The sequence below is a fragment of the Macaca nemestrina genome, chromosome 7 (genome assembly GCF_043159975.1).
Source record: "Macaca nemestrina isolate mMacNem1 chromosome 7, mMacNem.hap1, whole genome shotgun sequence".
In the NCBI taxonomy this organism is placed as follows: domain Eukaryota; kingdom Metazoa; phylum Chordata; class Mammalia; order Primates; family Cercopithecidae; genus Macaca; species Macaca nemestrina.
Genome location: NC_092131.1, coordinates 85,248,743 through 85,360,396, shown reverse-complemented (window position 1 = coordinate 85,360,396; position 111,654 = coordinate 85,248,743). Strand labels below are relative to the sequence as shown.

The 111,654-nt window shown below is 46.8% G+C and overlaps 5 protein-coding genes, 1 long non-coding RNA gene and 1 pseudogene across 19 annotated transcripts; 1 reads left to right on the top strand and 6 right to left on the bottom strand.

Annotated features, from left to right (window-relative positions):
• Positions 1–5,455: 5,455 nt before the first annotated feature.
• Positions 5,456–13,937, bottom strand: LOC105499624 (HAUS augmin like complex subunit 4). 3 transcript variants are annotated; one of them, XM_011772340.2, is made up of 9 exons: positions 13,864–13,937; positions 11,302–11,444; positions 11,085–11,216; positions 10,333–10,467; positions 9,130–9,226; positions 7,094–7,260; positions 6,831–6,931; positions 6,405–6,473; positions 5,456–5,946 (listed from the first exon to the last, which is right to left on the bottom strand). In XM_011772340.2, the coding sequence occupies exons 1-9, from the start codon at positions 13,916–13,918 to the stop codon at positions 5,763–5,765; spliced, it is 1,083 nt and encodes a 360-aa protein (XP_011770642.2). In that variant the 5' UTR covers positions 13,919–13,937; the 3' UTR covers positions 5,456–5,762. The 3 variants fall into 3 exon arrangements, with proteins under 3 accessions (XP_011770642.2, XP_011770640.2, XP_011770639.2); XM_011772338.2 differs by having other exon boundaries at positions 6,831–6,961; positions 7,094–7,239; XM_011772337.2 differs by having other exon boundaries at positions 6,831–6,961; positions 13,864–13,934.
• A 22,119-nt stretch (positions 13,938–36,056) lies between these two features.
• Positions 36,057–46,516, bottom strand: LOC105499618 (ajuba LIM protein). Of its 2 annotated transcripts, XM_011772329.3 has the most exons (8): positions 45,190–46,516; positions 42,272–42,373; positions 40,575–40,642; positions 40,386–40,448; positions 39,191–39,321; positions 39,056–39,107; positions 38,291–38,359; positions 36,057–37,818 (listed from the first exon to the last, which is right to left on the bottom strand). In XM_011772329.3, the coding sequence occupies exons 1-8, from the start codon at positions 46,193–46,195 to the stop codon at positions 37,693–37,695; spliced, it is 1,617 nt and encodes a 538-aa protein (XP_011770631.1). In that variant the 5' UTR covers positions 46,196–46,516; the 3' UTR covers positions 36,057–37,692. The 2 variants fall into 2 exon arrangements, with proteins under 2 accessions (XP_011770631.1, XP_011770632.1); XM_011772330.3 differs by lacking the exons at positions 42,272–42,373; positions 45,190–46,516 and adding an exon at positions 41,402–41,697.
• LOC139364340 (uncharacterized) lies at positions 41,878–61,477 on the top strand. 5 transcript variants are annotated; one of them, XR_011626012.1, is made up of 5 exons: positions 41,878–42,033; positions 51,518–51,604; positions 53,987–54,194; positions 59,234–59,445; positions 61,341–61,477. It is a non-coding gene; the product is annotated as an uncharacterized lncRNA (long non-coding RNA). The 5 variants fall into 5 exon arrangements; XR_011626014.1 differs by lacking the exon at positions 51,518–51,604 and adding an exon at positions 42,890–42,949; XR_011626013.1 differs by lacking the exon at positions 41,878–42,033 and adding an exon at positions 43,062–43,161.
• On the bottom strand, positions 50,814–76,384 carry C7H14orf93 (chromosome 7 C14orf93 homolog). 5 transcript variants are annotated; one of them, XM_011772335.3, is made up of 7 exons: positions 76,104–76,384; positions 63,903–64,632; positions 61,377–61,697; positions 54,304–54,365; positions 53,980–54,083; positions 52,143–52,255; positions 50,814–51,571 (listed from the first exon to the last, which is right to left on the bottom strand). In XM_011772335.3, the coding sequence occupies exons 2-7, from the start codon at positions 64,497–64,499 to the stop codon at positions 51,152–51,154; spliced, it is 1,617 nt and encodes a 538-aa protein (XP_011770637.1). In that variant the 5' UTR covers positions 64,500–64,632; positions 76,104–76,384; the 3' UTR covers positions 50,814–51,151. The 5 variants fall into 5 exon arrangements, with proteins under 5 accessions (XP_011770637.1, XP_011770633.1, XP_011770636.1 ...); XM_011772331.3 differs by lacking the exon at positions 76,104–76,384 and adding an exon at positions 75,838–75,898 and having other exon boundaries at positions 63,903–64,878; XM_011772334.3 differs by lacking the exon at positions 76,104–76,384 and adding an exon at positions 75,838–75,856.
• On the bottom strand, positions 55,046–55,678 carry LOC105499621 (small ribosomal subunit protein eS1 pseudogene; annotated as a pseudogene).
• On the bottom strand, positions 55,688–56,287 carry LOC139364339 (small ribosomal subunit protein eS1-like). Its single transcript, XM_071100454.1, has one exon. It carries the CDS (start codon positions 56,229–56,231, stop codon positions 55,917–55,919), a length of 315 nt encoding a protein of 104 aa, XP_070956555.1. The 5' UTR covers positions 56,232–56,287; the 3' UTR covers positions 55,688–55,916.
• A 20,367-nt stretch (positions 76,385–96,751) lies between the features above and the next one.
• Positions 96,752–106,518, bottom strand: LOC105499617 (proteasome 20S subunit beta 5). 3 transcript variants are annotated; one of them, XM_071100449.1, is made up of 3 exons: positions 106,409–106,518; positions 104,775–105,081; positions 96,752–97,266 (listed from the first exon to the last, which is right to left on the bottom strand). In XM_071100449.1, exons 2-3 carry the CDS (start codon positions 104,968–104,970, stop codon positions 96,980–96,982), a joined length of 483 nt encoding a protein of 160 aa, XP_070956550.1. In that variant the 5' UTR covers positions 104,971–105,081; positions 106,409–106,518; the 3' UTR covers positions 96,752–96,979. The 3 variants fall into 3 exon arrangements, with proteins under 3 accessions (XP_070956550.1, XP_011770630.1, XP_070956551.1); XM_011772328.2 differs by lacking the exon at positions 106,409–106,518 and adding an exon at positions 105,994–106,217; XM_071100450.1 differs by lacking the exons at positions 96,752–97,266; positions 106,409–106,518 and adding exons at positions 98,596–98,713; positions 105,994–106,223.
• Between the last annotated feature and the right edge of the window lie 5,136 nt (positions 106,519–111,654).

The following is a 111,654-nucleotide window of genomic DNA, read 5'->3' as shown; positions in this document are numbered from 1 at the left end:
ACAACCTCTGCTTCCTGGATTCAAGCAATTCTCCTGCCTCAGCCTCCCGAGTAGCTGGGACTATAGGCACAAGCCACCATGCCTGGCTAATTTTTGTATTTTTAGAAGAGACAGGGTTTTACCATGTTGGCCAGGCTGGTCTCAAACTCCTGACCTCAGGTGTTCCACCCGCCTCGGCCTCCCAAAGTACTGGAATTACAGGCGTAAGCTACCGTGCCTGGCCAACCTTGCTCTTTAGATAACCCTTTTCTAAATCCTAGGCAGGTCATTTGCTTTTGGTTACACATTCTTTATTCAGCCAGGCTTGGTAAATTTAGGACTCTCCAAACTTCAGTTGTTTTTTCCTGAGACCAGAACTTAGCCACTTTGGCTGGACCTCAGCAACTCAAAAACAAACCATCTTTTAGGGTAAATTATTTCTACACATTGTTTAGTCCATTGTAAATTCACTCATATTTTTGCTGTCTCAAGGTATAAGGAAGCCTGCTAGTTCCTTTAACAAAACCTAGTCCAGGTCCTTCAAGATGGATAATGTGGACAGATTTTTTTTTCAAAACAGAGTCTTGCTTTGTTGCCCAGGATGTAGGGTAGTGGCCCCATCTTGCCTTACTGCAGCCGCCAACTCCCAGGTTCAAGCTATTATCATGCCTCAGCCTCTCGATTACAGGTGTGCACCACCACACCTGGCTAATTTTGTATTTTCAGTAGATACCTGGTTTCACCATGTTGGCCAGGCTGGTCTCAAACTCCTGAGCTCAAGTGATCTGCCTGCCTCAGCCTCCCCCCAAAGAATTGCTGGGATTACAGGCGTGAGCCACCGCGCCCAGCCAATATGGAGAGATTGTTTATAGGGTGAGGGGCACCCTTCTCCTTTGGAGATGCCAAAGCTGGCCCTTAGGGGGCGCTGGGTCTCCTGATTGTGGTGGCCAAGGAAGAGTGCAGTCACTCCCCAGGACACCTCCATATTCACCTTTCATGGAGAATATTCAGGAAACAGATTTTGTTTATCCAAGAGTCCCAGAGTTGATCCTATTCTAAGTTCTGAAGGTGATTTCCTTTGCCTCTCATCACAAGGGAATAATCTATAAGACTTATCAGACTTGGTAAGAGGCAAGTAAAGAGAGGTTCGACTGAAAGAATGAAGGGAGGCAGTAAATGCAAATCTTTTCTGAGCAGTGTGAGGGAAAGAGAGCAGCTAAGGTCCAAGATGCTAACCCTCAACTGTCACTTTCTCTTTTTTTTTTTGAGAAGTCTCGCTCTGTTGCCAGGCGTGGAGTGCAGTGGCGTGATCTCGGCTCACTGCAACCTCTGCTTCCTAGGTTCAAGTGATTCTCCTGCCTCAGCCTCCCAAGTAGCTGGGACTACAGGTGCTCGCCACCACGCCTGGCTAATTTTTGTATTTTTAGTAGAGACGGGGTTTTGCCATGTTGGCCAGGATGGTCCCAATCTCTTGACCTCATGATCCGCCTGCCTCAGCCTCCCAAAGTGCTGGGATTACAGGCATGAGCCATGGCGCCCGGCCCCTCAGCTGTCACTTTCATGCAGCCCGTTCTACTTGTCCTCCAAGGCTCCTTCCCATCTTTGCCACAACAGAGAGCAGCATGTACGAAGGGCACCTCCAACAAATCTTCCACCTCCAGTCAATGTGCAGAATGAATGGACCAAGAGAAACACCTGTAGTGCTCCCTCAGGCCACAATGGACATGACTTTTGTTCCTTTTCCCCTACGAAGGAGGAAAAAAACAAAAACAAAAATACAAACAAAAATTTTTTAAAAATTATTTTTGTAAAGACAGGTTCTCCCTATGCTTCCGGGCTGGTCTCAAACTCCTGGACTCAAGCAATCCTCCCTGCTTGACCATCTGAAGTGCTGGGATTACAGGCATGAGCCACTGTACCCAGCCCCCAAATTCTATTCTTGATTCACTTCTGGTTTGCAACCATATGTATTTGCACTTCTTGTTACTTTATGTTCTTAGACTGTTTTGTGTGTCCACTACTGTGTATAGGTTATAAACATTGAGGACACAGTTTTTATTTATTTATTTAGAAACAGTCTCACTCTGTCACCAAGGCTGGAATGCAGTGGTGGCTAACTGCTACCTCCCCATTCCAGGTTCAAGTAATCCTCCACCTTAGCCTCCTGAGTAGCTAGGACTCCAGCCACGTGCCCCTATGCCTGGCTAATTTTTTTATTTTTAGTAGAGGTGGGGTTTCACCATCCTGGCCAGGCTGGTCTCGAAATCCTGACCTCAAGTGATCCACCTGCCTCGGCCTCCCAAAGTGCTGGGATTACAGGGGTGAGTCACTGCACCTCATCAAGGTCCATTTTTTTTTTTTTTTTTTTTGAGACAGAGTCTCACTCTGTCACCCAGGCTGGAGTGCAATGGTATGATCTCAGCTCACCTCAACCTCTGCCTCCTGGGTTCAAGTGATTCTCGTGCCTCAGCCTCCCGAGTAGCTGGGATTACAGGCATGCACCACCACACCTGGCTGATTTTTGTATTTTTAGTAGAGATAGGGTTTCGCCATGTTGGCCAGGCTGGTTTCGAACTCCTGTCCTCAAGTGATCCATCAGCCTCGGTCTCCCAAGATGCTGGGATTATAGGCTTGAGCCACTGCGCCTGGCGTCAAGGTCCATTTTAAAAGTTTTTATCCTTACTATTTCAAATACTAAAACTTTAGTATGATTCAAGATGATTAGTATACCAAAACTAATTGACTGAAGAAATGCTAAATACTATAAGTATCAGGAAGAACTATTTTGAGATTTTTGAAGTTCATTTCCAGCTGCTACTTACAAAGAGGAAACGGATTTTTATACACCAGAGAAATAGCACTATGTGGTATCTGACAGTTCCCACCTTAACCAAGCAATGAAACTGAGCATAATTAAGTGACAAATTCTGACCTGATGTCTCCAGCGTAATGTAATGTGAAGTATGTAATGTCATTTATTAAGTATTCTTTGCAAAATTGTTTCACCCAAATCTAATCAAGTCTGTAGACCTACTTCCAGTTTTGAGGAAATATAGGCTTACAGCCCTGTCCAATAGAACTTTCTGCAATGATGTAAATATTCTATATCTGCACTAATACAGTAACCACCAGCCTACTGAAAAATTCAATTTTGTTTTTTGAAAAACAGGGTCTCACTTTGTCACCCAGGTTGCAGTGCAGTGGCATGTTGGACAAAATCTTTTTTTTTTTTTTTTTGGAGATGGAGTCTTGCTCTGTCACCCAGGCTGGAGTGCAGTGGCGCAATCTTGGCTCACTGCAACCTCTACCTCCCGGGTTCAAGTAATTCTCCTGCCTCAGCCTCCCTAGTAGTTGGGATTATAGGTATGCACCACCACGCCTGGCTAATTTTTGTATTTTTAGTAGAGATGGGGTTTCACCATGTTGGCCAGGCTGGTCTCAAACTCCTGACTTCAGATGATCCACCCACCTCCACCTCTCAAAATTCTGGGATTACAGGTGAGCCACCACGCCCAGCCTGGACAAAATCTTTAGCTCCTCCATCCTGACAGAGGGAAGAAAGAAATGTCAAGTGGAAGATCTCTGATAGGAGCAGGGTTAGGATTGGGCACAGTGCCTGCCAACGGTCAAGGTGTGGGTTAAACACTGATAGGATAAACAAGGTCACTCTGAATCTCTGAGCAATTGATCTCTACAAAAAATACAAAAATTGACCAGGCGCAGTGGCTCACACCTGTAATCCCAGGACTTTGGGAGGCTGAGGCGGGTGGATTGCCTAAAGTCAGGAGTTCAAGACCAGCCTGGCCAACATGGTGAAACCCCGTCTCTACTAAAAATACAAAAATTAGCCAGGTGTGGTGGCACATATCTGTAATCCCAGCTACTCGGGAGGCTGAGGCACAAGAATCGCTTGAACCCAGGAGACAGAGGTTGCGGTAAGCCAAGATTGTGCCACTGCACTCCAGCCAGGGCGACAGAGCGAGACTATCTAAAAAAATATATATATATATACACACACACACACACACATACACACACACACACACACAAATTAGCTGGGCATGGTGGCACATGCTTGTAGTCCCAGCTACTTACGGGGCTAAGGTGGAAGGATAATTTGAGCCTGGGAGGTTGAGGCCTCAGTGAACCATGTTTATGCCACTACACTCCAGCCTGGGCAACAAAGTGAGACCCTGTTTCAAAAAAAAAAGAGAAAAAAAAAGTTGAGTCAAAGACATTAATTGTTCTTGTAAATAAATCCAGATCATCATTTTATATTAGCAGAAGAATACCCCAAGACAGCTTCCCTAGAAAGTGGTTTCAGAAACTGAGTAGGCTTTTCTAAATAAATGTGGAGGCCTTCTGTTTCTATTCATAGTCCCCTATTTTGACGCCAGCCAGGACTCTGCCTTGTTCTAAGCTAAGTAGACTGTTGAACTTGGTTCCTCAGGGGGATCTCCTCCAAACCTCTGCTTTTAGAGGAAAATGTAGCCCTCAAACCATACCAAGGGAACCAGGAACACAAGTGGCTTGTGTCCTTTCCTATAACTGAGCTGGACACTGGCTACTTTTTTTTTTTTTTGAGACAGGGTCTCACTCTGCCACCCAGGCTGAGTGCAGTGGTGCCATCATGGCTCAGGGCAGCCTTGACCTCCTGGGTTCAAGTGATCCTCCTACCTCAGCCTCCTGAGATATTGGCACTACAGGCACATACCATCACACTTGCTAATTAAAACAATTTTTTCAGCTGAGTGTGGTGGCTCACGCCTGTAATCCCAGCACTTCACAAGGCCGAGGTGGGCGGATCATTTGAGGTCAGGAGTTCGAGACCAACCTGACCAACATGGCAAAACCCTGTCTCTACTAAAAATACAAACATTAGCTGGCCATGGTGGTGCATGCCTGTAATCCCAGCTACTAGGGAGGCTGATGCACAAGAATTGCTTGAGCCTAGGAGGTGGAGGCTGCAGTGAGCTGAGATCACGCCACTGCACTCCAGCATGGCGACAGAGTGAGACTCTGTCTCAAAAAAAAAAAAAAAAAGTGTTTTTCATAGAGACAGGGGTCTTGCTATGTTGCCCAGGCTGGTCTCGAACAGCTGGGCTCAAGTGATCCTCTTGCCTTGGCCTCCCAAAGTGCTGGAATTACAGGTGTGAGTCACTGCTCCCAGGCTCAGCTGCTTTATTATAACTCCCACACTGATACCCATAGTTAGAAAATAGCTCCCTACCTGCCTGAGCATCTAGCACTCCTTTGGACATTATAGTTCTTCAAGAGCAAGCCCAAATTTAATCCACTGTACTCTCCCAAAATGAAGCCTCTAAGACTTGATGTAGGCAAGCTGGCACATCTACTTCTTACTCTTTGCATAAGCATCATATATCTGTCTCTATTTGGATCCACTCAGTTCCCCCCTCCTTACCCACATAGCCTTCAATGTTCTTTTTCCATCTTTGCCCAAGGAAAATGACTAAAATTCTAAGATATAATATCATAACTTTATTCAGGAGATAATCAAATATAATACAGGGCTGACACTGACACACAGCTATGCATAAAAATTATATAAATCTGCTTGCTAGATTTTCCAGAAGAGGCCCAGTCATTATAAAAAATAAAGGGAAACCACGAGGGTGCCTAAATGACTGCAGCGTTTCAAGTAAGCGTAAGCATTTCCACACTCCCTTGTAGTGAAGGCAGCCCCAGGTGAAGGTGGTCCTACTAGCAGGAAGATTAGGAGGCAGCAGCTGTGCAGAAGCCATGTTTCCTGGCCCTGCCAGAGCTCAACGATAGGCCTTGTTGAACTCCAGGAGAGCCCACCGCTTGTTCTCCGTTGCCTGCTTGAGTACGGTGTACTCTTTCACCAGCCTGTCAAACTCTTCCCCAAGGACCTCATAGGAGTTCAGGACCTGTCTTGACTTCTCCATGTCCTGCTCCTGTAGGTGAATGGCTCCCTCCAAACGGTCCCTAAGAGCCCGGGCAGAGAAGGTACAATATAAGGATGCTGCTCCTCAGAAAGTAGTAGACAAAAATGAAAACTTTTTCTTTCTTTTTTTGAGACGGAGTCTCGCTCTGTCATGGAGGCTGGAGTGCAATGGTATGATCTTGGCTCACTGCGGCCTCCGCCTCCTGAGTTCAAGCGATTCTCCTGCCTCAGCCTCCCGAGCAGTTGGAACCACAGGCACACACCACCATGCACGCTAATTTTTGCATTTTTTAGTAGAGACAGGGTTTCACCATACTGGCCAGGCTGGTCTCAAACTCCTGACCTCAAGCAATCCGCCGACCTCAGCCTCCCAAAGTGCTGGGATTACAGGTGTGAGCCACCGTGCCTGGCCAAAAATGGCAACATCTTTAAATAAATGAGTTTAGGGAATGTGAGAATCACCTGTGAACAGCTGTACCAGACTCTTAGGAGTTCTCACCTAATCAGACGATGAACTTCCACTTTCTCAACAGTGTAAGTGTCGGACAAAATCTTTAGCTCCTCCATCCTGACAGAGGGAAGAAAGAAATGGCAAGTGGAAGGTCCCTGATAGCAGCAGGATTGGGAATGGACACAGTACCTGCTGATGGTCAAGGCGTGGGCTAAGCACTGATAGGATAAACAAGGTCACTCTAAATTCCCGAGCAATTGATCTCACAGTAAAGTGCCTATTTCAGAAGGCTGTAAAAGAAAAGTCTCAAGGATGTTGAAAGCTTTTGGGTAATCCAAAAGGTAATACTCCTATGTGACATTTACTGGATACCCACAAGGTGCTAGGATAAGGGAGAGGAAAGAGATTAGGGTGAGGGATAGAGGGCTGATATGTGAGACAGAATCCCTTAGATCCACAGGGGTCACAGCTCACCTCAGCTTAAGGATCATAGCACTGCATTTGACTTCCAGGTACTGGGCATTGATGCGGTCTAGCTCGGATTGAGTCTTCAGCCGGTGTTCCTGAAGAAGCCTCTGCAGCAAAGTGAGGCAGCGGAGAAGCACCTGAGCCCCAGATGGAGGAAGAAGAGGGCACAAATATAGTAGAAAGGAGCGTAGATCAGGAATCTTTGGCTTCCCCAAAAGTGCTCCTGGGGTCAGGATAAAGGAAAGGGGCTGTCCCATGCCCTGATAAACCTGGGAGTAAGTAGCACTCTTCTTCTCCAGCAGCAACATCTGTTCCTTCTGTTGGCTCTTGGCATCCTGGCACTGCTGCTGCTCACCCACCAGAACCTCTGCGAGTTTCCACACCTTTGCTGCCTTCACGGTTTCACTGTCAGCATCTGGGCAAAGGGGGCAGAGGACTGACAGGAAAACCCTAATCGCTACAACCCCTCTAAAGCAACTTCCCAGTGCCCCTATCCTATATCTAGCCCCACAAATCCTGCCTAATAACAGGTTTTCTTCTAATAATCATTAAAAATGGCCCCATTCTGGGCTGGGCATGGTGGCTCATGCCTGCAATCCTAGCACCTCAATCCTAGCCAAGGCAGGAAGATTGCTTGAGCCCAAGAGTTCAAGACCAGTTTGGGCAACATAGTGAGACCCTGTCTCTACAAAAAAATTCTAAAATATTAGTTAGGCATACTATGTGCCTGTAGTGCCAGCTACTTGGGAGGCTGAGGTGAGAGGATCACTTGAGTCCAGAAGGTCGAGGCTGCAGTGAGGTTTGATTGTGCCACTGCACTCCAGCCTGGGTGACAGAGTTTAAAAAAAAAGAGGAGGAGGGGGGCGTCTGGTTCTCATAATTATTAAATAAATTATCTTCACTCTTACCTTTGATTCCAGATTTGGACCTTAATTCTTTTTTTTTTTTTTTTTTTTGAGATGGAGTCTTGCACTGTCACCTTGGCTGGATGCAGTGGCACAATCTCAGCTCACTGCAACCTCCATCTCCCAGGTTCAAGCAATTCTCCTGCCTAAGCCTCCCAAGAAGCTGGGATTACACACGCCCGCCACCACACCCAGCTAATTTTTTGTATTTTTAGTAGAGATGGGGTTTCACTATGTTGGCCAGGTTGGTCTTGAATGCCTGACTTCATGATCCACCCACCTCGGTCTTCCAAAGTGCTGGGATTACAGGCGTGAGCCACCGCGCCAGGCCCGGACCTTAATTCTTAAGTCATAGAAATGGTTTAGGGAGGCCAAGTGTGGTGGCTCATGCCTGTAATCCCAGGACTTTGGGAGCCCAAGGCGGGTAGATCACCTGAGGTCGGGAGATTGAGACCATCCTGGCTAACATGGTGAAACCCCAACTCTACTAAAAATACAAAAAATTAGCCAGGCGTGATGGCAGGCACTTGTAATTCCAGCTACTTGGGAGGCTGAGGCAGGAGAATGGAGTGAACCTGGGAGGTGGAGCTTGCAGTGAGCTGAGACCACGCCACTGCACTCCAACCTGGGGGACAGAGCGAGACTCCGTCTCAAAAAAAAAAAAAAGATACACATTCAGGGTGGTCAGACTCAAATAAGAAAATCATTATACAGAAGCAAGTAAAAGCTGAAATATGAATACTACATCTAGAAACACATTATTATAAACAGCTTGACATAAATGGTATTATACCCTCCAAGTTTATACAGAGAGTATAAGGTGTTCTATGAGTCTGAACTTTCCTCCCTAAACCATTCTGAACCTCCTGAGAGAACTCATCCTTCCCTGCAGCAGGAGGACACTCCCACTTGGTATCTTGCTGAATAAAGAGTCCTTACAAAAGTCCTTGTTTTGGCCGGGCGTGGTGGCTCACACCTGTAATCTCAGCACTTTGGGAGGCCCAGGCAGGAGGATCACTTGAGGTCGGGAGTTCCAGACCAGCCTAATCAACATGGAGAAACCCCATCTCTACTAAAAATACAAAATTAGCTGAGCGGGGTGCCGCATGGCTGTAATCCCAGCTACTCGGGAGGCTGAGGCAGGAGAATCACTTGGACCTGGGAGGCAGAGGTTGCAGTGAACAGAAATGGCACCATTGCACTCTAGCCTGGGCAACAGGAGCGAAACTCCATCTCAAAAAAAAGTCCTTGTTTTTATTCCACCAGCAATGAAACAAATAAGCATCTCTGATGGGTCTAAACCTCTGTCCCAAATCTAAAATCAAAATATATTAGTCTCAAAAGAGCAGACCAGGAACCCTGAAGTCCAGCTGTGAGCAGAACAGAGAGCTAGCACTCACCTGAATTGGGATCATAGTAGCAGAGCAGAGTGAAACATTTCTTTTTGAGCTGCTCCTCTACTTCTTGCTGTAGCCGAGCCCTCATCCACACAAAATCCTAGTCACAGAAGTAAAAGCAGAAATGCAAATAGACTGTAGGAACTAGGACATCTCAGCAATGAATACATGATGATAACCCGAACAATAGCCAAAGAAAATGCATCAAGAGACATCAGAGAGACTCATTTTCACCTATCCATTAGCGAAGAATAAAATGACTGTTAAGACCCCATGTTGGTGAGCACATGGGGGATCCAGGAGTCCTGAAAATACCTTTCTGGATAGCAGTTTGGCATTAGGTACCAATATTGTATATGAGTATGCACTGACTCAGGAATCCCACTTTTAGCACCAACACTACAAAAATAATCATACAAAGGTAAAGACACATATGAACCAGCATGTTCATCTCCCTGTGGTTTCTAACAGCAAAAATGTGGAAACAACCTTAATATCCATCAATAAGGTTAAGCAAATTATTCTACATCCATACAGTAGAATCCTAGCAGAGATTTAAACTGATGACATAACACTAAGCACTATGTGCCTAGATACTTTGCTAAGAGTGCTATAAAAGGTATCATCTAATATACATTTATGTATTGACTTGAAAAGAAATCCGAAATATATTACATGAAAATAGACTGTACTTTTCTTTTTTTGAGACAGGGTCTCACTCTGCCAGTGGCATGATCACAGCTCACTACAGCCTCCCTTCTCAGTCTCCCGAGTAGCTGGGACTACAGGTGTGCACCACCACACCTGGCTAACTTTTCTTTTTTTTTTTTTTTTTTTTGGTAGAAATGAGGTCTCACTATATTGCCCAGGCTGGTCTTGAACTCCTGGACTCAAGTGATCCTCCCACCTCAGCCTCCCAAAGTGCTAAGATTATAGGCAGAAGTCACTACACTCAGACTTATACTCTCTGTATAAGCATGAAGGGTATAATACCATTTATGTCAAGCTATTTATAATAATATTGTGCTTCTAGATGCAGTATTTCAGCTTTTACTTGCTCCTGTGTAACGTTTTTCTTATTTGAGTCTGACCACCCTGAATGTGTATCATTTTTACAAAAACAATAAAGCTTGACAAAAAACATTTTAAAGATATGGGAGAAATTAAACTATTTCATTTATTTGGTTCCAATATCTCCCCGCCAACCTCTGAGAGTGGCATGAGTTCCAGAAGGTCCGCTTTCTCCATCCCCAGCAGTGGAGGTATCTCCCTCTCCTGGCTAGGACTTAAGAGCCGCATCAGTTCAGTTACAAGTAGCCGCTGTTCAAGGGTCTCATGAAACTGACAGAATAAAAAACAGAAAGAGGTGACTATAAAACTTCTCCCACTCCACCTCTTCCATCCTCATGAACCATTTTTTCACATATTTTCAAAGTCCTCAAATATGTCATCTCCCCTCAGATAACTCAGCTGCAAGTGACTTCTCCTGTCAATGTTTGTATTTCAAACTCTGATAACACATCCACTCCTTCCCATAACTACAGTCCATTTCTCTTCTGACAACCCATTTCTCAAAGCTCCTACTTCCCCTAGATCACATCATAAGACAAAGCCACAGTTGGCCTGGTGGTTCTTGTACCTGGTTTCTTTCACCTCACTTTTTTTTGAGACTGAGTCTTGCTCTGTCACCCAGGCTGGAGTGCTGTGGCACAATCTTGGCTCACTGCAACCTCCGCCTCCCGGGTTCAAGCGATACTCCTGCCTCAGCCTCCCAAGTAGCTGGGATTATAGGCATATGCCAGTGTGTCTGGTTAATTTTTGTATTTTTAGTAGAGATGGGGTTTTACCATGTTAGCCAGGCTGGTCTCAAACTCCTGACCTCAAGTGATCAGCTTGCATCGGGCTCCCAAAGTGCTGGGATTACAGGTGTGAGCCATCACGCCCAGCCTTTGCCTCACCTTTTTGTCCTCAGAAGTTACATTTGTGTCTTGCATCTTCACATAGTAGTCCACAAGCAACTCTTGAATGACTCTATGTAAAATCTCAGACCTCAGCCATGTTGTCTTATGCAGTCGAACCTCCTTCCATGCCTAGAAATCCAAAAAATCTCAGGTAGGAACCTCTCTCTCTCTCAGGATTTTCCCTTCTTCTTATCTCTTCTTCCAAAGCCCTTACCTGAGCCTGCTCCTTTGCCAGGGTGAGGCTTAAGCCACTCTCATCTACATGCTGTGAGAGATTCAGGAGAAGCTTGCTGAAGTATGGGTTCTGTAACAAGTCCTCTTTACTCAGGTTACAAGGAGGAAGTTGTTTGCTGCACACTTAACATCATGTCCCCACAGGTACAAAAAAACAAAAAAGATGCAGACTCTTACTTTACATAATTGAGCATAACTTAATACTTCCAAAAAACCCCTAGGATTTTTATAGGAAAGATTGCTAAATCTAATGAGTTTTTTTAAAATCCACAAATAAACTAGGGGTGATATTCAAGGTAACAAGCATTTATATTATATATAAAGATATTAAGGGGGAATAAGTAATAAAGTAAGATCTTAAGAAATGGAAATGCAGTTGGTACATATTAGACAAATCGAATAAAAATTAAGGGACCATTAGTAGGAATCACAATGCACGAAATGCCTCATTCATCCAAAATTAATAGAGTTCTTGAAGTAGGGGGGAAAAAAACAACACGTGAAGTTCCAACTTTGGATGTGATGTGTAGTCACATAAACAAGACTAACAGAATACACTTAGAGTAAGTTAAACGTTCAACTAACCAAATTTTTCTTTCTTCTTGAGACAGGGTCTCACTCTGTCACCTAGGCTGGAGTGCAGTGGCACAATCACAGCTCACTGCAGCCTTAACCTCCCCAGATCAAGCAATCCTTCCACCTCCTGAGTAGCTGATACTACAAAGCAAACCACCATGACTGGCTAATTTTTTTTTCTTTTTACAGACAGGGTCTCACTACATTGCCCAGGCTGGTCTCGAACTCTTGGGCTCAAGTGATCCTCCCACCTTGGCCTCTCAAAGTGCTGGGATTACAGGTGTGAGTCACCACAGCTGGCCCAAATTCTTTTTTTTTTTTCTTTTGAGATGGAGTTTTGCTCTTGTTGCCCAGGCTAGAGTGCAATGGCACAATCTTGGCTCACTGCAACCTCCACCTCCCGGGTTCAAACAATTCTCCTGCCTCAGCGTCCTGAGTAGCTGGGATTACAGGCATGCACCACCACGCTCGGCTAATTTTTGTTGTTGTTTTTTTTTTTGAGACGGAGTCTCCCTCTGTCGCCCAAGCTGAAGTGCAATGGCACTATCTCAGCTCACTGCAAGCTCCGCCTCCCGGATTCACACCATTCTCCTGCCTCAGCCTCCCCAGTAGCTGGGACTACAGGCACCCACCACCATGCCCGGCTATTTTTTTTTTTTTTTTTTTTTTTTTGTATTTTTAATAGAGGCGGGGTTTCACTGTGTTAGCCAGGATGGTCTTGATCTCCTGACCTCGTGATCCGCCCGCCTCGGCCTCCCAAAGTGCTGGGATTACAGGCCTGAGCCACCGCGCCCGGCCTCTAATTTTTGTATTTTTAGTAGAGACGGGGTTTCTCCATGTTGGTCAGGCTGGTCTCAAACTCCCAACCTCAGGTGATCCACCCGCCTTGGCCTCCCAAAGTGCTGGGATTACAGGCATGAGGCACCACATCCAGCCAGCTGGCCCAAATTCTTATAATTGTCAGTAGAGTAAAGTAACCCATGTAGATACAAAACAGCATAGGCATGAGAAAAAAGTGTAAGAAATTGAGATCCTCTGGTTATTCCATATGCTCAAGGAGCTTTCTTTCCATTTCTTTTTCCATATGCTCTCTGTTGGGGTCTTTAACCTCTACTTACCAAAACACCCAAATTTTCATTCTTTGGAACATCATATCCAAAGTCTTCTTGGGAAATAAAAAATCTCTCTTTTTCCCTAAGGTACTGAAGCATCCAATATGGAAATAGTCAAGATATAGAAAATGCAAGCTCTTGAAGGATTCAAGATATATAAAGGATCTGAGATATGGAAATAACTCAAGATATAGAAGGATCTGAAATTTTGGAGACTAAGATATGAGAATATTTAAGACACAGGTAGGAAGGACGCCTTCAAGGAATTTGCTGGCTACCCTTATTTTTATAATATGCTTGCTAACATCAGCATGGGAGCATCTTGAGTTTTTAGTCTACTACACAAGCAGATATTGAACCAACATTAACAGAAATTAGTATAGTATGTTTTCCAGTAAGAGAGTGTTCAAGGATCTCCATGTATTCCAGTTTCCTCAGAAACATAGGCTTCTGTGAGGAAAAACATACTGGGGAAACTTAGAAATCTTTTTTTTTTTTTGAGACGGAGTCTTGCTCTGTTGCCTAGGCTGGAGTGCAGTGGCGCGATCTCAGCTCACTGCAAGCTCCACCTCCCGGGTTCACGCCATTCTCCTGCCTCAGCCTCCTGAGTAGCTGGGATACAGGTGCCCGCCACCATGCCCAGCTAATTTTTTGTATTTTTAGTAGAGACGGGGTTTCATCGTGTTAGCCAGGATGGTCTCGATCTCCCGACCTCATGATCTGCCCACCTTGGCCTCCCAAAGTGCTGGGATTACAGGTGTGAGCCAATAAATCCTTTTTACTAGAAAACACAAGAACCTGGATAAGACCTCTCTGGATAAATCATCAAACCTTTTGCAAATGACTACTCTTACCTTGTTGAAGTATTTCCATCCCTTCTCCAGGTGAGCAGAAATCCCCGGATGCCATTTGATTTTCTTGGGATTCTAATCTGTGGAACCAAGTGAAAGAAAACAAAAAGATGAATAAACAGCTGGCTACTTCAAGGACACTATCTTAGGTTCAAATTTCTGTTGTCTACAAGCTGGAAAGAAACCTCAAGGATGACTTTTATAGAGGGCCTGTATCACCCACCCTGGGTCCCAAGCTCTTACACAAGTTTTATGGACAAACAAATTTGCAAGTGCCAAAACATGTCACATTCTAAGCACACACGTTTCCACTTGCTCCAAGCTGTCCCAAAGGAGCCTCCTAAAAAGAGAGCTTTCCAATTCACTGAGTCTAAACAAGAGGATTCTCCACCACCACCACCATTATGCCAAAGTTAAAACTGAGCTGCAGCTTCCCAGTTATGAGTGAACTGAGGGAAAAGGGAAAAAAATCAAAGTCTACTTTTTCCCCCCAAATAACTCAGCTATCATATTCCATAATACTTTTTTCGTGCTTCTTTAACTTTCATCTAAGATCTGTTGGTAGTTTTTTTTATCGTTAATTCTAGAATCATCCTTCAGGAATGACAAATCATTCCACACTTGAACAACAACTGGTTTTCACATAACAGCCTAAAAAGAACCTGGAGGAAAGAGCATGCCAGGAAGACTGACAGTGAGGTCAGTGGCAAAAGAGTAATGCAAAGGCCTAATGTGGCTGCAGCGGGGACTGCTGTGGGTGTTTTGCCAGAACATGGAGTTCGCTGAAAGGAATGACACCAACACAGGGGCGGTAAAGATGGGCACAGTTTGGCCTCAGGAGACAAAAATTTTCCCTTGACATTACATGTTTTTGCTCTGCCCCTTTTTCTTGGAGTAAGGTATCAAACTCCAAAGGGCAGCTGAGCCTCCCAAAGCCGAAGAGGCATTGAAGGTTATTATGATTTAACGCTTCATGTTTATAGAACATTTGGTTTACTCGATCGTTTTATGAGTAACATCAAAGTAACTACTCATTTGTTTTCTAACATGGTCTAGAGGGGGACGCAGCTGAGAAGGCAGAATGCTGGGACTTAATTTGCAGCTAGGCCGTTGCTTCTGTGAACTTAAGGAAAATGCTTTTTTCTGTGCCAAACTTTTTCCGCCTGCAAAACTGAGATAACAATTCCTGCCTTGGACGAGACATTAAGAATTAATAACACAATCGACTTGTCAACAAAAGCCACTACTTAGTTAAGCTCAGTGTTTTAACAATTCTGTTTATCGTTGATCTACGACTGCAAATAAAAAGTTTTGCAGGCAAATTTAGCACTTGGAAATGAGGACCAACCCAAATTTCAAAAAGCCAGCTGTTCGTCCCTCCCTAGGGTAAGTGTCCCCTTGCGTTTTTTAGGGTGCCTTTCTTTACTCTTCTTAAAGGTTACAGGGCGTGAACCGCAATCAGGCTCGATTCTCCACCCTCTGCACTCAGACGTGTTAAAACGCTGTTACAGGGACCCAAGCATTTAAATGTTCTGACTCAGACGTCTTTTAAATTCTTAGAGCTGTCTTTACACGCTGCACTGAACGTTAAATTGATTTTACAGGTATTTTCACAAGATATGACCCTTACAGGGCCCGAGATGAATCAAAATGCAGAACGGGCTCTCCCGCGCCTACTTCCCTTCTGTCTGGGCGGCCAAAGATTCCCAAGGGCGACGACTCTCCGGCCGTGGAGGCCGGGGACTGGCCGGAATGACTCTCCCCGAGCTCCTCTTCCCCGAAGCCCCGCCCGCCGACCCTCTAAAGCAAACCTGCACACCCTGGGGCAGCTGAAGCTCTCAAGGCGGTGCCGAGAACCTCGGCTGGGGCGGGCTGGTCAGCAGCGTCTACACCCCAGAATCCGCCCGCACCGGGGCTCCGGAACCTCTTGTTCGGGCCCGGCGCAGGGGCTAGGGGAAGTGAGGCCCGGAAAGACCAAGCTGGAAGGCCGGGGAAAGGGAAGGAGCCGAAAGTGCACTAGAGGCTGCGTCGAAGGAGGTGGAGGCGGGGCCACACTCGAGGCGGGAACGGCAGGCCCCGCCCCTCAACGGGTGCGCGCCCTGGGTTCCCAACGCCCTGGGTTCGCACGCTCGGGTTATGGAACCCGGACTGGAAAACAGGATGGTCTCGGAAAGGCTTTTTTGCCCCTTCTCCTTAGTGCCTCTCCAGTGAAGGGCAGATGCTGAGAAAATGGTAGTAATTGCTAACATTTATTGAGGGCCTACGATGAGTCAGGCACTAGGCCAAGCATTTTGCTTGCCTTGCCTCGTTTAGTTTTTGTTGTTGTTTTGTTTTGTTTTTGAGACGGAGTCTCGCTCTGTCGCCCAGGCTGGGTTGCAGTGGTGCAATCTCCACTTACTGCAAGCTCCGCCTCCCGGGTTCAAGCAATTCTCTTCCTCAGCCTCCCGAGTAGCTGGGACCACAGGTGCCCGCCACCATGCCCGGCTAATTTTTGTATTTTTAGTAGAGACGGGGTTTCACTATCTTGGCCAGGCTGGTATGGATCCCCTGACCTCGTGATCCACCCGCCTTGGCCTCCCAAAGTGCTGGGATTACAGGCGTGAGCCACCTCGCCAAGCGTCCTGTGAGAAAGTCACCATCATACTCATTTTACAGAGGGGGAGAACTGAGGCACAAAGGGTTAATTTCGAGGTCGCCATTTGTGGGGTCTAAACCTGTCCCAATGGTTCACGGAACCTTCCCAGACCTGCCACCCACGCCGCGCCCTGCGAGTCTCCTCACCAGGGCCTGGCTCGGAGGCGCTGCCCGCCCAGCCCAGCCCAGCCCATGCGGGGCACCATACGCAGCTTCCTCAGGGTCAGCTTCCTCTCGAATTCCCACCACAGACTCCCTATTAGCGCTCATTCCTCATTCGCCTGTTTGTTTGTTTGTTGTTTTTGAGACAGAGTTTTGCCCTTGTTGCCCAGGCTGGAGTGCGGTGGCACGATCTCGACTCACTGCAATCTCCACTTCCTGGGTTCAGGCGATTCTCCTGCCCCATCCTCCCGAGTAGCTGGGATTACAGGCACGAGCCACCACGCCTGGCTAATTTTTTTTTTTTTTTTTTTTTTTAGACAAAGTCTGGCTCTGTCGCCCAGGCTGGAGTGCAGTGGCCCGATCTCGGCTCACTGCAACCTCCACCTCCCGGATTCACACCATTCTTGTGCCTCAGCCTCTCGAAAGCTGCCACCCTGTAATCCGCCACCACGCCCGGCTAATTTTTTGTATTTTTAGTAGAAACGGGGTTTCACCGTGTTGGCCAGGATGGTCTCCATCTCCTGACCTCGTGATCCGCCCGCCTCGGCCTTAACTTTTGTATTTTTAGTAGAGACAGGGTTTCACAATATTGGCCAGGATGGTCTCGAACTCCTGACCTCAAGCAATCTGCCCTGCCAATTATCTTTCACCTGTCTTAATCTTTTTTTTTCCCCCAGACGGAGAGTCTTGCTCAGTTGCCAGACTGGAATGCAGTGGCACAATCTCTGCTCACTGCAACCTCCACCTCCTGGGTTCAAGCGATTCTCCTGCCTCAGCCTTCTAAGTAGCTGGTACTACAGGTGCATGCCACCACGCCCAGCTATTTTTTTTGTATTTTTAGTAGAGACAGCGTTTCACCATGTTGGCCAGGATGCTCTCAATGTCCTGACCTCGTGATCTGCCCGCCTCCACCTCCCAAAGTGCTGGGATTACAGGCATGAGCCACCTCGCCCGGCCCACCTGTCTTAATCTTAAACCCAACCCTCATTCCCACCCCCACCTTCGGTGAATTATTTTAAAAATATAAATTTTAAAAAATAAAGAGCTGGGCACGGTGGCTTACACTTATAATCCCAGCACTTTGGGAGGCTGAGGCAGGTGGATCACCTGAAGTCAGGAGTTTGGGACCAGGCTGACCAACCTGGTGAGATCCTCTTCTCTACTAAAAATACAAAAAATTATCTCCAGAGGCTGAGGCAGGAGAATCGCTTGAACCCAGGACGCGAAGTTTGCAGTAAGCTGAGATCGTGCCACTGCACTCCAACCTGGGCAACAAAGTGAGATTCGGTCTCAACAAAAATTAAAATAAATAAAAATTAAATATAAAGAAAATAGGCGGGGTGCAGTGGCTCACGCCTGTAATCCCTGCACTTTGGGAGGCCAAGGCAGGAGGATCACTTGAGCCCAGGAGTCCGAGACCAGCCTGGGCCACATGGTGAGATGACCCCCGTCTCTACAAAAAAAAAAAAAATGAAAGAAAGAAAGAAAATATGCAATGCTAAGTAAACTGTGCCAAGTATATCTCATCCCTTACATCAGATAAGGTAATAGTCTGGAGTGGTAGGGAAGGAATCTCCATTAGGTGTGCTGAGAGACGGGGAGTTTCACCTTTTCCTTCAGTACCAGCTAGAGAATTCTATTAATATACATAGAGGAATGGTGTGGTCCAGTGAAGAAATTTTGTATTCTTGGTCAGCTCATCAGCTGCCACCTTTCATGATTAATATTGAACTGCTGTCATTTTCTCAAAGCTTTTAAAAATCATTTATGCTTCCTCAACTCTGTAGCACAGCAACGCTAAATATCAGGCATAATGTCCGTAGCAAACGGCACTTGGAACAAAATAGCAAGTATGCTTTGGTGACTCAGAGCTGATCAGAAATCTACTGAAATTTTGTCTCCCAGATTTGTCAAGTTCTCTAATATGGTACTACAAAACTTTGGCTAAAGTACTTTGGGGAATGAGGGGGTGAAGGATGCAGCAGGCTGTCTTCAGGTAGCAGGACAGAGAGGATAGTGATGCAAAGAAGCCTTGAATTGGATCAGACCTTCATGTGCAATTATCTGTTCCATCTCTGTCTCTACAAGTTGTGTGACCTTGGGCTTCAGGGTCCTTATCTGTCAAAAGGAGAAAATAACTTATTTCTAACTCCTCCAATCTCATGGTGTTGATGTAATGATCAAATGAGATAATGGCTGAGAAAGTGCATTGGAAAGACTAAAAGTGAGGTGTTTTAAATTGACATTATTACACACCTATTAAGTGCCTTGGGAGAGACACAAAGATAAATATGACCCAGTCCTTGCCCCAAAGATGTTCATAATCTGAAAGATAAGACATATGCACATGAAAAAGCAAATAATACAAGGCAGCAAATAGGTGTCAAAAGAGCGGTTTAGATTACAAATACTAGAGAAACATGAAGAAGGTACAGAATTCTTTCTGCAGAAATAGGATAGGATAGATGAAATAAATCTTACTTTCATTGTGCCTGAAAGGACAGAGAAAATTTGGATCATTTAGAATGAAGGAAACATCCCAGGAAATGGAAGCAGAGACAAGGAGAGTATAAACTGCATTCTAGGTCCAAGAGGAGATAGGACCAACTGAAGTGAAGGATTTTATAGGCCAGCTCTACATAAGACTAGAAAGTTAAGCCTATACTCCATCTTGGCAGTTAAAAATACAGCAAAAGTTCGGGCGCAGTGGCTCACGCCTGTAATCCCAGCACTTTGGGAGGCCAAGGCGGGCGGATCACGAGGTCAGGATATAGAGACCATCCTGCTAACACAGTGAAAGCCCGTCTCTACTAAAAATACAAAAAATCAGCCGGGCGTGGCGGCGGGCGCCCGTAGTCCCAGCTACTCGGGAGGTTGAGGCAGGAGAATGGCGTGAACCCGGGAGGCGGAGCTTGCAGTGAGCCGAGATCGCGCCACTGCACTCCAGCCTGGGCGACAGAGGGAGACTCCGTCTCAAAAAAAAAAAATAAAAAAAAATAAAAAATTTAAAAAATGCAGCAAAAGCTGGGCGCGGTGGCTCACGCCTGTAATCCCACCACTTTGGGAGGCCAAGGCAGGTGGATCACGAGGTCAGGAGATAGAGACCATCCTGGCTAACACGATGAAACCCCGTCTCTACTAAAAACACATAAAATTAGAGGGGCGTGGTGGTGGGCACTTGTAATCCCAGCCACTGGGGAGGCTGAGGCAGGAGAATGGCGTGAACCCGGGAGGCGGAGCTTGCAGTGAGCGGAGATTGCACCACTGTACTCCAGACTGGGCGACAGAGACTCCATCTCAAAAAAAAAAAAAAAAAAAAAAAAATGCAGCGAAGTGCTGAAAAAAAAAGTTTATAATCAGACACCATCTGGTGTCCTTGAACAAGAAATAATTGTAAGAAAAACCCTAGAATTCATTCATATTATCTCTCTCTCCGTCCTTCTCTCTCCCTCTTTTTTGCCAGATTTTTAAAAAACAGCTTCATTGAGGTATTTTGGCATACAGTATTTAAAGTGTAAAATTCAACACATTTTGATATCACTATATATGTGTGAAACCATGACCAAGATCAAGATAGTGAACATATGTATCATACTGTAAAAGTTTACCTGTGCCCGTTTGTAATTATTTTCTCTAGCCTCTCCCTGCCCTACTCAACTACTGACTCTGTTTTCTGTCACTATAGAATGGTTTGGACTTTCTAGAATCTTATGTAAATTGAATCAAATAAAGATGTACTCACTACATTGGGGTCTCACTATGTTGCCCAGGCTGGTCTCGAACTCTTGGGCTCCAGAGATCCTCCCACTTTGGCCTCCCAAAGTGCCGGGATTACAGGCATGAGCTACCACGCCCAACCAATTAATTTTTAAGTTAATGTCGTTTCATTGCTGATAAATATGAAACTTTCTTTAAAACCTTAATTTGGGCCAGGTGCAGTGGTTCACACCTGTAATCCCAGCACTTTGGGAGGCTGAGGTGGGCAGATCACGAGGTCAGCAGTTTGAGACCAGCCTGACCAATATGGTGAAACTCCGTCCCTACTAAAAATACAAAAATTAGCCAGGAGTGGTGGCAGGTGCCCTGTAATCCCAGCTTCTCAGGAGGCAGAGGCAGGAGAATCGCTTGAATCTGGGAGGCAGAGGTTTCAGTGAGCCGAGATCACGCCATTGCACTCCAGCCTGGGCGACAACAAGACTCTGTCTCAAAAAAAAAAAAAAAAAAAAAAAAAAGCCCTTAATTTGTTTGGGTTTGTATTTAAGGAGGTGCTTCTAACAGCCCCAAGGTACCTATCTCCATACTTGTTTGTTTCGAATTCCAGTGAGGCACTTACTTGTTGAAAAATGAATTTTCAGCCACCCCCACGCTACAAATACCTTACATAGTTTTGTTTATTCCATGGAATGCTTGGCTTTTAAAGGCCTGTCCTTTCATTAGTGTTGTTCATCTCACCTTCTGTTATGCCATATGCAAAATACAGTCACTCACTTCTTAAATGCTCTTTAATGATAAAGGCAAGAACATACTCAGGTGTTCCTGAGCTAGATTCCTGTAAGGGTGGGAGGTCGGGGTGTAGGAAGATAAATTAGACATAACTCCTGCCCTCAATCCAACTCTACCATTTCGGAGACATTGCTGTTGACCTGGTCTTCTAAAAACTATTCATGTATGTTTTTAATTTAGTAATAAATGTAAATGGGAGTCTGAGAAAAAGTCTACATAACCTTTAAGACTTGGACATTCCTTTGCTGCATTGTTTAGAATTGCAGAGAATGGAGATTTGTAAGAACATTGCAGGCACTTTGCCTCCCACACTCAGGCCAGGAAACAAAAATTCCAGAGAGAAATTCCAGGTGAGTATTTAGTACTGTATTCTGTTTATGATACCAATAGAAATCTTTGAGTAGAACATGTTCTTACTAAAAACATGGGCTTTAATAACCAGTTGCAAAGCTAGGATGTTAAAATAGCATTGGAACTTGGAACTTGGAATATTTTTTTTTTCTTTTTTTTTTTGGAGACAGGGTGTCTGTCTCACAGAGGTGTGATCACGGCTCACTGCAGCCTTGACCTCCCAGGCTCAGGTGATCCTCCCACCTCAGCCTCCTAAGTAGCTGGGATTCCAGGCAAATGCTACCATGACCAGTTGCTTTTTTGTTTTTGGTAGAGACAGTATGTTTTCCATGTCTTGCTATGTTTTCCAGGCTGGTCTTGAACTCCTGGGCTCAAGTGATCTACATGCCTTGGCCTCCTAAACTGTTGTGATTACTGGTATGAGCCACTGTGACTGGCTGGAATCATATTTAACTGATCAATAGTTTAGAAAAACTTGAAAAATAAGCCATATCACTTTGAAAGTATTTGAATACATTCTGATATTATATGGACTGAGAAGCTAGTTTCAGAAATAAAAAATTTTACATGCAGTCAAGAAATTTTAGATTCATTTTCAAGGGTGTTCACTGGAAAATGAAGGTATTCAGAGCTACAACTATTGATGAATAAGCTAGAAAATTTCATGCCTATTGTAAGCACATGATTTAAGAAGAAAACAAGTGGATAAAAAAATACGTAATCAACCTACGACATCAAATGAAAATTTCAGAACAAATGTTCATAATGTGCCATTTTTTCAATTGCTTAACACCTCCAAGGGGATTTCAAAGCTAGGCCCTTGAGGCTTCAAGGGTTGCCTATCTGTTCACAGAAATTTCTGTTATACAAACTAGAATGAGCTTGGTTTTACTTTGAGACACTATTGTGAACTAGTGTATGAAGTAGGCCTGATAGAAAAATTTAGAGCTCAAAGAAAAGCTAAGAAATTTGGCTCAAAAATGGGACAGATTGAAACAATTTTTAAATGAATATGAGACCATAAGGGAAATTGATTCAGGACAGGAAGACTAGCATCATTTTGAAAAGCTAGACATGAAGCACAACGTGTACAATTCTTGTTATAATGATTGAGTATGCTGCTATAACTTGAAAGCATGTGCCAGGGTGATAAAAGTATTTCCTTGGATTTTATTTTATTTTATTTTATTTTATTTTTTCTTTGAGACGGAGTCTCGCTCTGTCGCCCAGGCTGGAGTGCAGTGGCCAGATCTCAGTTCACTGCAAGCTCCGCCTCCCGGGTTCCCGCCATTCTCCTGCCTCAGCCTCCCGAGTAGCTGGGACCACAGACGCCCACCACCTCGCCCGGCTGGTTTTTTGTATCTTTTAGTAGAGACGGGGTTTCACCGTGTTAGCCAGGATAGTCTCGATCTCCTGACCTCGTGATCCGCCCGTCTCGGCCTCCCAAAGTGCTGGGATTACAGGTTTGAGCCACTGCGCCCGGCCTCCTTGGATTTTAATTAATTAATTTAGAGACAGGGTCTCACTCTGTCACCCAGGCTGAAGTACAGCAGCACCGGTTTCAGTCACCCAGGCTGCAGTGCATGGGTCACTGCAGCCTCAAACTCCTCAGCTCATGGGATCCTCCCTTCTCAGCCTCCCAAGTAGCTGGGACTAGAGGCACACACACGAGGCCCCAATAGTTTTTTAAATTTTTTGTAGAGACAGGGTCTCGCTATGTTGCTGGGCTGGTCTCGAACTTCTGGCCTCAAGCCATCTTCTTGAGCCTCAGCCTCCCGAACTCCTGGGACTACAGGCATGAGCCACTGCATCCAGCTTTCCTTTCGTCTCGCTCTGTCACTCAGGCTGGAGTGCAGTGGCGTGATTTCGGCTCACTGCAAGCTCTGCCTCCCAGCTTCACGCCATTCTTCTGCCTCAGCCTCCAGAGTAGCTGGATCTACAGGCGCTCGCCACCACGCCTGGCTAATTTTTTGTATTTTTTAGTAGATACGGGGTTTCACCGTGTTAGCCAGGATGGTCTTGATCTTCTGACCTTGTGATCTGCCAGCCTTGGCCTCCGAAAGTGCTGGGATTACAGGTGTGAGTCACCGTGCCCTGCCTCCTTGGATTTTAAGCTGGTGGTAACACTGTTTTATACCAAGTTGCATATGAAAGAGATATTCTCCTTTAAAAATTATATCAGAACCAGTGGGAGAAATAGAACAACTAAAGGACATTTGGAGTTTCATGGTTGGGGAAGAACACACATTGTGAATTTTGAAACACCTCCTATGATTAAGGTATTATGGCAAAAAAAGCAAAACCTTGAGAAAGTTAGCAACTTAGTAGACTTTCTACATTCCACTTATCGAAGAGAAATTTTGCTCAGCTAATTTGCAGTATGCAGCCATAGTAGCTAAGTAGATTATTCCATCAGGGGTTTCCCATGACTGAGTTGCCTTATGAAAAAAAAACCCAGGCACAGATAATTCTGAAATGGATGCATTTCTTGGGCAGCATTTCAAAACTAATTTATTGCTTTCTTCAAATGATTAATAATGGAAGGTTTTTTGGGGAGGGAGCCCATCAGAATCATACAAATCTTGGGATACTGACCCAAAAGTCTACAGGAGCCAGGAGGGTAAATGATGTGTGAAGAGCACAGACTTCAAAGTGGTGGAGACTGCCAAACCAAAAAGAGACTACGCCAAACAAAGGAGCAGCCATCATTCAGTCCCAGTGGACAACTGGACCTAATGCCCTAGGGTGCAGAGTGATGATGGGTTCAGAGTCATGATGGAATGATTGCTGCCATGTGGGAATGGAAGCTCGGGGGTGACAGATCTTCTGATTATTTAAAAACAAAAACAAACAAACAAAAACCTTAGAAATACAGCTCTTCATATAAAATATCCAGATTTTTATGTGAAATTTCACAGTTGTAAATGAAGGCAACCAGTTTTTATTTGTAACAGATTATTATTATTATTACAGAGGCCAGTACACAAACATTGTATAAAAACAGAAAATGGAAGCCAACAACAACAAAACATATCTTACTATTCAGCGATTATCATTAACATCTCTGCGTATATCCTTTCAGATCTGTTTTTCATAAATATATAGACATTTTAAAAACAAAATGATTATCCTGCACATATATGGGTTCAGAATGTATCAATTTTGACTTTACCATCACAGTAAATTTTCTCCTCATCTAATCCTCTGTCCATATTCAAATTTTTCCAACTGACTCCTAAGTATCTCTTTTTTTTTTTTTTTTTCCGAGACAGAGTCTCGCCCCATCACCCAGACTGGAGTGCAGTGGTACGATCTCGGCTCACTGCAACCTCTGCCTCCCGGGTTCAAGCAGTTCTCTTGCCTCAGCCTCCCAAGTAGCTGAGATTACAGGTGTGTGCCACCACACCCAGCTAACTTTTTTTTTTTTTTGTATCTTTAGTAGGGACAGTGTTTCACCATGTTGGCCAGGCTGGTCTCGAACTCCTAACCTCGTGATCCGCCCACCTCAGCCTCCCAAAGTCCTGGGATTACAGACGTGAGCCACCGCGCCTGGCTGACCCCTAAATATCTTCTTTTTTTTTTTTTTTTTTTTTTTTTTTTTGAGACGGAGTCTCGCTCTGCCGCCCAGGCTGGAGTGCAGTGGCCAGATCTCAGCTCACTGCAAGCTCCGCCTCCCGGGTTCACGCCATTCTCCTGCCTCAACCTCCCGAGTAGCTGGGACTACAGGCGCCGCCACCTCGCCCGGCTAGTTTTTTGTATTTTTAAAGTAGAGACGGGGTTTCACCGTGTCAGCCAGGATGGTCTCGATCTCCTGACCTCGTGATCCGCCCGTCTCGGCCTCCCAAAGTGCTGGGATTACAGACGTGAGCCACCGCGCCTGGCTGACCCCTAAATATCTTCTATAAAACTATTTAAACCAATAGGGAGTCCAGGACTATACACTTACTGTTATTATGTCCTTTAAGTTTCTTTAATCTAGCAGGTTTTTTTAATTTAAAAAATGAATTTTTTTTTTTTTTTTTTTTTTTTAAGAGATGAGGTCTTGCCCTGTCGCCCAGGCTGGAGTGCAGTTGCTTGATCATCGCTCACTACAGCTCAAACTCCTGGGTTCAAGAGATCCTCCTACCTTAGTCTCCCAAGTAGCTGAGACTATAGGTATGCACCACCACACCTGGCTAATATTATTATTTTTTGTAGATGCGGCCTCACTATGTTGCTCAGGGTGTCTTGAACTCCTAGGGGCTCAAGCAATCCTTCCATCTAGGCCTTCCAAAGTACTAGGATTACAGGGATGAACTGCTGCACCTAAACAAATTTAAAAATTTTTTATTATAAAAAAAATTTTTAGGCCGGGCACAGTGGCTTACACCTGTAATCCCAGCTTTTTGGGAGGCCAAGGTGGGCGGATCACCTGAGGTTGGGAGTTCGAGACCAGCCTGACCAATCTGGAGAAACCCCAACTCTACTAAAAATACAAAATTAGGGCCGGGCGTGGTGGCTCACACCTATAATCTCAGCACTTTGGGAGGCCAAGGTGGGCAGATCACGAGGTCAGGAGATGGAGACCATCTTGGCTAACATGGTGAAACCCTGTCCCTACTAAAAATACAAAAAATATGAAAAATTAGCCAGGCGTGGTGGCATGCACCTGTAGTCCCAGCTACTTGGGAGGCTGAGGCAGGAGAATGGCGTGAACCTGGGAGGCAGAGCTTGCAGTGAGCCAAGATCACACCGCTACACTCCAGCCTGGGCAACAGAGTGAGACTCCAGTCTCGAAAAAAAATAAATAAATTAGCTGGGCGTGCTGTAATTGCAGCTACTCAGGATGCTGAGGCAGGAGAATCACTTGAACCTGGGAGGTGGAGGTTACAGTGAGCCGAGATCGTGCCATTGCACTCCAGCCTGGGCAACAAGAGCGAAACTCCGTCTAAAAAAAAAAATTTTTTTTTTAGGCTGGTCACAGTGGTTCATGCTTGTAATCCCAGCACTGTGGGAGACCAAGGCGGACAGATCACCTGAGGTCAGGAGTTTGAGACCAGCCTGGCCAACATGGCAAAACCCCATCCCTACTAAAAATACAAAAAAATTATCCGGACATGGTGATGAGCACCTGCAATCCCAGCAACTCAGGAAACTGAGGCAGGAGAATTGCTTGAACCCAGGCAGCGAAGTTGCGTGAGCCAAGATCGTGCCATCGCACTCCAGCCTGAGCAAGAAGAACGAAACTCTAAAAAAAAAAAAAAAAAAAAAAAAAAAATTAATAGTCAAGTACAGTAGTGAGAAGGGGAAGAGGAGAACAAAGAATTTGATCTACAACTGTGAACAATCAATTGAAATAACTCGCTACCATTGGACCAACTCTAGCACAGTTTTGACTTTTTTTTTTTTTTTTTTTTTGAGACGGAGTCTTGCTCTGTAGCCCAGGCTGGAGTGTAGTGGTGAGATCTTGGCTCACTGCAAGCTCCGCCTCCTGGGTTCACGCCATTCTCCTGGCTCAGCCTCCTGAGTAGCTGGGACTACAGGCGCCCGCCACCACACCTGGCTAATTTTTTGTATTTTTAGTAGAGACAGGGTTTCACCGTGTTAGCCAGGATGGTCTCGATCTCTTGACCTTGTGATCCGCCCGCCTCGGCCTCCCAAAGTGCTGGGATTACAGGCGTGAGCCACCACGCCCGGCATTTTTGACTTTTAAAAAAAATCATACTGGGCTGCACAGTGGCTCACACCAGTAATCCCAGGACTCTGGGAGGCAGAGGTGGGTGGATCACTTGAGGTCAGGAGTTTGAGACCAGCCTGGCCAACGTGGCAAAACCCCATCCCTACTAAAAATATAAAAATTAGCCGGACGTGGTGGCGTGCACCTGTAATCCCAGCTATTTGGGAGCCTGAGGCAGGAGAATCGATTGAACCCGGGAGGCGGAGGTTGCAGTGAGCCAAGGTCACACCACTGCACTCCAGCCTGGGGCGACAGAGCAAAACTCAGTCTCCACAAACAAAAAAAGCATACTGACTTGCTGAAGAGAACTGGCCAGTTGCCTGCAGAATGCCTCACCTTCTAGACTTGCCTGGTTGCTTCCTCCTAGTGTCCTTTAGTTTGTTTCTCTATCCCAAATATTTTCTCTAAATTGCAAGTTACTTCTTTTTGTGAGTGGGAAGCAGCTAGAATATATACTAGGTTGAGTTACACACCTGCATCACACCAGAACTGGTTTACCATTGGTGATGCTAAGACTGACTCCGGGAAATGGGCGATGATATTTGCTCTGTTCCCTCTAACATAGTTACCCTCCAACAGTCTAGTTCCACCAACATAGTTACATTTATAGCCTCATGACTGTAAACTGAGCCAGGCAAGGTGGCTCATACCTGTAATCTCAGCACTTTGAGAGGCCAAGACAGGAGGATGACTTGAACCCAGGAGTTTGAGACAGGCCTGGACAACGTGGCAAAACCTTATCTCTACAAAAAGTACAAAAATTAGCTGGGCATGGTGACACGTGCCTGTAGTCCCTGCTACTTGGTAGACTGACGTGGGAGGATTGCTTGAGCCTGTCTGGAAGGTCAAGGCTGCAGTGAGCCGTGATCATGCTACTGCACTACAGTCTGGGCAACAGAGCAAGACCCAGTCTCAAAAAAAAGAGACTGCGGAGTTACTGTGGTGTATGAATGTCCACTTGTCCACCAACGAATTCACCTGTTTTTTATTTTTATTTTTATTTTATTTTATTTTATTTTTTTTGAGATGGAGTCTCACTCTGTTGCCCAGGCTGGAGTGCAGTAGCGCGATCTCGGCTCACTGCAAGCTCCGCCTCCTGGGTTCATGCCATTCTCCTGCCTCAGCCTCCCGAGTAGCTGGGACTATAGGCGCACGCCACCACGCCCAGCTAATTTTTTATATTTTTAGTAGAGACGGGGTTTCACTGTGTTAGCCAAGATGGTCTCAATCTCCTGACCTCGTGATCTACCCACCTCGGCCTCCCAAAGTGCAGGGATTACATGCGTTAGTCACCGTGCCCAGCCTTCACCTGTTTTTTTAACACCAATTAATAATCTTTGCCAGACTGGGATCACCTGAGGTCAGGAGTTCAAGACCGGCTTGGCCAAAATGGTGAAACCCCATCTCTACTAAAAATACAAAATTAGCTGGGTGTGGTGGTGTGCGCCTGTAATCCCAGCTACTTGGGAGGCTGAGGTAGGAGAATCACTTGAACCCAGGAGGCAGAGGTTGCAGTGAGCAGAGATCATGCCATTGTACTCCAGCCTGGATGACAAGAGCAAAACTCCATCTCAAAATAATAATAATGATCATCATCTTCGCCAGAATCAATAATTTTATTAATATTCACAAAATGTTGTTTTTCAATTCTATTACTTCTTCTACATTTATTAGCTGGCATTTTCCTTTCCTCAACTAGAGTTCTAATTAATATTTTATTTTAGTTTTAGTTTTTATTTTGTAGAAGCAAGTTCTCTACAGAACTCCTGGGTTCAATCCATCCTCCTATCTCAGCCTCCAAGTGCTGGAATTTCAGGTGTGAGTCATCGCACCCAGCCCCTAATTAATATTATTTTAAAAAACAACCACTTGCTGGGCACGGTGGCTCGCACCTGTAATCCCAGCACTTTGGGAGGCTGAGGCGGGCGGATCATGAGGTCAGGAGATCGAGACTTTCTTGGCTAACATGGTGAAACCCTGTCTCTACTAAAAATACAAAAAATTAGCCAGGCATGGTGGCGGGTGCCTATAGTCCCAGCTACTCGGGAGGCTGAGGCAAGAGAATGGTGTGAACCCAGGAGGTGGAGGTTGCAGTGAGCCGAGATCGCGCCACTGCACTCCAGCCTGGGCAACAGAGCGAGACTCCGTCTCAATAAATAAATAAATAAATAAATAAATAAATAAATAAATCCCAGTGGGCCAAATTCAATGCATTTCAAGGCCATATTTACCCTGCTGGCTACCACCTTCTGATCTACAATCTAAGCTGGACAGTCTAATTTATCATCACTGTGTACCTTGTGACATTAAGCCTTTTTATTTTTATTTAGAGATGGAGTCTTGCTCTGTTGCCCAGGCTGGAGTGCAGTGGCACAATCTCGGCTCACTGCAACCTCAGCATCCAGGGTTCAAGCGATTCTCCTGCCTCAGCCTCCCGAGGACCTGGGGTTACAAGTTTATACCACCATGCCCAGCTAATTTTTGTTTTTTAATAGAGACCAGGTTTCACCATGTTGGCCAGGCTGGTTTTGAACTTCTGACTTCAAGTGATCTGCCTGCCTCATACTCCCAAAGTGCTGGGATTACAGGTGTGAGCCACCAAGCCCGACCTTTTTAAAATTTTTGAATAGAGATGGGGTCTTGCTATGTTGATCAGACCGGCCTCAAGGAATTCTCCCATCTCCACCTCCCAAAATGCTGGGATTACTAGCATGAGGCACCATGCCCCGCCTTTTGTTTCTAATAATTACTTTGCAATTGTTGACATGTTGCTTGTAATCTTTTCAAGTCATTTTATGCGTGTATTTGTCTCTCTGGCTAGACTGTGACCTCCTCAAGGACAGGGACTCTCAGTATATTTCCTTTGCTTTTCCTTTGCTTCTCCTAATGTCCTTTTTTTATTTTTTTGAGATGGAGTCTCACTCCGTCACCCAGGCTGGAGTGCAGTGGGACCATGTTGGCTCCCTGCAGCCTCTGTCTCCTGGATTCAAGCAATTTTCCTGCCTCAGCCTCCTGAGTAGCTGGGATTACAGGTGCCCACTACTACACTCGGCTAATTTTTAATATTTTTAGTAGAGACGGGGTTTCACTGTGTTGGCCAGGCTGGTCTCAAACTCCTGGCCTCAGGTGATCCACCCACCTCGGCCTCCCAAAGTGCTGGGTTTACAGGTGTGAGCCACTGCGCCTGCCTCCTTTTTTTTTTTTTTTTTTTTTGACAGAGTCTCACTCTGTCATCAAGGCTGGAGTGTGGTGGCACGATCTCAGCTCACTGCAACCTCTGTCTCCTGGACTCAAGTGATTCTCGTGCTTCAGCCTCCCGAGTAGATGGGACTACACACATGAGCCACCACATCCAGCTAATTTTTGTATTTTTATTAGAGACAGGGGTTTCACCATGTTGGCCAGGCCAGTCTCAAACTCCTGACCTCAAATCATCCACTCACCTTGGCCTCCCAAAGTACTGAGATTACAGGCATGAGCTACTGCGCCCACCCTGTTTCTCCTAGTGTGCTTTTTTTTTTTGAAATGGACTCTCGCTCTGTAGCCCTGGCTGGAGTGCAGTGGCCAGATCTCTGCTCACTGCAAGCTCCGCCTCCCGGGTTTACGCCATTCTCCTGCCTCAGCCTCCCGAGTAGCTGGGACTACAGGCGCCCGCCACCTCGCCTGGCTAGTTTTTTGTATATTTTAGTAGAGATGGGGTTTCACTGTGTTAGCCAGGATGGTCTTGATCTCCTGACCTTGTGATCCGCCCGTCTCGGCCTCCCAAAGTGCTGCGATTACAGTCTTGAGCCACTGTGCCCAGCCCCTAGTGTGCTTTTAAAGTTTGGCTACTGTTAGTCCTAATGAACAAAAAACACATCAGTAAGAACAAGACGTTTTCATTATTGGTGCTTATGTTCCCTGGCTTTCCCACTAAGTTTCCCTAATTCTCTATCATAATGAAGTGCTTATCTCGTTTACAATATGTAAACCTTTACAGTTTACTTGTGCTGTGGGAATCCCTATGAAAGGGGGTGGAAGGGAGGAAGGCAAAAAGCTCTTTATTGCTCTTCAAAAGTTGGAAAGTCATTATCCAGCTGTGTGACCTTGGGAAAGTCACATCATCACTCAGTTTCTATTCTTCATTCAGTAAAATGAGGTGACTGGGTTATCTCTAAAATCACATCCCACTTGGCTTGAACCCTCAAAGCCTGATTAGCTCACTTCCTGCTTGGATGGTACTCTGGTTCCGTTCCCATGGATTAGCACTATCCTTTCCAAGTAAGGTCAATTGTAGGTGAAATGACACCCAGAGTAAACAGAACTTGTCTCTGATGACTCTCCTGTCATCACAGTTTTCTGGTCTAATCTATATGTCCCAGTAAAGATTTACTCATGTTTTCAAGGTAAAACTTCAGTCCTTCACTACCAGTGCCAAGTGTGGATATTCCAAAGGCCCCTATAGAAGCAAGAGACCCATTCTTAGGTATTCCTCACTGTAAGGTAGGAGAGGGCAGAGAGGACTGAGATTCATTAGACTCTTTTCGTGGAACTTTACCATAAGGGCTCTGAATGACCTCAGACCAGCTCTGGGGGCATGAATCACCAAACTAAATAATGCCTTAGCTTACCTGTGTCTTCTTCTTATTTCAGTCCTATGGCTCTCTTTTCTTTTTTGACACAGGGCACCATCACTACTCACGGCTCAGTACAGCCTCAACCTCCCAGCCTCAAGTGACCCTCCCACCTCAGCCTCCAGAGCAGCTGGAACTACGGACATACGACACCACTCCTGGCTAATTTTTTTATTTTTTGTAGAGTCAGGGTCCCACTATGTTGCCCAGGCTGGTCTTGAACTCCTGGACTCAAGCGATCCTTCCACCTCAGCCTTCCAAAGTGCTGGGATTACAGGCATGAGCCACTGTGCCTGGCCATCCTTTTCCTTTTTTTTTTTTTTTTTTTTTGAGACAGAATCTTGCTCTGTCACCCAGGCTGAAGTGCAGTGCCCTGATATCGGCTCACTGCAAGCTCTGCCTCCAGGGTTCACGCCATTCTCCTACCTCAGCTTCCCCAGTAGCTGGGACTACAGGCGCCCGCCACCATGCCTAATTTTGTGTATTTTTAGTAGAGACGGGGTTTTCATCGTGTTAGCCAGGATGGTGGTCTCTATCTCCTGACCTCGTGATCTGCGCCTCTCAGCCTCCCAAAGTGCTGGGATTATAGGCGTGAGCCACCGCGCCCGGCCGCCCTTTTTTTTGAGACAGAGTCTTGCTCTGCCGCCCAGGCTGGAGTGCAGTGGCCCGATCTTGGCTCACTGCAAGCTCCGCCTCCCGGGTTCAAGTGATTCACCTGCCTCAGTCTCCTGAGTAAGTGGGACTACAGGCGCCCGCCACCATGCCCAGCTAATTTTTGTATTTTTAGTAGAGACAGCATTTCACCATGTCGGCCAAGCTGGTCACGAACTCCTGACCTCAGGTGATCTGCCTGCCTCAGCCTCCCAAAGTGCTGGGATTACAGGCGTGAGCCACCATGCCCAGCCCCTTTTCTTTTTTTTTTTTTTTTTTTTTTTTTTTTTCTGATACGGAGTCTTGCTCTGTTGCCCAGGCTGGAGTCCAGTGGGGCAATCTTGGCCCACTGCAAGCTCCGCCTCCAGGATTCGCGCCATTCGCCTGCCTCAGCCTCCCGAGTAGCTGGGACTACAGGCACCTGCCACCACGCCCAGCTAATTTTTTTGTATTTTCAGTAGAGACGGGGGTTTCACTGTGTTAGCCAGGACGGTCTCCATCTCTTGACCTCGCGATCCACCCACCTCGTCCTCCCGGAGCGCTGGGATTACAGGCGTGAGCTACCGCACCCGTCCCCTTTTCCTCTTTTTATTCCCTTCTTTATAGGTACAATCTGAAGGTTCTCATCCAGCTGGCTTTATGTACTTGGAAGTAGGTCTTTCTCTACATCCTTCTTGACTGAGGATAGTCTCCAGCCTGATTATAAATGGCATCTTACCATTTCCCTGGCCCTGAGAGCTCCAAGTGGTGGAGGGGAAGATACTCTCTAAGGAGTAAGGCAGAGAGAGAACCATCACCAGATTTTTTCTTTTTTTTTTTTTTTTGAGATGGAGTCTCACTGTCGCCCAGGCTGGAGTGCAGTGGCGCGAAGTCGGCTCACTGCAAGCTCTGCCTCCCGGGTTCACGCCATTCTCCTGCCTCAGGCTCCTGACTAGCTGGGACTACAGGTTCCCACTACCATGCCTGGCTAATTTTTTGTGTTTTTAGTAGAGACAGCGTTTCTCCACTTTGGTCAGGCTGGTCTCGAACTCTTGACCTCAGGTGTTCTACCTGCCTCAGTCTCCCAAAGTGCTGGGATTACAGATGTGAGCCACTGCACCCAGCCACCAGCTTTATTTTTGATAACCCACTCAGGCCTGTGGTGAACAGTGCTGGCCAGAGCAGAGCTGAAGTCTGCAGTCAAAGCCTAACCCTTGTCCTGTGACTGTCATCTGAAAAGACAGAGTTGATCCATAATTCCTCCATTTTCCCCCTTTCTGCATCTCAGCACTAGTGGTTGTTGATTAAATCAGGTGGCAAGTTGGCCAAACAAGGTCTACCTTTTGATGTATACTTGGCAGCACCCCACGAATCTTTCATCATCAACTGTAAATACTAAAAAACTGTAAATACTAAACAGAAATATTGAGGAAGATTAGTCTCCCAGCAAATAGGAGGATTGTGATGCAGGATACATCTGGGAGCCTGCCAGTGATGGTGTTGGGGTGGCTGGCACTGCTCTTTTGTCATGGCCTGCCCTTATCAGCTGTTATCATTTATTTTTCCTCAGGAAGAAGTTGCGTCAGTGGCAAGAACAGAATGTTGGGGAGCCCCGAGGCTAGGACAATCAGCACAGACCTAGAAACGAATGAGTCAGACCAGGAACAGAAGAGGCCAAAATCAGTAAGAAACAAAGGGTCAGGAGCTGGGCACAGCAGCTCATGCTTCTAATCCTAGTGACTTAGGAGGCCAAGGTGGGAGATCACTTGAGGCCAGAAATTTAAGACCAGCCTGGGCTACATAGCGAGATGCTGTCTCTAAAAAAATTTGTTTAAACTTAGCCAGGCATGGTGGTGCATACCTGTAGTCCCAGCTACTTGGGAGGCTGAGGCAGGGGAATTGCTTGAACCCGGGAGGCACAGATTGCAGTGAGCCATAATTGTGCCACTTTACTCCAGCCTGGGTGACAGAGTGAGACTCCCAACTCTTTTTTCTTTTTCCTTTGAGACGGAGCCTTACTTTGTCACCCAGGCTGGAGAGCAGTGGCACAATCTCGGCTCACTGCAACCTCCGCATCCCGGGTTCACGCCATTCTCCTGCCTCGGCCTCCTGCGTAGCTGGGACTACAGGCGCCCGCCACCACGCCCAGCTAATTTTTTGTATTTTTAGTAGAGACGGGGTTTCACCGTGTTTGCCAGGATAGTCTTGATCTCCTGACCTCGTGATCTACCCGCCTCGCCTCCCAAAGTGCTGGGATTACAGGCGTGAGCCACCATGCCCAGTTTTTTTTGAGATGTAACCTTGCTCTGTTGCCTAGGCTGGAGTGCAGTGGCGCAATGGCTCACTGCAATCTCCACCTCCCGGGTTTAAGTGATTCTCCTGCCTCAGCCTCCCGAGTAGCTGGGACTACAGGCATACGCCACCATGCCTGGCTAACTTTATTTTTGGTAGAGACGGGGTTTTACTATGTTGGCCAGGATGGTCCTGATCTCCTGACCTCATGATCCTCCCACCTCAGCCTCCCAAAGTGCTGGGATTATAGGGGTGAGCCACTGCGCCTGGCCAAGACTCCCAACTTAAAAAAAAAAAAAGAGGTGGGGCTCAGTGGCTCACGACTGTAATCCCAGCACTTTGGGAGGCTGAGGCAGGCGGATCATCTGAGCTCAGGAGTTTGAGATCACCCTGGCCAACATGGCAAAACCCTGTCTCTACTAAAAATACAAAAATTAGCCGGGTGTGGTGGCGCCTGCCTATAATCCCATCTACTCAGGAGGCTGAGGCAGGAGAATCACTTGAACCCAGGAGGCAGAGGTTGCGGTGAGCTGAGATCGCACCACTGCACTATTGCACTTCAGCCTGGGCGACAAAACGAGATTCTGTAAAAAAGAAAAGAAACAAAAAACAAAAAACAAAAAACCTGAGGGGATGGATGTAAAGTTACACAAGCTTGTCTGGATTTCCCATCACAGGGCCTTTGTATTCACTTATTTAACAATAGTACAGAAGAAGCGATCTCAGCTGTACAAGAAGTAATTCAGTTTCAGAACATTTCTCACTTCAACAAGGTGCATTTTCCCCTCTGGCACTCAGTTGTATAAATCTGAACTCTTTCCCTCTCACTCAGAGATCTCCTCTATGTATTTCCCAGGTTGGCTGGCATAGTCATCTTAGAATAGCCCCCAAATGTGGAATTTCTGTTGTCAGGAGTCATCATTTCCAGTATGAAACTCACTGAGTGATAGAAAATGAGGACTAAAGATCAAAGATTACTAGATTAATTTGCCTAAAACCAATTCCCCTAAAACCAATTAGTCTAAAATAAATATTTATCAAATCTGCAGCATTTCAAAAGGGTTTAGCAGATTCACCCTCTTAGTTATTACTGTTGTCTGTATAACTTTTCATTGTAAGTCAACTGAATATGCCTCATGCCTATTCATTTGTTTAAGATATACTGGCCTTTTAACAGTAGGAATGTAGAAGTTAGACCAAAGCATCAAAATCACATTGAACTCCATTACATTTTTCAAGGCATTTAATTTGTAAAGGAATATTGGATTAAGAAACAAAAAAAATGATACACAAAATGCCTGTACCAATTGTATTTATTGCTAGAAACTTTAAACTTTTTAAAAAAGTTTTTGAAAGGTAGATAACATAGAAAAAGACATCCATAAAGGTAGGAAGCAATCTCATCATTTACAAAGTGCTGCAAATTTGATAAATTTATGTTGCTGATAATAAGTCAGAAGTACTCTTGGATGAATAGATATAAATCCTTGAAATATCCAAAGCAAGACAAAAAAGTATAGGACACCTAAATGGATATAAACACACCAAAATACGAATTAAGCTTTTGGCAAATTAGTCATTAAGTCATTAACTTTAAGCAAACAAGTTTTCAGTAAATTGGTTTTAAGAAATCTAGCTTTAGGTGAACTAGTTTCAGGCAAACTGACTAGTACCAAATCAGTGTTTTGCTCCCTCCAGTTCCCCCCAACTGTAGTTTTGGGATTGTGATGGATGCAATCCAGGACCCCTCTGAGAGGTGGCAAGTGAGATTCTACTAGGAAACCAAGTGTACAAGTGACCTGAGAAGAGAGTAAGACAGAGAGTGTGTGTGTGTGTGTGTGCGCGCGCACACGCGCGCGCGCACATGAACAAAACCACACATGCATACGCTGGGCTGTATGGCTCAGTGCACCTAAACTTGGGAGTGTAGCTAAGCTGAAGCTTCCTAGACATCCTCACAACAAGCTCCACACCCACACAGACCTGCTTATTACCTACCATAGCCAAGGAGAAGAGCAACCACGTACAAGCACCTACCTAGCCTCCCCAGACCCACGTGAGTCCCTGAGAAACAGGGAATATAGGCAGCAACCCCACTCAGAGCTGGTCCCCATTCTCAGCAGACAGATGAGGAGCTCTCCTAGTCCTTAGAAGAAGGCCAATAAATAACTCATTAATGAGGTCCAGAGTTTCTACTTCTTCATCCAGATATAGGTGGGGGACCCCATATCTGACACCATGTGTCACAAAAAAAGTGAGGAGCTTAAATTTGGTTGCCTAGCAGGAACTCACCACCCTAGACTTGCTGCCTCTCAGGGGGATCCCATCCTGCATCAACCACAACCCCAAAACTCTGGGGTTTGGGGGAGCTGGAGGGAGAATTACACTTTGATTTGGTTCTAGCTAGTTTAGCTGAAACTAGTTGATTTAAAGCTAGGTCCTCTACTCTTGGAATCCGGGACCAGAACATTATGTGACTCATGCACAATCATATACTAGGCCAGACACAGTGGCTTATGCCTGTAATCCCAGCACTTTGGGAGGCCAAGGTGGGAGGATCACTTGAGCCCAGGAGTTCAAGACTAGCCTGGGCAACATGGTGAGATCCCATCTCTAAAACAAACAAAATATATATACTGAAGATACAGAATCAGATGTTCAGAAAGTACTGGAACCCTCCTGTGTGTGCCTAAGCTCAGGATGCACACATGGGAAAAAGGCCAGTCACCCCCACCCTGGTAAATATAAGGTTTCTCTTCCACAATCCATTTGGAATGTCATGATCTTTGGGTCTCCAGTCCTTGGGGTCCTCCACAGAGGACTCTTTTGCCAGGCCTGTAGAGTGCATTATTTGCCTTGGCTGGCCTCAGAGGAGCCCACTGGCCAGAGCAGTTTGTCAGTGGTGGTGACAGCAGCAGCAGTGATTGCAGCTCAGATATAGTTGGCAGGGGCTTGTCGGGCATTGAGCCGCTGCATGTGGCAGCCATGGCAAAGCAAGTGCCCATCCAGAGGGAAACAGCAGCAGCCTTCCTCATCACTCAGCTGCATCCGGCAGTCCTAGGGAAGAAGGCACCTAGTTCACCTCAGCCCAGGCACCTTGGATACTGAGGGCATCTTAGGAGTCTGCCCTGCTCAACACCTGACTCCTAATAACTGGAAGAAAGGGATGGGGTGGGAAGGGCAGGATGGAAGAGCAATCTGAAAAAATATTAATACCTCAGCTGGACACCAGGTGTCGCTGCTGCAGCAGAAATAATGACACAAGTCTGTCTTTACAGCAGTTTGACCAGACTCGCTACTCTTAGAAAGTCCTGACTCTGGGAGAGTCAGATTCAGAAAGGACTAAGCAACTTGGACCAGAGAAAGTGGCTGGAGGGGACAAAAAAAAAGGCTGAAGATAGGTCACAGTATCTTTCTGGTTTCCCATGTCCTACACCTCTCCCATAGATGTCTGGTTGTTGCAGGACTTGACTCCTACCCTCTTCCCATTTCCACTTCTTCTCCAGCACCGCTGAACCCCAACACTCACCTCACAGTGGTAGCACTCAAAGTGATAATCTCGGTCCATGGATATCACTCTCACGATGTCCTCACAGCCCTGAAACATGCAGACGCCCATGGAGATGAGAGCAGCATGTTGCTTCACCTCCACCTCCCTCATATATAACCCTTCCCACCCCATGGGAAGATCATACAAATGGCCCCAGAGTCTCTCTGCAATCACCTGTAGTTTTAAGATGCCTCTGCAAATCCTACCAGAACTCTCCTTATCTCCTTCACTGGGCTGCCCCCATGTAGCACACTCCCTCTGTACAAGAGCCCTGGCCTTACCTGCGTCTCCCAGTTGTGGGGGAAGGAAAGGGACAGGAGGCATAAATAAAGTAGGCTAGGCTGGGAACAAGGGAATCCAATAAGATCTGGCTTCTCTCCGTAGGTACATCCTCTACACACAGCTTAAATCATTTCTGACCCATTCCTACCAGTGCTGAGGATTCTTCCCACCTTTTTCCAGCCCCTACATCTGCAGTCTGGTGACCTCAACCTCAAAGAAAGTCTCCTCCTCTGGACTGGGATAGAAGAGATAGAGCCTGGGCCCAGTTAGGCTTTCAGACATGTCCAGGCCCGGATGTTAGGGTCAGGGTGGTGACCCCAAGAGGCAGAGTCACACGGGAATCTTCACAGAGTACATTCCTTGGTACTACCGCTTCCGGCAGGAGGCCAGGCAGCATGTCCCTAACCCTACGCCAGAGGCAGTGGCACTGGCTGCCCTGAAGGAGAACCCAGACATACTGACCTCAGAGGGGAGGATGGGTTGGCCACAGGCTGCACACTTAGGAGCATAATTTCTGAAAGACAGAGGGAAGAGATGAGCTGAGGTTGGGGAACCCCTGGACCCAGTTCCACACTGCTTCCCAAGGGGTGGACTCACTTGTGATAGTCGGTGACACAGTATACTTGGTTGGAGAAGTCCACTGTGAAGGGGATGCCATCCAGGCACTTGTTGCAAACAATGCATCGGAAACAGCCTGGGTGATAGGACTTCCCCATTGCTTGTAGGATCTGGCTCATGGGGTAGCAAAAGAATCAGTCTCCCTCCAGTCTCAGTTCTCCAGCTGCCCATTATGCTCCCTATTACTCCCATTAACCTCATCCAACCCGCTGCTATACTCCTAGAAACAATGCTATGTAATGTGGGGGAAGAAGTCTTAAAATGGAGGCAGTAACCCTGAAAAATGCCTGAGAGAGCATTCAGGCCAGTAGTGTTTAACTCTGGCTGCATATCAGGATCATCTAGGGAGCTTTTAAAAAACATCAACGCTTTGGCCCTCCTCCAGGCCTATTATCACAATCTCTGGTGATGGGATCCAAACACTTTTTTTTTGTTTTTTGGTTTTTTTTTTAGTTCTTCCCAGCTGATCTGCTAGGCTACCATGATTGATAATCACTGATTTAATCCTATCTCTCCTTTTTATAGAAAATAAAACTGAGTCCCAAGTGATTCTAACCAGTAGCAGAAAGGGGATTAAGACTCAGGACCCCAGGCTGGGCACGGTGGCTCATGCGTGTAATCTAGCACTTTGGGAGGCTGAGGCAGGAGGATCACTTGAGGCCAGGAATTCGAGACCAGCCTGGCCAACATGGCAAAACTCGTCTCTACTAAACATACAAAAATCAGCCACGCATGGTGGCGCACGCCTGTAGTCCTAGCTTGGGAGGCTGAGGCACTAGAATCACTTGAACCTGGGAGGCAGAGGTTGCAGTGAGCCAAGATCATGCCACTATGTCAGAGCGAGACTCTGTCTCAAATAAATAAATAAATAAATAAATAAATAAAAAGACTCAGGACCCCACACTCCTAGCTCAGGCTGGAAGGCCTGGCTGTGCCTGCAGAATCAGGAAGGGGCCAGGTTACAGAAGCCTGGGTTGACAGGCTTTTGAGCCCAGACTTGATTCCATAGGCAGAGGGAAGCCACTGTAAACAGCTGCTCTGGGGAGGAATGGGATGAAAGTGATTCATCTGGTGACAGGCTTCTTCCCCCAACCTTCTCTCAGTATCCATTTAGTCCCTGATTCCACTCCTCAGCCTCACAGTGAGAGTTCTCAGCTGAAGGCACTTTACTTACCTTCTCCAAAATCAAGTGACCACAGACACAGCATTTCTCAGCTGCCTCCTGAAACCCTGAAAACTAAAGTAAAAGACAAGACAAAGGGAGGCTGTTATCAAACTGAGAATGATGGGTGGTACTCCAATGGGCCACCAAGAAGGGGGTCAGTATGGAAACCAATTCCAGGTCCAGGTGACCCTTACTCACCAGATAATCTTCCTCACAGTACACAGAGCCGTTGACACTGTAGAAAGCCTTGCAACGCAAAGTTCGCCCTAGAAACAGCAGAAAAGGGGCTGGAACCTATCCCACAGCCCAGGTGCAAGACTTCTGGGGTCACTGCTCCCCAGTGCTGCATAATATATTTAAACCTGGACTTTGTACTTTTCCTCCTAACTGCTGTCTGTCCTTCTTCCCCACACAAAAATTCCATCTGATGCAATTCCAATTTGCTTTGGCTTCATTCCAGCCAACTTCCCCTCTCTTCTGCTTGCTGCTCCTCCAGCTCCTGCCTCCTTAACAGTTTTCTAGGGCCCTCCCCTAAACAAACTGCCTTCCTCTCCAGTGCATAGGAAGCCACCTGGGAGAGTAAAGCCAACTACATGCTGGAATACATGAGCTCTTAATAAGGTACTATATGATTTGCATAGAGAGAATCACATTGTTACAGGCCTTGCCCTCTGGGACCCTTCAACCTAGAAGCCTCTTCACCTGAGCATGTCTATCCTGCTCTCAAAGGCCTATCTGTCTCCTTCCAGGGACAGACTCTATGGAGGTCAGGACTGGAGTTACTGCAGGACAAAGTGCTTTGTTTGGAAGCAAAGCAGGTCCCCTTTCCTGTTTGTTTAAGGCTGCTTCCCTAAGCTTAGAGGGACCCAGAGTCTCTAGGGTAAGAGACAACCCAGGATCTTCTTCTAGCAGACAAGGCAGGACCATTCCCCATGTGACCAACCCCCAGGAACTGCTCCCAGGTGTCTACATTATCAGGGATAGGGGAGGAGTGAGAACAGGTGGAGCATGAGCAATTTTCCCACCTTTGCCTTCTTCCCCTCAAAATCCCCACTTCCAATTCCGTCCAGTGGGTTAGGAAAGCTGACTTAGAAGCTCATGAGACACAGGGGAGGAAAGAGAGGGAAAGAGATATAGCCAGAAGAGGCCCTGTAAACAGAAGGATAGACAGACAGATGAGCCTAAAGAGAACCAGGCAGAAACTGGGGGAGTGAGAAAAGCTGAGTGCTGAAGTCAGACAGGCAGAGATAGGAGATTAAAGGTTTAGCAAAGGAATCAGAATGGGTAAGCAGGGAGGAGGGGGTAATGAGGGAGGGGAGGGGGGCAGTTAAGGCCGCTGGGAGCATCCCCCCTTTCCAAGTGGGCCTCCTGAGCTAACAGTGGCAGGCATTCCTGGAGCGTGATGTCATCAGCTTGGCATGGCCCGGTGGCCTGCACTCTAGTGAGGTGGCTGAACTCTGACCAGCCAAGAGAAAACCCCCCTCTCCGCCCCCAGCAGCTCCCCACTCCCCCAGCCTGCCCCCACCCTCCCCACATTCCAATCTTTCACTGTCGCCCCAGGCAACTTGGCTGCCCAAGACCAAGCCCCACCGAGAAGCTGGAGGGCCAGGCGAGTCCAGGATGGGCAAGCAAGGAGGCATGAGAAGGAGAAACAGAGGTAAGGAAGGAAGGAGGGACTCCAGAAAGGAGACCCACCAGGGGAAGGGAGAGCCAAGTAGAGGGCAGACAAGGAAGCAAGAGAGGCGGAGCAGCTGCGGACCTCCAGACACTTGGTGGGGATCCAACAGCTGCTCTGTGAGCAAATGAAGAGGCAAAAGCTCTCCTCCTGTTCCCTATAGCACTTGTGTGTATGTGGGCAGGGGAGGGGAGTGCTTGAGTGTTGGGGCTACACTCACCACAAGAGCAGCAGACAAAGCACTGGGTGTGGTAGAGGCTGTCCAGGGCCTGGCAAGCATTGCTCTGCCCATAGATGCCTTTGTTGCACTTGATACAGGTGCCTGAGAAGAGAAAAGAGTGTCACACTCTACTCCCCCAGGTCAAAACCAGGGATTCCCAAGCTTTCCTGACTGCCCTTTCCTGATGTGCCAGGGGTCACAGTCTCCCTTTGATGGGCTCCCTTCTGAGAAGAGAAGATAAGAAGTAATGACATGTAGCAAGATCTTGGTTGAGCAGATCCATTCTTGTTTAATTACTCAACAGATATTTTCTGAGCATCTATTTTGTGCTTAACACAGCACCACTACCTGAGGAAACCTGGAGAAGGTCAGAGATATGGTCCCTGGCATTCAGATGCTTAGTTTCTGTTGGGGAGAAAAGATTATACAGGCAAGGTATGATCTCTGTTGCAGTGTGTAGGATGAATGGCCAAAGATGCCGGTCCACAGGTGCTCAGCAGCAGACTTGAAAAAACTTTCTAGAGAAAGCAGGCTAGGCCCAGAAAGCCTCTCTGGGACTTCAGTTTCCCATCAGTCAAACGAGCTGTTCAGTTATAGAATGATTTCTCTCTGCTGCAGACTTCCAAGGATGGAGAAAAGGATCTGGCTCAGCAGAGGGCTCTGTGCAGAGGGGACCATGTGAGCATGACTCCTGTGGGGAGGTGACTGCTGAGAATGTAGGGTGTGTTCCAGGAACCAGGGTTGAACAGGAAAGCAGGGAGAGTAGCAGAGCCCCTGATGCCTCCTAGTCACCTTCTATCTTGGGAAGAACACAGAACTGAACTGCTTGCTATTCTCCAAAGTCCCCCGCTAAGATACATACACCTGGCTCTGGGACTCGCCTTTCCTGGGTATGTTCTTCCCTCCCTCCACTCCCCAATTCCAGGCCCATGAGTGAGGGCTAGGGCCTGTCTTTGGGGAGCAGATCCCAACGGGCCCGCCCCACCTCTCCCCTTCGGCAGGCTGCCACACTCCCTGCCTGTTGGGGCCCATCCCAGTCTTTGCCCAGGGGCTTGGGAGCCTGTGCAGCAGCTGCAGCAACTGATGGGCCCAGACCTGTCCTGCTCCCACCCTCTGGCAGCTGGGCAAGGCTGAAGCCAAGGAAGAGGGCCCCTACTAGGGGCAGGAGGAGGGTACAGTCAAGCTGGGGCTGGCGGCACAAGGGGTATGTAGGGGTTGTCAAAGGAGGCAATCTCACTCCCAGGGAGACGGGGCCCCCATCTCTGAATTCAAAATGTGGCTTCCTCATGGAAGTGAAGATCTGCCCCAATATTGCCATGCCAGGGGGTCCCGTCAGAGCTGTTCTTTAGGAAACCTTGGACATTATGGGAAGAGCAAATGAAACTGCTCAGGCATGTTGGCCTTACCTCATCTAACCCAGCATATCTACACCTATGTTCTTCCTGCTCTTTTATTGCAGTTTCTCTGAGTTCCTTTCTTCCTTTTGGCTCTGATGGTTCAGCCAAAAAGACTTCTTTACTAGCCACCTCTCCTGGGCCTCAAAACGAAACTGCTAAATGGGCCCTGTCATTCAGTCTTCCTTGATCAAAGCGGTTTGGCATCATCTCCTCTGGGCTTTCCTCTCGGTGGATTTGGAAGTGGGGAAAAGAATGGGGGTGGAGGTTGGGGGTTGAGTTATGCAGCGCCCTTGTAGCCTGCCGCCCTGCTACCTCTGAACCTCCTACCCAACCATCCCTCCCTGGCCGCGTTCCTCTTCCTATTCACTTTTCTAGCCATAGAGTTCTACAGCATGGGGTCCAGGAGTGGGGCACGAGTGGTGAGAAGAGATGCTTGGAAAAGTGAAAGAGGCCCACAGCCCTTAGGGGGTAAGCCTGCCACTTCTTTCCAATCACAATCATATTCGAAGTTTTTTAGGTGTGTAGTAGTGCCTGTGAATTCTGACTAAAAGATCTTTCAAGACCCTAATGTTCCTCATAGCTGAGACATATAATCAATCAATACTTTTTGAACAGAGTAGGGGAGGGAGACAGCGACCAGGTTTCCTTAACAGTGTCAGGAAGTAAGGCGCTACTTCTAGCCTGAATTCTGAGAGGTTATAACCAGAATTCAAGATCAGGTTATTTCTGGCAATAACACAGGGTCGTTATCCATCCAGAGGTAATGGTGTCCCAGCAGTCATCGCTTTTGCCCTGACTTCCGGAGGATGGGGAAAATAGAGGCTGGTACTACTGGGTCTCTGATTAAATGCCCACGCACGCACCTAGCCAACAGGACTGGGGAGGGACAGCAGTTAGGTCCCAGGACGCTCCATCCCGCCTCCCAGGCTCCATTTCCCCGACAGCCGCCACTACTCTTGTGTGTGCTAGGGAGCGCCCCCCCATCCCCGAACCCCACCCCTCCGCCCCGCGGCGGCGGCCGCCCCGCCTGTGGGCACCTGGAGCGCCCGGGCAGGAGTCGGCACGCACGCGGCCAGCCTGCCCAGCCCCCCCACCCGCGCATTCTCCGAATTCCTGCGGGCGGAGCCTGGGTCCGGGTGGGGGCGCGGCGCGCACAAACCTCCAGGGGCACCGCCGTGAAGGGGGGAGCAGGTTGGGGGGGATGCGCCCTCACTGCCCCACTTGGTCCTTTACCTACGAGGCCTCCTGCCGCGAAAAACCGAGGTTCAAATGCTTGAGAAACGGACTCACGCGATACCAGGAGGGTTGAATTTAGCAGAAATAAGGAGCTCTGGTTCATTTGAAAACTAGCAGGAAGGGGACAGTGCTCTGGGGCCGCCCCCATCCATCCCTCTTGTTTCTTTCCTAGTCCCGCGTCTTCACTTCAGACCCCGGGGCGCCGGCACTTTGGGCCGTCGGGGCAGTGGAGAACCGAATGCCGTGACGGGTCCCTTCCCGTCCCTAACCACTTCTCTCACTCACCGAAGTAGTCCTCCCTGGCCTCCGACTCCCGCATCCTGGCCCGGGCGGCCTCCGGAACGAAAGGACCTGGCGGCTCCTCCAGACCCGACGGCTCAATCCCCGAGGGTTCTCCGCGGGCGCCAGCTTCTCGCCCACCGGTGCCCACGGTCAGGCGAAGCAACGCTGTTAGCTCGTCCTGGTACCGGGCGCCCACGGCGCAGTCCCCGTAGCCGGTCACAGAGTGTCGTCCGGGTTGTGCCCCCCGTCTCTCCAAAGGCCCCGCCGCTCCCACTCCGGCCCCGGCTAGAGCTCCAGGGCTGCCCAGGGCCGGGGGATACGAGTGGCGGCTTTCCTGGCAGCCGAACCCCGCGGGCCGCTGAGCGTACAATCGGTCCAGGGCGGCATGGAGCTCCGGATAGGCGGACGGGACCCCTCCGGGAGAATAGCCTGCCGGTGCTGCGGCCAGCGGTGGGCCAAACAGGCACGGCCCCGCTGGCAAGGGGCTCCCGTGGCGCTGGTCGTAGCCCATGCTGATGCCGCTGGTGCGATTGCTACAAGGCCGGCTACCTCCAGCTCCGCCAGCCCCCGCCCCGTCCAGCAGCAGGCTGCCCCGGGGGCTGGACGGCTTGCTAGCGTCGCTGGCCGAGCTACTGGCGAAGCTGGAGCGGGGGCTGAGGGCCGGGGCCGTGGCCTCCAGCCGAAAATCGGGGGGCAACGACTGAGGTAGAGGCAAGGCCCGGGTGGGCGGCGGCCCCCCGGGAAAGGAGCCTTCGTAGCGCGGTGCCTCAAAGGAGCCGCGCTGATTCCGCTCAGCGTCCAGGGAACCTTGCTCCCGGGCCGGCTCTAACGGCTCATCCCCAGGTCCCCCAGTAGCTCCTCGGGGCCCTGACTTCCTAGGTCCCCCCAACCCACTTAGGCGCCCCTTGCCTGGCCCGGGGGTCCCGTCAGACCCAGACCGGCTAGATTCACCCTTTCTGCGGCCGAACTTCTCCAGCAGGCGACTGGCTTTCTCTCCTAACCGCTCCATGCCCTTGGGTCTGGGGCCTCTCGCCCCCTTCCCGCCTGGCACCCTGTGGCGTCTCGGGCGGCCGGTTCTCTTTCCCTGCAGCCGGACTCTGGTTCCCCAGGGGCACAGGGGAAGCACAGGGGCTTAGCCGGCGGCCTGGATGCCCGGCGCCAGGAATCCCACAGCATCCCCCAGCGGGAGGGGCTGCGTCCCCTCGCGCATCTGGGGCTGAGCGGGGCTAGCAGGGCCTCTGGCCGCGGCTGTCCCGTCCACAGGTCTATCTGTTCACGCGTCTACTCGCCCGACTGCCCCACTCTCCCCGGCCCCCGCCCCCCTCGCTCTCACGCTAGCCACGGACCGAACTTCTCTCCCAAACTTTTGTCTGCTTGGCCGGATCTACTTTCCTAGGAGGGCGGAGCGCGGTGTGTGTGAGAGGGCCGGGGGTGTCCGCGCAGGAATAGCTGGTGTGCGTGCAGAGAGGGCGCTGGCGCTAACTGCCCTGGATGTGGAGGCCCGCGGACTGTACATGAGAGGCGGGCAGGGGCAGTTGGGGCAGCTGCCCCTACATCACTCAAGAATTGAAACAGGAAAGAGTGTGGAGGTAGGGGACGGGGACTCTTTGTCTGCAGTTGGAATGCGCGGAGGGGCATGGTGGAATGTGTCGCGGCTTGGGACCCGACGACAGGAGGCATGTTCTGCGCTAGCACCGTGACTTTGTTCCCAGCGTGGGGACTGTGGGAGAGATGGAGAGAGACTGGTACAGAAATGGTGAGACAAGGAGAGAGCCATAAAGAGGAAGACAGAGAGAAAGAAGACAAATGCATAAAGAGGTTCAGAGACGTGTACGCAAAGACAGTCCTGAAAAGCGACGAAGCCCACAGAGAAAGGTGGAAGACAGGTAGCGAAAGAAAGGGAGAGCTGGGGAGCAAAGAGGAGTGTGGACGATGCAGAGACCGAAGGGTGCGCAAAGGAAAGGACAAGCTTGACCGGATAGAATGAGAGACAAACAGATAAACTGCAATTAAAAGGCACCACCTTCTGGACCCAAAAGTTTTGTGATGGTGGAGAAATTTTGTGTCTGTAAAAGCAGTGAAAAGGAGTGAGGAAAATGGGACTAATCTCTCCCTTGAGAGGGAGGGAAAGAGATCTAGTGTGTGTGTAGAAGCAGTGAAAAAGAGTGAGGAAAAGGTTTGGGACTAATCTCTACCTTAAGGGTAGGACAGTTAGAGGGATAGACAGACACCCCCTGGTGTTGGGAAATGAGATTTTTAGCAAACATTTCAGGTGATTATGGAGATTGAAGGCCTGGTTTTAGGGCCAATGAATACCTTCCCCCGTTGGTTTTGGTCGACAGAAGACTGGTGATACGGAGTAAGTATTAAGAGGAAGAAAAGAAATGCCATGTAGAGGATTTGCAAATGAAAAGGAACAGGATGGAAAAGAGACTGATACTGACTATTTTAGAAGGATCAAGAATAAGGAAAAGAAACCCTGACTGAAGCGGCGGGGCGCGGTGGCTCACGCCTGTAATCCCACCACTTTGGAAGGCCGAGGCGGATGGATCATGAGGTCGGGAGTTTGCAAACAGCCTGGCCAGTATGGTGAAAGCCCGTCTCTACTAAGAATACAAAAATTAGCTGGCGTGGTGGCACACACCTGTAGTCCCAGCTACTCGGGAGGCTGAGGCAGAAGAATCGCTTGAACCCGGGAGGCGGAGGTTGCAAAAAGCCGAGATTGCGCCACTGCACTCCAGCCTGGGTGACAGAGGGAGATTCCGTCTCAAAAAATTTTTTAAAAAAACAGCCAATTAATTTTGCCCAGACTAGAACATCAGAGGCAAGGGGCGGAGGAAGTAGAATGGAGAAGGAAAATGACTGCTTTGTATTTAGATAGTAAACGAGTATGAAAATTATATGCAAACAAGTTGTGCATATTATTTTCATCTCAACATTTTGAACACCTTTTATAATCTTAGTGTAGCCTTAGGGAATGTGGAAAGAAAGGAGGTTAATATCTTTTGGGAAATTAATTTGTGCCAAACTATTTGGCTTCTTTGTCCTAGTTGCATTGTCTCCCTGACCTCATCTCCCCTGAGAATCAGCCTCTCTGTTTCCCTGGTCAAGGCCACAGCTTTTCTCTGATCCTGAGGAGAGTTTCCTACCAGACTGGAAGCAGGGAGGACTGAAAGCACTAGGAACAGAGGGGAGCTATCAGATTGCATCTGAAACCTGCTGTGAGCAACATCTTCAGAATTAACCATAATGTGTTCCCTCCTTTCCTGTGTCCAGATGGGGAAGGAGAACCTTGATTCTTCCTTCCAATTGAATCCAAAATATCCACACAACTTCCAAATACTAAGATTTGGAAGCTTTGATCCTTTGGGGTGAGGATGGGAGAGGAAATCTTATGAAATGCTGAGAAGCCATTAAAGGAGGCCCATGCAAGAGGTGGTGGTAACTTGGGCACAATTGGGATGAATAGCCTGTGTTTTCAAGGGATAACTGGAAGCAGAGATGAGTGAAGGGGAAGAAGTAGAAGATGCATATGCTAATAGGGCATGCTCCAATAGTGCTCATGACCTCAGGTGGCCTCTCCAGAGTCTGAACTGGAGCTGGGATCTCCAAAGGCCCTCTTCATCCCCAATACTTTAATTATAATCTGTATACACAGGTGACTCCCTAATCCATATTTCCAGCCCAGTCTTTCTTGGACTTAAAAACTCAACTAACTACTAGCATCTCCACATGGCTGTCTCAGAAGCACCCAATATCCTAAACTGATATCTTCTCTGCCTCATGAAACTGGCTCCTCTAGCATTCTCTGAGTAAATGGCACAATCCTGTTAGCTGCTTAAACTAGAAATCTGAGCATCAACCCTATGTCCTCCTTCTCCCTGAACCTCAAATCCAACCAAGTCCTATCAATCACCAAGTTCTATTAATTCTGCTTCCTAACCATCTTCCAAATCTGTCCTCCCCTCATCACCACTATATATGTCAAGTCACCATCTTTCCTCTCCTAAACCAATGCAAAAGTCTCCTGGTCAAGGCTTGCTCCCTGCAATCCATCTTATACCCTGAGGTCAAGTGATTTTTCAGTACAGAGGCTTTTCAACTTACAATGGAGTTATGTCTGGATAAACCCATCCATTATAAATTGAAAATATCATAAGGCAGAAGTGCTTCTTCAACTTACGATATTTTCAGCTTAAAATGGGTTTATCTGATGTAACTGCATCATAAGGTGAGGAGCATACCGAATCATTTTGCACCATTGTAAAGTTGAAAAATCCTAAGTCAAACCATCCTAAGTCAAACCAGTGAGTTGGGGACTTCCTGTAGGCAAAACCTGTCGTTTTATTTCCCTGCTAAAAAAAACTTTCAACGATTTCTCACTGCCCTTGGGCTGAAGTCTGTACTCTGTATTATGAGGTCTCATTCTCCAGCCTCTCCTCTAGCATTATCCCTTCCCCAAACCAGTCTACAGTAGAACTGGACCTTGTCTGTACTCTCTCTTGCCCCTGGACTTTTGTACCTGCTGTTCCCTGTTTGGAACACTCTCTTAGCCTCCCCTTTCCTTCTCCTGATTAACTCTTCCCAGTTTAGACATTACACCCTCTCAGAAGCCGCCTTTCCACACTGCAAGAGTCGGTTAGCTACCCCTGCTGTATATTGCTATAGTGCACTCCACTCCACCATGGTCACCCTTATCACAGTTCATTTCATTGCCTACTCCACTGCCTGGCTTCCTGACTAGACTAAAAAAAATCTCTGTACAGCGTCCAACCTTATCAACAATATATCCATAGCACAGTACCTGACACCTAGTAAAGCAATCAATATTTGTTGTAAGAATGAATAAATATAAAGGCATTTTTGCTTTTCAATCCATCCAAAATGCACACCCCTTCTTCAAAATACAGCTTGGCTAACAGGACCAAGAAATAGCTGCAAAGCTGTGTATTTTGCTTGGTCACATAGTGGGAGAGAGGCTGCCAGTGAGACATGGGAACTCTTTTTTTTTTTTTTTTCCGAGATGGAGTCTTGCTCTGTTGCCCAGGCTGGAGTGCAGTGGCGGGATCTCGGCTCACTGCAAGCTCCGCCTCCCGGGTTCACGCCATTCTCCTGCCTCAGCCTCCCGAGCAGCTGGGACTACAGGCGCCCGCCACCTTGCCCGGCTAGTTTTTTTGTATTTTTTTAGTAGAGACGGGGTTTCACCGTGTTAGCCAGGACGGTCTCGATCTCCTGACCTTGTGATCCACCCGTCTCGGCCTCCCAAAGTGCTGGGACTACAGGCTTGAGCCACCGCGCCCGGCCGACATGGGAACTCTTTAAGCCTAATTTCCTCATCTGCAAGATAGGAATAGTAAAATTTTTCTCATGTAATTCAATAAGCAATAGCTATTATATCAGGATCCCAGTTCCCCAATAGTGAGAACTTGTGTTCCTCTGGTCAGAAGACTCAAGCTCATGACTGAAACTGCCCACCAGGTGGCGGTATTAACCTGGACTGGTCCTGTTCAGTTTCCACTGCAGAGCAAGACCAGTAGTCATGGGGAAGCAAAAGGTGCAACCTGGGCTGCTTCCTCAGAGCTTTGGGTGGAACTGGGCAGGGGCAGAAACAACTCAGAGACGGGGCATATGTCAAGAAGGCCTCATGTTTCTTGGACCCATCCTCCTCCTTTTCTCATCCCAGGCTTCTCTGAGACACTGTTTATGCTGAGGAATAAACATTTTCTGGTTTACTGTTCACACAGGAGGGAGTTTCTCCCCTTCTAGGTAAGTTTTTATCCCACCAGAGTGTTCTGCTTCCACTTCCAGTAGAGACTGTGTTTAAAAAAAAAAAAAAAAAAAAAAAAGAGGCAAATGTGCTTTCTCAGACTGCACAGAGCATCTCATTATTTTGTGAAGCCCCATGGCCACCTATTTCTGAGACATGGGGCATGGCGGAAGCCAGAGTTATTCTTGGCTGTAGATTTTATTCATCCTTTTCCACCTTGATTTCAATGAATGAGTTCAAGTCAGGACAGCAGGTTTTGTGGGGTTGGTCAAAAGATGGGGAGACAGGTGCATTCTCATCCCCTCCCTCATCTTCCTCTTCTTGGAAATTAGGATTGTAAAGTTCTGGTGGAAGGAGCTGGGCTTCAGCAGAAGGCAGTCTGTCTGAGGGAGGCCCATACACACGGTTGGCTTTGGTGCCATGCTTAGAGTTAGCATCCAGGTGGTAGCAGAGCTCTGTGAGGCGCTGGGCCCGGAAACGGGGAGGGCGGGCCACCCACACACCTGGCTCATTAAGACTGTCCTCTTCGTCTGACATCAGCTCCTCTGTCACATCCTTCCACAGACGTTGGTCCTCAGGTCCAAAATGCCTCATGATACTGGATCGGTTGGCAAAAAGCTAAGGCAGGAACCCAGGAGATAGATTAGGAAGGTAAACATTCTATGGATTAGATTTGGGGAAGAGGTTTGGTGGGAAAGGCTGTGTAAAATCTGTGCCTAAGTGAACCCAGTTCCCAAGTCAGATCTTAGCACTGGCTCACTGTTATTCTCTATCTTCCTACATTCCTGGCTCTCAACCCTATTCTCAGATGCCATGTCCTCTGGCCCTTCCCACTCAGGGAAGGGTTTAGAGTTTAGTTTCTTTTTTTTTTTTTTTTTTTTTGAGACGGAGTCTCGCTCTGTCGCCCAGGCTGGAGTGCAGTGGCGCGATCTCGGCTCACTGCAAGCTCCGCCTCTCGGGTTCACGCCATTCTCCTGCCTCAGCCTCCCGAGTAGCTGGGACTACAGGCGCCCACAACCGCGCCCGGCTAATTTTTTGTATTTTTAGTAGAGACGGGGTTTCACCGTGGTCTCGATCTCCTGACCTTGTGATCCGCCCGCCTCGGCCTCCCAAAGTGCTGGGATTACAGGCGTGAGCCACCGCGCCCGGCTAGAGTTTAGTTTCTTGAAAGAAAGGCCTAGAAACCTACCCGATATCGGCGACTTCGAAGTTTCTTCTCCTCTTTTTCCTTCAGGCCTTTAAAGGGATTCAGGGAGTTGCGATACTCACGCCTCTTAGTAAGGAAGTAGGCCACACAGGCTCCTGAGGGGGAGGGAAGGAAGGGAGCAAGAAGGAGGGTCCTCTAGAGTAGTGGTCCTCAGCCCGTTTTTCTGCCCTAACACTAATGAATGGGAGGTTGGGGATCACTACTTAAGATGATGGGCTTTTTTTTTTTTTTTTTGAGACACAGTTTTGCTCTTGTTGCCCAGGCTGGAGTGCAGTGGCACAATCTCGGCTCACCACAACCTCTGTCTCCTGGGTTCAAGCCATTCTCCTGCCTCAGTCTCCCGAGTGGCTGGGATTACAGGCATGTGCCACCACACCCGGCTCTTTTTAGTAGAGACGGGGTTTCTCCAAGTTGGTCAGGGTGGTCTCGAACTCCTGACCTCAGGTGATCTACCTGCCTCGGCCTCCCAAAGTGCTGGGATTACAGGCGTGAGCAACCGCACTTGGCCTAGATGCTGGGCTTTCTTGGCATAGACATTAGCATCTATTCACTCCTCTTTGGTTTAGGTTTCTTTTTATTTACTTATGATTTTGTTACGAGACAGGGTCTCGCTTTGTCACCCAGGCTTGGGGGCAGTGGCATGGTCATAGCTCACTGCAGCCTCAAACTTCTGGGCTTAAGTGATCCTCCAGCCTCAGCCTCCTGAGCAGCTGGGACTACAGGTGCACACACCGTGGCCGGCTAATTGGTTTAGCTTTCTTTGCCCACCTCCATCTCCAACATTAACTCCTCCCAAATATCTCCCACTGGAAAAAGACAACTCCACTTGCTCCTGTGTCTCCCAGCTCCCTCCACCAAATAAAACCTACCTCTTCTTGGGTGTGGTGGCTCACACCTGTAATCCCAACATTTTGGGAGGCCTCCTGCTGAGGCAGGAGGATTGCTTGAGCCCAGGAGTTTGAGACCAGCCTGGGCAACATAGTAAGACTCAGTCTCTATTTTTAAAAAAAATTAAAAAACAACAACAATCTACCCCTATTGCCACTCTTGATATAAGATTACAAGTATTTTTTCTTTTTTTTTGAAACAAGGTTTGCCCACACTGGAGTTCAGTGGTACAATCTTGGCTCACTGCAACCTCCACCTCACAGGCTCAAGCAATCCTCCTGCCTCAGCCTCCCAAGTAGCTGGAACTATGTCATGCATGCCACCCCGCCCAGTTGATTTTTATTTTTGTTTGTTTGTTTTTGGTAAAGATGGGGTTTCACCATGTTGCCCATGCTAGTCTCGAACTCCTGGGCTGAAGCAATCCTCCTGCCTTGGTCCCCCAAAGTGCTAGGATTACAGGGATGAGCCACGGTACCTGGCCCTACCAGTACTTTTTCAGCAGAAGCTTTCGTAATACTTCAGTGTTAGCTACAAATAACAAAAGAGAGCAAGGAAAGAGAAAGTCTGGGAAATAATATTTAGGGACCAAGGGGCAGGCCTGGCTTCTGAACATAACACCTCCTCATAACACCTTAGATTCCTCCTTCTTATAATATCTTAGATTCAAGACCTGCATAAACAGAATACATGATGGTGTTCTAGACCTTTCCTTCTCTCATTTTCGTTTCAGACTGAGAGGGAAATAAACAGGCAATTTGAGATAATTCTATGAATATATTTTAGGTGAGAATAGCCAAAAAAAGTTTCAAATCCACTATTTTCAAAACCACCTAAATCATCTCTATTATTCCTCTTCTCCTCTGACCAAGAAAGAGGAGTGGGAGGAGAGGGGGAGAAAGGATGGCATAGGAGTTAAACCAGTTTTTCTCACCTTTTAGCTCCTTATCAGTGTAATTGTGGGGACTGGTCACCAGCTCTTGCTTGAGCTTTTCCAGAAGAAACTTCACTACTGAAATATTCCAAGAGGACTTGATGCTGCCACAAAGAGAAGAGAATGAATAAGGTTGTCCGCTTTGTAAGAGCCAGACAAACAGAGGTACCCGGCACTAATCAACTTTGTGGCAAATCCCTCCATGGCCTAAGAAGGTATGGTGAGATCAAAGCCTGAGTCTCATTGCTGTATTGGAGCATCCCCCTCTACTTCCCTGTCCTCAGCAAAGTACCTTCTCATTCTTTTTCCTCAAGGGGACCATACCTTTCAGACCCATTGAATCTCTTGTCATTGGTGATGTGGTTATGCACATTGTGGACCAGTTTCTAGGGGAAAAAAAGAAAACATAGTCAAGCCAAGAGTGGATATTATGAAAACTCTCCTCTGGTCCCTACTGTAAAAAGGCATTGTCCCTAAGGGGCTCTCTGCCTGAATCCTTCCCATAGCCTAGGTACCATTTCAGTAGATGCCCTTTCTAAGCCAAGAGCCTATCCAAGTTACTATTTCAAGTGGGGTCTTCCCTGACTTTTCATTTCATGTGTGTCAGGATTCCAGGATCATCCCTGGCCTTACTTCTGCTCCTGAGTAGTGTGATCACTAGGGCAGAGGGTCTCAAACATTTCCATGAACATACCCCTGATACCCGAGAAAGCAAGTATATACTAGGAGTACTGCGAGTGAACATTTCTTTTTTACTTTTCTTTGTTTTTTCGAGACACAGTCTTGCTCTGTCACCCAGGCTAGAGTGCAGTGGCGCGATCTCGACTCACTACAACCTCCGCCTCCCAGGTTCAAGCAATTCTCCCGCCTCAACCTCTCGAGTAGCTAGGATTATGGTCACCTGCCATCATGCCTGGCTAATTATTGTATTTTTGCAGAGATAGGGTTTCAACATGTTGGCCAGGCTGGTCTTAAACTCCTGCTCTCGGGTGATCTGCCTACCTTGACCTTCCAAAGTGGTGGGATTACAGGCATGAGCCACCACGCCCAGCCAAGTGAACATTTCTTTTTTTTTTTTTCTTTCCCACAAATAGCACTTTTTATTTGACACTAATTGAAGTCTGAACTTTAAACAGATTCTTGGACTGGTGGTTCATATCCATCAGCTCGTTCAACTTTAGCACCTGTCTCGTCCCCAGTGGCTTTTCCAGAACTCCTGCCTTCACCATGAAGCTCCATGAGCTTTCCCAATTCAAACTTGGGCTTCTTCAGCATTTTTACTTTTCTAACGAAGACATCATGGAGAGGATAAATAGATTGGCAAGCCTTTTCTATGTCTTTTCCAATGCTGTCTGGAATCAATTTATTGACCACTTCTTTCAAGTCATTTGCACCTCTCGGGTCATGATTTCCATCATCTTCTTCTGGATTTGGCGGACCTGTTGGTGCTAAGCATAAGAGGTCTTCCGTATCTGATTGTTGCGTTTTTTATAAAACCAACACAGAACAGACGAAGCAAGTAACCATTGGTAGTCTTGACGTCAACATGAGCTTCAATCATTGTCTGCCACTTTTTGACCATGGAATACATTTTGTCACGTGTAAGATCCATGCCATGGAAGTTAGTCAGGCAGTTTTTGCCCTGAACATCTTCAGTAATCAGCTTGAATTTTCTTTTTTTTTTTTTTTTTTTGAGACGGAGTCTTGCTCTGTCGCCCAGGCTGGAGTGCAGTGGCGCGATCTCGGCTCACTGCAAGCTCCGCCTCCCGGGTTTATGCCATTCTCCTGCCTCAGCCTCCGGAGTAGCTGGGACTACAGGCGCCCGCTACCTCGCCCGGCTAGTTTTTTTTTTTTGTATTTTTTAGTAGAGACGGGGTTTCACCATGTTAGCCAGGATGGTCTTGATCTCCCCGTCTCGGCCTCCCAAAGTGCTGGGATTACAGGCTTGCGCCACCGCGCCCGGCCATCAGCTTGAATATTCTAAATGCAACTTCATCATTCTGCAAATCAGCAAGACTCACTTCAAACACACGACCCTTGAGACCATCAGATGCAATTTTGGTTCCTTGGGTCCTGGTGACGAGCGTCTTTCCAGTATTTCTTATATTGAACATAGCAGGTGCTTTCACATCATACCAATCTTTCTTAGAAAATGGATCAACCACTTTCTTCTTGGCTCCCGTTTTGCCGCCTTTCGTAAGGCACTTGTTCTTGCCAACCGCCATGGTCAGAGAGCCGAAAGGCGTGAACATTTCTTTAAGTCCTCTACTCTTGCACTTTTTTTCTTTTCTTTTCTTTTCTTTTTTTTTTTTTTTGAGACAGAGTCTCGCTCTGTCACCCAGGCTGGAGTGCAGTGTGGCGCGATCTCAGCTCACTGCAACCTCCACCTCTCGGGTTCACACCATTCTCCTCCCTCAGCCTCCCGACGAGTAGCTGGGACTACAGGCGCTCGCCACCACGCCCAGCTAATTTTTTGTATTTTTAATAGAGATGGAGTTTCACCGTGTTAGCCAGGATGGTCACGATCTCCTGACCTCGTGATCCACCCGCCTTGGCCTCCCACCTGGCCCTTACTCTTGCACATTTAAATTTTTTCTTCAAAATGTATTTGTATTTCTTTTTTATTTCTTTTCTTTTTTTTTTTTTTTTTGTGAGACAGAGTTTTGCTCTGTCACCCAGGCTGGAGTGCACTCGTTAAAAAGTTTTGCCCACCAGGTGTGGTGGCACATGCCTCTAATCCCAGCACTTTGGGAGGCCAAGGTGGGTGGCACAATCTCAGCTCACTGCAACCTCCGCCTCCCAGGTTCAAGTGATTATCCTGCTTCAGCCTCCTGAGTACCTGGGATTATAGGTGCCTGGCACCACGCCCAGCTAATTTTTGTATTTTTAGTAGAGACAGGGTTTCACCATGTTGGTCAGGCTGGTCTCAAACTCCTAACCTTGTGATCCACCCACCTCAGCCTCACAAAGTGTGCTGGGATTACAGGCGTGAGCCACCGCACCCGGTCTGTGTTTCTTTTAATATAAAAATGTCTTCTTAGCCGGGCGTGATGGCTCACGCCTATAATCCCAGCACTTTGGGAGGCCGAGACGGGCAGATCACGAGGTCAGGAGATGGAGACCATCTTGGCTAACATGGTGAAACCCCTTCTCTACCAAAAATACAAAAAATTAGCCAGGCGTAGTGGCGGGCGCCTGTAGTCCCAGCTACTCGGGAGGCTGAGGCAGGAGAATGGCGTGAACCCGGGAGGTAGAGCTTGCAGTGAGCCGAGATCGTGCCACTGCACTCCAGCCTGGGTGACAAAGCGAGACTCCGTCTCAAAAAAAAAAAAAAAAAAAAAAGTCTTCTTGAAATTTTTTTTTTCTTTTTGAGACAGAGTCTCACTCTTTTGCCAGGCTGGAGTGCAATGGCGCGATCTCGGCTCACTACAACCTCCACCTCCCAGGTTCAAGCGATTCTCCTGCCTCAGCCTCCCGAGTAGCTGGGACTACAGGTACACCACCACCACATCCAGCTAATTTTTGTACTTTTAGTAGAGATGGGGTTTCACCATGTTGGCCAGGATGGTCGCAATCTCTTGACCTCGTGAACCACCTGCCTCAGCCTCTCAAAGTGCTGGGATTAGGGGCATGAGCCACCCAGCCTGGCAGTCTTCTGGAATCTGCTAGTAAAATTGATGACCCAGGAAAAAGCCCTGGGTTTGTCTGTGGCTTTATATATCCCCTCGTGTGTTACCACAAATCTCAGGAGTATATACACAATGGTCTGAAAAACAGAAATCTAAAATAACAGAAATGTGAATCTGAAAGAACCGTGGAAGCTATATTACCCAATCTCCCTTTCACATCATTAAACAGGCTGTCTTTCCACTTTGTTTATACCCATCTAATGATGAGCTCTCCATTTTGAGTCAGCTTATTCTATTGTCGAACATTTTCACTCATTAAAAAGTTTTGCCAGCTGGGCGTGGTGGCTCATGCCTGTAATCCCAGTACTTTGGGAGGCCAAGGCAGGTGGATCACCTGAGGTCAGGAGTTTGAGACCAGCCTGACCAACATGGTGAAACCCCATCTCTACTAAAAATACAAAAATTAGCCAGGCGTAGTGGCGTGCAACTGTCGTCCCAGCTACTCGGGAGGCAGAGACAGGTGAATTGCTTGAACCCAAGAGATGGAGGTTGTAGTGAGCTGAGATCGTGCCACTGCACTCCAGCCTGGGCAATAGAGTGAGATTCCGTTTCAAAAAAAAGAAAGAAAAAGTTTTGCCTTAGATGCTTCAAAATCTGTTCCTAGTTTTGCCCATAATAGCACCTACAATATTTATTTATTTATTTAGAAATGGAGTCTTGCTCTGTCGCCCAGGATAGAGTGCAGTGGCATGATCTCAGCTCACTGCAACCTCTGCCTCCCAGGTTCAAGTGATTCTCCTACCTCAGCCTCTCAAGTGGCTGGGATTACAGGCACACGCCACCACACCCAGCTAATTTTTGTATTTTTAGTAGAGATTTGGTTTCTCCATGTTGGCCAGGCTAGTCTCAAACTCCTGACCTCAGGTGATCTACCCGCCTTGGCCTCCCAGAGTGCTGGGATTACAGGCCTGAGCCACCACACCCAGCCCTAATGCAGGGTTTTACATTTCCTTCAATTAAGTTTAGTTGTGTTGTTTCTGATTATATTTTCATCCCAAGCTCCCTTAGTCAGTGGAAATTACCCAGTTCCAAACTGACAGATTCATATCCCGATCCAAGGACTTTGCAGCTCCATATTCAGAAATCCCCAATTTATCCTTCTACCTCTATGGCTGATTCACCATACCAACTTAGGAAAGTATTGTCAACTCTTTATGGCTAGGGTCTCCACTCTGTAAAAAAGACCATTATTATACTAGCTGCATATTCAATACCGTCATTTTACCTCTTAGTAGTCCACACTTAAGGAATCACAAAGGAATGGGTGAATGTTTCAGAAAGTATTTGGGAGAGTTTCAAAAAAAAAAAAACCAAAAAAAAAGGAGAAAGAAAAAAGGGAGTTACATAGCTTCCAACTCAAGTGGCTTTGAAGAGATCAGCTGATAAAAATCAAAACAGGCTTGACATGGAAAGGGAAAATACTCTAGACAGTAAGTGTGAGGAGTGTAAAGGCTGTTGGCTCACCTACCTCCCGAATAAGCTAAAAATATTTCCCCAAGGAGTGGCTGGGATCTGCAGCATTCCAAGGAATTAAAGAATTCTGGTTTGATCTTTTTGGTTTATAGGATCCCTAGCAGCAATCCTCAAGAGCCCCAGCCGATTAGAGAGATGCCTCTTTGATTCCGTCCCAGAGCTAAAGATTGGAACAACTGTCCCTCCCGCTCTAAACCCACAGTCTGCCACAAGAACATTTTAAACCTTCCTCCATGATGAGCAGCAAAACTCCCTGACTGGTCCTCCAGATCCTTCTCAAGCACAGAATAGAGAGAGCATGATGGTGAGTGAGCATACTGTCCTTCCTGCACGTCTTCAGTTCCACCACACTCTCCTAAGGGAAGGAAGAAGCCAGGCCTCAACGCTGTACCTCTCTCTGGAGGCAGCAGGCACAAGTGGAATGGAAATGATGGAAAATCCTGCTTTTATGCAAATTGTAACTATAAACTCATTATAGTCAATATGAACATTGTATGGCTAAAGAATATCTCCAGCCGAGCGCGGTGGCTCACGCCTGTAATCCCAACACTTTGGGAGGCCAAGGTAGGTGAATTGCCTGAGCTCAGGAGTTCAAGACCAGCCTGGCCAACATGGTGAAACCCCATCTGTACTAAAATACAAAAATTAGCCAGGCGTGGTGGTGCACGCCTGCAATCCCAAATACTCGGGAGGCTGAGGCAGGAGAATCGCTTGAACCTGGGAGGCTTGCAGTGAGCCGAAATCACGCCACTGCACTCCAGCCTGGATGACAGAGTGAGACTAAAAACAGTATCTCCATGATTGTCAGAAAGAAACTTTTGTGAGACCAGCCTGGGCAACTAAAATACAAAAATACAAAAAATAAGCCAGGTGTGGTGGTGCATGCCTGTAATCCCAGCTACTCTGGAGGCTGAGGTGGGAGATCACTTGAGCCTGGGAAGTCGAACCTGCAATGAGCCATGATCACACCACTGCACTCCAGCCTGGGCAATGGGAGTGAGACCCTGTCTCAAGAAAGCAAAAAAAAAAAAAAAAAAAAAAAAAAAAAAAAAAAGAAGTTTTTGCATATAGAGTTTATCCCAAAGACTGTGGTCACTTTAAAGAAGATTTCTCAACCTCTTCACTATTGGCATTTTGAGCTGGATAATTCTTTGTTATGGGGGCTGTCGTGTGCACTGTAGGATGTTTAGCAGAACACCCACTAGATGTCAGTAGCATTCTCCTTCCCCTGCCCCCAGCCACCCACCAGTTGTAATAATCACAAATGTCTCCAGATGTTTCCAAATGTCTCCTGGGGGTAAAATCACCCCAGGTTGAGAACTGCTGCCCTAGAACTTCTCTAAGTTTGGTCAGCTGCCAGGACGGGGACTCCCAGCTCAGCAGGATGTTCTTTGGGCTCCCAGCCACTACAAGAAGCTTTTAGGCAGACCTGGTTCAGGCCAGTCCCTTCCTGGCTAAGAGCTCTTGGGATGACTGGAATCTCCAAACCTCTATAACTGAGCTGAAGGTCTAGTGACTCTCTCCATCTCTGAAGCTTGAGACTACCTCAGGACAGCTTCACTTGCTTTTCCACCCAAGTTGTCCCTTGCCACTTACTCTGCACACTAGCTTAATTTGCAGGCAATTTCCAGAGTTACCCTTTGGTGATCAATCTGCTCAATCCCTTAAAGATCTTCTCATCAGGATTATTAGAACACTGGGAAGGCCGGTCATGGCGGCTCACGCCTGTAATCCCAATACTTTGGGAGGCCAAGGCGGGTGGATCACCTGAGCTCAGGAGTTCAAGACCAGCCTGACCAACATGGCAAAACCTGGTCTCTACTAAAAATACAAAAATTAGCTGGGGGTGGTGGCATGTGCCTGTAATCCCAGCTACTCAGGAGGCTGAGACTAGAGAATCACTTGAACCTGGGAGGCGGAGGTTGCAGTGAGCTGAGATCGCACCATTGCACTCCAGCCTGGGTGACAGAGTGAGACTCTGTCTCAAAAAAAAAGGACAGCAGATGTGATATAAAGGAAGATACCACATTATCTGGAAAAGTCTAAAAGTTTGATGTTTAGCAGGGGACTTCCTATCCCTAGTGTTACAGAATAACCTCTCTCCTTATCCCTCCCACTCTGGTAGGATTCAGTATAGTATTCATTCAATATGGGGGGCCTAAAATCAACCCACCCTTCATTCTTCACTTATCTTTCCAGACTGGAGAAAAATTTATAGCAATTGAGCTCACTCACAGAGAGTACCAGATCCCGCTTACGCCTGGAGTTCTTCTGCCCACTTCCTCTGGTCCTGCATGGGGAAACAGTCAGCCCTAGAGAGTGTCTCAGCTCTCCAGTACTCCCAGGGCCTGACTCTTCCAAGGCACTGTCCAGCGCAGCAGTGGCATTCAGCATGTCCTCAGGGCGGGGTGGTGGCAGCTTGGTTCCATTTTCTGGTCCTGTCTCTGAGGTTGCCCGCTGGATTGCCAGTTGTGTGGCTGGTGAGAGCTGTTTGGCATAAGCAGGGACCAGAACTCGCTGTACTGCACCCTCAGAGGCCACATAATCATCCACCAGCTAAGAATGTAAAAAAATAATAGCCTATTAGCCAGCCAGGCTTAGAGGAACCTGGTTAACCATCATTCTTTGGCTAAGAATAGTGAACAGAAAGTGGAAAGAAGGGGGACTGTAGCACAGTCTTTAATGCTCAATGGCTTGTTTCTCTGGGACTCCTATGAGTGTTGGGCAAATATTTCTTGTGTGTACAGGGCCTCTCATGTTGGGTTGTTACCGTAGGGCTGCTCACAAGGAGAAAGCATGCTTCTGACACTGTTTGTGAATCGTCATTTATAGATAGCTCTTGGATATAAGAAATGTAGCTAGGTAAGTGTTTTCTCTGAAAGGACTGGGAGAAGAAGTGATGACAAGAAAGAAACCAAGCAAGAGAAGGAGTAAGAAAATAAAACAGTAACAACAATAAAGAGGAGACATAAAAGAAAAATGAGCAAAGGAGGAAGATATAAAGTCAGAAATCCCAAGAGAGACTGGCAGTGACAGCTCCCCTCACCTATCCTCCATTCCCAGAGTCAGTCCATGCCCTCACCTTGATCCTACCCCAGCCACATTCGACTGTCATAGCCCCTGACATCTACCTGACTGCCTGTGCCCTCAATCAAGGACATACAGAGCCAGGAAAGGAAGGAGGGAGCAAGGGAGAGAGGGAGGAAGAAAGGAGGGGGGATTTCTGCAGTCAAGAAAACAAAACACTGAAAGTGGGGAGACACACACACACACACACACACACACACACACACACACACACACACACACACACACACACACAGAGAGAGAGAGAGAGAAAGAAGCGGGGGAGGAGGCTGAGATTTATAGACCTGTGAGCTGCTTTCTGCACTGTGAAATCTAATTCCATCCTGTCAGCCTGGAAGCCTTTCCTGCCTCAAAGAACCCACAGCTCAGGGCAATGCCTGGCCTGGTACCCTCCTGCTTCCCACCTTCCAGGTCCTCCCCTCTTGAGCTGGAACAACTGAGAGTCCTGACCAGCCACAGACTGGGGTGAGCAGCAGTGGCCATTACCCATATGGCTGTGCCTTCAGGAGAGCAATGACCAGTTGCTGTGTTACACTGGAGGGGGAGAGGGGGGCTTCTGTATTCATTTCTCAGATCCAGCAGATGGGCTGGGAGTTCCATCCCTCCCATCTACTCCATGTGTTCTGCTCCTTTACTCTTTACTGGGGTGTCTATGTCTTGTCGTGGGAGCAGGAGAAAAAGAGAGGACAGACAGAGAATAAGGTGGAGGAGAGCTGATAGAACTCCCACCGTCTCTCAAGTGGCACCACATCTGTTATTTTCCTATCTCTAAGATCTCTATAGTTGCTCCATCTCCTTTTCATACTTCCATGTGTGACATTCTGCAGTTCTTACTCCACTCAGCCAGGATTTTCCTGCTCATATGGCCCTTAAGCAATAAAGAAACTGAAATAGCACAATGTACATCTATGTCTTTTCCTGCTCACAAAATATGCTTGCTTGCTTCCTCCTTTTCTTCCCTCTTTCTCCCTATATGTTATTATCTTCCTGTTAACACTCAGTTGGCCATTTCTTTTTCTCGTTTCCCATTTTATTTCCTTTCCTCTACCTCCCTCTCGCCTTATGTCATAGTCTCTCTCCTGTGGTGTAGATTCTCTTTCCACATAGACTCACCTTTTTTCTGTGCTCCCTTTTTGCACTTTCTCTCCTCCCTCAGCCCTTCATTTCTACTTGTCTCTTTCCCTCCCTATACCTGTCGTCTGTTATCTTTATCTTTGTCCTCTCACTTTTTCCTCCTCTCGCCACCTCTGCCTCTCTCCCCTGTACATTCCCATCTCTCTTTGTACTGAATTCCTCTTGGCAAGCAGAGGGCCTGCAATAAAATATGAATGAACCGTCTGTGCACGGCAGGCATCCTCACCAGGAGAGGCAGAGCCCATGGAGCAGCCGAGACAGCTGTGGAGGAAAAGGTGCCATGTGGAGCTATTGAGAGAGAGGGAAGGGCATCCCGTCACTACACACAGCAAAAAATGACCTTCTGCCAAAGAGGCTAATGGTTCAGGAAGAAAATAGGAGAGCTGATTATCCCTGAAGGAAAAGGAAACTTGGTACTGTTTTGCTTTATCACAAATACAGACAAAAGGTTTAAAGATGGAAATAAAAGAACAGAAAGGAAAAAGAGTGAAAGGCCAGGAAAAGCACTTAGGAGCAACAGCCCTCTGCTGCCATACTCACAGGATTGAGCAGGGGGGCCCCCTCGCTGGCAGCCAGTGTGCACCCCGGGAGCCGCATGTCCCTCTGAGTTGCTGGGAAGCCCAAAGGCCCAGGCCCCACTGAGGCTGCTCCCAGCTGCCGCAGCTCCTCAATCACCACCTGCACGCCGCTACCCACGCTGTCACACTCCTCTTCCACAGCAGACAGAGCCTTAAAGGCTTCCCCGGGACTTTCCTTGAGAGGCCCAGGCTCCTCAGGTGGGGAACTATGTGCCCGGCTTTCCCCGTCTTCATCAGGGGTGGACACTTTCCCTTGTCTCAGCTCACCCATTTCCTCCTGGAGACGTTTTAACAACTCATTGTTGGCTCTGGCAAGACCCAGAGCAGCTTCGGCCAAACCCACTGCCTTATCCACCCGTTGGTAGATAATATGCAGGAGCTGCTCTGAGCTCTGAACAGCCAGGCCATGTCCAGTCACTGTGATGGGGGTGCTAGGAGGAGGATTCCCACCCTGGGAGCCTGTGTTGCCTCCATTAGTCTCACTCTTACAGGCACAGCAGCAGCATCTGGCCTCACTGCCACTGGGAGGGGAGAAGAGAATGGTGGCACTGAAGGACATGGTGGATGGGGCAGTAACAACCACGCTTACACTGCTGGGCCACTCCAACAGGTAGGAATCATCGACTTCTCTTGACTCACTTTCCTTTCTCAATGAGGATGGTCAGAGGAGCCCAGGCCCCCAGCTGTAGGGTCTGTGAAAGAAGAGTAGATAAGCCATGAAGAAGCACACAATCCACGGCGGCCTCTCCTCAGCCTGCAGAAGGGAGACAGGTGCCTTCTATTTGCAGATCCTGTGCTCTCCTAGAACATCACAAATCAAGGCCTTCCTGATGAATGGTTTTAGAGGGTAGAGAGCGTTCCTTCTGCCCCCCAGCATGGAACCCCCGACTAGTGCAACCTAAGGAACAGGGAAGGGATTCAGAAGGACCTTCCGGCATCTGGAAAGATTAGATGATTAAGGAAGAAAATGTAGATCTGTCTCCTCCTCCTCCTCCTCACCATCTTTACTGTAATAATGGTACTGCATTTCATTGCTTTGACATTGTTCCTTAAGGAGTTCAGAACGCTTCACGTAAGTTACCTCATCTACTCAACAGCGCTAGGAAACACATATTACTCCAGGTCCAGAGAAGAGACATACAGAGAAGTTATATGTCTTTTTCAAGGTCAGAGGAATAACAGCAGAAACCAGTTATTGGTACTTTCAATGTAGTGTTTTTTTTTTGTTTGTTTTTTTGTTTGTTTTTTACCTGATACCACTTTTTGTTGACATTAAGAATCACGACAATCATGATTCTACCCTCTCTATAATTTTCATACAAATGCACATTTAGAGTAAAACTCCTAAATAAGGAATATATCCATCACTGCCCCCCTCAGCATGTCACCAGCTTCTCACTATTATATCATTAATGCTTTGGGGATGAGGGCAGGGAAATGAAATGAAAAGATCAGGGAATTGAACCCAGGGCTGCACAGCCTCCTTTCCCACATAGTCGTATACCTGGGCCATGAGTCTCTGTAATGGAAACTAGCTGTCCTGAGTCTTCCAGCCAGGAGCCCAGAGAAAGCACCTGTGGGGCCCCTTATCTTCATTTCTCATACTCCTTAAGGGTGGATCCAAAATTCAACAGGAATGTCTGAACAGCCATGCTGCCACTTTGCCTGCATGACCAGCCCCCATAAAAGGAGAAACCAGAATGTCAGTGATAAACCAAACTGCCTTTCTTTTAAATTACTGTAGTTAAGCAACTAAACTACTTCAGGAGAGAAAAAAAGGAGTAAAGAAGTTGATTCGTACCACTGAGAACACTCCAGGGAACTTAATAAATATTGTAATTTTCTAAATAATACTTGATAGTAGAAAAAAAATCCTTCTGATGCTCCGTGTCAAAACCTTAAGTATGTTTACAATTTCCCTGAGAGATGCATTTCTCTCTTACCCTGTAAATTAAAACATTACAATTAAAAGGAGAGGAGGGACCGGACATGGTGGCTCACGCTTGTAATCCCAGCACTGTGGGTGGCTGAGGCGGGGCAATCACCTGAGGTCAGGAGTTCAAGACCAGCCTGACTAACATGGTGAAATCCCATCTCTATTAAAAATACAAAAATTAACCGGGCGTTGTGGCGGGCGCCTGTAATCCCAGCTACTTGGGAGGCTGGGGCAGGAGAATCACTTGAACCCAGGAGGCAGATGTTGCAGTGAGCCGAGATCATGCCACTGCATTCCAGCCTGGCAACAGGGCGAGACTCCACCTCAAAAAAAAAAGAGGAGGAGGTTAGGAGAATTTTCTATATATTGAGGGTTTTCTTTTCTTTTCTTTTCTTTTTGAGTAGGCAATCTCATTTCAGAAACAGGCAATATCAATGCCTCTGAGGTACTAAAACATAAATCTGACAATGCATTTTAATTACATGTGGTTATCAAAGAATAGTCTTTAATTTGCTCTTTCCACCCTTTATGTTGAAGAAATGGCTTTTTCTGTGCCAGATACTTACTTCTCACAAAAACTTAACTCAAATACATTTACAGCTTCCTTGTCATTATAGTCACTGGAAGGCACAGTTAAACCTGAAACTAAAGGTTAAACCAAATTAAAACTAAAGGTTAAAGGAAAGCACTAAGCGATTCTATGTCAATTTATAGATGAATCACTTATGTATTCTTTTCCTTCCTAAATTAGGGCCTACACTGCTCCTGCAGAGCTTTTTCTTTTTAATTCTTTCTTTAACCTACATCATGCAGGGAGTTTGCTCTTAAACATGGATGCTGTGGGCAAAAGAATGTTTTGGTGATAATAAATAATAGTATTCAAATGCTTGCCAGCTGCGTTCAGTATTTGTAAAATCAGTAATTATTAAGATGCATCAGGTTGGGACACTGGGTGAGTTGTCTAACTCCCTTCTGGTACCAAACTCTCTTGCCTCACGCAGTTACTCTTTCTTGCAAGAGGCTTTTACCCCTACCAGTGTTGAGCCTGCCTCAAGCTCTTCCCCTCTCTTTTATTTTTATTTATCATTTTTTTGAGACGGAGTCTCGCTCTGTTGCCCAGGCCAGAGTATGATGGTAAGATCTGGGTTCACTGCAAGCTCCGCCTCCCGGGTTCAAGTGATTCTCCTGCCTCAGGCTCCCAAGTGGCTGGCATTACAGACACGCGCCACCACATATGGCTAATTTTTATATTTTTAGTAGAGACAGGGTTTTGCCATGTTGGCCAGGCTGATCTCGAACTCCTGACCTCAAGTGATCCACCCACCTCAGCCTCCCAAAGTGTTGGGATTACAGGTGTGAGCCACTGCGCCCGGGCCCCTCTTCTTTAAATAGTCTTTCCTTGGTTGTCTTTCCTTGGTCATCTTTCCAAAACAGCACTGTATTGCAGGTTAAAAAAAAAAAAAAGGCCGGGCGCTGTGGCTCAAGCCTGTAATCCCAGCACTTTGGGAGGCCGAGACGGGCGGATCACAAGGTCAGAAGATCGCGACCATCCTGGCTAACACGGTGAAACCCCGTCTCTACTAAAAAAATACAAAAAACTAGCCGGGCGAGGTGGCGGGCGCCTGTAGTCCCAGCTACTCGGGAGGCTGAGGCAGGAGAATGGCATAAACCCAGGAGGCGGAGCTTGCAGTGAGCTGAGATCGCGCCACTGCACTCCAGCCTGGGGGACAGAGCGAGACTCCGTCTCAAAAAAGAAAAAAAAAAAAAAAAGGCCAGGCGGTGGCTCATGCCTGTAATCCCAGCACTTTGGGAGGCCAAGGTGGACGAATCACGAGGTCAGGAGATCGAGACCATCCTGACTAACAGAATGAAACCCCGTCTCTACTAAAAATACAAAAAATTACCCGGGCATGGCGGCGTGCGCCTGTAGTCCCAGCTACTTGGGAGGCTGAGGCAGGAGAATGGTGTGAACCTGGGAGGCGCAGCTTGTGGTGAGCCGAAATCGCACCACTGCACTCCAGCCTGGGCAACAGAGCAAGACTCCATCTCAAAAAAAAAAAAAAAAAAGGGTGGCCGGACGCGACAGCTCACGCCTGTAATCCCAACACTTTGGGAGGCTGAGGTGGGTGGATAACTTGAGGTTAGGAGTTCGGGACCAGTCTGGCCAACATGGTGAAACCCTATCTCTACTAAAAATATAAAAATTTGCCAGCCATGGTGATACATGTCTGTAATCCCAGCTACTCAGGAGGCTGAGGGAGGAGAATTGCTTGAACCCAGCAGTCAGAAGTTGCAGTGAGCCAAGATCATGCCACTGCACTCTAGCCTGGGTGATAGAACGAAACTGCATCTCAAAAAAAATTTTTTTTTAAATGAGGTTCTCCCCTGGCTGCACCATGTATAAGCTGCATGAACATGAGTAAATTATTTCACTTTTCTGAGTACAAGTTTTCTCATCACTATCTACTTTGAGTGTTTTCTATGAAGATTATACATAATATATGTAAGGCACCTATAGAGTGCTGGCACATGGTCAGTGCTCCACTAGCAATGGCTGCATAATATTATGATTATTCCTGTAACCTTTTGTGTTCCCACCCTGGACACCCATCCTGATTCCTTAATCTTTTTTTTTAAGAGGCAGGGTCTTGCTATGTTGCCTAGGTTGGTCTTCAACTCCTGGCCTCAAGCCATCCTCCCGCCTCAGACTCCTGGGTAGCTGGGATCACAGGTGTAAGCCACCACCTTGACTCCTGATTCCATAATTTTGAATAAAATGCAATGGCTTGAAACAGAATTTGGGGAAATTTGCCCCCAAATTTAATAATGAATTTCTAAGAAACAATACATTATTCCTCAAGTCTATGAGGATGCATTTATAGGTACAAAACCTTCTATGATGCAAATTAGAAAGGTAATTGAGTATTTGGAATTTACTTGCTATCATGACTTGGTCTCAGACTAAGGATAATATTTTATGTTAGTTTTTAATGCTAAATGTATTTTCCTATTGTGAATTCAATTTGTTCCTCAATTTCTCTTCTGTTTTTCTACTTTGTATATTACCATACTATGTCCATCTTAAAACATCACATTCAGGGCAACAAATAAATGTTTTCTTGAATTAACCTGCCTATAAAAACCTGGTACAGTGTGGTCTAGCACAATGGGCATTCAAATAATTCTTTTTTGGTTTCCATGGACACTAGTGCTGACTTAATTTCCCAGCCTCTTGCTATAGTCTGTCACCTAAACTTTATATTATAGAAAGAAATTGGGATCACCAGGTAATAAACGAATATTTCATGTTATATTTACTAACCAGGTAACTATTTAAGTGCTGGATACATGACTGAAAACAAAACATTAATTTCATTAGCTGCATATATCCCCATTAAAGAAGGTGAGCTGGGCCCGGCACCGTGGCTTATGCCTATAATCCCAGCACTTTGGGAGGCTGAGGCGGGCAGGTCACCTGAGGTGAGTTCGAGACCAGCCTGGCCAACATGGTGAAACCCTGTCTCTACTAAAGATAAAAAAAAAAAAAAAAAAAAAATTAGCAGCACATGGTGGCGCGATGCCTGTAATCCCAGCTACTAACTCGGGAGTCTGAGGCAGGAGAATGGCTTGAATTCAGGAGGCAGAGGTTGCAATGAGCTGAGATCACGCCATTGCACTCCAGCCTGGGAGACAGGGCGAGACTCCGGCTCAAAAAAAAAAAAGAAGGTGAGCTGGTGAGTGCGGGGAGGTGTTTTTAGGTTCATATATATATATAAAAAATTTATTTATTTATTTGAGACAGTCTTGCTCTGTCGCCCAGGCTAGAGTGCAGAGGCATGATCTTGGCTCACTGCAACCTCTGCCTCCCAGGTTCAAGCGATTCTCCTGCCTCAGCTTCCAGAGTAGCTGGGACTACAGGCGTGTGCCACCACTCCCGGGTAATTTTTGTATTTTTAGGAGAGATGGGGTTTCACCCTGTTGGCCAAGCTGCTCTTGAACTCCTGACCTTGTGGTCTGCCCTTCTCAGCCTCCCAAAGTGCTGAGATTACAGGCATGAGCCACACCCGGCCTATATATATATATATATATATATTTTTTTTTTTGGATACAGAGTCTCTCTCTGTCACCCAGGCTGGAGTGCAGTGGCATGATTTTGGCTCACTGCAACTTCCGCCTCCCAGGTTCAAGCAATTCTTCTGCCTCAGCCTCCCGAATAGCTGGGATTACAGACGTGTGCCACCACAACTGACTAATGAATCCTGACCTCAAGTGATCTGCCCGCCTTGGCCTCCCAAAGTGCTGGGATTACAGGTGTGAGCCACTGTGCCCAGGCTCAAAAGTTTTTACATGTAAGGCCGTGTTAAAGGATGATTCACCAAAATGGATTGCACCTACTAAGTGCTCAAATGAAGGGAAGACAAAGTCTCTACCTACAAGGTACTTAAAGTGTATTTCAGATGGGAATGTCTTAAGAACATGGAATGTTCTAAACATGGACTATCTAAAAAACAAAGTGAGGCTGGGCGTGGTGGCTCACGCCTGTAATCTCACCACTTTGAGGGGCCGAGGCGGGCAGATCACCTGAGGTCGGGAGTTCGAGACCAGCCTGACCAACATGGAGAAACTCTGTCTCTACTAAAAATACAAAATTAGCCAGGTGTGGTGGCACATGCCTGTAATCCCAGCTACTCAGGAGGCTGAGGAAGGAGAATCACTTGAACCCAGGAGGTGGAGGTTGCAATGAGCCGAGATTGCACCATTGCACTCCAGCCTGGGCAACAAGAATGAAACTGTCTCAAAAATAAATAAATAAACAAATACATAACAAAGTGAAATACATGCAAGTCCTAATAATATGGTATAGATTGAAAAATTTCTGAGTAGTTCAAAATAATGGAAAGATTAACAAAATGAAATCATATTGAGAAAGAGTTCTTACAGAATAAAAGCTTCCAGTTGAGCCTTGAGCAATGTATCAGATGAACTGATAGGGTAGTAAGACATTCTAGGGAAAAAAATAATTACAGGACTTAACAGGGTACATGTCAGAGGTCAGAGCAAAGGGGCTTATATAGTAAGGTAAGGAGAATTGACAGAGGTATAGAGATGGGGTATAGAGATAACTGGTTAAAGACAACTGCAAGATTATAAGCCTAAGAGTAACAGGATGGTACCACCACCACCACCAGAATGACAGAAATGAGGCAGTTGACAGGAAATACCATGGCCGGGCATGGTGGGTCATGCCTGTAATCCCAGCACTTTGGGAGGAGAGGAGGATCGCTTGAGCCCAGGAGTTTGAGACCAACCTGGGCAGCATAGCGAGATCCAGTCTTTAAAAAATAAATAAATAAAGAGGAGACACCAGTATATTAGGGAAGTGTATTTATTTAACATTTTAAATTTCAACTGATGGCAACATGTTATGTAGAAAGTCCTGAAAACAACTGACTAGGTCTAAAAAACAGAAAAAGATCTTCAATCTTGGGATAAGTTGCCAACACAGCATGACAGTAGATGTCACACTTAGGTTTGCAAAAAATATATGCATTTGGGGTTCATTTCAGTATTGGTCTAATTTAAATACATGTGAAATGAGCCTTAAAAATGTACTTTCCAATACTTTTGGTATTTTTCATAAATATTCAGATAAGAAAGAAAGAAAATTCATCTCCTTTAGACAGACAGTTCAGGGTGAGACTGGCCATAATTTTAACTATCCCTTTCCTCCCAAGTCACATTTTTGTTAGGACTAAATATATCATACTCTTGGCAGTTCCCTTGCTTGCTTTCTCCCCATTCTGAGTTTGAATTTTCTGCATGACTGAGTTCACCTCCAAACTATGAAAAATAAAAGTTTTCTCACTATTTAATAGATGTGTATGATACGGTATCATTCAAATGATATATGTTTTTATAATGGGCGCTTGACTCATTCAGGGTCATGCTAGCAATAGACTTCCTTAAATGTGATTACTGAAAGCATGGCAATTCATATCATAATCTTCATTTTAAGAAATAAATAAGGTAAATGGCCACTTAAAACTCCTGCTGTGTTGGTCAGTCCTACTCCTCCACTTCAAGGTGCAAAATGGCTCACCTGTCAAAAGGTTCTCTCAAAACCTATTTTTATCAGAAATGAGCTCCTTATCACACAAGAGCAGCTAAGTAAATACCACAAAATACTATTTTCCCACATTTTAAAAGAGTGACTCGTCTAATGATCTGCAAAAAATCCAAGACCTTATTTTTAGGGGTAAAAAACAGAACTGTAGACCCAGAAGGCAGAATGCGGTCTTAAAAGGATTCCATGTAATCTGAAAATTCCAGGTATATTTCTATAACAGGATGAGAATTTTTAACCCAGCATAGCACAGTCCTTTTTATTTACACTCGCTAAGATTACATTGGTAAGATTAATATTTCCGATTTCAGGTTTGCCTAATGTAAGGGACTCACTACATTTATGGAGAAACTGAAAAATTAAAAAGTAGCTCCTAGAAGTCTCTCTTGTGCCAGCGAGAACTTGGTAAATGTTAGTTGATTAAATATTAGTCAAGGATGACAAGGTGGACCCCAGGGACGGCAGAACCATTTCCGATGGGTAAGTGTGATTCAGCTACCGGCAGGGCGATCGCAGCGACGCTGGCGGCAAAGATCGGCGACTGCTCAAGAGGCCGCAGGCGACAGGGTGACTCGCCACTGTGCCCAACCATACAGTGCGCTCTGGGAGTCCCGGGTAAAGGGGGTCATTCCCGGGAGGGCTGCGGAGAGCAGGGCGGCCGGAGGAGCGGCTGGGGATCTCGCCGGGTCACCGGGGAGGGTAGACTACGTAGCACCGAGAGCTTTGAGAACCTGGGCTGAAGGCGGCGCTCGCCGTGAGAACTGACGCGGAGGTGCAGCTTAGCAGCCCTACGGTTGTTCTACCGCGTGTGCCCGGCGCTACCGCACGGGCTGACTCAGCTAGGCTGGGCCTGAGGCGGGCGCGCGGCAGAGGAACCCGCGGCGCCTCCCCGTGTACCCGGCCGGCTCGCGCACGCGGGGAGACACCGCCCCGCTTGCCTTCTGGCTCCCGGTGATTGGCGGTTATACGACGGTTGGGGAGCAGGGTCACGGACACTATTGGCTGCAAACAACAGTCACTCAAAAAGTCAGGTAGGGGAGGGGCCTCCTCAGGGAGGGACAAGACTGGGAGGCTATTTCAAGGCCGTCAGACGCCATCTTTAGCTTGTTTTTGTTTACTTGCTTTTGTTCCCTGTTGCTCACAAACCTGTGTGTACACGATTATAAGCACAGTGGCCACAAATCGGCGTCACACGTTGGGTGGTGGCCGACTTTTAGTTACTGCTGGCCTCGGTTACATTTCTTTCACATGTCACCTGCAAATTAGTAGCTCATAGTTTTTAAGTTTCCGATACTAGGGGCCCCGAGGATTCCCAGGCAAAATCAACAAAGTTTAGTTTTGCCTTGCTTTGGAAGGCCAAGCCAATGATATATATGTCCGAGGAATTATCTCCTTTCTTACAAAAGAAAGAAAAAGCAGTAACTGGATATGACCCTACGTTCCTGGATGTAGAAATCAAATGGCCTAGGAAATCAGGAACACGGGCTCTGCACTGTTCTGGGGAGAGCTTCCTTATTTTTTGAGAAGCTAAAAAGTAAAGTAAAAAGTATATGTGATGACCTGTATTGATGTGGAAAAGAGCTAAAAAGGGTAAAACTCCATTAAAAATTGCCGTCACTGGCCGGGCGCGGTGGCTAACGCCTGTAATCCCAGCACTTTGAGAGGCAGAGGCGGGCGGATCACCTAAGGTCAGGAGTTGGAGACCAGCCTGACCAACATGGTGAAACCCTGTCTCTACTAAAAATACAAAAATCAGCTGGGCATGGTGGCACATGCCTGTAATCCCAGCTACTCGGGAGGCCGAGGCAGGAGAATTCCTTGAACCCAGGAGGCGAAGGTTGCAGTGAGCCAAGATCGCGCCATTGCACTCCAGCCTGGGCAACAAGAGCGAAACTCCGTTTAAAAAAAAACAAAAACAAAAAACTACTGCCGTGATCACAAAGGTCACTAGAATCTGACTAGATTTCAAAGAAATGCAGGCCTGAACTTGTGGAATAATCCACAGTCGAGCCAGTATTTATTAAGCACTGGTCTGACTTGAATTGTTAGAGAATAAAAATACACTCAGCACAAGTAAGAAACCCAGAAAGCCCAAACAGGGCCACTTTTGTTACAAATTTGTACAAGTAATTTTATTGCAGTCGGTATTTAGGAGTCAAATACTGCTTGAAATAGAATAGGATGCTAGCTGTGTAATAGAAATGCATTATTATACAGAGGTTTTGTTGTAATGAAATTTAAATTCTACAGTAGATCCTTTCTTTTTAATCTCCTGGTTGTCACTGCATCTGTGACATTCCAGTTTCTCCCTCAGCACCCCATATACCTCCTATGCTTTCACTCCAATCTGCGAATACAAATTTGGATACAGATATTTTCCATACGACTTCTAATGAGGAGACAGTGATTCTGTGACAGAATGAAGTGAAAATAGGGCTCCTGTAACAGGAGGTTCTGCTCTGCGAGACTGTTTTTCTCTAATTCACATACTTTTTTTCTGTGACTCTTAGAAATGAGGAGAAGGCTTTCCATTCTAAAAATGCAACATGATAACCAAAAGGCATTTCTTATCCCTTCTATTATTTGCCTTTGCATCCTCTTGGCTCCCTATCACCATCACCATGAACAGTTTTTGAGAATCAGACTTGACTGGATTTTTTTTCCTGATACTTTGCCAGCTGTGGAGCTTTTCGAATAGATTCCAACCAATAAACGACCATTTTGTCAAAAAGCCAAGGAAGAACTTCCCTTCTGAACACACCAACCAAACCACACATAAAGGCCAAAATATACACAGCTGTACATTTAAGAACGTGAGACAATAAAAAGCAAAACCACTTAGGCAAAACAGTCACTGAAGGCTTTGAACCACAGATTCAATAAATTGCCTACTCTCATTTGCCACATGGACTATATACTCCTTGGCAATTATTTAATTATTCATTATTCTGATCCTTTAGGAGCAGAAAAATATAGTAAATGCACATAGAAAGTGCCTAAGTATGCTAAGCATAGGATTTCTTCTAAGCTCTGCTTTGCACACAAAATGTTTCGATCACATTTGGGAAGACAACAGAAAAAAAATTCACATCCTAGGGGATACTTTGCACACATAAAACCAGATATATTTATCACTTTTGAAAATAAAATCTGATATGGCACATATACACACATATTGTACATATACACAAATAACCCCAAATTATAACTTTACAAATTTGTTTCAAGAAACACACACACACACATACACACAAATGTTCTAATGAAAATGTGTGTGAAAGACACACTGTAAGGTCTGTCCCCTTTCCCTAGGGAAATGAATGTCTCCATTATAATATCCCAATATTAACCTATTGGCCTTGGACAAGTGCCACATCCCAGCCAGTTGGTTTTGGTTCTGGGGAGTGGGTGTGTAAAAAGCAATCACACGGCTTTCTGAGGGAGCCTCAAATCTCTGCTTCCTTCGATGTTGCCTGTGGCAGAAATTTACATTATCCCTTCAGCCCGCTTAAAAAAATCTGTACTTCCCAAGCGGCTAAATTTTTAAAGTCCCTCAACCACAAAAATCTACCAGTTCTTAAAATGTGATTTGAAAAAAAAACTATAAATTTGGCTGGAAACGGTTGTACACGGCCATCCTGCTTCTCAACTTCTTGGTATATTTAAAACCTTGACCAGGAAAAAGAAAGAGGAAGAGAGACAGAAAAAGAAATGGGGGAAAGAGCAAATTCCCCTTAGCAACAGTTTCCTCACCCCAGCACTGCTACAGATCGCTATTTTTAAAAATTTGAAAACACACACAAGATTAAGGAGGGAAAAAAAATGGAAAAAGGATACCCGAAGGTCGTATGGCTCTTTGTATTCGTGTGTGTGCAAAAAGGAGGACTCGCGGAGCCCGAGCCGGCAAGCCCCGCCCCTCCCCGGACGCCCTCCCGGATTGGCCGCCCGCGGCCGCGGGGCGCCCCGCCCGCAAGCACACGCGCCGCGCCCGAGGCGCCAACCCCGGGCGGGGGGGCCCCTGAGGGCCACCGGACCGCCGACCCCCAACCTCGCCTGGACCTTGGCAGACATCTTCCCCACCTCTCTCCCTTTCACTTTCTCACCGTCCTCTCACTCTTTCCCATCTTTTTTTCTCGGTGAAACAAGGCCCAGTCACCAGCATAACCATCCAGTGAACGACCTCCGGACACTTTGTTAAATTGGGTGAACTAGTCAGTAACATTCTAGACTGCGATTAAACATCAGGGACTTGGTGCGTGGGCCCTACTCCGGGTTTCCAGGTGGAATGTCTCTGGGTCACGTGTGTTACTTAACACCCCCACGTTTAAATGAACGTTCAAGTATGGAACATTTTTCTGAAGAAAGGCAAAGTAGTCTTACACTTCAGCCAGAGCTCCCAGTTTCTCTACCTGGCTCAGACCACATTCTCAAAACTAAAATGGTTCCTCCTTATTTCCTGGAAGACCGCTGGTATACCTGGATTTTAAGCCAGCCATAATCTGGTCCCACCCACCTATCTGTTATTTATTTATTTATTTATTTATTTAGACAGAGTCTTGCTCTGTCACCCGGGCTGGAGTGCAGTGGTATGATCTCCGGTCACTGTAAACTCCGCCCCTCCGCCCCCACTACCACCCCGCCCAACCGATTCTCCTGCCTCAGCCTCCCAAGAAGCTCTCGGCCTCCCAAGAAGCTGGGACTACAGGCACGCGCCACTGCACCCAGGTAATTTTTTGTGTTTTTAGTAGACACAGGGTTTCGCCATGTTGGCCAGGCTGGTGGTCTCCATCTCCTGACTTCAGGTGATGCACCCACCCTGCCTTTTTTTTTTTTTTTTTTCCGTGATGCAATCTCGGCTCACTGCAACCTCCACCTCCCAGGCTCAAGCGATTCTCCTGCCTCAGCCTCCTGAGTAGGTGGGATTACAGACACGTGCCACCATGCCCGGCTAATTTTTTTTTTTTTTTTTTTAAAGTAGTGATGGGGTTTCACCATGTTGGCCAGGCTGGTCTTGAACACTTGATCTCAAGTTATCCGCGTGCCTCGGCCTCCCAAAGTGCTGGGATTGTGCCTGGGCACATACTTGTTCTTAGTTCCCCCTACGCTCATCTTATCAATCTTGTATTATTCCTTTACTCAAGTGCCTTTTATTTTTTAAGCCTGAATGATGCGTCTCCCCTTCCCTGACTGGTCAATTTTTATCCATTCTTTCAGCACAGACCGCTTACTTCCTTCTCTCTGCTCCCATCAGCATGAACTTCATGCATACTCCAATTAGCAGCACGTAACTCTACCTTGATTCACATATTTTAGTAATTTCACTCCAGTAAACTGTTTGAGGTCAACGATCATATCTTAAAATTGTTTTTCCATCCAGGAACTGTTTGATTCTTATTACAATAGCTGCCATAATTGCAGATATTTAGTAAACACTGACAAAAAATTATTTATTTATTTATTTAATTTATTTATTTATTATTATTTTTTTGTTTTTGTTTTTGTTTTTTGTCGGAGTCTCGCTCTGTCGCTCAGGCTGGAGTGCAGTGGGGTGATCTCGGCTCACTGCAAGCTCCGCCTCCCGGGTTCACACCATTTTCCTGCCCCAGCCTCCTGAGTAGCTGGGACTACAGGCGCTGGCTACCACGCCCGGCTAATTTTTTGTAGTTTTAGTAGAGACGGGGTTTCAACGTGTTAGCCAGGATGGTCTCTCTCCTGACCTCGTGATCCACCCGCCTCGGCCTCCCAAAGTGCTGGGATTACAGGCGTGAACCACCGTGCCCGGCCAAAAATCATTTATGATTAAATAAGTGAATTTGTTTTCTAGCGAAAACAGATTTTGAAACTCACATCCCACAAGAATTTGCCTTCTATAGTTAAGTAGTAATTTGTGAGCACTTAGTGTGCAGGAACTGTTCTGAACACTTTATGTGTATTAATTTAGGTATTATTATTATTATTATTTTTTTTTTTTTTGAGACGGAGTCTCGCTCTGTCTCCCAGTCTGGAGTGCAGTGGCACAATCTCGGCTCACTACAAGCTCCACCTTCCGGGTTCACGCCATTCTCCTGCCTCAGCCTCCCGAGTAGATGGGACTACAGGCGCACGCTGCCACGCCCGGCTAATTTTTTGTATTTTTAGTAGAGACGGGGTTTCACCATGTTAGCCAGGATGGTCTCGAACTCCTGACCTCGTGATCCGCCCGCCTCGGCCTCCCAAAGTGCTGGGATTACAGACGTGAGCCACCGCGCCCAGCCGGTTTTATTTATTTATTTATTTATTTATTTATTTATTTATTTATTCTTTCCTTCCGAGACAGAGTCTTTCTCTGTCGTCCAGACTGGAGTGCAGTGGCCTGATCTCGGCTCACTGCAACGTTCGCCTCCCAGGTTCAAGCGATTCTCCTGCCTCAGCCACCCCAATAGCTGGGATTACAGGCACGCACCACCACCCCCGCTGATTTTTGTATTCTTAGTAGAGATGGGGTTTCACCATGTTGGCCACGCTGGTCTCAAACTCTTGGCCTCATGATCTGCCCGCCTCGGCCTCCCAAAGTGCTGGGATTACAGGCGTGAGCCACTGCACCAGTTTAGGTACTATTATTATGACCATTTTAGAGATGGGATCAAGGCACAGAGTGGTGTAACAATTTGACTAGGGTTGTATAGTTAGTAGAGGCAGACCTAGGATTTGGACCCACAAAATCAAGCTCCCTAACCCAAGTTCATAACCATTATACTATACCTCGCTGGCTTTAAAAAATAGTTTAAGGCGGGGCAACATGGCTCATGCCGGTAATCCTAGCATTTGGATCACGAGGTCAGGAGTTTGAGACCAGCCTGACCAGTATGGTGAAACCCCATCTCTACTAAAAATACAAAAAGTTAGCCAGGCGTCCGTCGTGGTGCGCACTTGTAGTCCCAGCTACTCGGGAGGCTGAAGTAGGAGAACTGCTTGAACTCAGGAGGCAGAGGTTGCAGTGAGCTGAGATCGTTCCACTGCACTCCAGGCTGGGGGACAGAGTGAGACTCCATCTCAAAAAATAATAATAATAAAATAAAAAGGCCGGGCGTGGTGGCTCACACCTGTAATCCCAGCACTTTGGGAGGCCGAGGCGGGTGGATCACCTGAGGTAAGGAGTTCGAGACCAGCCTGGTCAACATGGTGAAACCCCATCTCTACTAAAAATACAAAAATTGGCTGGACTTGGTGGCACACGCCTGTAATCCCAGCTACTCCAGAGGTTGAGGCAGGATAATCCCTTTAACCTGGGAGGCAGAAGTTGCAGTGAGCCAAGATCACACCACTTAAAAATAATTTTTTTTTGGCCGAGTACAGTGGCTCACATCTGTAATCCCAGTACTTTGGGAGACCGAAGTGGCGCGACTGATCCCTTGAGCTCAGGAGTTGGAAACCAGCCTGGGCAACATAGCGTAACCCCTGTCTCTCCTAAAAATCCAAAAACTAGCTGGGTATAGTGCCGCATGCCTATAGTCCCAGCTACTTGGGAGGCTGAGGCATGTTTATTGCTTGAACCTGGAAGGCGGAGATTGCAGTGAGCCGAGATGGTGCCACTGCACTCCAGCCTAGGTAACAGAGCGACACTTAGTCTCAAATAATAATATAGGGACATGACAACTACATGCAAAGTATGATCTGGGTCAGAAGAAAAAATGCTATCCTGGACGCTACTAGGATACTTGGGAAAAATTAAATATGGCCTGGATATTAGATAATTTGATTGCAGCAAAGTTAGACAGATTAGTGGCATCACCATTTTACAAGAAAATGAGGTTCAGAGAGTACTTACTACAAATTTACATAGCTAATAGGTGACAGACCTGAACCCCCAAGCCAGCTGTCTTATCAAGCTGTTCAACATACACACACTCACACACACATTTTGACACTGGCCATCAGTCAGGCCTCGTCCATAAAATTGTTGGTTCTCAATGTACAGGGCATTGTTGGTAGGATCTAGTTCTCAGCAGAAAGGCCCAGTGCCTTCAGTGTTGTTTTCACCCTTGAAGCACCTTAGCTTAGGCAATAGCTTTGCCTTTTACCTGAAAATGAGGTGCTATTGTTTACTTTCTCAAGGGTTATAGACTGTCTGTGTTTCTTTTGTCTCTTTTTAGAGACAGGATCTCACTATGTTGCCTAGGCTGGTCTCAAACTCTTGGACTCAAGGGATCCTCTTGCCTCAGCCTCCCCAATAGCTGGTGCATGCTACTGTGCCCGACATGTGTTTCTTTTTAGATGTTTTCCATTTAAACTTTAAAAAAATAATACAAGCCTGGTTGGGCACGGTGGCTCATGCCTGTAATCTGAGCACTTTGGAAGGCCGAGGCAGGTGGATCAGTTGAAGTCAGGAGTTCGAGACCAGCTTGATCAACATAGTGAAACCCATCTCTACTAAAATACAAAATTTAGCCGGGTGTGGTGGTGTGCGCCTGTAATCCCAGCTACTCAGGAGGCTGAGGCAGGAGAATCACTTGAACCTGGGAGGCAGAGGTTGCAGTGAGCTGAGATCACACCATTGCCCTCCAGCCTGGGTGACAAAGTGAGATTCTGTCTCAATAAATAAATAAATAAATAAATAAATAAAGCCATGAGATCACTAGGAAAATATTAAATATTAACTCTTGATGAGAATGTACTAGGATAGCTCATATTCTCAAATGTACAGGTGATATATATATACATACATATATATATATATATTTTTTTTTTTTTTTTTTTTGAGGTGGAGTTTCTCTCTTATTGCCCAGGCTGGAGTGCAGTAGTGTGATCTCGGCTCACTGAAACCCCCGCCTCCTGGGTTCAAGCAATTCTCCTGCCTCAGCCTCCAGAGTAGCTGGGACTACAGGCACCTGCCACCACACCTGGTTAAATTTTTGTATTTTTAGTAGAAACAGGGTTTCACCATGTTGGCCACAGGGTTTCACCATGTTGGCCAGGCTGGTCTTGAACTCCTGACCTCAGATGATCTACCTGCCTTGGCCTCCCAAAGTGCTGGGATTACAGGCACAGGCCACTGTGCCCAGCCACAGGTGATGTATTTTCAAAAATGTTAGGATAAAGGGAAAACAGAAATGTTAATAATTATTAAAATCAACAGTTACTGAGAGTTTACTTGGTGCCAGGCACTCTGTATCTCATTTAATCAATTCTGTGAGATAAGTACTATTATTCTCCCTCTTTTACTGAGGAGAAAACTGAGACTTAGAGGGGGACTGCTAAGTTACCTAGAGGTCGTTGAGCTAATTAACTCCATGGTGGTCACTAATGGAATCATAGCTTGAACCCAGGTGTGCTCACTACAGAACCTGTGCTCTTGACTATTCATTAGTCTCTGTCTAAATTGAAACCCACTCTGCCTTGCTGTTACCCTCTTTTGTTCTCTTGTTCTGTCCATGAAAGACAAGCTGTCTTCACTTTGATGATCAATGGAATGTTCATAACTGCCATACGGTCTCCTGGGATATATTTTTAATTATGAGTCCATTACTACAAGGGTCAAAGTTAAGTTGGAAAAGCTGTATCTTTTTTTTTTTTGGAGACAGAGTTTTGCTCTTGTTGCCTAGGCCGCAGTGCAATGGTGCGATCTCGGCTCACCGCAACCTCCGCCTCCCGGGTTCAAGTGATTCTCCTGCCTCAGCCTCTCAAGTAGCTGGGATTACAGGCATGCACCACCACACCTGGCTAATTTTGTATTTTTGGTAGAGACAGAGTTTCTCCATGTTGGTCAGGCTGGTCTCGACCCCTGACCTCAGGTGATCCGCCTGCCTCGGCTTCCCAAAGTCCTGGGATTACAGGCATGAGCCACTGCACCTGGCCTTTTTTTTTTTCTTTTTGAGACAGGATCACTTGCTTTGTCACCAAGGCTGGAGTGCAGTGGTGCAATCATGGCTCACTGCAACCTCTACCTCCCGAGTAGCTCAGACTACAAGTGTGTGCCAACATGCCCAGCTAATTTTTAAAATATTTTGTAGAGACAAGAGTCTAACTATGTTGCCCAGGCTGTTCTCAAACTCCCGGGCTCAAGTGATTCTCCCACCTTGGCCTCCCAAACAATTACAGGCATGAGCCACAGTGCCTGGCCTAAATTTCTATTTTCCCCATGGTCATAGGATAATCTTTGAGTAGAAGTTTTGAGTAATGAACTTGTATGCTGTTAGGTAATGATAATAGGGAGAAAATGTACCATTTTCACCTAAAAATTACAATTTTCAACTCTAAAACATCTGAAATTTCAAATGTTAGAGTTTACAGATGACTTGTCGATTGAGGAAAATTGCTAATTTGGCTTCGAATCAAGCAGATCTTTTTTTTTTTTTTTTTTTTTTTTTTGAGACGGAGTCTCGCTCTGTTGCCCAGGCTGGAGTGCAGTGGCCAGATCTCAGCTCACTGCAAGCTCCGCCTCCCGGGTTTTCACCATTCTCCTGCCTCAGCCTCCCGAGTAGCTGGGACTACAGGCGCCCACCACCTCGCCCGGCTATTTTTTTGTATTTTTTAGTAGAGACGGGGTTTCACTGTGTTAGCCAGGATGGTCTCGATCTCCTGACCTCGTGATCCGCCCGTCTCAGCCTCCCAAAGTGCTGGGATTACAGGCTTGAGTCACCGCGCCCGGCCTAGATCTTTTATTTTAAGCTGTTTCTGTTCAATGAGATCCCAAAGTGGCCTCCCCTACAGTGAAATGTAACGTCCCCTAGAGTGAGGCCAGGAAGCTGTTTCTGATAGTCATTCGTTAACACATGGGAGAGCATTTTAGAACAGGAGCGGAAGGAAATCCTACAGCCAGCTGAGAATATGTCCTAAGAGACACTGGAGAGCAAAGTATGAGAGAGCTGAGATTCAGAGTTGAGAGAGGGTACAGAAAGGTGGAAGGGCCGGGCGCGGTGGCTCACGCCTGTAATCCCAGCACTTTGGGAGGCCGAGACGGGCGGATCACGAGGTCAGGAGATCGAGACCATCCTGGCTAACACGGTGAAACCCCGTCTCTACTAAAAAATACAAAAAACTAGCCGGGCGCGGTGGTGGGCGCCTGTAGTCCCAGCTACTCGGGAGGCTGAGGCAGGAGAATGGCGTGAACCCGGGAGGCGGAGCTTGCAGTGAGCTGAGATCTGGCCACTGCACTCCAGCCTGGGCAACAGAGCGAGTCTCCGTCTCAAAAAAAAAAAAAAAAAAAAGAAAGGTGGAAGGTAATGCAAAGGAAATGACAGAAAAGGAAGATGGCAGGCAGCAGAGAACAGCCCTCAAGGAAGAGAGAAGAAGGGGTTTGTGTTGTAGCAGGAGTGAGAGTAGATTTGATTTTAAAGAAAAAAGTTCTGAATTTGATTGTTAGATGCAAAAATTTGATAAAAATTTTAGAAGCAACTGGAACATCTTAAGATCAGTAAAAAAAAAAAAAAAAAAAAAAAAAAAAAGTGTCAAAAACCAAAACAAAATAAATTAAAATACCATAACAGGCCAGGCATGGTGGCTTACTCACGTCTGTAATCCCAGCAGTTTGGAAGGCTGAAGTGGGTGAATCACCTGAGGTCAGGAGTTGGAGACCAGCCTGGCCAACATGGTGAAACCCCGTCTCTACTAAAAATACAAAAATTAGCCAGGTGTGGTGGTGGGCACCTGTAATCCCAGCTACTAGGGAGGCTGAGGCAGGATAATTGCTTGAACCCGGGAGGCAGAGGTTGCAATGAGCTGAGATGGCACTCTAGCCTGGGTGACAGAGCAACACTCCATGTCAAAAAAAAAAAAAAAAAAAAAAGAAATAACATAAATGTAAAGAAGAGAATGAAGAAGGGAAAGAAGAGAAAAATGAGCAGATAGATGCCAGCTATTATATGTAGAAGAAATGACAAAATTTGAAAAACAAACAAACCAAAAACCCATTTGGCAAACCCCAATGCAAAAATTAACAGGCAGGTGCAAGGTTGTGGGAGAACAGGATTTTCACATTATCTCAGATAATCACTGTATTAGTTTGCTAAGGCTATTACAACAAAACACCATAGTCTGGGTGGCTTAAACAACAGAAATTAATTTTCTCCCAGTTCTGGAGGCTGCAGGTCCAAGATCAAAGTATCAGCAGCGCTGGTTTCTTCTGAAGCCTCAGTCCTTGGCTTGTAGAGAGTTACCTTCTCACTGTATCCTCACATGGTCTTTCCCCTGCACTACAGGTATCTCTTTGTATCCAAATTCCCTCTTATAAGGACACCAGTCAGACTGGCTCTACCCTAAGTGCCTCATTTAACTTAATCACTTCTTTAAAGACTCAATCTCCAAATACAGTTGAATCCTGAGATACTGGAGGTTAGGGCTTCAGTATATGAATTTTAGGGGAACACATTTCAGCCCATAACAATCACTCTATTTATTATTAGTTTACTAATTAATTACAAACGGCAAATATACTTCTACAATAGAGACGTCTAGCAGACATGAATAAACTTGCAGTCACCAATAATAGAACAAACTGACATTATATGCCTCTTGATGTGATACAATAAGAAGTATACAAAATTACCTAAGTAATATTCTTGCCAAAAATGTTTAACCTTGGTCTTAATGTGGTGGCTCATGCCTATAATTCCAGCATTTTGGGAGGCCAAGGCAGGAGGATCCCTTGAGCCCAGGAGTTTGAGACCAGCTGGGGCAACATAGGGGGATCTTGTCTCTACCAAGTAATAATTTTTTTTAAATTAGCAGGGTGTGGTGGCATGCGCTTGTAGTCCCAAGCTACTCAGGAGGCTGAGGCAGGAGGATGGCGTGAGCTTTAGATGTCAAGGCTGCAGTGAACTGTGATTACATCACTGCACTCCAGGCTGGGTGACAAGAGCAAGACCCTGTCTAAAAAAGAAAAAAAAAAAAAAGCTTAACCTGAACCTAATCACAAGAAAACAGATAAATCAGATTGCAAATAATGTCCTGACTCTTCCAGTATAAACACCACGAAAGATTCACACACATGCACATGGCAAAGGAGCACAGCACTCAGGTGCAGTGCTGCAGAATCCTGTCCCACAACATTGCAAATGAGCTTGTCCTCAGTCTTGGGACACTTATGGATGTGCCCCGTATTGTCACAGTACTTGATTTTCACAGTAGTTGCCAAGGAGAAAAAACATAAAGGCACCTAAAATCCCAGCACTTTGGGAGGCCGAGGTGGGCAGATCACTTGAGGTCAGGAGTTTGAGACCAGTCTGGCCGACATGGTGAAACCCTGTCTCTACTAAAAGTACAAAAATTGGCCAGGCACGGTGGCTCATGCCTATAATCCCAGGACTTTGGGAGGCCGAGGCGGGTGGATCATCTGAGGCCAGGAGTTCGAGACCAGCCTGGCCAACATGGTGAGACCCCGTCTCTACCAAAAATGCAAAAATTAGCCAGGCCTGGTGGTGCGTGCCTATAATACCAGCTACTTGGAAGGCTGAGGCAGGAGAATCGCTTGAACCCAGGAGACAGAGGTTGCAGTAAGCTGAGATAGCGCCACTGCACTCCACCCTGGATGACAGAGCGAAACTCCATCTAAAAAAAAAAAAATTAGTTGGGCATGGTGGCGGGTGCCTGTAATCCCAGCTACTCAGGAGGCTGAGGCAGGAGAATTGCTTGAACCTGGGAGGGAGAGGTGGACGGGAGAGGTTGCAGTGAGCCAAGATCATGCCACTGCACTACAGGCTGGGTAAGAGACTCTGTCTCAAAACAAACAAAAAACATAAAGGGCACATTTCACAAAATCATTAGGTTTTAAGATGAGTGTGTGTATTTGAAAGTTTTGTGATGATTGTTTCTTTTCTTATAGGTTGAAACTTTTTCTCCTGTCTATAAGAACCTCAAAGGCAAGAATGTTAATTTTGAATTCCCAGGTTCCATTGTAAACAAAAATGACTAAATAAAGTATCATTCACAGTTTTATGTTCGTTTGTTTGTTTAGACAGAGTTTGGCTCTTGTCGCCCAGGCTGGAGTGCAATGGCACGATCTTGGCTCACTGCAACCTCTGCCTCCCAGGTTCAAGTGATTCTCCTGCCTCAGCCTCCCAAGTAGCTGAGATTACAAGCGTGCACCACCACACCTGGCTAATTTTTGTATTTTTAGTAGAGACGGGGTTTCACCATATTGGCCAGGCCGGCCTCCAACTCCTGGCCTCAGGTGATCCACCCATATGGACCTCCCAATGTACTGGGATTACAGGAGTGAGCCACAGTGCCCAGCTTCACAGATTAAATAATAATAATAATAATAAAGAGGCCGGGCACAGTGGCTTACACCTGTAATCCCAGCACTTTGGGGGGCTGAGGCAGGAGGATTCCTTGAGGCCAGGAGTTTGAGACCAGCCTGGGCAACATAGCAAGACTCCATTTCTTCCCCTCCCTCCCTCCCTCCCTCCCTCCCTTCCTCCCTTCCTCCCTTCCTCCCTTCCTCCCTTCCTCCCTTCCTCCCTTCCTCCCTTCCTCCCTTCCTTCCTTCCTTCCTTCCTTCCTTCCTTCCTTCCTTCCTTCCTTCCTTCCTCTCCTGACAGAGTCTCACTCTGTCGTCCAGGCTGGAGTGCAGTGGTGTGATCTTGGTTCACTGCAACCTCTGCCTCCCAGGTTCAGGCGAGTGGCTGGGGTTACAGGTGTGCACCACCACGCCTGGCTAATTTTTGTATGTTTAGTACAGTTGGGGTTTTGCAATGTTGGGCCAGGCTGGTCTTGAACTCCTGATCTCAAGTAATCCACCAGCCTTGGCCTCCCAAAGTGCTGGGATTACAGACATGAGCCACAGTGCCTGGCCCTAAGACACCATTTCTTTTTAATTTCCTTCCTTCCTTCCTCCTTCCTTCCTTCCTTCCTTCCTTTGGCCCTAAGACACCATTTCTTTTTAATTTCCTTCCTCCCTCCCTCCCTCCCTCCCTTCTTCCTTCCTTCCTTCCTTTCTTCCTTCCTTCCTTCCTATTTTTTTTCCCCTGAGATGGAGCCTTGCTCTGTCACTCAGGTTGGAGTGCAGTGGCATGATCTCGGCTCACTGCACTCCCGGGTTCCGGTGATTCTCTTGCCTCAGCCTCCCGAGTAGCTGGGATTACAGGCGTGCACCACCACACCTGGCTAATTTTTGTATTTTTAGTAGAGATAGGGTTTCATTGGCCAGACTGGTCTTGACCTCCTGACCTTGTGATCTGCCCGCTTTGGCCTCCCAGAGTGCTGGGATTACAGACATGAGCCACTGTGCCTGGCCCTAAGACACCATTTCTTTTTAATCCTCCCCTCCCCTCCCCTTACCTCCGCTCCCCTCTCCTCTCCTCTCCTCTCCTTTCATTGTTTTTCCCCCCGAGATGGAGCCTTGCTCTGTCACTCAGGTTGGAGTGCAGTGGCATGATCTCGGCTCACTGCAACCTCCGCCTCCCAGGTTCCAGTGATTCTCTTGCCTCAGTCTCCCGAGTAGCTGGGATTACAGGCGTGCACCACCACACCTGGCTAATTTTTGTATTTTTAGTAGAGATAGGGTTTCATTGACCAGACTGGTCTTGACCTCCTGACCTTGTGATCTGCCCGCCTTGACCTCCCAAAGTGCTGAGATTACAGATGTGAGCCACTGGGCCCAGCCGACACCGTTTCTTAAAAAAAAAAAAAAAGAAATAAGGCTGGGTGCGGTGGCTCACGCCTGTAATCCCAGCACTTTGGGAGGCCGAGGCAGGCAAATTATGAGGTCAGGAGATCGAGACCATCCTGGCTAACACGGTGAAACCCCCGTCTCTACTAAAAATACAAAAAAAAAAAAAAATTAGCTGGGCATGGTGGCAGGCACCTGTGGTCCCAGCTACTCAGGAGGCTGAGACAGGAGAATGGCATGAACCCAGGAGGTGGAACTTGCAGTGAGCCGAGATCACGCCACTGCACTCCAGCCTGGGTGACAGACCAAGACTCCGTCTCAAAAAAAAAGGAAAAGGAAATAAAATAAATTAAGATAAACTAAAATGATAAGACAACTAAATGGGATATGTGAACCTTGATTGGATCTTGGATCAGGGGGAAAAAACCTGAAAAGCTGTAATGGACATTATTGGGACAGATGGGGAATTTGAATATGGACTGGATATTAGATAATTCGACTATAGCAATGTTAAGCTTTTTGATGTGATAATGGTACTGTGGTTTTATAAGAGAATATCTTACTTCCTTGTGTGTGTGTGTGTGTGTGTGTGTGTGTGTGTATGTATGTGTGAGACAGAGTTTTGCTCTGTTGCCCAGGCTGGAGTGCAGTGGTGTGATCTTGGCTCATGGCAACCTCCACCTCCCGGGTTCAAGAGATTTTCCTGCCTCAGCTTCCCAAGTAGCTGGGATTACAGGTGCCTGCCACCACCACACCCAGCTACTTTTTATATTTTTAGTAAAGATGGGGTTTCACCATGTTGGCCAGGCTAGTCCCGAACTCCTGACCTCAGGTGATCCACCGCCTTGGTCTTCCAAAGTGCTAGGATTACAGGGGTAAGCCACCGTGCCCGACTGATAACATCTTACTATTTAGGAGACACATTTAGTGGTAAACTGTCATGATCTCTATTACTTACTCTCAAATGGTTTGGGAAAGTAAATATATACTAATAAATAAACGGATGTACACATATAGAGATAAGGCAATTGTGGTTAAACAATACCAGTGAATCTATATGATACTTATATGAGTATTTGTTGTACTATTCTTTCAACATTTCTGAAGTTTTGAAACATTTTGAAATTTTTAAAAATTAAAAATAGATATTTGCTTGAGATATTTAGATTCTCAGCCCTTTCTAGAGGCAAGGAAATGATATCATGGACTCCAGCATTCTCTGATTTATTTTAGGGCTACATTGTAATGCTTCAGAAAATTCCAAAGTGCACATTAGATGACCACCTAGGCTGTCAAAGCATTTTTTTTTTTAAATAGGTAGAAGAAAAAGAAATGGTGACAATTCTAGATTGTAAAGAAAACCAAAACATAAAGAAACATGGCTTGTCTGCCTTTTTAGGGCATGGGGCTTGTTGATACAATTTATCCTCTTTCACCATCAGGGATCAGTCCTGACCTTATGGAGAGCAATGCATTCAAGCACCCAGACTTCCAGGGACCACCCACACATCCAGGGACCACTCACACATCCAGGGACCACCCACAAATCCAGGGACCAGAGTTTCAGCTAAGCCTCTGTCCATGGGTTTAAAATAAACAAACAAAACAAAATATGCTAAGGTAAATAACCTACAGAGCTACACCTGGGGCCCAGTTCTTCAGGGGCTGACCATATTTTGTGTGGGACTTATCCTGCCTTTTGAATAAAAAGACAGCAGGGCTGCAGAATGTGGAAAAGGCAGAAATGGGTAGGGCTGCTTCTGAACTGGTTTTTATGACACCTACTTGCCTTCCTTTATAACTAGGAGGTGGCATAACACTTTAAAAATTCACAAAACAGGCCGGGCGCGGTGGCTCAAGCCTGTAATCCCAGCACTTTGGGAGGCCGAGACGGGCAGATCACGAGGTCAGGTGATCGAGACCATCCTGGCTAACACGGTGAAACCCCGTCTCTACTAAAAATACAAAAAAAATTAGCCGGGCATGGTGGCGGGCGCCTGTAGTCCCAGCTACACAGGAGGCTGAGGCAGGAGAATGGCGTGAACCCAGGAATCGGAGCTTGCAGTGAGTAGAGATCGCGCCACTGCACTCCAGCCTGGGCGACAGAGCAAGACTCCGTCTCAAAACAAAACAAAACAAAACAAAACAAAAACCCAAAAAATTAGCCAGGTGTGGTGGCGGGCGCCTGTAGTCCCAGCTACTCGGGAGGCTGAGTCAGGAGAATGGCATGAACTAGGGAGGCGGAGCTTGCAGTGAGTCGAGATCGCGCCAGTGCACTCCAGCCTGGGCAACACAGCCAGACTCTGTCTCAAAAAAAAAAAAAAAACAAAACCGCAGGGCATAGTGGCTTACACCTGTAATCCCAGCACTTTAGGAGGCCAAGGTGGGTGGATCATGAGGTCAGGAGATGGAGACCATCCTGGCTAACATGGTGAAACCCCATCTCTACTAAAAATACACAAAATTAGCTGGGCATGATGGTGGGCGCCTGTAGTCCCAGCTACTCGGGATGCTGAGGCAGGAGAATGGCGTGAACCCCGGAGGCTCAGCTTGCAGTGAGCCGAGATAGTGTCACTGCACTCCAGCCTGGGTGACAGAGTGAGACTCCTTCTCAAAAAAAAAAAAAAAAAAAAAAAAAATTCACAAAACAAGTAATTTTAATTTGTCTTAATTTTAAAAATTAATATATATGTTTCATAGTTTTTGTTTTGTTTTGTTTGTTTTTTTGAGAAAGAGTTTCACTCTTTCACCCATGCTGGAATGAAGTGGCACAATCTCGGTTCACTGCAACCTCTGCCCCCTGGGTTTAAGTGATTCTCCTGCTTCAGCCTCCTGAGTAGCTGGGATTACAGGCGCGTGCCACAACACCTGGCTGATTTTTGTATTTTTAGTAAAGACAGAGTTTCCTCGCCATGTTGGCCAGGCTGGCCTTGAACTCCTGACTGCAGGTGATCCACCTGCTGCAGCCTCCCAAAGCACTAGGATTACAGGTATGAGCCACCGTGCCCAGCCCATAGTATGTTTAAGAGCAGCAAACAGCATCTTAAAAGTAAATAAATGGGAGTCACAGTGCTAAGAAGGGTAGGAACCACTGGCAAAACAACACCATAGTTAAATCATTCATTAATTCTTTTTTTTTTTTTTCTTGAGACTAAGTCTTGCTCTTGTCTCCCAGGCTGGAGTGCAATGGCACAATCTCGGCTCACTGCAACCTCCACGTCCCGGGTTCAAGTGATTCTCCTGCCTCGGCCTCCCGAGTAGCTGGGATTACAGGCGCCTGCCACCATGCCCAGCTAATTTTTGTATTTTTAGTAGAGACGGGGTTTCACCACGTTGGCCAGTCTGGTCTTTAATTCCCAACCTCAGGTGATCTGCCTGCCTCAGCCTTGGCCTCCCAAAAGTGCTAGGATTACAGGCGTGAACTAATGTACCTGGCCTCATTAATTCATTTATTAAAAGTACATTTATTATGCATCTTTCCTGAGTAGCCAACAGCACGCAGCATGCTAGGCACTATGGGGTAACAAATAAAAACTACAGTATAGTGCTTCACCGAAAAAGCAGGCAGATATGCCATGAAACAACCAGAGACACGACATAGATGCTCTTTGATGTGGCACATGCCTATGGCTGTTTTCTGATTTGTTTTGTTTTGTTTGAGACAGGGTCTAACTCTGTCACCCAGGCTGGAGTGCAGTGGTGCGATTACGGCTCCCTGCAGCCTCATGTCCCAGGTTCAAGTGATCCTTTCGCCTCAGCCTCCTGAGTAGCTGGGACTAGAGGTGTGTACCACCATACCTGGCTAAATTTTAATATCTTTTGTAGAGATGGGAAGGTCTCATTATTTTACCCAGGATGGTCTTGAACTCCTGAGCTCAAGTGATCCTCCTACCTTGACCTCCCAAAGTGTTGGGATTACAGGTGTGAACCATGGCACCTGGCCCTAAGGCTGTTAAATGAGATGTAGAACAGTGCTGACCCCTAGCCAAGGACCACACTTGGATTGACCCACCTTTATGCATATTTTTCCTTTTTAGGAGGTGCTTGGAAATGCAGGACTATGCTGAATATGTTGTGTTGCTTTAAAACGCTCCATTGCTTTCTTTTCTAAAAACTAAGCTATGAGCGCAAACTCAGGACTCAAGGGAGACATGGTGATTATGAGCCCTCCCACATAACCATGGTGCTCAGAGGATTCCCTCTAATCAGACAATACCACACATCACCGCTGGAGATAAGCTGCTGTGTAAAAAAGCCTGTGTACTGTGTGAAACTCTGTGTGCACGGGGAGGCTTAGAGTGCATAGATGTCCCTGGGATACTGATGCTGTTGAGGCTAGAATGAGAAAGAGCTGCAGTAGTGCAGCTCTACCTTGGTGCCTTGTAGTCTACACGTACTTCTACTTGGACCTACTTATTTCCCTTCTTACCTGACACATGTGCTATTCCTCAGTCTTCCTGGGAGGTAGTGGCTTCCCTCTCCTGACTTAGGCATCCTTGGCCCTGATCTGCAGGCATGTATGGAGAAAAGAGGATGAGTTATATGTGTATGATGCGTGTGGCCAAGGAGTATGGAGGTGTGGGAAGAGAAGGCTTCTTAGTGAACCTAAAAACAAATTTTCAAAGGTACTGAATCTGTGATCCTGCCTCACTCACCCTGTTAACTTTTATGAGAGAGGTTTCTAATTTTCTGTCTTTGGCCTGGCTGGATTGAGACGGGGATTGTGAGAGCCCAAACCTTCTTTCCAACCTTGCATAAGTGGTGTAGACATGGAGAGATTCTTGCAGAATTTAAGTGACTGTGACAGTACAGGGGCAACACACAGAGAGGCACGTGTTCATTACGTATGGCTGGAGAAATTATCTGTCTCCAGGGGGACATGTTTCACTGTGCATTAGATTCGAGCCGCTTCCTTCCTCCCTGTTTTTCTGCCCACTCTCTCTATCACTGTCCTTCTCAGTCTCCTTTCCCACTCCCCTCCCTGCCTCCCCCCATTCACAGTCTAGCTCTGCCTGTCAATGTCTCCATCCACCTTTCTCTGCCACGTTCACATCTCCCTCTGCACTTTGCTCAATCTTGTGCTTGCTGCCTGGGAGTCGCTTTTCTGTTCGTCTCTGGTTTATCTCTTGTTCTCTCTAGTTCACTTTCTGCCATTCCATCTGCGTTTTCCTCTATAATACCAGGTTTTTGGGTACCCTGCAGCTAGTGATAACCTTTTCTTGTTACATTAAAGCCTATAAGCAGCCCTTGGTTTACTGATTGATTGGTTTTTATTTAAACTCTGCAGAGGAAAGATAATTTTTATAAAGTGAGAGAGCAGAGAGAAAACATGGAATGAGGCAAAGGGACGAACAGCCTAAGATGGGGCCGAGGATAAGAAACGGGAGGTATCAGAAGATGTCGAACCCATGGTGTCTTATTTCCTTTCAAATAAACTAGGTCATATCTTTATGGCTGATGACAGCTTAATCTGGACCATAAAGAGTTAAATACCAACTTAGGCTTGGCACCTAACTCAGAGGCAAAAGCTTCTGGGAGAAATGAGTTGGGTCAAATAAGCCCAAGAAGCTGACGTGCGTAGAATTTCTTCTGCTTGACCCACTAACTACTGCAAAGGGGACATTTTAGAACTGTTTCTATTGAAATGCTTCAGTGGGGGCAGAGCTCCTGGAAACCAGAACTTGTCTCTGAAGCCAGGCCTGGGGAGCATGGGAGGCTGGCTTTGGGGGGAAAAAGAGGGGTGGCCCAGGTCAGGCAGAAGGTGGCAGCAGCTGCTGATCAGGGCAGTTCTGATTGCTGTGTTTGCACTCCCTCTTGCCCACTATAATTAAAGCTTTCCCAATAGGATTCTGGCTTCCTGAAGGGAAACTAGAATTTATAAAAACAAACAAGAAACAAATGCAAAACAGCAGAGATGCTTGGTTGCAATATATGTATATTTTTAATTATAGAGCACTGCTCTACACTCTATACAGTTTCAAAGTCCATATCTGTTATAGCCCCGGGAGCAGGTCAGGGGAAGATCTAACAAAACAAATAAAAAGAAAAGAAAATTAAAAACCTAAATGTAACCAATTAAAATTAGGTATGGTTATGTAGATTCTCTCCTAACCCAATCATCCTATCCTTGTTACTCCTGACACAAGAGAAATGCTCCCCTCAAAATTTCCGTCCACCTTTTTTTTCTACTTTATTCTCTTTTCATCCCACCTCTTGCTTCTGTCCCCTAACAGACCACATAGAATCCCTGGGCCAGAATAAATCAGTTGTTTTATTTCCCCTCAGAGGATGTGACCTTCCACTCCCCAAATGGCTTTGACAGTTTTCTCATTTGCTAGCTGAGGAGGATATCAAGAGACATTGACCTTCTGGTTTTGCCTAAAGAGGAACACTCAGTAACTATTATGCTTCAGTCTTTGATTTGCATGAACTGTGCCCTTCCTCCCTCCTCCCCCACATCCTCACCTACCTTTTCACCTTCCTTCATGAACATTCTACTCACCCCGCAGTGCACTGCTATTCCCCACAGCCCTCCCTTGCCTGGTGTGCAGATACTGGAAGGCTAGCAAGAGAAAGCAAGGGGACTCCAGGAGTATTTGCTCCCTATTTAATCAGATTAGTCCCATCACCTACCCTGAGGAGCCAGATTTTGGTGTTACTGAGTTATCTGTTGAGGGAAGAGAAATTGTCAGACATCACTTAAAGAGCCCAGTCCCTTGGACGCCTGGGAACTGCCGAGAGAAATTAATCTTCCAGCTATTTAAGGCAATTTCTTTTCCATCATCCTTTGTCAAGAGGACTGCACTGGGAAATGAATCTGATGGGAGTCCCTGAACTGGTACACTCCACTCAAAAGCATCTCTCCAATCCTATGCGGCATCCATCATCCCCACACAAGCAGAGACACACAACATCGCTGCAAAGCCAATTTCCCCCCAGTAACCATCAGCAAGAAATCACAAATGCACAGGGTGGATACCACTAGCCTACAGACTTGCAGTTTTTCTCTACCTCTGTTCTACTTTCTTCCCAGAAAAACCTACCACAAATTGAGCTCTTTCAATAAATGAGTCTTTTACCCAAGACCCAGGAAGGTAGATCAACAGGGATATGCCAGAACAGAACATGCATTTTCTCTTCTAACATAAGGACTCTGCCAGTGCAGAATAGGTGTTTCCATTAAACAGCTAAACCACTGCCAAAGCAAAGTGTCAGACAGAAACAGGGCAAAGGGTTGCATTGTTTCAAGATCATCTCTTCTCTCCAGAATGAATTTTCTGTTCATGGACCAAAGCTGAGGTCTTATGCTCTCTGGGGTCATGTAAGGAAATTCCAATCTTCAATTCTCTTTCTATCCTTAAGGCTATTTCCCAGGGAAGGGGTTTTCAAATTGTGTTCCTTGAGGTTCCAAGATGTGCCAGGGACTATGTATGTGTATAGGGCTAACAAAGGGTGCTGCAGGGAGTGACTGGATGGGGAAGCTCAATGGTTGAGGCTCTGGACCTCTCAGTTCAACTTCAACCTCTGATTTTTTTTCAGGCATTGGGATTTCTCCTAGGAGTGCTCTTTTTTTTTTGATCTGCAAACCATTGTCCTAAGTGAGAGGAAGATGACTGTACCTGTGCTTCTCACGCAGCTAACCATTTCCCAACAGTCTACAAGAAGGAAGATGTAGCTTGGGTCCTGCCTATTTCTTTCTCTTTTTTTTTTTTTTTTGAGATGGAGCTTTGTTTGTTGCCCAGGCTGGAGTGCAATGGCATGATCTCGGCTCACTGCAACCTCTGCCTCCGGGTTCAAGGAATTTTCCTGCCTCAGCCTCCCAAGTAGCTGGGATTACAGGTGCCTGCCACCATGCCCAGCTAATTTTTTGTTTTTATTTTTAGTAGAGACAGGTTTCACCATGTTGGCCAGGCTGGTCTCAAACTCCTGGCCTCAAGTGATCTGCCCGCCTCAGCCTCCCAAAGTGCTGGTGCTGGGATTACAAGCCTGAGCCACTGCGCCCGGACCAGCTCTTGCCTATTTCAACCATGTAGTCTGAGTCCACACTAGCAGCTCCCTGACTCCAGGGGCTCCTGAGATACTTTTCTGCAAAAAATCTCCTTAGGCATGTCATTTGTTTTCCAAACCCCCTTCTCCGATTTCACTAATTCCCAATTTCCCTGCATTTGACAAATGCAATTAACAAGACTCGATCAGTTCCTGGCCGACAGCCCTCATCAATCAATACAAAGACTGCACAAGGCTGAGGGGGAAGGGAAGGTAGCCACAGTACAGGGGAGGTGGGCTTACCCCTCTTCTTCTACGAATGACCCCTCCAAACCTCTCAGTCTCAAAACATGACACTGGGTTGTCACCTTCACCAACCACTTTCTGCCTTCTGGCTAATACAAGGTGGTATTGTTTGTGTCCTCCACTCCTATGTTTTAAAGGTTTCTCCCAACAACCTCCTCTATCTCCTGTCTTCTCCTTAACAGAAGGCCTTGCCATCTGCTGCCACCATAGCTTGGGAACTCCCCCCAACCCCAGTAGTGCTGGGTGTGATAAATCAGCCATCTCTGTGCTCTCAGCAGGGCCTCTTCCCCACCCACACATTCCATTGACAATTTAGTGATGCTTCCTGACCAGGAGGCTATAAACTCCCCATCACTACCTTCTCCCCATCACTACCCTCTCCCCTCCACACATATGCACCAGAGGACCAAAAGGACAAGGATCTCCAACCTTGTGGTTACTACTGCTTTCACAGCCGCTTCTTTGCCCTCCCCTTCCCAGGGTCCAAGCCTTCCCTTCCCAGTTGGTTTAAAAGTCAAGATTTATCCTCCTCACCCTTCCACTCTGCAAGTAGCCTCAGCCTCCCCTCCCTCACCACAGGGTGACAGCCTTTTCCCCTGGAGCCCTGCCTGCTACAGCCCCGTGCATCTTTCCACCTCATCAACTTTTCATCTCTTTGTAAACCGAATCGAGAAGTGTCTCCCTCCTCCCTCCCCCTCTCTCCTTCTCCGTTATTAGCTTCATGAGTGGGGACATTAATGTATTCACTAGACAATGTCTTCACACCACTGTTTCCTGTAATTACAGTCACTTCCTTCCCACTGTCCTGGCTTATTTGACTGAAAAGTGCTTGGAGGAGGGACAGTGTGACAAAAGACGCAACACAGGCTGAGGTTGAGTAGTGAGTAGTGTAATGTTAACATCCAAGAAAGTAAAACAAATAGTCACCTCTGCAGCAGCTCATTAATGACTGGTAACACATAGAGGTCAATGTGCCAGAACTTAAAGTATTGATACAATTGAAGGCCCTTCCACTATAAATAGGATGGGGGATGGGTCACTGTATCCATATTACCAATGATAGTCACCTCAAGAAACACAAGCAGCTGCATCCACCCTCTTTCAGGGAGTAGAGCCACTGTACTTCTCATGTAGATCAGCTACATTGTCACTGGAGACTCTGATCCAGCCATCCTCCCGCACGTGGTAGAGGTTGACTGCACCTCCTGAGTAGGCATCTCGGTAGGTGGCTTGGTAGATGGCTCGACGGGCCAGATCATAGGCCTGCTCCACTTCCAGGTCATAGGAATAGCCCCGATCCATGACCCCATACGCATACACAGAGCCAGAACCTACAGAGAAGGTGGCCCCTGAGATCCGGTTCCCTTCACTGTCCACGTAGTAGAGGCCTGGAAAGGGAGATGAGGTTAGCAGGAAAAAAAAAAAAAAAGATCACCCCTTTTGATATCTAATTCATATGCCAAGGCAGTAGTTCTTTTATTTTGAAATGGAGTTTCGCTCTTGTTGCCCAGGCTGGAGTGCAATGGTGCCATCTCGGCTCACCACAACCTCCACCTCCCGGGTTGAAGTGAATTCTCCTGCCTCAGCTTCCCAGGTAGCTGGGATTACAGGTACTTGCAACCATGCCCAGCTAATTTTTGTATTTTTAGTAGATATGGGATTTCACCATGTTGGTCAGGCTGGTCTCGAACTCCTGACCTCTGGGGATCTGCCCTCCTCAGACTCCCAAAGTGCTGGGATTATAGGCATGAGCCACCTCGCCCGGTTAGCAGTTCTCTTAAAACCTAGAATAAAATTAATAAAATAAAAAAGAGGCCGGGCGCAGTGGCTCAAGCCTGTAATCCCAGCACTTTGGGAGGCCAAGACGGGTGGATCACGAGCTCAGGAGATCGAGACCATCCTGGCTAACATAGTGAAACCCCATCTCTACTAAAAAAATACAAAAAACTAGCCGGGCGAGGTGGCGGGCACCTGTAGTCCCAGCTACTCGGGAGGCTGAGGCAGGAGAATGGCGTAAACCCGGGAGGCGGAGCTTGCAGTGAGCTGAGATCTGGCCACTGCACTCCAGCCTGGGCGACCGAGCGAGACTCCGTCTCAACAAAAAATAAAAGTAAAAAAATAAAAAAGTATGTCAGGCAAGGTGGCTCACACCTGTAATCCCAGCACTTTGGGAGGCCGAGGTGGGCAGATCACCTGAGGTCAAGAGTTCGAGACCAGCCTGACCAACATGAAGAAACCCCGTCTCTACTAAAAATACAAAATTTGCCGGGCATGGTGGCACATGCCTATAATCCCAGCTACTCGGGAGGCAGGATAATCACTTGAACCTGGGAGGCAGAGGTTGCGGTGAGCCAAGATCACACCATTGCACTCCAGCCTGGGCAACAAGAGTGAAATTCTGTCTCAAAATAAAATAATAATAAATAATATATATTAAAAAAGAGAAACCCAGGGAAGCCAACATAAATACAAGATAGGACTTCTATGAAATTATTATTATTCTTTTAAAAGCTAGCTGGGTGTGGTAGTACATGTCTGTGGGAGGTTGAAACAGGAGGACTGTTTGAGCTCAGGAGGTGCAGGCTGCAGTGAGCTATAGTCACACCACCACACTCCAGCTTGGGCAACAGACTGAGATGCTGTCTTCAGAAAAAAAAAAAAAAAAAAAACCTGAAGGAATAAAATTTAATATTAAGACTCCAGGATTCTACAACATACCATCCCATCTCACCTTACATTATGGTAACTACCTTGCCATGTTGCCGATCCTCTCAGCACACCCACAAAGCAAGTATATTCCAAATGACTTAGGTTTCAAGCACAGAACTTCAGACACTGTTAAAGATAACATTTAAAACATAATCCCCAGCCAGGCGCAGTGGCTCAAGCCTGTAATCGCAGCACTCTGGGAGGCCGAGGCAAGTCGGTCACCTGAGATTGGGAGTTCAAGACAAGCCTGACCAACATGGAGAAACCCTGTCTCTACTAAAAATACAAAATTAGCCGGGCGTGGTGGCGCATGCCTGTAATCCCAGCTACTCAGGAGGCTGAGGCAGGAGAATCACTTGAACTTGGGAGGTGGAGGTTCCAGTGAGCCAAGATCGCACCATTGCACTCCAGCCTGGGCAACAAGAGTGAAACTCCGTCTCAAGAAACAAACAAACAAAACATAATCCCCACTCGCCCACCAAAAGACCCCATAATCCCAGTCACTTGAGCCCAGGAGGTTGAGATCACAGTGAGCTGTGATTATGCCACTGCACTCCAGCCTGTGTGACAGAAAAATTCCATAATCCCAGAACTCAAAGAGTTTAAAATATCTGGAGAACAAGACACAGGAGGATAATAAAGCCTAGAGTTCGTAATCATATTGTAAAGACCTGCACTGTCCATATGGTAGCCACTAGCCACATGGGACTAGTTGAACATTTGAAATGAACTAGTACTACCTGCTGACATAATATTTTGGATTTATTAGGTTAAACAAAATATGTTGAAATTAATTTTTTTCTTTTTAATTTAAAAAATGTAGCTAGTATAAAATGTAAAATTACGTAGATGGCTCACATTGTATTTCTATTGCTGGTATAGAACAGGGTTTGGCCAGGCCAACTGCCTTTATTTTTGTAATTAAAATATTATTGGAACACAGCCACTGTTTCCATACTGTCTATGATTGTTTTGTGCAACACCAGCAGAGTTAAGTATTTGAGACAAAGATTTAGGCCTGCAGGCCTAAAATATTTACTATTTGGCCCTTTATGAAAAAACTAGCTACCTTTTGGTACAGATGAAAATTTAGACAAAGTGTTCAATCCCAACTGCCTACTGGATCCCTCCAGCTGAATGCCTTTGTCATCAAGTTCAGATTCAAACTTCCTAAACTTAGATACCAGTGGTTCTCCATTACCTACCAAACTCATCTCTCTTGTGCGCCACTAACCCACGCTTCCTCCTGTCTTCTGAAATTCTGCCAATGGCATCACTACTCTTTTTCCTATTTTAGTGGTTCTCACATCTCACCGTGCACTAGAGTCATCTAACAAAGATTTTTTTCAAAAATGCATAGGACTTACCCTAGGTGTTTTTTATAATTGGGGTGGGGTGGGAAACAGGTATGGAACTTGTTTTTTAAGTCCTCCAGGTGATTCTAACGCAAGCCAGCTTGAGCACCACTGCCCTTATTGGTTTTCAGGTTCAGGTGATTCTCATGTCTACTTTACTGCTTTATCTGGCCCCTTCTCAGCCCCACTGCCATGCTTTTGCCTAGGGGGGTCACCATCTGGTTCCAACGTACCCTTCTGGCTTTTTGGCTCACTATTCCCCTTCACCCACTTAGTTCCAATTAAACTGGACTTTCAGTTACTCCTCAAAAGCTTCATGCTTCTTTCCTCCCTTTCTTTGTTATGTTCCCTTTCCCTTTTTCACATCCAGGACAACTACCACCAATCCATGAAGTCTTCCCTAATTCCTCCCATCATAAGTAATCTCTTCCTCCTCAAAACTCCTTCGGCATTTGACTGGTTCTTTTTATTGACTGACTGACTGATTTTTCAGACAAAGTTTTGCTCGTTTCCTTCCCAAGCTGGAGTGCAATGGCACGATCTCAGCTTACTGCAACCTCTGCCTCCCAGGTTCAAGTGGTTGTCCTGCCTCAGCCTCCTGAGGAGCTGGGATTATAGGCATGCCCCTCCAGGGTCCAAGAGATTCTCCTGCCTCATCTCCCTGAGTAGCTGGGTTTACAGGCATGTGCCACCACAATTTTGTATTTTTAGTAGAGACAGGGTTCCACCATGTTGGTCAGGCTGGTCTTGAACTCCTGACCTCAGGTGATCCACCTGTCTCAGCCTCCCAAAGTGCTGAGATTACAGGCGTGAACCACTGCGCCCAGCCAACTGGTTCTTTTAAAAATGGTATTTATCAGGCCGGGCGCGGTGGCTCACGCTTGTAATCCCAGTACTTTGGGAGTCTGAGGCAGGTGGATCACCTGAGGTCAGGAGATTGACACCATCCTGGCTAACACGGTGAAACCCCGTCTCTACTAAAAATACAAAAAATTAGCCAGGCACGGTGGCGGGTGCCTGTAGTCCCAGCTACACAGGAGGCTGAGGCAGGAGAATGGCGTGAACCCGGAAGGCCGAGCTTGCAGTGAGCAGAGATCATGCCACTGCACTCCAGCCTGGGTGACAGAGTGAGACTCCGTCTCAAAAAAAAAATATTGATCTTATTCAGCCTTGGGTTAAGTACAGTCGTCCTTTTGTATATGAAGGGGATTTGTCCCAAGACCCCTGCATATACCAAAATCTATGCACACTCAAGTCCCAAAGTTGGCCCTGCAAAACCTGCATATATGAAAAGTTGGCCGGGTGTGGTGGCTCACGCCTGTAATCCCAGCACTTTGGGAGGCCGAGGCAGGTGGATCACCTGAGGTCAGGAGTTTAAGACCAGCCTGGCCAACATGGTGAAACCCTGTCTCTACTAAAAACATAAAAGTTAGCTGGCAGGGTGGTAGATACCTGTAATCCCAGCTACTCAGGAGGCTGAGGCAGGAGAATCACTTGAACCCAGGAGGCGGAGGTTACACTGAGTCGAGATGGCGCCATTGTACTCCAGCCTGGGTGACAAGAGCAAAACTCCACCCCCTAAATAAATAAATAAATAAATAAATTGGCCCTGTGTATATTCAGGTTTCAAATTCTGGGAATGTGTATTTTCCATCAGAATTAGGTTGAAAAATATCTGCATATAAGTGAACCTGAGTGATTCAAATCCATGTTGCTCAAGGGCCAACTGTAATATGAGGCAAGGGGCTGACTCGCAATGAATGGGACAGGGTAGTCAGGAAGGCCTCTTGAAGGCACTATTTAAATGATGCTCAGTCTCCCTGGATTTTCCTTGCTACCCAGTCCCTGTACTCTCTTACACTGTTTCCATCACCTATAACAAATCCACCAGTTAAGGGTTCAAAGCAGCAATTCCAAAATGCTTCCCTGGATCATGTAAAATGTATGGAACTGTCTTTTCCTACCTTTCAGAGAATAGCGTCTCAATTTCCAAAGTAACAAACTGAGCTCCTCTCTCACATCCAGTTTTTAATTTCCTTTCATCCTCCATTGGGTAGTAAGCAGATACTCCCTACATCCCTTTCTATTCTCATTTGAAAGCAAGTGAAAAAGTGGTAGGTATCCTATAATTGTTCTACAAGGTAACTAGGTTTTTTTTTTTTTTTTTTTACTTTTTTTTTTTTTTTTTGAGACGGAGTCTCGCTCTGTCGCCCAGGCTGGAGTGCAGTGGCCGGATCTCGGCTCACTGCAAGCTCCACCTCCCGGGTTCACGCCATTCTCCTGCCTCAGCCTCCCGAGTAGCTGGGACTACAGGCGCCCACAACTGCGCCTGGCTAATTTTTTGTAATTTTTTAGTAGAGACGGGGTTTCACCGTGGTCTCGATCTCCTGACCTTGTGATCCGCCCGCCTCGGCCTCCCAAAGTGCTGGGATTACAGGCGTGAGCCACCGCGCCCGGCGGTAACTAGGTATTTAGTAAACAGGTAAATTAATGAAGCAAAAACAAAAGGAGGAAATAATAATTATTTTTAAGCATATGGAAGGGAAAAGTAGAAAGTGACTAGCTATACTCCAACTTTACTAAAGGGACATTTCAAAACTGGCTGATGAGGAAATGACATCAAATACAGAGTTGAACTTTCTGGCAAGTTTCTTAAATGCTGGCAAGGAAAAATAGGCTAAGGAACTTATTTTCAGAGATGATAAAACAGGACCTAGCACGATTGTTAAGGGTGATTATAACCAGCAAAGAAATAAAAGAAATGAGCCCAGGACTGGGCGCAATGGCTCACCCCTGTAATCTCAACACTTTGGCAGGCTGAGGTGGGCAGATCACCTGAGGTCAGGAGTTCAAGGCCAGCATGGTGAAACCCTGTCTCTACTAAAAATACAAAATTTAGATGGGCATGGTGGCGCATGCCTGTAGTCTCAGCTACATGGGAGGTTGAGGCAGGAGAATCACTTGAACCTGGGAGGCGGAGAGTGCAGTGAGCTGAGATTGCGCCACTGCACTCCAGCAGGGGCGACAAGAGTGAGACTCTATACCCACGCCCCCCAAAAAAGAGAGGAGCCCAAAAGGCTCCTTCTAGGCCAAAGACTCTCTAAAGAAAAAAGGAGAAGAGGCCAGGTGCAGTGGCTCACGCCTTTAATCCTAGCACTTTGGGAAGCTGAGGCAGGCGAATCACCTGAGGTCAGGATTTTGAGACCAGCCTGGCCAACATGGTGAAACCCCATCTCTACTAAAAATACAAAATTAGCTGGGCATGGTGGCAGGCGCTTGTAATCCCAGGTACTTGGGAGGCTGCAGCAGGAGAATTGTTTGAACCCAGGAGGCAGAGGTTGCAGTGAGCCGAGACAATGCCATTGCACTCCAGACTAGGCGACAAGAGCAAAACTTCGTCTCAAAAAAAAAAAAAAAAAAAAAAAAAAGAAAAGAAAAAAACAGAAGAGAAATGACTAACTTCTGAGGGACAACCATATATTAGAGTCTAATACAGTAGCCACAAGCCACACATGGCCAATGAACACTTCAAATAGCACTACTGCTACATGTAAGATTCAACAAATTCTTAAATTCTTTTTTTTTTTGGAGACAGAGTCTCACTCTATTGCCCAGGCTGGAGTGCAGTGGCGCGATCTCTGCTCACTGCAACATCCACCTCCTGGGTTCAAGTGATTCTCGTGCCTCAGCCTCCTGAGTAGCTGGGATTACAGGCACCTGCCACCACGCCAGGCTAATTTTTGTATTTTTAGTAGAGACGGGGTTTCACCATGTTGGCCAGGCTGGTCTTGAATTCCTGACCTCACGTGATCCACCTGCCTCGGCCTCCTAAAGTGCTGGGATTACAAGTATGACCCACCACGCCTGGCCTCTGGGTCTTATTTTATAGGAGAGAGAACAGATGGAAAATTATTAGCCAGACACTATACTAGTAGGTTTACATTTGTTACCTCACTTAACCAATATAACAGATGATAAAACAGAGGCTGAGAAAATATGCATGCCCACTGTCAAACAGGTAGTCAATGACACAGCTGATTTAACTCTATCCCTTTTCCTATACTACAGTGCCTTCCTTGAAAAAGAGAAGGAACAGGCTGGGTGCGGTGGCTTATACCTGTAATCCCAGCACTTTGGGAGGCCAAGGCCAAGGTCAGTGGATCATGTGCGTTGGATACCAGCTTGGCAAACATGGTGAAATCCCGTCTCTACTAAAAACACAAAAATAAGGCCGGGCACAGTGACTCACGACTGTAATCCCAGTCCTTTGGGAGGCCGAGGAGGGTGGATCACCTGAGGTAAGGAGTTCGAGACCAGCCTGACCAAGATGGCAAACCCCCATCTCTACTAAAAATACAAAAATTAGCCAGGTGTGGTGGTGCATGCCTATAATCCCACCTACTTCGGGGGCAGAGGCAGGAGAATCGCCTGAATCCCGGAGGTGGAGGTTGAAATAAGCCAAGATTGCACCATTGCACTCCAGCCTAGGTGACAAGAGCGAAACTCCGTCTCAAAAAAAACCAAAAACAAAAACTAACCAGGTATGGTGGCGGGCGCCTGTAATCCCAGCTACACGGGAAGCTGAGGCATGAGAATCGCTTAAACCTGGGGGCGGAGGCTGCAGTGAGCTAAGATCATGCCACTGCACTGCAGCCTGAGTGACAGAATGAGACACAGTCTCAAAAAAAAAAAAAAAAGGAGAGAGAAAGAAGGGCTAAGGACCTAATTACACTTCCTCAGCATTGACACCAAACCCTTTAATTCATCTGTCCATACAACTCCTCCTCTCTGTAGTGTCAGCCCAAGGATAATGTGGTTGCAGCTTAACTCACCAGGGCCTCTCTTATCCCAGCCACAGATCATGGTGCCCATGGACAGCCCCATGCCTTTGTACTGATACACCATGTTGGCAAGCAGTTTGGAGGCAGCTGCTACAGAGATGCGTTCCTTATTTCGAAGCTCATAGATTCGACATTGCCGCGCCAACAGCCGTTCCCAGAAGCTGCAATCCGCTGCGCCCCCAGCCATGGTGCCTAGCAGGTATGGGTTGATCTCTATCACCTTCTTCACCGTCTGGGAGGCAATGTAAGCACCCGCTGTAGCCCTGGAGTCAGCTGCAACTATGACTCCATGGCGGAACTGTTAAGATCAGAGGAAAACACAAAACAGGCCACATAAGACCACAAAAACACTCCTACCATACTTCTTTTTGCATCAGTCCAAACCCAGCACATCTCTTTCTCCATCCTTTTATACTTCACAGTATACTTCTCTACTTCCCCATATATTAATGTCACCTGAGCTTCACATCTCAATCCCTTTACATGGATATAACTCATATTAAATTCATTTTATAGGATGGGCGTGGTGGCTCACTCCTGTAATCTTGGCATTTTGGGAGGCCAAGGCGGGAGGATCGCTTGAGGCCAGGTGCTGGAGACCAGCCTGGGCAACACAGGGAGATCCACCTCTACAAAAAATAAAAAACTTAGCCTGTCGTGGTGGTGTGTGCCTATAGTCTCAGCTACTCTGGAGGCTGAGGCGCTGGCGCCATTGCACTCCAGCCTGAGCGACAGGGCGAAGCCCTGTCTCAAAAACAACAAAAAAAATCATTTTATAGATGAGGAACCCAGCTTCCCCTTTATGCCAGTTTCGGTTACCCTCGCCTTGAGGGGCCGCCCAGTTTCCAAAACTTTGGTAAACGGTTACAATAGCCTTCCCTCGGCCAAGGTTCATTGTTGTTGCGGCCTTTCCCCTTTCCCAGCTAGAAGATCCTGAACAGCAGCAACCTGGGGTCGCCTAGGAATCAACCCAAGAGGCCTCAGCTTCCTTCCCCGACTCACCCCCGGCCCCACCGCCACCCTCTCCAACCAGAGCAAAGACAGGGGTCTCCTGGGTCAATGAGACAGCAAAACTGCTGCGGTCGGAACGAGAGGACCGCGCCTCCGCCTGGGTTGGTGGCCAAGGCCACCGCAAACTCCGGTCAGGCTGGGAGGCCAGGCAAGTCGCGGGCGTTCAATAATCAGCCAGGCAAGGGGGCTGGCTCCGCACCTTGAAGGCCAGGGTGGTTGTTCCATGAAGCATTTCGATCCCTGGCTCTTCTGGGACACCCCAGCCGGGCGCGGCCAGACTCAGCCCATCACTGGGACTCCCTGGACCTATATCTAGCAGATCTGCACGACCCCCGAGTCCGAAAAACCCGCGCTGGTTCACCGGTAGCGGTCTCTCCAACACGCTGGCAAGCGCCATGTCTAGTGTGGGCAGAAAGAACTAACTCTGAGAACGCCTAGCAAAGATAGGTCGGGCAACGCCTCGCCGTCACAGCTTCACTTCCTATTAAATCTATTCCCGAAGGAGCCATTTTGACTGCTGGCAACCACGCCTCCAAAAAGAAGCGCCAGATGGGAAAGACCATTTTCACGAAGGGCGTTGGGGAAATAGATGGCTTCACTAATCTTAAACGTACCTGCCATCTTGGCTTTGGTCATGCAAGTAGTCCTAGATCAGGGTAACCTCAAATTCACAGGAAGTGTCTGAAAACGTCCATGTTGCGTGAGGGAAGTGAGGTCGGCCATCTTTGAGAAGGGCGTGACTGGTTGAAAATTGGTTCTGAACCCTTAGCAGTGGGTCCGCCCACTCCAGCCCGGTGTCCAAGCAACAGGTTACATCGCTGCTGCTTCAGCACCTTGTTAACGCCCCTGAGGTTGCCATCTTGTTTAAGGGCACCCTCTAAAACTGGATAAAATAATGATCCATTCTGAGGCCATTTCCCTATATTAGTTAAACCACAGTAATTAGTGGTAAAAAACGCAACAAAATAAAGTGCTATACCTCTTGTTGTCAGTCGCCATACAGCAACCCTTCTTTAACAGTAACCGGTTTTTAATATCCAATATTCCTTCTCTTGACTCCTACCGTCTGGTGGAAATTCGAATAAGTAATGAATTGCCTAAAAGGCAGATGGAAGAAGAAAAAGCAAAGGGTCCAGTTAATCCACAAACTAGATTCTCAAGTCAGACCTGAATAAGTGCCAGTAGTAATTTACCATCTCAGAGCCTGGAGGACGGTTGAGACTGCATAAATATGTACCAAGAGATTCTCTAACTTCAACTTGCTAAGATGATGCCCTTTATTCAGGAACGTACTATATTTCATTGCCTCTTCCTCCCTCCACCCACCTTCATTTTTCAAATCTTTTCGGAACTATAACAAACCAGGAAGTGTGCATATGTATGAAATGTTGCCTCCTGCTTTGTGGCTCTATGAAGTCAGTGTCTGGCCTTCCTTGTTGGATTCTAGCAGCAACATCTATCAACATCGAAATTCCACTTTCTTCTGATGCCCAATTCAGCCCCATCTTTCCCCTAGCAGACTCTGCATTTTTCTTTTTCTTTTTCTTTTTCTTTTTTTTTCTTTTTTTCTTTTGAGACGGAGGCTTGCTCTGTCACCTAGGCTGGAGCACAGTGGCACGATCTCTGCTCACTGCAACCTCTGCTTCCCAGGTTCAAGTGATTCTCCTGCCTCAGCCTCCCGAGTAGCTGGGATTACAGGTGCCCGCCACCATGTCCAGCTAATTGTGTGTGTGTGTGTGTGTGTGTGTGTGTGTGTGTGTGTGTGTGTGTGTGTGTATTTTTAGTGCAGACGAGGTTTCACCATGTTGGCCAGGCTGGTCTCGAACTCCTGACCCCAGGAAGTCCACCCACCTCAGCCTCCCAAAGTGCTGGCATTACAGGCGTGAGCCACTGCGCCCAGCCATATGCTGTATTTTGTTTGTTTGTTTTTGAGACAAAGTCTCGCTCTTGTCCCCCAGGCTGGAGTGCAAGGGCGTGATCTCGGCTCACTGCAACTTCCACCTCCCGGGTTCAAGCGATTCTCTTGCCTCAGCGTCCTGAGTAGCTGGGATTACAGATGCCTGCCACGACTCCTGGCTAATTTTTTTTTTTTCTTTTCTTTTTTCTGAGACAGGTTTTGCTCTGTCGCCCAGGCTGGAGTGCAGTGGCGCCATCTCAGCTCACTGCAAGCTCCGCCTCCCCGGTTCCCGCCATTCTCCTGCCTCAGCCTCCCGAGTAGCTGGGACTACAGGCGCCCGCCACCACGCCCAGCTAATTTTCTTTTTCTTTTTTTTTTTGGTATTTTTAGTAGAAATGAGTTTCACCTTGTTAGCCAGGATGCTCTCCATCTCCTGACCTCGTGATCCGCCCACCTCGGCCTCCCAAAGTGCTGGGATTACAGGCGTGAGCCACCACCCCGACCTCACTCCTGGCTAATTTTTGTGTTTTTAGTAGAGATGGGGTTTCACCATGACCTCAGGTGATCCGCTTGCCTCAGCCTCCCAAAGTGCTGGGATTACAGGTGTGAGCCACTGCACTCGGCCTATGCTGTATTTTTAATGCTGAAATTGGCAACCATTTCCAAGCCCAATCATCAGAATGCAATTAAGCAGATCTTTGTGTTTCACACTTGGATAGTGTGGAAAATGCAGTGTGTCTGTTTACTGGGCATATATTATTTTGCAGTCACTCCTGCAGTGCAACTAGTCCTTCTGGCTTCTTCCAGTGGTTTTTCACTCTGCCACTGATAGCATGTGTACCTCTCTTAAGGCCCTTTCACATTTTACCTGGTTAGAAATTACATTTATCTCCTACTGAATTGTGAGCTTTTAAATACAAGTATTTACTATTCATTTCTGTACCCGCTGTATGCTTAATACATATTTGCCAAATGAACACAGGAAGGAATGACAGCAATGATCTTCTAGTCACAAATGCTTGAAGCCCTTGCTCATCTTTGACAATTTTTTTCTTTCCTTCACATCCAGTTAGTTGCCTGCTCCTGTTGATTATTTCCACTTCAGTGTTTCTCACATTCTTTTTCATTATAACTGATACCACCTTTGGCTTCTTATGTCCTCATTCCGGAATTGCTGAAATATTCTCCTAACTGATTTTTTTCTTTTTCTTTCTTTCTTTCTTTCTTTATTTTTTTTTTTTGAGATGGAGTCTCGCTCTGTCGCCCAGGCTGGAGTGCAGTGGCACAATCTTGGCTCACTGCAACCTCTATCTCCCGGATTCAAGTGATTCTCCTGCCTTAGCCTCCCAAGTAGCTGGAACTACAGGAGTGTGCCACCATGGCTGGATAATTTTTTTTTTTTTTTTGTATTTTAAGTAGAGATGGGGTTTTGCCATGTTGGCCAGGCTGGTCTTGAACTCCTGACCTCAGATGATCTGCCCACCTCAGTCTTCCACAGTGCTGGGATTACAGGTGTGAGCCACCATGCCTGGCCTTCTCCTAACTGATTTGTGGATCTAAATTGTCACTCTCTAATTCATTCTGCACAGCATCAGATTTGTTTTCCTAAAACACCGTTTGTTTGTTTTTTTTGAGACGGAGTCTTGCTCTGTCACCAAGGCTGGAGTGCAGTGGCCGGATCTCAGCTCACTGCAAGCTCCGCCTCCCGGGTTTACGCCATTCTCCTGCCTCAGCCTCCCGAGTAGCTGGGACTACAGGCGCCCGCCACCGCGCCCGGCTAGTTTTTTTGTATTTTTAGTAGAGACGGGGTTTCACCGTGTTAGCCAGGATGGTCTCCATCTCCTGACCTCGTGATCCGCCCGCCTCGGCCTCCCAAAGTGCTGGGATTACAGGCTTGAGCCACCGCGCCAGGCCGTTTTGTTTTTTTTAAGTAGAGTTTTGCTCTTGTCAACCAGGCTGGAGTGCAGTGGCGTGATCTTAGCTCACTGCAACCTCTGCTTCCCAGGTTCAAGCGATTCTCCTGCCTCAGCCTCCTAAGTAGCTGGGATTACAGGCGCTTGCCACCATGCCCAGTTATTTTTTTTTTCTTTTTGTATTTTTAGTAGATATGGGATTTTGCCATGTTGGGCAGGCTGGCCTTGAACTCCTGACCTCAGGTGATCTGCCTGCCATGGCCTCCCAAAGTGCTGGGATTACAGGCGTGAGCCACCGAGCCAGGCCTAAAACACCATCTTGATCTTAACACTCACCTGCTTAAAAATGTTCTGTGGGCCAGGCGTGGTGGGTCGTGCCTGTAATCCCAGCACTATGGGAGGCCAAGGTGGGCGGATCACGAGGTCAGGAGATCGAGATCATCCTGGCTAACATTTTGTCTCTACTAAAAGTATTTTGTATTTTGTCTCTACTAAAAATACAAAAAATTAGTCGGGCGCAGTGGCACACGCTTATAGTCCCAGCTACTCTGGAGGCTGAGGCAGGAGAATCGCTTGAACCTGGGAGGCGGAGGTTGCAGTGAGCAGAGATCTCACCACTGCACTCCAGCCTGGGCGACAGAGCGAGACTCCATCTCAAAAAAAAAAAAAAAAAAGTTCTGTGAATTCAAGCTCCTCAGCATAGCAATCAAGGCCTTCCATAATCCATTCCCAACCTACCTCACATGCGTTCTCTGCTCCAGGGTCCCTATTTCTGGGGACCTCATTAAGGAGAAGTACAAGTGATAAGTGCTGTGGTTCAGAGGTGGGTGAGGGAGTCAATATAGATTGGAAAGAGGCTGTGGATCCAGGATGGCTTTGTCAAGGTCTGGATTCACTTTTCTAAATCTGACTTGGTCTGCTCACAGCCTCTCCTTTCTCAGCCCATACCTGGGAAGGAATTTCACAACAGGTGACACCTAAGCCAGATTGTGGAATACGATTCAAATCGGTGAAAGGGAGGTGGGAGATGTGTTAGGAATAGAGAGAAAAGAGCCTGTGATAGATAGATTTAGATTGGACCATAGTGGGTCTTACATGCCAGCTTGGGATAGAAGAGAAAATCAAATCAGCAAGATTTGATTTTATCTTATAACTCTCCAAGTTTTCCTAACAAAGAAAACACAGGATTTGAGTAATACTTTAGGAAAACATGTCCATGTAGAGGGTAAGATTACAATGGGAGACTGGTGAATGCTCAATTAGGAGGTCATTCAACTGTTCAGACCTGACTTGATAATGGCTTGACCTAGGGAGGTGGCAATCCATCTACAAAGAGTCTAAGACTTAGCCTTTAGAAAGAAGATATATTCTAGGCTGGGCTCAGTGGCTCACACCTGTAATCCCAATACTTTGGGAGGCCGAGGTGGGTGGATCACCTCAGGTCAGGAGTTCGAGACCAGCCTGGCCAAGATGGCGAAATCCTGTCTCTACTAAAAGTACAAAAATTACCTGGGTGTGGTGGTGGGTGCCTGTAATCCCAGCTACTTGGGAAGCTGAGGCAAGAGAATTGCTTGAGCCTGGGAGGCAGAGGTTGGGTGAGCCAAGATCACAACATTGCACTCCAGTCTGGGTGACAAGAGTGAAACTCCGTCTCAAAAAGAAAGAATTAAAGAAGATATATTCTTACCTTTCAGCAAGATTTCCTGGTGGTCCTACGCCAATGAGAAGAGAAGGAGTGGTTGGACCTTAGCATGCCCTTTGGGTTTCTCCAACTTTCTCATGGCCATGTTTACACCTTTCCTTAGTACTGAGGCCCCAGACAGCTATGATGCCACAGCCCCACCATCATTATGTCTGGAGGGTCCAGACTCTTTCCTTTGTGTGTGGGTCTGTTTCTTCAAATAAATCCATTTCCACAGCACCACCTTGAGCTGCAACGTTTAGTAAAACATAAGTATGGCATATGTTGCTGCAGTAGTTGCAGCTTGTCACTCTGCCCCAATTAACTGGCTTTTTTTTTTTTTTTTTTTTTGAGACAGGGTCTTACTTT

Bases quoted from the DNA above. Each gene is read 5' to 3' on its own strand.
- LOC105499624 (XM_011772337.2), bottom strand. From the start codon at position 13,918: ATGGCATCCGGGGATTTCTGCTCACCTGGAGAAGGGATGGAAATACTT. The intron at 10,468-11,084 runs GTGAGGCAAAGG...TTATTCTGTCAG, and splicing joins TAACTTCTGAGGACAAAAAG to TTTCATGAGACCCTTGAACA. The intron at 6,962-7,093 runs GTTTATCAGGGC...TCTGGGGCTCAG, and splicing joins AGAGTGCTACTTACTCCCAG to GTGCTTCTCCGCTGCCTCAC.
- LOC105499618 (XM_011772329.3), bottom strand. From the start codon at position 46,195: ATGGAGCGGTTAGGAGAGAAAGCCAGTCGCCTGCTGGAGAAGTTCGGC. The intron at 39,322-40,385 runs GTAAGTAAAGTG...CCCATGAGCCAG, and splicing joins GTCACTTGATTTTGGAGAAG to ATCCTACAAGCAATGGGGAA. The intron at 39,108-39,190 runs GTGAGTCCACCC...TCTGTCTTTCAG, and splicing joins TGTGTCACCGACTATCACAA to AAATTATGCTCCTAAGTGTG.
- LOC139364339 (XM_071100454.1), bottom strand. From the start codon at position 56,231: ATGTTCACGCCTTTCGGCTCTCTGACCATGGCGGTTGGCAAGAACAAG.
- C7H14orf93 (XM_011772335.3), bottom strand. From the start codon at position 64,499: ATGTCCTTCAGTGCCACCATTCTCTTCTCCCCTCCCAGTGGCAGTGAG. The intron at 54,084-54,303 runs GTATGGTCCCCT...TCTTTGTGGCAG, and splicing joins AGATTCAATGGGTCTGAAAG to CATCAAGTCCTCTTGGAATA. The intron at 51,572-52,142 runs GTAGGTTTCTAG...TTCCTGCCTTAG, and splicing joins TTCGAAGTCGCCGATATCGG to CTTTTTGCCAACCGATCCAG.
- LOC105499617 (XM_011772328.2), bottom strand. From the start codon at position 106,191: ATGGCGCTTGCCAGCGTGTTGGAGAGACCGCTACCGGTGAACCAGCGC. The intron at 105,082-105,993 runs GTGCGGAGCCAG...TGATCTTAACAG, and splicing joins CAACCACCCTGGCCTTCAAG to TTCCGCCATGGAGTCATAGT. The intron at 97,267-104,774 runs GTGAGTTAAGCT...CTCCCTTTCCAG, and splicing joins CTGGGATAAGAGAGGCCCTG to GCCTCTACTACGTGGACAGT.